The sequence below is a fragment of the Diabrotica virgifera genome, chromosome 9, assembly GCF_917563875.1.
Source record: "Diabrotica virgifera virgifera chromosome 9, PGI_DIABVI_V3a".
Lineage (NCBI taxonomy): Eukaryota > Metazoa > Arthropoda > Insecta > Coleoptera > Chrysomelidae > Diabrotica > Diabrotica virgifera.
Window position 1 is genome coordinate 26,785,795 of NC_065451.1, and position 144,179 is coordinate 26,929,973.

The window sequence follows — 144,179 nt, forward strand, 5'->3', positions numbered from 1 at the left end:
ACGCTGCCCAGGCTAATCCTATGCGACGTGGGAGTTCGCACGTCTGGTTATCTCGTCCCAACCGAATTTCATGTCCCAAGTACTTATAAGATGCAGTCTGCTCAATATTCATTCCATCAACAACAATATTACGATTTAGCACCAGATTAGTCATTATTTGCGTCTTGTTGATATTAATCTTTAGTCCGACCTCTAAGGAAGCGTAATATAATTTGTTCAACATTATTATTGCATCATCCATACGATCGGCTATAAGGACGATGTCATCTGCGAATTTCAAATGACTGAGCCTCTCTCCATTTATATTGATACCACATTCGTTTAGATCTGCCTTCTTAAATGTGTGTTCTAAAAGGGTTGTGAACAGCTTTGGTGAGATGGTGTCTCCCTGCCGTACTCCTCGCTGTATACAGAATGTATTTGTTTGTTGTTCAGACAGTCTTACGCTAGCCGTTGCCGTTTGGTAGATATATTTGATCATGTTAATGTAGCGATGGTCTATTCGGCATTCTGTCAATACTTTTAACATTTTCTGCTGGCTTATGGTATCGAATGCTTTCTCGTAGTCCACCAATATCAGTGCCAATGGTTTGTTGTATTCCGCAGACTTCTCTATTAGGTTTTTTATTACCAGCAAGTGGTCGCTAGTGCTATATCCAGATCTAAATCCAGCTTGTTCTCTAGGTTGATAGAAGTCTAACTTAGCCTCCAGTCTTTTTTTGATAATTTTTGTGAAAAGTTTATATATATATGTGATAGCAAACTGATACTACGGTAGTTTTTCAGATCTGTTATGTCACCCTTTTTGTGTAATAAAACAATGACTGCATTGTTCCATTGAGAAGGAGTTTTTCCTTGGTAAATGCATTGGGTGAAAAGTTTGGCCAAAGCTTGGATAATTTTATTTCCACCTTGTTTGATTGCTTCGATTACTATTCCGTCATCGCCAGGGGATTTATTATTTTTCATTTCTGAAAGTGCCTTTTTAACTTCATGTGGTGTTACTTCTGGCATTAATTCTGATCCCTGGTTTGTGATTTTGGGCAGGGGCTGATCTTGCCTTTCGTTGGTGCTCTCATACATTTCGCGATAAAACGATTCGACAACCTTGAAGATTTCGTCTTTATCCGTGGCCATGTTGCCATCTTTGTTTCTAATTTTGTACATATTTTTGTTACCGATGTTATTCGTATTACGCCTCAAAACTTTTAAACCTTTGTTTTCTTGAATTATGTGAGTTATTTCTCTTGTGTTGTTTTCTCTTATGTCTTTTCGGATTGATCGGTGGATATCTTTATTTAATTTCTTCAGTGTTGTGTAGTTGGAGTGGTATTTTTCCGTCAACTGTCTTCTTTTACTTATTAACTCTTTGGTATTTTGGCTTAATTTTTCTTTATGGGTCACGACAGACGGGCAGCACTCCCTTTCTGTTTCTTTTAGTGCTTTCGTTATGACATTATTTGCTTGTTCAATGTCTTCTATGTCGTTTTCAAGGTCTTGTATACGTCTGGTTAGTACATCTTCATAGAGGTTGTTGTTTCCTGGGGGAATCCATTTCGTCTTTCGTGTTTTGAAGATCATCTTGGTTTTTTCGAAATTGACATTTAATCGTATCTTTGCTCGGATTAATCTGTGGTCGCTTCCTACCGAAAATTTGTTAAGTATTTCAATGTCTTTAATTATTTCTTTTCTGTTTGTTATGATAAAATCTATCTCATTTTTGACACTGCCATCTGGGTTTATCCATGTCCATTTACGCTGAGGCTTTTTATCGAAAAAAGAGTTCATCATGGATAAATTTTCCTGGTGTAAGAAATTAAACAGTCTTTGTCCTCGTTCATTTCTGTCGCCATACCCATACTTGCCCATTGCTACTTCTGCATCATCTTGTTTGAAGCCAATTTTCGCATTAAAGTCGCCCATAATTATTGTATAATATGCTGGTGTAGTATGTAATGCTGTTTCTAGGTCATCATAAAATTTTTCAATTTTTTCATCGGAGTGGCTAGTCGTTGGAGCATATGCCTGGATTATCTTAAGGTTATATCTTGCATTTAGTTTGAAGATGAGGTATACAATCCTGGGATTTATGCTGTTAATTTTAGTTATATTTTGGGTGTGTTTTCTATGTATAATGAATCCTACTCCACCGTGTGAAGTGTCTTCTTCTCCTCTAAAATGAAATAAATGTCCCGATTTAGGAGTAATTTGGGCTTCTCCTCTTCGTCTGATTTCGCTGAGGCCGATGATGTCCCATTTTATTGTTTTCAGCTCTTCCTCCAGTTCCATCATCTTCTGGTCCGATATAAGAGTTCTAACATTGTATGAGGTGATATGCATTTGTCGTTCTTTGTGGTAGCCTGATCTTTTCCGGGGATTCTTAGCACCCTCTGCTCCAACCCTTTTCCATCCGCTACCTTGGTTGGGGGTATTGGAGCCGCCGGAGACTGAGGGCCGTTCAGTACTATCGTCTTTCATGAAAATTTACCTTTGGGGTTTTAAGCCATTAAAACGCCACGCTTGGCTAGTGCGTGTTGGCCTTAGTACCGCATTACACAATTGAGTTAGCATTTTAATTGCTTTGGTAGGTAGGTTTTTAATTACCTCACCTGTGATTAGAATAGAATAGAATAGAAATATGCTTTATTGTCACTGAAAATTATACAATTTTATGGACAAAGCTTAACATAGATTCACGAAAAAGATATACATAACAATAACAAACACAATTTTATAAAATTAGATAAATCGCCAATAAAAAAATATAAACAAGTTAAAAAAGTGAAGTAAAAAAACAAAAATCAATATATTGCAAAATTACTATAAATTGCAAAACTGAACATACAACATAATATAATAAAACACAAACAAAGAAACTAATAAGTTTAAGCTGCTGTATGTGACACCCAAATATATATAAATACACTTTAGTTACTTGTACATTACTGTGATTTCTTAGTTAGTCATTAAGAAACTCTTCTACTGAATAATATGGTCTTTTAGATAAATGAGCTTTTGTCATTTTACGGAACTTGAGAAAGGATGTTGCAGATTTGAGTTGTAAAGGGAGATGGTTGTATAGTTTTTTTGCCGAATATAGTATAGATTTCTTTACTAACTCAGAAGACGGGATCGGTAAATAGACATCAAAAGTTGAATTTCTGGTGGAGTAGTCATGATGAGGCCTTGCTGGAAAGACATGCATGTGTTTACGAATTAAGCAAACAGTTTCTAAAATATACAAAGATGGAAGAGTTAAAATTTCGTGATCTTTAAAGTAACTTCTGCAGTGGGTTGTTCTTCTGAGGCCAAACAAATATCTTATTGCTCTTTTTTGTAATTTGAAAATAACATCAAATTGGGCAGCTGTACTAGACCCCCAAAAAGGAAGACCATATCGAAGATGAGACTCGAATAAAGAAAAATATGTTATTTTAGAAGATGCTAAATTGAGTTCCTTCGAAACAGATCTTATGGCATAGCAGGCCGAGGCGAGTTTCTTACTTAAAAAATCGATATGAAGGGACCATTTGAGGTTGCTGTCTAAAAGAATACCAAGAAATTTTACAGAATCAACGGTAGAGATCTGGCTGCTATTCACAAGCAGGGGTTGAAGAGCACCTTTATATGATAATGCTACCGTTTTATCCACGTTAAAGGAGAGTAAATTAGAGTCAGACCAGGTTTTTATCGTAAGAAGATCCGAAGTTATAGTTGCATGAAGAGTTGCAATAGTTGAGTTGCTCCAAGTGATACTGGTATCATCAGCAAAAAGAAAAATTTTTCCATCGATTTTTAAATTAGTGATGTCATTTATAAAGATCAGGAAAAGTAGAGGACCCAATACTGAACCTTGTGGTACTCCACATATAATGTTTTTGAGACTAGAGTCAGTATAATTTGCTCTAACCAATTGTTTCCTATTATCTAAGTAAGATTTGAACCAATTCAAAGAAATACCTCGAATTCCATAGTAATTAAGTTTTTTAATCAAAATGTTGTGATTTACACAATCAAAAGCTTTGGAATAGTCACAGAAAACAGTGTTAGTATAAAGATTATTGTTTAGTGCTTGGTAAACCTCGTGAAGTACAGAAAACATGGCATCAGTTGTACATTTATTAGTTAAAAAGCCGAACTGATTTTGTGATAAAATATTGTTATCAAAGAGAAAGGACATAAGTCGGGTTTTTATGAGCCTCTCAATAATTTTGGAGAGTACCGGTAGTAGGGCAATAGGTCTATAGTTGCAGGCATTAGATTTTTCGCCACCTTTATGAAGAGGAATAATAATGGCTGTCTTTAGGCACTCGGGAAATTTACCGTTTTCAAAGGAATCATTAATTAGTGACACGAGGAGTTCTAACACATTATCTGTGAGATTTGAGAAGATTTTTATGGATAGTCCATCAGTACTACAAGATGATTACAAGATGATTTGCTTTTGAAAAGTCATTGTCATAATCAAGTGATTAAGTCATAGCCAGGTGCTTTTTTTTTATTAGATTATTGTTGATTATGTTTTGAACTTCTTTGGGTGAAGCGTGTAGTGTGTTTTCTCCTGTCGGGGTTTGGTTCTGTAGGAAATTGTAGATTTCTTGATCGTTATTTGTTGCAGCAGCTGATATAGGTTTGAAAACTTCTTCTAGGTATTCGCCGAAAGTTTCTGCCTTTTCATTGTTTGTTCTGGCCCATGTTCCGTTGGATTTTCTAATTGGTGGGATATGCCGATGTTGCTGTTTTAATTTTTTTGTAGCCTTCCATAGCGCATAATCGCTGGCATCTGACGGCGTTAAATTTTCTAGGTATTCTTGAACGCTGTTATTTTTTAGTTGTTTTAGTAGTTCCTTCAATTGTCGTGCTGCTCTATTGAGCCTTAACTTGTCATCTGGATGTCTAGTTTGCTTCCAAGTTCTACTCAGATACCTTTTTTCAATTATTTTTTCTCTGACATTTATTGGACAATTAATTTTTTGTTTTGCTTTTGTTGGTGGAGGTGTTGATTTCCATGCAGCTTCCTGAATCGTTGTTGTGTAATTTTGGATTTCTTTTTCTAGTTCTTCTGGTGACTTTAGTGATACGTTTAGTTCAATATTTGCTTCAACCCTTTCTCTGAAAGCTTGCCAGTTGGTTTTGTAATTGTGCAACTTGGGCAGAGGCTCTTTTTCTTTAATTCCTGAATGTACAGTTGCTACTACAGGAGTATGATCAGACTCTATATCGAAATTTGATTCGATACTTAGATATCCCCTTGAGAACCCTTTTGTAACAAAGAAATCTAAACAGTCGGGAACTTTCTGCGGGTCGGATGGCCAGTATGTAGGCTGATACGTAGACAAATGGTCCAAGTCTTGTTCTGATATGATTTGATGTAGTACCCTGCCTCTTCCAGGAGCGCACAGTCTTGAACCCCAACTAGTATGTTTGGCGTTATAGTCTCCACCTGCCAGGAAACGGTTACAAAGTTGGTTAAAGAGATTACTTAAAGAATTTTTGTTAGCTCTATAATTTGGTGGGCAGTATACAGCAGCTATCGAGATTGGTCCGATCCAATCTTCTATTTCAATGGAGACTGCTTGTAGATCTGGTTGTTCAATCTTTTGTAAAATATGGTGTTTTATACCCTTTCTAATGATTATAGCTGCTCCAGCACTGGCTCTTCTTGCTGCGTCTGGATGGGCAGCATTGTACATTAAATAGTTGGATATTCTAAAACTATTTTCTGATGTTAAGTGAGATTCAGATATTAGAATTATATCTAGGTTGTGAAATTTTAAAAATGCCTCAATTTCATTCTTCCGATTTATGACCCCATTGGCGTTCCATAAAGTATCTTTAACCGTTAGCGATATTTCAGAGATAATTTATCTAACTTTTTGGGGTATTAATGTCTCTGCCTCTTCAAATCAGAATTCGACATTTGCTATCAAACTTTTTTTAGAGGTAGTAGATATAAAAAGGCTCTGAAATGTCGTTAAAGGTTGCAGCTACGAGAGGTTTAGTTGGATCAGAACAAGGTTTTGTTAAATGGAGCTGCAACAAAAACTGTTCCACAAACAGATGCAGGAGCAAGAAGGCAATGATAATCCGCAATTAAAAGTGTCACCAAAACACTCCATGGAAAAATAAATAATTTTTATAATTGACTTATAATTATTGCTTTTATAAAAAAAACTGATTATCTTTTATGACATGATGGTTTTTATTACCAATTGTCCATAAATTTTAACGAGGAATTATAACCTTTTAATAAAAATGATTATTCTCCAATTACGGAGTGTTTTATTCAGTTTATCTGTTTATTTTGGTTTTGTAGGTATATTATAAAGGCCTTACTAGTTTATCCTTCAGTGTCCGTATTTATATCAGGATAAACTAGTTTTGCCTAGACCAAGTCAGTTTATCCTATCATGTTTAGGACAAACTAGTTTGACCTAGGACAAACTAGTTTCCTGGCGGGAACGAATTTCAGAGCGACGAAAACCGTGTTTGACGTCTGTGGAAAACAAATTAAGAGAGCGATTTTTCGGTTTCATTGTCCAAAAATGTTTGCACTTGGGTAGCGCTAAAAGTAGATCGTAGGAATTATTACTTAGAGTTGGCTTAGATAGAATAAAGGCTACTATGTGGACTAAGATGGTCAGGAAAGTGATTCGCCGTAACGACAATCGCCTTCTAAACAATATATTTTGGTAAACACCAGATAGAAGAAAGTCTGTATGACCTAGAAAAATGCATATTATATAATATATTGAACATATACATATTTTGATACCAGTTATTTCTGGGAAGAGAAACAGCTTTATGCGACGAAAATATAGGATGTAACGACAGTAGTCTTACTATATTTTCCTAGGAATATGATAAGATAATATTCATAAAAGAAAATAAATATTTAAAAATATTCCATTTTTATATGACATATGTATCTATACACAAAAAAATTTGTATATCTATAAAAGTATATTCACAAGATAAATCATTTTAACCAGTTAGATGTACAAAAAAACCTTGTTCAGTAATAATCTCAATTGCTTTGCCTGATAAAATAACAATCACTGGGTACATTAACAAACACATAATATGAAGTAAGTACCTAAAAGCATCTTTAATTATTTTTGAACAAAGATTTTTAACATGGGTTCAACTGTGGTGACCATATGTTTATTTGCTTTATTTTCTTCAACTGTTTATTGTAAAGTTACTACAGAACAGGCTGAAAACAAAGTGGGGTGTGCCGTGTGTAGCGATGTGAAATTACGTGTAATTTCAGAAATTGTAAGTTACACGTGTAAAATTACCCAAAAATTACAAACCAGATGTAATTTATGTAACTTATGTAATTTATGTTCATTGTATTAAAAAATCAATTGTTTGCATTCATATTGAATATAATAAACACAAAGTAACTACATACTTATGAAATAAAGAAAAGTGGATAAGAAATACATACAAATAATAAAGAAATGAAAACATAGGTTCTTTAGTTTTGTTTTAAGCGGCTTTTATAAATCACAACTTCCTTTTTCGCAGACAACTGGAGACCTTCTTGTTATAAAACGTCGAAGTTTCAATTGTTTGCTCTTCCAATGAGCCTTGTGTAATTTTTTTTATCTCCGGCAAATCCAGAACTGCATCCTGAAATTAAATAGGAAAGTGTAAACATAGAGAGTAAAAATAATGGGTTTATAATATAATATATACAGATCTAACTACCTTGTTTTCGGCATCTGAAGTATCCTTCTCGACTTCCGTTTTTTTTTGGGGTTGTTCTGTGCCTTTACCCTGAAATTGATAATTTTGGAATATAAACAATAAATATGTATGTGTTTACACTAATTTACCGATTTCATTAAGACGTTTTCTAAAATGTTCACTTTGCTTTGTCTCAAAATGCGTGCTGGTCTCTGTTCCCTAGTTTCCATTCTTTGATCAATTTCATCATCGGTCATTGCAAAGTCAGCAAAATTAAAATCATCGTCGGAATTTCCATTTCCTGTTGTATTTGAATGCCATGATGATATTGTCTGAAAACATAAGATTTATAATTTTTTATTCGAAAACGGTGGAATGCATTGGAAAATCGGAAAAGAAGCAAACTGCATATATCACATGCACATATCACATATCTAAAAAATGCCTAAATTTAAAATTACCTCGTCTAATTCTTCCTCTTCGGAAATATGGTTTTCAATTACTTCTATCTCCTTCTGTAAGTTTCTACCTTCTATCGAAACGTTGTTCTGTACAGTCTCTTCTATAGGATATTGACTTTGTATGTGATGTTGTCGTGAACGTTTCAGCAATTTTGAATTATATTGTATATAATTTAAATTTGCTGCCCTTTGAGTTGTTAGGCGATTTCTTCTCTTCGTATGAATGCTGCTCTGGGAGCTAAAGCTTCTCTCTGTTGCCGCAGAAGTGCACGGCATTGTCAATATCCTGACTGCAACTTTGGAGAGGCATGAATGTCCACAAAATCCTTTCCACCATGTAACCAAAGAGACATTATCGAGTATGTTCCATAAAAATGTTTCGCCAAAAAAGTCTGTTTTAGCTAAATAGTTTCCTAAATCCTCAGTAATCTTTGACACTCCTTCATCACCAATCTCTATCGTGGTCGTGGTTGACATAGTAGTAATGTATTTCATCGCTTCAATCCTTTCGGCTGATGATAAATTTGCACCAACAGACCGAGGGTTTAGTAAGTCTGCGGCAAAATGGATCGGTTGAAGGGCGTATTCCTTCCTTGATATAAATTTATCCATCGCTTCTGTTTTTTCGCAATCCGTTAGTTTCACGCATTCTAAATGAGTAGATATGTTACTACCGATTTTCGCGAAAGTTTCACAAACCAAATGAATTGACGAAGAATCTCCTTCAAGACGTGTTATTGCTTCAGTAATTGGCTTAAGCAATTCAACAAGAGCGCTAGAATTTATCCAGAATCCTTCATCAAGTAAATTTGCTTTTGCGCTGCGTATTCTATCTTGAATTGTTTTATCTGGAGATATTGCTAGACGTTGTAGGACGGACTTGCATTTAGTCAGATCTTGAAGACATTTTACATGTGAACCCCATCTTGTTTTTACAGGTAGGCTAAGAGACACTCCACACTTCATCTCATTTCTTATTTCTGTGAATTGAGCTCTCAGTACTTGACACTGGTTAATAGTTTTAACGATATGTATAATATGTGACAAATGTGTCTCTATTGAAGATAATTTCAAAATATCGCTGCACAATAAATGTAATGTGTGCGCTAAACAGCCGTATGATACAAGATGGGGATACATCTCTTCACATTGTCTCACAGCCTTCCTCATATTCTTTGCGTTATCAGTCACAATAGCGAAAAATTTTTTAGGTCCATACTCCTCCAGAACTTCAACCATTAATTTTGTTATATATTCTGCGGTATGCTTCTCTGCTTTTGTTAGTACTGATTTGACAAATAACGGTTCGGGTGTTGTAACAATGAAATTAATTACACTTTCATTTCGCAAGTTGGACCAACCATCGCATTGCAATGATAAATTGTCAGCTTGCTTAATTTTATCATTAACTTGAACTTCAACTCGCTCGTACTCTTCGGTCAGGAGACGATTTGATAACATATATCTCGATGGTAAGGTGTATGAAGGTCTAATTTTTTTAAAAAACAATTTCCAATCTTCATTCTCGGTAATTGAATGTGGTGCTGAACTGGTGTAAATAGCTCTAGCAAGCAAAATATTCAATTCGTTATTTTGTTCGTGTGTCATTCGATCACAAAATGATTGTATTCTGTTGATTTTTGTGCAAACAGGTGTTTCCACATGAATGTTATCAGAAGCAGATGTTGATGCTGTGGAAACCGTTGATGATGTACAAGCAGCATCAGTGTTATCGTTATCCAATTTTGCCGATGTGATCTTTTTCATGGATGTTTCAAATGGAAATTTAGAGTGATTCCCCTTTGACTTTGGAGTTAAAATATTGAATTTAAGTTTTATCATATGCGGCACATAAGTGCATTGTTGAAGATGAGATTTCATTCTTGTAGCATTTTTTGCATGTACACTCTTGCAAAATTTACACCTCACATTTATGGTCTTTTGATTAGAAGAACCCGCAGGTAACACTTCAAAATAAAGCCAGATATCTGTCTTACGTTTCACCATGTTTTATGACCTAAAAAAAATATTCAGGTAGACTTAAACATTAAGAAGGGAAAAAACATTATTTTTCAAAGTATTTGATGGGCACGAGGGCATAAAAAATTGTTAGGCATCCTTAAATAGAAGAAAGATTAAAATTGAATCTGTGTAACAATTTAATGAAATTCGAATAAGCAGAATACTGGATCGGACAACTACATTATTTTGCCCTCAACGTTATCAAAATTTTTTATTTAGTAAGTTATGTCAGTGTAATTCAATTACACATGCTACATGCACAAGTACCCCCGTTGCTCCTATCATTCTTATAGTTATTGTACAGTAAACTAATCTAAAAAATCGAATAAAACTTGGTAAACCGAATTCAGAATTAAGTACTGTAGCCACATATAAAATGACGCGCGTTAGATTTAACGTACAGTCGATATGCGATAGGCCCGCCCCTGTGTTTCCCAATCTAAGGTTGCTATGGACATCACCGGCACGTGTTTTGCTGTTTGTAGAAATAATATATTTCTTACCTTATAGTTTCTGTGCTTCCTTATAAATAAATGTAAAGTAACCAACGCTGCGTGAATGAATAGAGAAAGAACAGTCGAAAACTAACTTATACATACACATTACACATACAATAACAGAAATGTAAACATAACCTGCCTGACTCAGACTAAGGAACGACTAACGAGCGACGAGCGTAATAGCACCCACTGGTTCGCGCGCGCCGGCACCGGCGCACCGCACTTACGACAATTGCGCGCGCATAAGTTGCCATAATATATGTAATTTTACCAGTAATTACATAAATTACGGTAATTTATGTAAATTTATCATAAGTTACGTTAAATTTCATAAATTACGTAAATTCCAAAAATTACATAAATTACATTAAGTTACGGGTATCATGTAATATTACCGTAAGTTACGTGTAATTTATGTAACGTAAGTTATGTAATTTTACAACTCACATCACTAGCCGTGTGTCATCCATTAGATCAGGATCGAATCAATATCCATTTGGTTCCACATTCTCATGATGATGTGGGCTGGTTGAAATCTTTTGATGAGTACTACTATGGTTGTAAGTATTATTTTGCAATCTTAAAATAATATATTGATTTAATTTTTAATTTTTGTACCAATATTTTTAATTTGTTATTAACGTTGAACACTTATTTTATTTATTTTTTATTTTAAACATATTGTAATTAAAAAAAAACAGTAAATTCGTGTATAAAAGGTATATTTAAAAACCCTCAAAAGGGCCACATCAAAATCGCAGCATAACTAGTTTTCGACTGGTTTACCAGTCATCATCAGTGCTTACCTAAAATGAATATAACCTGCTAAAATAATACAAAGATATTGAAATTTTGACTACGGTTAAAAAAAATTATCAGTTATACTCACGTGCAATGTACATGCTAACCACCAAGATAGTATTTAACAAAAATATTGGGGGTTAAAGCCCAGTAAAAGAAGTCCGTCAAGGAAACATTGGTTTAAAAAGCTACATTAAATATGGATGTTTAAAATATTTAGCTAATCTGTCCTACATTTAGTAGGACAAGTCCTTTTTAGTCCTTTACAAGTTAAAAATTAACCTGTCATATTTAAGACTAAGGTATACAGCATGTTAAAATTAAAAATGATGTAACAACACACTCCATTGTGAAAATTATCATTTAAAATTCATTAAGCTAGTTGCTATAAATAAAAATGTATTCACGTATACTGTAAGCGCAGTTAGGCAAACCACATTACACAAAAGTTCCGTATTCGATAACTAAATTTAGCAACCAAATCCTCCTACCCTCCTACTTCAAACTGATATTCGGCCTTCTGTAATTCTTTTTTATATATGTAAAAATACACCGAAGAAGTTTGACCCATTTAAAATTTAGAAAAATTGGAGTCAAAAAAGGTAAAATTGGGGATTGGAGAGATAAAATTTTCTTGAAATTTCGTCAAATATCTCTTATTCAAAATATCTCTTATCTTTTATTCAAAATATCTCCGAAAATATTAGAGATACAAAAATTATAAAGTATGTATTAAATTGTATCTTTTTTATTAACTAAAATTAACCTTTGCAAAGATTTCCTTTAAAGTGAACATTTAGCGAGGTATAGTTGCTTAAAACCTCTATTTACAAGCAAACAACTTCTTATTCGAGCCCTTTAAACTCACCCTACTTAAAAACTAAGGGATCTTACGGAATTTAATTTACAAATAACTTTATATATAATTTAACTCTTATAGCTATAAGATAGCTCACCAGTTATAGAAAAATACGAAGATCACATCGATCTCGATGTCGATGACTAAAAGATGTCGATGAAGATGACTAAAAAACTATTTGTATTTGTATTTGTAAATTCGTATTATTGTGTAAATTAATGTTTTTGTACGTAATTCTCCTTTTTTTGTATAGATCTATTAAATTACTCATTAAAAATTGCAATGTTATTAAGGATGATTTTTAAGGGTCGAAGTATTATGATATTATATCCTAAAGCATAATACAGTCATTATTTAACCAATCAAAACCAAATTTTACCCATATTAAGGTTTACAATGTTTTATATAATTTTTGAAAATTAGGGGTAGTTTACACCCCTAAATATAATCAACGCCCTTGGGTATGATATAGAATATGAAGTACAGGGTGAGATGATCCTAATCCCAAATTTTTATTCAAATCGATGCAAGCCGAAATCATTCTTTAAGGATAAATATTTTTTTATATATATATAGCTCCAACAAGGGTGGTTTTAAGAGTTGAAATATTATAATAATATATCCTAAAGCATAAAACAATGATTATTTGACTAATAAAAATTAATGTTGACCATATTAAAGTTTAAAATGTTATTTTATAATTTTTTACAATAATTAGGGGTAATTATCACCCTTAAAAAACCAAAAGCGTACAACGGCTCAGTATAGAAAATGTACTACAGGGTAAAATGAGCCTAATTCCAAATTTTTTGCACAAATCGATGCTGGACGAAAAAATTGCGAGGTTTTTCCATTTTTTCAGCTTCATTTCCTGGCCTATATGTTCAAATCATGATAAGTAGTTGAAACGGTCAAAACAAAGAGACGCACAGTCATCAAAAAAGCACGTGAGGTTATACTCGTATAATCATCATTTACTGAATCGATTCAGACATAGTCAACTCAAACTAGTAAAAGTTAAATTAAATTTTTCAAATCAACTTTTACTGCTCGTTTTAGTTGGAGTTGACTCGAACTAGGAATAGTCAACTCTAACTGAGCTTGAACTGTAACATATACAATGAGCATTATACAATTGAGAGTATTTTTCTACTTCCCCAACGAATTTTATATTAAAGACCTAGAAACAAAAGTTCAATGTTTTCAGAATTTTATATTACAAACAAAGCTTCTACTAATACTACAATCAACGAACATAACATTCATCGATCTTTAATAAAAACTAAAATTTAATTTAGCGCAAAAAACAACAAAAAATAACGAAGGCAACAAATAAAATAAACTTACCTCGAGGACTGGAAACGTGCGTCTCACTCGAACTTTCTCGTGCGCTACCGATCGCAAGGGACGAGAGTCGTACAAGACGAGGAGATTTGCAATCCTAGACGACCACTAAACGCCCCGTGTACGGAGGCGTTGACATTGTGCAACGCCACAACGAAGGAACTTGAGCGTTGGGGAGAGACCTACGCGACTGGACTCGAGTCGACCCTTGTGCAGACAGTTTTAATCATTCCAATATTAATACTGTCAAAATAGTTTTTCCATCCCTGTTTGGCATCCTTTTCGTGAATTAGCATTTTATAATTTTTCATATCTATTTTCAGTAACAATATAGGAAGGGTACTGATAAAAAGTAGTGAATAATTATTTATTATTCACTGCTAATACAGTCGAACCCGCTTATTAGAGTACCGGTTATAGGAATATCCCGGTTTGTGGAATAAAATTCGAGGTCCCGAAATGTTTCCATTTACTCTTTAATAAATTTATCCGTTTATTGGAATACGTATTCATAAAACAATACCGTTTATCAGAATAATATTTTTCAGATCGACGAATAAATTTTTACCTACAATTTCGAATTTCCTAAAAATTCAAATTATGTCTTGTACACTAGGCATCAAAATTACCGCACCACCTTAAAAATGAGACATGTTTGATGTCTCGTATTTCCTAAACCTGTTGTTCGATTTTAGTGATTTTTTAGTATGTTATAGCTTAATTCTTCAAGAATACCGTTGTAATAATATTGTTGCTAATCAGGTAAATGTCATTGTATACCGGGTGTAACAATGATAGAGTGTTTTTTCCTCAAAGTTCGAAACTCCCTGTGGAATATTCTAGCATATATAATATTGAAATTAAAACTCAACTGTAGCCTTTCTTAACATTTTGCTTTTTGATTCATTCGCTTCTGTTGGATAAAAGAAAAGTTAGGTGCTTTAACAACTAGCAACGTTCTTTATCAATACAGGGTGTTTCTTAATAAGTGCGACAAATTTTAAGGGGTAATTCTACATGAAAAATGATGATCGTTTGGTTTATAAACATATGTCTGCAAATTCTTCGTGTCCGAGATACGGGATGTTGAATTTTTTTTTACAAACTGACGATTTATTTACTGCTCTAAAACCGGTTGAGATATGCACATGAAATTTGGTACGTTTTAAGAGGTAGTTATTGTGCATTTTTTGTCATACAATTAAGATATTTATATTCGCCATTGACGTGCATACGGGTTATATTACCCAGTCATATTACCCGTATGCACACCAATGGTGAATATAAAATTCTTAATTGGATGCCAAAAAATGCGCAATAACTACCTCTTAGAACCTACCAAATTTCATTTGCATATCTCAACCGGTTTTAGAGCAGTAAATAAATCGTCAGTTTGTAAAAAAAATTCAACATCCCGTATCTCGGAAACGAAGCATTTAGGGACATATGTTTATAAATCAAACGGTCATTATTTTTCATGCAGAATTACCCCTTACAGTTTTTCGCACTTATTTAGAATCACCCTGTATTGATGAAGAACGTTGCTAATTGTTAACGTACCTAACTTTTTTATTATCCAACATAAGCAAATGAATCAAAAAGCAAAATTTTAAGAAAGCCTAAGGCTACAGTTGAGTTTTAATTTCAATATTTTATATACGCTAGAATTCCACAGGGTGTTCCGAATTTTGAGGAAAAAACACACTATCATTTTTACACCCGGTATACAATGACACTTACCTATTTAGCAACAATATTATTACAACATATTCTTGAATAATAAAGTTATAGCATACTAAAAAAGTCACTAAAATCGGACAACAGGTTTAGGAAATACTATACATCAAAAATGTCCCATTTTTATGGTGGTTCGTTAATTTTGATGCTTAGTGTCCTATTGTTTCTCGCCAAGGGCTTCAAAGGCCTGTAGTGCTGTTTATTTATATTATTTGGGTTTGTCAGATAGGTAACAAATATTTTATTGCGTTGTTATGACTACCAATTCAATCGTTTACCGACAAATCCAGTCGTAAAATAATTTCCTCTGTCTAGAAACTATACATATTGCCACCCATTGCATGTTTTAAAATTTTTAAGAAACAATTCGGCCATCTTAATCGCTTGTAAAGTTATAAAACGTTTTCGGGATGGCCAAACCATTGTAAATTTTTCTAATTTATATAATTCAGAGGAACAAAAGTGACTAGTATTTTATGTAACAAAAACACAAGCTACAATTACCGATTATTTTTCAAGACTAAATAAGTAATTTTCTTATTAGATAAGTATATTATGTATTTAATACGAAAATATTTACATAATCTATTGTTATGATCTACTTTTTATTACTTTAATATCACTTAATCTTTATTTGATTACTCCAATTAATTATTTAATCACTTATCCAATTGTCGCAAATCATGCAAAAAAATTAATAAAAAATCTCAGGGTGCCTTTTTATAATACAAAAAAATATCTAAATTATCTTATGTTATACTTATCTTCTCTCGTGGTTTCAGTATCTCTTAGTTGGCTCTAATGGGGAAAAATATTAGGAAAAGGAATTAAATAGAAATATAAAATAAGCATACAGAATTTTATTATCAAAATAAATACTCTAAAAATCGATCAAATTTAAAACCTGTGGACACAGCTGTCCGAATGAAATTTTTACCACTTAAATTTATTCTAGTTAAAAAAACAATATATTGGTTTGTTCCGGATGACTTTGATAAAACAAGCTAAACAAACAAATTTAGGTATTCGCAAATTACCTATACTTCCTATTTACTTTTTGAAATATTGGAATCTTAATTCATATGCTTTTACTCAAAATTTTAGTTTCCGAACATAAAAATATCTTTCACATAAATTGACTGACCTTTTGCTTCACTCACTCTGATGTCTTCTCTTGACCCAAAACAGCTCTCCCTCGTTGACTATGTTAGGCTACCCATCAAAGCCCTCTCCGTTGTCAAGCTTCAAATCTATCAGCATACCAGCACCAATTCTCCAACAAAACACAAACTCCAAAAATTCTCTCTTCTCCTTCTCACAATAATACAGAATCAAAGAGGTATTTCGTCTCAATTTGATCTGTCTCTTGTTCCACTTTTCAGCTCTATTCTCCACTATCAAAACACCCACTGGTACTTGCTATCTAACTATCCACGAAAACGTTGACTGCTCTTCAGCGATGCCAATAACATAATGCGTTCCTCTTTCCAAAACTATCTCAACATTTAAAACAAAACTTTCCCCATTCCAAAGTGCCTAGCCAATCAGAAACATTTATCTCCCCACCTTCTTTTTTTATTTGAAAACAAACAGGCATTCTCTCAAAAATATTCCTACCCAAACTTACGACATTTCGGAAATTAAAATTATCTAAATATTCCTATCATTAAACAAACATATTTAAAATTCCAAACTTTCTTTATCTCAATTTTCTAAGAACTAATTACTGTGGCATGCATAATATAACAAAACACCGTTATAATCTCCAAATACCCTGAACAATTATGGTCTATTCATATCACTTTTTTTCCTAATGTTTTATTTTTCAGGGAAAAACTTACTAACGATAAATCACTTCTTAAAAACTACTTATAATAAATAGTTACAAATCAATGTACAGGGTGGATCAAATTTATGTGCCCGCGTTATATTAGAAAAATTAAAATTTTTATTCTATCTTTGATTGATAGATTGATCCACAATACTATATATTGCATACATTTCATATTAATTACTGTATGCATCCACATAATATATTGTAATTTAGTTTTTTAATAAATACGTTACGCTATTGCAATATTGACATAAAAAGACCTAAAACTATATACATAATATTAACATAGTATGTACTATTATTACGTATATTCGGTAGGTATACTTATTACGGCTAGCCACCAATGATCGGTTATTAGAATATCTCGGTTATAAGAATATTTTTGCTTGGCGCGAAGGCTATTCCAATAAGCGTGTTCGACTGGAGTGCATAACGTACATAATTTTAAGCGTGGACAAGAATAGGTGTTTATTTTTTATATAATTTTAGTGAAGGTATATGCTACTACAACACCCATAGCAGTAAAAAATATAATAACGTCCGTAGTAGAGGAGTTGCAGAGAAATAAGGACAGAAGGTAAGGCTTTTTAGTATTGCTTGTTTTATTAAATTTAAACAAACATCTTTTAAACGTGTCTTTTCATTAGATAAATATTTAACATAATACAGATAAATCTCGAAGACTAGTCAAATAAGAACTGTAGAAAATATGAAAATTAAATTGGTAAATGTATAATTGAAGTTAAAGAAAATGGTTCCACAAGTTATACACAAATCGATTACCTGAAATTGGTGTTCTGTAGAATTCGGATAACACGCAGAACAAAATGTGACTACTCAATTTATCACTTGGATCCTGGATCATCATCATCAGTAGCTCGACAGCCCTTTTTGGGTCCTGGCTTGTTCTAGGATTTCCCGCCATTCTGTTCTGTTCCTTGCTTTGTTCTTCCAGTGGGTAATCTCAAGTGTTTTCAGATTTTGTTCCACTTGTTTCATGTATCTAAGTTTGGGTCTGCCCTTTGACTTTCTCCCTACTGGTGTTTGCTTCATTATGTGTTTTGGTGTTTCGGTCTCCAACATTCTTTCAACATGGCCCATCCAGCGCAGACGTCCGATCTTTATGGATGTTATGACGTCGGGTTCGTTGTATGCTGCGTATAGTTTAAAATTATATCTTTTGCGCCATACGTCATTTTCTTTCACCCCCTTATATATGTGTCTAAGGATTTTTCGTTCAAACGTACCTAATAAGTTCTCATCGCTTTTCGTCAGTGTCCATGTCTCTGATCCATATATAAGGACCGGTTTTATCAGGGTTTTGTATATTTTGCATTTGACTTTTCTCGTGATGTTGTTAGATCTTAGATGTTTAATGAGTCCATTATATGTATTATTAGCAATATGTATTTTTCTCTTAACTTCTTCGCAGACATTGTTATCCGCGGTAACTAGTGAACCTAGATATGTAAAATTTTTGACGCTTTCGATGTTATAGTCTCCTATTGTCAGATTCTGTAGGTTTTTTTGGTCTGTCGATTTGCTGGCCTTCATGTATTTGGTTTTTATTTCATTAATATTTAGGCCACTGTTTTGTGACGCTCTTTCTATAGCATTAAATGCTTCTATCATTTCTCATTTGCTTCTAGCTATGATATCAACATCATCGGCAAATGCCAATATTTGTACACTTTTTGTTATTATTGTTCCTCTGGTGTTGACTTTTGACTCTCTAATTATTTTCTCTAATGTGATGTTGAATAGAATACCTACAGTCTACAGGATAGGGCATCTCCCTGTATAGGCCCGTTCTAACATGAATTGTATCTGTTAGTGCGTTTTGAATTCGAACCCTGCTTTGCACTTTAAGTGTTTCTTTTACTATATCAATGAGATGAGTTGGAATATTAAACTCTTTCAGGGCGTTGATCAGAAATTCTCGATGGATACTATCATAGACACTCCCAAAGTCAATAAAGAGATGATGTGTTTCTATATTAAATTCACTAGTCTTTTCCAAGATTTGTCTCAAAACGAAGATCTGATCTATTGTGGACTTCTGCCTGCAGAAACCACATTGATACCCTCAACTATTTGTTCCGCATATGGTCTCAATCGCTCATCCTGGATGAGCCATGGATCGCTTGGATCCTGGATCCTTCCATGAAATTCAAGCACTCGCGTGATGGACCGTCAGTTCATGAAAGGCGAAAGTTTTTATAGTTCTACCGTTGAAGGCTGGAAACGAACTCGTTTCTTGTGTGCTAAAGGTATGGTGGTACTGAGGGTTGTTATTCCCGATGATGGGGTTGATTTGTTAAAACACTATTTACCAGAATATATTTATTTGGAACACTAAATACGACAGTAATTAGTTGGTGGACAACGTCTCTGATCTAACCACGTCGAAGTCTAAATAATGAATAATCTCTTCTTTACTTTCTCCGTATCTATAAATAAATCGTAATTGTTTTGTTATTATTGACTACACCTGAATGTGACCGTGAAAATACCAATAGTAACATAATTGCTGACTCCGTTGTCTTCAAAACGAGTGGCCTACATTGCAGAAGCAATGTCACCCATTTACGTAATGTAAACAGTACATGTAAATAATATTTGTTTGAGACTTTAAAAATTAAATCGATATGGATTACTCTTATTTTTTGGATGCTAATATAAATCCTGTAAAAAGGTACTCATTGGAGCATGCCAATTTAGATACCTATAGTATTTTTACTACAAAAGCAAGATGATTACGTAGGTCAAAATTTTTTACGTATGAGCACTGTCAAACATTAGAATGTAACTTTTCATCATGGCCACGTTTATGTCATTACTTGTCAGAGATATTTTTCTTTGTTTTTGTTTACTATAAAAATAATATCTATAATTATTTATTCTAATTAATGATGTCAATTGGTTTTCATTACTTGCTGAAATATATTAATTAGCAACAATATTATCATTGTGTAGGTATAATCATTAAAATAGATTATTTCACAGCATAATTGACCGCAACCAGCAACACTGAACTGTCATTTGCGTTTGAATGTATGAGTAGTGTACGAATGTCTAAAATATTTAACTAAAATTATTATTTTTTGAAATATTTAACTTAAATTATTTTAGAAAATTTATATTATTGATGATAATAAATTTTTTGGTTATTTAATTAATATAATTCTAAAATTCTCAATGTAATCGGGATTACTTTTTCTTTATTAAAATATTATGTGGACGCTTATACAAGATCGGGCAGTTCCGTGTTGGTGTTGTATTTTAGCTGTGCTGCACAAATTTCAATTTTAGAGTTGATGTTATGGAATATCATTATTTTCGTTAACATTAACAAATATTTTGGAATATGATTAATATATTTCGGCAATTGATGAAATCCGATTGACATCATTAATTAGAATAAAGAATTATAGATATTATTTTTATAGTAAACAAAAACAAAAAAAAATATCTGACAAGTAATGACATTAACGTGGCCATGACGAAAAGTCACATTCTGTTTTGACAGTGCTTTTACGTCAGAAATTTTGACCTACGTACTCTTGCTTTTGTAGTAAAAATACTATATATGAGTAAAGCGATTTGTACGTGTGGAGGAATAAAAATTGATATCGAGCGTTTATTTAAATTAGAAGACACACAAGGTTATTTTGCATCATTTTTTAAAGAGGGCAGAGAAAAGCAACTAAATATAATTATTAAATTATCTAAAAACTTATTCTATCCGAAATGAATTAAATATTAGAATGACATTCAATATAAAATAAAGAAATTAGGATTCCCGAACAATAGTATTTTTATGATATTCATAAATTAACCTTCGCTTGTCCACTACTAAACATAGACCTTTCTCCTCATAATATTCCATATGTTTCCATTTTGTGCCTCTTGAGTCCAATTCCTATGGCAATCGTCGATCCAACGTGTTGGTAGATGACCTTTGATTCGGTAGGCATCATCTCTTGGTATCCATTACAGTATCCGCTTTGTCCACCTGTTACCTATCATTCGAGCCACTTGACCTGCCCAGTTCTACTTCAGTGTTGCTATTCTATCTACAGCATCAGCCACTTCTGATCCTCGTCGTAACTGACGCTTTGATATCTTGTCTCCCAGCCCAACATAGTAGTACGTTATTTAAAGGTAAAATATTGCAAAACCTCTAAATTTTAAAGAACTGCTTGGATTGACATGAAATTTGGCATACACATAGCTAACAAGTCAAAGAAAAAAAGTGATATTGTGCCGATGTGTGCTTTTGAACTAGGGGTGAGTTTCACCCCCTTTTAGGGGTGAAAAATATATGTTCGAAATAAGTCCGGAAATGGATAAAATGACTAAATCTAAGCAACTTTTGTTCTATAAAGTTTTTTCACCAAGTTAATACTTTTCGAGTGATTTGCGAGTGAATATGTTAATTTTTCTACAAAATAACCACGTTTTTAGACGGTTTTTCGCAAATAACTCAAAAAGTAAGTATTTTGCCAAAAAACCCATTCTTAACAAAAATATAGCACGTAAAAAAGTAAAAAACTTGGTGTAAATATTATGTCACGGTACCTATTAGAAGCAGAGTTATACCTAATGAAAAATAGGTTCATACTCGTCAAATTCCAAATCGTATATTTTAACGTGCCATAACCAAAAAACGAAGCACTTTTTTGGGGAAAACTATTTAACTTTTTTAAAGTGTTTAAAAAATGCATTTTTTTTTTATTTTTTAGCATCAAAAGTAAACAAGTTACCCTTGTTGGTCCTTACGCAAAATAAAGTTGGTCCTTTTTTTTAAGAAATCGTGGAAATAACCCTTTAATTAGCATTTCCAATGAACTTAATTGTTATCACTTCACAAGTATTTTACTCGCGTATGTATTGATCATAAGATCTGCAACTTTCATCCGTTCAAAGTCCTTATTTTTGAAAGAGCTGTAGTTAAAAGGGCTTGAAAGAGTTACTTATCACGAGTGTATGCAAATTTAGAAACACCGAATCTTGACCAATTTTTGTATTACAGAAAAACAAAATAATACAAAATATTCAGAAAAGTAAAGCCGACTTTTTTTATTGTTTAAGAATTTTGGTACCTCTAACAATTTTTAAGTTATTTTGAAAAAAAATATTTTTTTTGTTTTAAAATTAAAATTAAAATGTTAATTAAAATTTTTAAAAATTTTACTTTAAAACCAAATTTTTCTCAAAAATAAGCACTTTGACTCGATGAAACTTACAGATCATATAAACACAATATAAGTAAAGTAGCTTGTGAAGCGGTAACGATTAATTTCATTTAAGTTGCTAATTGGGGGGTGATCTTTCTGATTTTTTTGACAAAACAAAAGGTACCAACTTGCTTACATTTGATGCTAGAAATTTTTTTTTATAAAAACAGAAATAAAGCTTTTTTAAACACTTTAAAAAAGTTGTACTGTGTTTTTCCCAAGAATGCTTCATTATTTTGATATTTCACATTGAATTATTCTATTTGGAATTTTTCTAATATGAACCTATTTTTCATTAGCTATAACTCTGCTTTCGCTAGATATAGAGACTTAATATATTCACCATTTTTTAAAATTTTTTATGGCAATAGTTTTGCTAAGAATATTTTTTTTTGACAAAATGCTTACGTTTTGAATTATTTGCGAAAAACCGTCTAAAAACGTGGTTATTTTGTTGAAAAATGAACATTTTCACTTGCAAATAACTCAAAAAATAAAAACAACACTTTTTTTCTTTGACATGTTAGCTATGCACATGTCAAATTTCATGTCAATTCAAGCGGTTCTTTAAAATTCACAGCAAAAACCGTGAAAGAATGTACTATAGCACGATCCATCTCCTTCTGAGCTACACGGATCTTTTGCACTGTTCTCTGTCATGATCCTCATCCTCCTCCTCCATCATCTGCCCCTGTTCATTTCTTAATTTGTGGATTTTTTTTTTCAATGGACATGTTCTGTCTGGGTTCTTTTAAGCTGTTGTTTTCTTCTATTACTCTAGTTATTTTATCGTATTGTATCGTCTCAGATCCTTTCGAACATCATTTTTAATATATTACTCAGAGCCGGAGTTAAGGTAGTGGGGGCCCCTGGGCAAAATTGGTGTGGGGTACCTCCTAATTAAAAAAATGTTGATATAATTTTATAAATATAATTTTAAATAATAAAAAGTACAAGAGATGTAACTTGTTAAAGTACAATATTAAAAATGATAGTAAGATTGATAGTAAGATTGAAAATTTCTTGATTATGTGGGACATATCTAGTTGCATTAAGACATCGTGGCCAATGCTCATTGTAGTGAGATCATTCAAACACTCTTGGCCCATCATAGACGGAAGTCGATTTTTAATTAACTTAAATTTTGAGAATGATCGCTAACCACTGCAGTTAGTATCACAACCAAATATGAACAAAGCGTCACCTCAACATTATTTGGAAAAGCATCATTCAAATTCTTTTCTTTTAGCAGTTGGTACATTTTAAGTTATTTGCTTATATTTGATGAGCTTTAAACGGATTGAAGGATCTTACAAACTGTACCAGATGGACACATAAGTTTTCATCTAAATCATTGCTATAAATGTTGGTAAGTTGATGATAATGTTGGTGAGTGAGCTTCAATTTCATTGAGAGTTAAATTTTCCAATTTTCCCCAAATTGATGTAAAAATCCAAAATTGGAATGAATGGATTCATATGCAGAAAGCCTATGACAAAGAGGTAATGCAGTGACTGAAATTTTGAGTTCTAAACTTATCTGATGTTCTCATATCTTTCGAAATTGTCACGTCTTGACTGTATAATTTATTTAAGTGTTCTAAGTGCTGCCATTCCTGAATTAAGGTCAATATTTGGATCTTGAAGAATAATCTTGTTTGTCTTCCCTAATATCTTCTCTGTTTCGAGTAAACACATTCGATTATAGGTACAGTGGAACCCCGCTAAGTCGGCCTCCGATAACCCGGAAGTCCGGCTAACCCGGACCGATTTTCATCAGACAAACATTTCAACAATAAAAACCTAATATTGACAATCGAAACTGACTGAAATTTTTACCAAGGAATGAACAATACTGTATATTTATAACTGTACATAATTCACATGTACTGTGCATAATGTATTTCATGTTTTTGCAATAATAATGGAGTTTATCTCTAAGGATACTGTATTTTATTAATTTTTAGTATATTCTACGGCTAACCCGGATTTTCGATAACCCGGATCGGCCGCGGTCTCGAAAAATCCGACTTATCGAGGTTCCACTTTACAAAATATTTGCAATGCTACGAGTTTTAAATTGTTGCTCATAGTCTTCCGAAATTTTGGATAATGCTCCTTTAATCTTATTATAACCTTTAACTAGTCCTTTTGCGATATTACCTCCATGACCATCTACTTAGTAGTATTTGCTCTTTTAGTCGCTAAAAGACGCAGCTTTTAAAGATTCTGTTAAGTTGTATCTATATGTAGAGGAAGTGAAAAATACAAGAAATTCTAAGAAATTATTATTATCTAGTGATATGAACTGAATAATATTTTGACTTCTTAATCCTTGAAACTATTTCATTTAATACGTTTTGACCCATCGGATGTACAATTTCCTCACATATAGTTGATAAAAGATAGTTGACATGTCCGCTTCCAGGATTTGAATATTTATTAATATGGTGCTTCAATAATTAATCATATTCAGCTAATAACAGGAGTATTCCCAAATAATTTTCATTTTGTGATGAATTCGACAACTCATTTTCGCTGCGAAATGCTAAATCTTGTTCACAATAGTATATTGTGCAACAAGTGCAGAAAGGTACTAATTTCTCACGAGTTTGAAAAGTTGCGTTACGAGCGCAAGCGAGTGCCGCAATTCAAACGAGTGAGAAATTACCTTTCTGCACGTGTTTCACACTATACTTTTTCTACAAGCACAGTTTTTCCTAAAAATAAAAATCACAATTTCCAAACGACGATTAATTATAATAGGTACCTATGTGATAAATTTTAAACTGTATTTAATTAATACCTACTAATCAATTTAAATTCCTTATATCTAAATAAATTGCACAGAAATCAGTTAAAAAATTAATGCACTGCCTTAATTTGTTTAAATTTAAACAATTATTACACATTATTGACATTATATTTATGCAGTCACGGATTTACACAAAACCTACTTCATTCGACGTCTCTTGCACAGGTTGCTAAATCCTTATTGGTTATTTGATAATTATAAAATGTTTAATAAGAATAAAATTGTAAAATAAAACAGTTGTAACATCCATAATTTAGTTTCTATGCTATAGTTAAATATAATAATTGTCTTATAGGTTATATATTTGTCTAAAGTTTAACCACGGATGTAAACAGAATATAACGTTACTCAGAATGCGGTAGTCCACGGATGTAAACAGAATATAACGTTACTCAAAATGAGGTAGTCAACTGTGCAGAAAAGAACTTTGCGGCACAGAAACGTCACTTTGCGGCACAGAAACGTCACTTTTCTGCACACTAATGTCAAATATCTTATACTGTGAGAAAATATCAAGTTTGCTAACATAAAACCGTGCAGAAAAGTGCACTTTGAATAGTGGTTGTAGAAAAATAAACTTTATAACACTAAAATTAGTCTTTGAGTTACCATTTTCCAATAATGCTTTATTTCTTCGGCCTGTTTTGCTATTTCAGTATCAATAAGCCCAATTCTTTCGTGTGCTTTAGACATTTCGTGATCTATAAGCCTACTATCTGCATGTTTCCAGTCACAAAATCCTCTGCGGCTAAAATGTGTACGAACACTAGATAAGAACTTACAAACTAAGAAATACACTCACCCGGTGGAAGGTGAAAAACATAACCATGAACAATGTATTATATTATCACTCCTACCCTCCTTCATTTTACACTTGTCATACATTGTCGAGTTTCTGTCTCTCCTGCCAATATCTGTTTAAATGAACCTCTTATGTTTGGGGCTTTGTGGGGGCCCCCAAAATGTGGAGGCCCCAGGCCGCTGCTCGGCCTGCCACCCTTAAATCTGGCCCTGATATTATTGATGCTGTAATTTTTAATATTACTAATGTTATAATACTACGGTGTTTGATATCTTTTCTGTTGGGATCGAACCTAACACATTTTGGCAAACATAAGCCACGTTTAATATTATGCATATACACCTAGTGTAGGAAACAGAGGTTGAACCTTGCAAAATGGACACAAGTCCGGTTTTATTTTTTTTTCTGGTAGATCAAGGGGTGCTTATTATAAGACTAACTTTTTCTGAAAAAATTTCGCACCGTAACCCCCCTTTTCACCCCTTTAAAGGGGGTAATTTGTGGTTTTTGCGGAACGTAGCCATTCCTGTACCTTTTACAAAAAATTATTTTTATAGAAATATGAAGATGACTATATTTTCTACGATTTATTACCCGACAGCATATGTCTATCATACACCGTTTAGCGGGGGTGGCGCCCCAAAGTTGACAAGTTTTTAAAAAAGATGTTTTTAAAAAAAATATATTTTTCCCTAACTGTAACGGAAATTAAGAAAAAGTCCTGCGACAATTTTTCACAAATAAGTGACTGATTTTTTGGTATAGGTTTCACTTAAGGGGAAATTGCCCTATTTTTAATTACAGGGTGTTACATTTTAAAAAACCACTTTTTATACCATCTGAACCGTTTATGCTAGAGTAAAAAGACTTTCAGAGATTACCCACGTACTGGTGCTATTTACAAATTTGTATGATCTACCCCCATTTTTTTCTCGGAACCACCCAAAAAAAAAGAATAATTAATAAATAAAGTGATTTTCTTAAAATCCTTTACACACAATGCCCTTTATTAATATGCTTCATATATCATTTTGTGCACGTTATTATTACCCATGCATGGACACCAAAAGCGATTTCCTAGTGCAACCCCTGTAGCCAAAAAAAAAAAAAATAAATAAAATGGGGGTTGAATTTTTTTTGTTGTTTTTTGCTTTTTGATCCATATGGGCATATGCTTCATCAATTCTGCTTTTCAAAAATATATATGGTTATTGCAACATTCCTGCGGAAACCACCCCTATCCTTGAAAATATACTGCAGAAACTACCCCTATCGCTTGGCGAGCATATTTTTACGATTTTCTCATTACCTATGCATTATTTTTAAACAAAACTTATACAAGGTTAAAGACCACTATTATCTCTAAAAATTAGGTCCTATTCATTTTTTCGTGTAAGCAACCGTTACGGCACAGTGGCGCCGTAAACTTCGTGATATGCTTTGGCGGGCTCCAGTTTTTGTTTTTTATTTCGTCACTTGTTCGTTACAAATTATGACCTATACACATTTTACATTCTTTGCCCCCCAAAGCCACAGTGCTGGCCCAAAATCAATTTTTGCATATTTTCGCCACCTACACGCATTTTATTTCATTAATGCTACCTTAATAGCACAATATTCACCCTTAAGTGGTCGCTAAGCAGTGGCGGATCCAGGGAGGGGTGATGGGGGCGATCACCCCCCCCTCTCATACCCAAAGTGATATTATATTTAAAGATTATAAAAATATTCATTTATTTTTATAGAAATTTAGCCAATTGGCACCCCCCTTAACGATGCTGGATCCGCCACTGTCGCTAAAACATAAAAAGTACGCCATCATTATAAAAATAATAATATAACTATTTCTATAAAAATAAATGAATATTTTTATAATCTTTAAATATAATATCACTTTTGGTTTGAGAGGGGGTGATCGCCCCCATTACCCCTCCCTGGATACGCCACTGCTTAGCGACCACTTAAGGGTAAGTATTGTGCTATTAAGGTAGCATTAATGAAATAAAATGCGTATAGGTGGCGAAAATATGCAAAAATTGATTTTGGGCCACCACTGTGGCTTTGGGGGGCAAAGAATGTAAAATGTGTAGAGGTCATAATTTGTAGCTTACACTGTGTTGTTTTCTTTTACATAAGTACTTTATCAATAAAACAAACAAGTGACGAAATAAAAAACAAAAACTGGAGCCCGCCAAAGCATATCACGAAGTTTACGGCGCCACTGTGCCGTAACGGTTGCTTACACGAAAAAAATGAATAGGACCTAATTTTTAGAGTTAATAGTGGTCTTTAACCTTGTATAAGTTTTGTTTAAAAATAATGCATAAGTAATGAGAAAATCGTAAAGATATGCTCGCCAAGGGATAGGGGTAGTTTCTGCAGTATATTTTCAAGGATAGGGGTGGTTTCCGCAGGAATGTTGCAATAACCATATATATTTTTAAAAAGCACTATTGATGAAGCATATGCCCGTATGGATCAAAAAGCAAAAAACAAAAAAAAGTTTCAACCCCCATTTTATTTATTTATTTTTGGCTACAGGGGTTGCACTAGGAAATCGCTTTTGGTGTCCATGCATGAATAATAATAACGTGCACAAAATGACATATGAAGCATATTAATAAAGGACATTATGTGTGAAGGATTTCAAGAAAATCACTTTATTTATTAATTCTTCTTTTTTTGGGGTGGTTCCGGGGAAAAAATGGGGGTAAATTATACAAATTTGTAAATAGAACCAGTACGTGGGTAATCGCTGAAAGTCTTTTTACTCTAGCGTAAACGGTTCAGATGGTATAAAAAGGGGTTTTTTAAAATGTAACACCCTGTGATTAAAAATAGGCTAATTACCCTTAAGTGAAACCTATACCAAAAAATCAGTCACTTATTTGTGAATACTTGTCGCAGGATTTCTTCCTAATTTCCGTTACAGTTAGGGAAAAATATATATTTTTTAAAAACATCTTTTTTAAAAACTTGTCAAATTTGGGGCGCCAGCCCCGCTAAACGGTGGATGATAGACATATGCTGTCGGGAAATAAATCATAGAAAATATAGTCCTCTTCATATTTCTATAAAAGAAATTTTTTGTAAAAGGTACAGCAAGGGCTACGTTCCGCAAAAACCACAAATTACCCCCTTTAAAGGGGTGAAAAAGGGGGTTCCGGGGCGAAATTTTTTCAGAAAAAGTTAGTCTTATAATAAGCACCCCTTGATCTACCAGAAAAAAAATAAAACCGGACTTGTGTCCATTTTGCAAGGTTCAACCTCTGTTTCCTACACTAACACTAGTTTAGATTGTTCTTTTAACTGTAGATATATTCAAGTGGAGACAGCTTTCTTTTACAAATGGTGGAAAGAACAAGACGAAACTATGCGACGTGCATTCAAAAATCTTGTGGATAATGGACATCTCGAAATAGTTAATGGAGGATGGAGCATGAATGATGAAGCTTGTACCAATTATCAATCAACTATCGACCAATTTACTTTGGGATTCAGGTAAAAAATGTTGAGACTAGGTAGAAAATTTTTTATTTTTGAAGTTATACTTCTTTACGGGCGTAATGACGGTGAAATTTTATATGGGAAAACCTAGCGACCGGGCGCATGCGCATTATAACTTTGTTCTGATTGGATGTTCAAATGACATGTCAAAAATTATTCAATATGGTGGCTGTGGCACAGCTGTAGTTAGATTATTTATGGTTGTTGCGTTTTAAAATTTGTGTGAAAAGAAACAACAAACAAAAGTTAGTTAATAGTTATACTGCCTTTTTAAATAGTTTTCATATACCTATATTTTTGGACTTTTGGACTATTTTGGACAAGGAAAACTCATTCTAATTTGGTAAGTACCTAGTTTTTATTATAATCATATTGTAATTATACATTTGGATTAGGTTGAAATACATACATTTATTTTCTCAAGAATGCGGATTTTAGAGAGAAATCCCAAATTAGGTTCGATTTTTATTTTTAAATTATGATTTTTTGGCGTAGATTGATTTATCTAGTAGGTATGTAATGCTTTGATTTACATACTTAATTTGATTACCAACAAAAGTTCTACCAATCTTCATCTAATATATTGGTTTCTTACTGTTTTGTTATATTTTTATATTTTCTTCCACAAAATTTAAACTACATAATTTTCAAAACAATTGTCAAACAGTAAAACGTTCAGTTACCGTATTTTTCCACATGATAAATAATGTGCGATTGGACGAGTGAGTCTACGCTTCGATTAAGAGTCAAAGCGGCACGAAATTCAAGGGTTCAATTCCCGATGCAAGTTTTATTTTTTTATTTTTTTATGCATATTATGATTGTAAGTATATTTGTTATATAATTTTTTTTTTTCAGCAAATGCGTATTTAAAATTTTTGCCAACAATTATTATCGTCCAGAAATCATTTTTTCTTTGTGGCATTTTTCAATGTGTTTGTGTGCGTTTTATTCTTTTATTTTTTTAAATTTTTGGTATAGTCTTAAAAATCACATAATATGTAGTAGAAGTATAACTTCTTACGTGCGTACAAAGTACACACACATTCTTGTTTTTTTCAGATAATACCTGTAAACTTTTTACGAGGCTTCTTTAATTGTATAACGATTCAAAAATCCTGCAAGTTTTAATTCATGCATTTCAATTCCCATTCTATGTAAGGTTATGATGTGCCTTACATACAGGGTGAGTTTTTAGTGCGGGATCGGTCGATAATTCCATTATGGTATAGAATATCGAAAAAAATTATTTAGAAAAAATGTAGGTAATGATATTCTCTAGGCTTATTAAATATGTCCATTTCTACAGGGTGATCAATAACTGCGTGGTATATCAAAGATATTATTTTTTAAATGGGACACCCTATATATTTTTTCATATTTATATTACTCCCATAATTGTTGTTCATATAATATAGGGTTTTGCATTACTATACAGAGTATTAAACAAGTTATGCCATTTTTATTTCGAAATCCCTATGAGATTAACACCATGTATATAAAAAAGTAATTCGTAAAAAATAATTTGTTTTACATAATAAGATAAACAATATACCGTAGTTTTTAAGTTAAGTTAAATTGAAATCATTGACAACTATTTGTATACAGGGTGAACCAAATTACGATTTTTATAATTTTTTTTAAATGGATCACCCTATATTTTATCTTTTCAAAATTTTGCATTTGTGATACTCTTTCATTTATAGCATTCCCTATACCTAAACTTATTACTTTCCGAGATATTTTAAGTTGTCTTCAAATTTTGGGAATACATTTATTTTTTCTTGTAGAAATAAGTTAGTATTGAGTGATAATTAAACAAAATTATTTTTATTCAATAAATAACTAACACAAAATATAAACCATAACAATATGCAGTGAATGTACCAATAAGTGTGATATTAATAAATTATCATATTTCCCTAATATACAAGAATCGTATAGTTCCAAAAAAATTTTTTCTTGTATATAATAATATAACAAGATTATTTTTAATCAATAAATAACTCACATAAAACATAAATCAAAACAATACACAACTGATGTAACATTTTTTAGATTGTTATATCAGCAGTATTCTAAGCCAAGCAGATTTTAGTAAAACATTCAATTTTATAAGCACTTTTAAACTGCAAAACAAAATTACGGTTTTCTCAATTTTTTTAAATAGATCACCCTATATTTTATTTTTTAGAAATGTATTTATGATACTATTTCATTTTTCTATAGCATCTCCTATACCTAAACTTCTTAGTTTCTGAGATATTTTTATTTTTCTTCATTTGCCGGAAATACATTCAATTTTTAATAAGTAGAAATAACTTTACAAATAAGTATTGTGTAATAATATAACAAATATTTGCATTTAATCAATTTCTAACAAAATATATAAACCATAACAATATTTAATGAATGTACCAATTAACGTGATGTTAAGGATATAAGTCTAAAGTAAATGTTGAAAATGTCCACGCTCAACGTCTACGCAATTTTGTAACCGATATTCAAATGACCGAGCCACATTTCTCAACATTTTTGTAAGTTAATATTATTAAAAGCTCCTCTTATTCTATTTTTTATATCACCAGGCGTTGTTGGATGCTTCTGGTATACAAGGTTTTTTTTATATAGCACCACATGAAAAAATCAATTTTGGAAGAACTGGAGGACCGTCGTCGTGTAAAACCTCAACCTTCAAAAAAATGTGGGCCAATCAAATAATCGCAAACAATAGCACCTATAACATTTATAGATCACCTAGTTTGACTACAAGTGTTAAAAAAGTGTTGCATATTGTTTTGATTTATGTTCTGTGTGAGTTGTTTATTACATAAAAATAATCTTGTTATATAACTACTCACAAGACATTTTTTTTTGTAGGAATTTTACGATTCTTGTATATTAGGGAAATATGATAATTCCTTAATATCATATTTATTGATACATTTATTGCATATTGTTATGGTTTATATTCTGTGTTAGTTATTTATTTAATTAAAATAGTTTTGTTATTTTATCACTCAATACTAACTTATGTAATTTTAGTAGAAACATTGAATATATTCCCGAAATTTGAATAAACTGAAAATATCTCGGAAACTGACGAGTTTAGATATAGGGAATCCTATATAAAAATGAAAGAATATCATAAGTACAATATTTCTAAAAATAAAATATAGGGTGATCCATTTAAAAAAATTGAGAAAATCGTAATTTGGTTTTGTAGTTCACCCTGTATACAAATATTCGTCAATGATCTCAGTTAAACTTAATTTAAAAACTACAGAACATTGTTTATCTTATTATACAAAATAAATTATTGTTTATGAATTACTTCTTTACATAGATGATGTTAATCTCATAGGGATTTCGAAATAAAAATGGTCATAACTTGTTAAATACTCTGTATAGTAATGCAAAACCCTATATTATATGAATAGAAATTATGAGAGGAATATAAATATGAAAAAATATATAGGGTGTCCCATTTAAAAAAATTATATGTTTGATATACCACGCAGTTATTGATCACCCTGTAGAAATGGACATATTTTCCAAGCCTAGAGAATATCATTGCCTACATTTTTTCTAAATAACTTTTTTCGATATTGTATACCATAATGGAATTATCGACCGATCCCGCACTACAAATTCACCCTGTATACAGGGTGTCCAGAAACTCTACCGACAAACAAAGACAGGAGATTCTTCAGATAATTTTAAGACAGTTTAGCTCAATTCGCCTAGTCCGAAAATGCTTCCTAAAGGAGCTAGAGCTCTTTGAAGATGGCTTCTTGTAATTAGTTTTTCTTAAATACCTCCAGAACGCTTCAATTTAGAAAAACCAAAATTGGTACGTATATTTATCGTCCAGAGATAAATCAATTTCATCCATTGCCAATTTCTAGTACCGATCATAGGCGTCCGTTTTGGGTAGAGCAACGGTTATTCTATCATATAACTTTTTTGTCTCTAACTTTTAAGCATTTTTGACACTGAATTATTAAATTGTGAGGTATTCTAGTACTAAAAGGTACTCTTAGTTTAAGTCCGTAGGACACACGGTTTCCTAGAAAAATCGAATTGAAAATTTTTCGTTTTTTTAATTTGAATAAAAATTGAAAAAAAAAAAATTAAAAAAAAAACGGTGTATTTTATCAACTTAAAGCAAGAGTAACTTTTAGTACTAGAATACCTCATAACTTAATAAGCTATAGTCAAAAATACTTAAAAATGAAAGACAAAAATGTTATGCGATAAAATAACCATTGACCTACCCAAAACGGACGCATATGACCCGTAATAGAAATTTGCAGTTAATGAAATCGATTCATCTCTGAAATATAAATGAACGTACCAGTTTTCAGATTTCTAAACAGTTTTTTTTTTGAAATTTTTTTTGGAAATTCAAAAAAAGAAAAATTTTCAAATCGATTTTTCTAGAAAACGGTGTATCCTATCGACATAAAACAAGAGTACGTTTTAGTTGTAGAATATCTCACAATTTAATAATACAGAGTCAAAAATGCTTAAAAATTAAAGATAAAAAAGTTATGCGATAAAATAATTGTTGCCCCACCCAAAACGGACGCCTATGACCGGTACTAGAAATTCGCAATGCATGGAGTCGATTTATCTCTGGAAGATAGTTATGTGTACCAATTTTTGTTCTTCTCAATAGAAGCGTTCTGGAATTATTTAACAAAAACTACTTACAAGACGCCATCTTCAAAGAGCTCTAGCTCTTTTAGGAAGCATTTTCGGACTAGGTGAATTGGGTTAAAATATCTTAAAATTATCTCAGGAATCTCCTGTCTTAGTTTGTCGGTAGAGTTTCTGGACACCCTGTATACGAACGAACTTTTTTTTATAAACATTTTTAAATTCGGCGCAAAACGCTTAGTAGTATGATATAATTGATTCAAAAATGACATAACCCAGACATCCAAAGTGAAAGTTATCCTCTAACAAACAGCAAATTGTTCTATATGGTCCATATTATAATGTTCAGAAAAAAGTCACACCTTTTTGAGCGTCGGGTTTGGGGGGAGAGGGGGGAGAAGTCGGTAAATTCGTAGTTTTTTAAGTTTTTCGTCAATATTTCTAAATCTACGAGGTTTAGCATGAACAACCTTCTATACAAAAATGTTCTACATTAAATTTGAAATAAAAAAGCTCCTATACATAATCCTTCTAAAATGAACGGTTCCAAAGTTACGGAGGTAGTATTGTATAATTGGTCCAAAAAAAGGCCTAACCCAGACATCCAAAGTAAAAGTTTTCCCCCAACACCAAATTGTTCTATATGGTCCACATATGGTTCAGTAAAAAGTTACACCATTTGGAGCGTCCGGTTTTGGGGAGATGGGGGAGAAGTAAGTAAATTAGTAGTTTCTTTACGTTTTTCGTCAATATTTCTAAAACTATGTTTCAGCGTAAACAATGTTCTATACATAAACGTTCTACATAAAATCTAAAACAAAATTGGTCCTATTAGCCCGATCAGAGAACAAAAAATTTTACGAAAACCTCCAAAAAAATAAAGGAAGGATGAAAATTTGGGAATGGGTAGTTGAAATTGTGTATTATTATATAAATAAAAATTACAATTCTACATCCCCTCCATTTTATAAAAATTGGAAAATACGGGGTGAAAAATATTTTCTCGGGAGTGAAAAAATATACGTTCAAAATAGGTCCGGAATTGGATAAAATGACCAATTCTAAGCAACTTTTGTTCTACAGAGTTTTTTCACTAAGTCAATACTTTTCGAGTTATTTACGAGTGAATATATTCATTTTTAACGAAAAAAACACATGTTTTTGGAAGGTTTTTCGCAGATAACTCAAAAAGTAAGTATTCTAGCGAAAAAATATTATGAATAAAGATATAGCTTATAAAAAATTGAACAAAATTGTGTACGCTTGAAGTCTGCAGACCCAGCAGAAGCAGAGTTGTAGCTAATGAAAAGTAGGTTCTTCTTCGTCAAATTAAAAATCGAATATTTCAATGTGAAATAACCAAAAAACAGAGCACTTTCCGGGGAAAATTAATTACAACTTTTTTAAAGTGTTTAAGAAAAGGTTTAGTTTTGTTTTAAAAAAAAAACTTCTAGTATTAAAAATAAGCGAGTTATGCTAAACATATTGTTGGCCCGTTTCATTTTTTGGTACAAAAATCGCGAAAATCAGCCCCTAATTAGCTTCCCAAAATAAAATTAATCATTACCGCTTCACAAGTTACTTTACTTGTGTATTTTTTATATAATCTATAAGTTTCATTGGTTCAAAGTGCTCATTTTTGAAAAGAATTGGGTTTAAAATAAAACATTTTTTTTATTTTGAAAAAAAAATTGAATTGTTCATGAAATTAACTTAAAAATTATAAGTAATCTCAAAGATCTTAAGGAGTAATAAAATGTACGTTTTGCTTTTCTGAATATTTGTGTTTTTCTGTTTTCTTGTTAGACCAAAATTGGTTATACTATGGCGGTTCAAAATTTGCCTAAACTCGTGATTAGTTACTCGTTCAAGCAATTTTAACTACAGCTTTTTCAAAAATAAGCACTTTGAACCGATGAAACTTACAGATCATATAAAAAATACATAAGAAAAGTAACTTGTGAAGTGGTAATATTAAAATTTATTTGTGATGCTAATTAATTCGGGGGTGATTTTCGCAATTTTTTTACCAAAAAATAGAAGGGACCAACAATATTTTGAGCGTAGCTCACTTACTTTTAGTGTTAAATTTTTTTTTAAAAACAAAAATAAACCTTTTTTTGAACACTTTAAAAAAGTTAAAATGAATTTCCCCGAGAAGTGCTCCGTTTTTGGGTTATTTCACATTGAAATATTCGATTTGGAATTTGATGAAGAAGAACCTACTTTTCATTAGCTACAACTCTGCTTCTACTGGGTCTACAGACCTCAAGCATACAACATTTTTTTCAGTTTTTATAAGCTATATTTTTGCTAAGAATATTTTTTAGGTAAATATTTACTTTTTGAGTTATTTCTGAAAAACATTCCAAAAACATGTTTTTTTTCTGTTAAAAATGAACATATCCACTTGCAAATAACTCGAAACAAAAGTTGCTTAGAATTAGTCATTTTATCCAATTCTGGACTTATTTTGAATGTATATTTTTCACCTTCGAGAGGGGGGTATTCCCCTCCATTTTTGAAAAATGGAGAGGATGTAGAATTGTAAACTTTTTCTTATATAATAATAGACAATTTCAACTACCTACCTATTCCCAAATTTTCATCCTTCGTTTATTTTTTTTTGGGGTCAGATTGTTCTTTGATCGGGCTATATACATAATTGTTATAAAATAAACGGTTCCAGAGTTACGGAGGGTGAAATATAGAGGTTTTCGACACTTTTTATATTTTTTGGGCAACTGATGATGATTTTGAGTGGTGAGGTTGACGTTTCTTCAAGGGCTTATCACTAACATACCATCGGCCACTGAAATAGCAAATCCTGTTAAAGAAAATTTCTTTTAATCAGTAAAAATATAATTTGCCAAAAAAATATAAAAAGTATCGAAAACCTCCACTTTGCACCCTCCGTAACTCTGGAATCGTTGATTTTATAACAATTATGAATAGGACCTTCTTTGTTTTAAATTTGATGTAGAAAATTTTTTTATGGAACATTGTTTACGCTAAAGCATATTTTTAGAAATATTGACGAAAAACATAAAAAAACTACTAATTTACCGATTTCTCCTCCATCTCCCCCCCCCAAACCGGACGCTCAAAATGGTGTAACTTTTTATTACTGAACAATATCTGGACCATATAGAACAATTTAATGTTGGAGGAAATCTTTTACTTTTAATGTCTGGGTTAGGCCTTTTTTGGACCAATTCTACTATACTACCTCCGTAACTTTGTAACCGTTCATTTTAGAAGCATTAAGTATAGGGCCTTTTTTGTTTCTAATTTAATTTAGAATATTTTTGTATACAAGGTTGTTCATGCTAAACCGCATAGTTTTAGAAATATTGACGAAAAACTTACTACACGAATTTACCGATTTCTTCGCCCTCTCCCCCCAAACCCGACGCTCAAAATGGTGTGACTTTTTTCTAAACATTGTGTGGACCATATAAAACAATTTGGTGTTGGAGGATAACTTTCACTTTGGATGTCTGGGTTTGGATCTATTTATACCATACTATAGTGTCGCTTGGATTAAAATAAAAAAAGTTTAAGAATATTTATTGTATTCTTCTCAATTGTCCTGGACAAATCACTTGGAGCTGCTTTTAATTGCGTCTTAAAAAACCACCGATCGAGCTATCAGCGTTAGGTGTGGAAACTTTTAGCGAAAAGTCGTTCATGGTAAGAATTTATTTCACTCTCCTTTACATCATGAGCGAGTCAAGTCAAATTCTTTGACATTTTTCGCCAGCTTCTTGAGTCATGACATCTGCTTACTACTAATTCTTCTGCGGCCCTCGAACCTTTTTTGATAAACTGAAGGATTCTGTACCAGACTTCTCTAAGGATATGCTCTAGGTACGAAAGTTTTCCTTGTTTAATAGTTTATACAATAGTTTTAATGGTTGATATAATATAATAGTTTTACCGCAGCTAATATAATAATTTCCACAGCTATTGTTATGCTCTGTATTTTCTCTCACTGTTATGAGATTGATCAGCATTTTCTTATTTTGATTAATTAATCAATTATTTTAATTATTACTTATGAAAAACAAAACCAAAATTAAATAAAACTTTCCAATAAAATTTATTATCAAGGCTAATTTTTTTTAATGTATTACCTTTGGTTTGTGGCTTCTAGTATCTCTAGTTGCTTACTTCATCCAGTATAATGTCATATAAATTCTATAAATATTATTTATTTATCCAAAATATACCATAAATATAAGATTTAAATATATGCTAAAAATGAATTTTGTTGCAACTATTTCTTATCTAATAAATTAAACTTTAATTCTGCTATCTCCTTTTTTTCAACAAAATTTTCATTTAAATAATTTGTTAGACTGTTCTTACTATTATCCAGTACGTAAATCGTTCAGCTGGACATAGGGAACATACATTGTACATAATTAGCTACATAAATACATACATTGTATTATATTGAGAAAATTGTGGCAACTAAGCTCTCTCGATGACAATATGGTTGTTAGCATTAAAGGGCATTAACCTCAAAATTGACAACTCTGACACAAATAAACGTCAAAATATTACAATGTAGTAGCTAAATATTTTTGGCCTAAGGGAATGGGAAAACTGTTTAGTTTCGAAATTAGTTTTTAAAAATAAGTGTTTTAAAAATTAAAGTAAAATTATTAATTCGTTAATCGTAAACTTTGTTTTTAATTTATTTATGGACAGCCTTGTTTCAAAATTCACTGATTCTATTCGTTGTAACAGCTCTATTGCACCAAAATCTCGTACTCGAACAGAAGCTTCAACTAACACAGGTTACCGCAGTTGCCACAATTCTCTCAATGTATTGTTGCCATAATTTTCGCTCCCTATGTCCAGCCGAACGATTTACGTACTGTATAAAAAAATTTACTTTTCACCTTTTGAATTGGTTACTTATTTTTTCTTTGAATTTATGAATGACTAAATGATGCTGTAGAACTGTTCAATAAAAAATAAACAAATATGATATGTGATATAAAACAACTCTCTCCGTTTCACAAATAATCTGACTAACCTTTTTTTCCCTTCTTTACTTCTTCTCATGGATTGTGTAGTCCTTGATTCTTTCACACGTGCTCCTAGGGTCATTCTCGTCCAAACTGCTTCACAAACAACAACACTCGCTCGAAATCTCTCCTCAGTTTTCTCTCTGCTTGATATCTTGTGCAAATTGATACCAACCAGCTACTCGTTACAGACAGAAACAGGAATCTCTTCGGACACAAGGAGATTTAACTTCTCAACTCGATCAACGATTTCGTTTCAAACACGATTCTGCTTACACGGCCGCCAACTTCACCACTTTACACCGACTTCTTACTTTTCAAAAACTGGACTGCTCTCTCCAGATGTTCATTCTAGAGTGAAACTTTTTTCCTCCTCCAAGTCAGACTCAAAACACTGTATTCTCCTTCCATCCGTCTCTCTCGCCAATCACAAAACATCCGCTCTACACATTACCTCCCGACTTTCATTTCTTAAGAACAAATTAATTTTGTATACAACTTTTCCATTTTGCCAAATTCCAGGAGACACCAAATTACTTTTGTGTTTCTACATGCTATCAAAAACCCGATATTACCTAAAACTCAACAATAATGGTATTTACCGTCTTTCCTTCCAAGAAGCATTTATTAATGTCCTATTGTTCACTGCAAAGCGAATACATGTACTTTCTAATCCGACCGTTGGTATAAGTCCGTTCATAGAAACACTAACACTGAACGATTTTAACTTGCAACGAAACACTGCTTATGACTAATACTATTTACAATTTTTTTGGCCATATACAGGGCTACGAAAATCTATGATCTCGTGGTCTTTGACATAAATTCATTTTCTAAACTTTCCCCATAAAAATTATATAACACTATATACCAAATGTATTTACAGTTCTCAACATATGTTTATACAAATATACATATTTTATTGTGAATGAACGAGGTCGAAATATATACCGTTTTTAGGCGTCAACGCCCTCCTGGTAGGGATCTATGGAGGAGTTTCACCGAGCAGCAAGACCTTATCCTTTGCCGTACCGCTCCCCCATATGCCCATCAGACACGAGATTATTCTAGACCAAGCCGTAGACTCTTTAGAATTTTAGACTACGACATTAGCCTTTTTATTTTTCTATTCAGCGGCCGGGGCTCGCTGAACCTCGATCGCATATCCTCTAGATATGTCGATCGAGCGCGTCAGACCGCTAGGCTATCTGACCGACACTTGTACAAATTCTTCTTGTTCTTAACGTGCCCTATCAAGTCTCCTTGACGTTGGCGATTAACATGGCGAAACTGTCTCTGTCTCGAGCTTTTCTAAATACGTGTTCAGCTTTCTTTATTCCTGTCCACTCCCGGATATTCTTCAACCAAGAGGCCTGCTTTCTACCAATTCCTCTGCGTCCTTCGATTTTACCCATCATAATAAGTTGAAGAATATTATACCGGTCTCCCCTTACTACGTGTCCAAAATTGTCCATCTTTCTATATTTGATGTTATCAAGCAGCTCGCGGGTAGCATTTGCTCTCTTAAGGAGTGCCACATTTGTCAGCAGAGCCGTCCATGGTATTTTCAGTATACGTCTGTGCAGCCACATTTTAAATGCCTCCAAACGGTTAATGGTGGATATTTTTAATGTCCATGCTTCGACACCATACAAGAGGACTGACCAAATGTAGCATTTTTAAACCATAAGAATGACCTCATTTTTAAAAATGTCGTGCGGGCTATCTCGATTCTACATTTATCTCTTTATCTGGATCTAGTTGTTCAGTCATATGTTAACCAAGGTATTTAAAACTGGGTACTCTTTGAATTATATGACCATCAACATATAACCGTGAATCTGGATGGGCCAAACGGCTAAATACCATGTATTTTGTTTTTGAACAGTTTATATTTAGGCCAAACTCTCTTCCCACTGTGTCAATGGCTTTAAAAGGTGTTGTAATCCATTCATATCATCACTTAAAATACCTGTATTGTCTGCATATCTGATTGTATTTATTAGAATTCCATTCACTTTCACACCCCATTTCAAATTATGCAGCGCTTCCTTAAATATTTTATCTGAATATAAATTGAATAACAGTGGGGACAGTATACAACCCTGTCTGACACCCAGGGCTGCTTTATCCATTAGGCAATATAGGTAGTTGCCTAGGGCGGCAAATTATGAGAGGGCGGCAAAAATACTGTAGAAAAAATATTTGTATACAAAGATTAAAATCGAATAGCATTTAAGTACATAGTACATCCATCAATGGAATATAAGTGGGCATTCATTTCTAGAAAACAAATTGCATTTTCTTTAACACTATTAATTCAAAAAGGACAACGTCGTAAATTTAGGGATTATTGGGCCGTCGGCAGCACCGCAAAGGCGGCGGGCGCACTGTTCTATAATTTTTTTTAAACTGAATCCTTTTGGGTTATTCGTGGTTGAAAATTTGCCATTTTCATTGAAAAATGTCGCCTTTTCGGACGGTTTTTTGCGAATACCTTAAATATTATGCATCTAACGAAAAAATATATATAAAACATTTTTGTAGCTTATGAAAAATCAGAGATTGGTTCCTTCATAAGTCTTCTAGTGATAACATAAAAAGAGATATGGTAGGTGAAAAGAAATTTTTTTGGGCATGCTTAAATGGGTGTGGTCAACTTAATAATAGAGAAATGGTCGATTTAAAGGGTATAATGCTATCAGTATCTTTTGTAAGTACTACCTGAAAAGACCTTTAAAACGACCGTACTGTTAAATTTCGATTACATTCAAACTAAACGAGATATGATGCAACAAAAAAGGATGACTAATTTATTTTAAGATAAAATGCGAAGTACCTATCTATGTATATTTTTAACCCCTCATTCACCAGATTTAAATGCATCGTTTTGCTTCTACAATACCTTTTACTAAAGTATTATTTCTATGTTCAACAAGTTGAACGGGTTTAAAATATATGGTTTTTGAAAAAATAAGATCAAATTATAGAGAGCATTTTTAAATTTTTTTTTAAATCTTCCTTTTTCTCCATGTAACTCGAAAATGATAATGAGATACAGTAATGAAAGAAAAATAAAATTGTTATCTAAAAGAAAACCTACATTTTTGTAAGGTATTTTTTTACGTATCTCTTATCACTTTCGAATTACATGGAGAAAAAGGAAGATTTAAAAAAAATTAAAAATGCGCTCTAAAATTTGATTTTATTCTTTTCAAAAACCATTCATTTTAAACCCGTCCAGCTTTTTGAATATAGAAATAACACTATAGTAGAAGGTATTCTAGAAGAAAAACGATGCATTTAAATTCTGGTGGATGAGGGGTTAAAATGTACTTCTCATTTTTCCTTACTTAAAATACATTAGTCATAAGTTTTTTTTGCACCATATATCGCTTAGTTTGAATGTAACCGACATTTAACAGTTCTCGTTTTAAAGGTCTTTTCAAGCACTACAAAAGGAATTTGTAGCATTATACCCCTAAAATCGAGAATTTGAGCCGATTTGAGCATGCACCAAAAAAATCGTTTTTCACCTACCATCTCTTTTTTTTTTATTAAAACTAGAAGATTTATGAAAAAATGAAGCTCTCGTATTTTTCATAAACTACAAAAATGTTTTATATAGTTTTCTTTGTTAGATGCACAATTTTTATGGTATTCCCAAAAAAACAGTCTCCGAAAAGTGTCATTTTTCAATGAAAATGGCAAATTTTTAATCACGAATAATTCAAAAAGTATTGAGTTTTCAAAAAAATTTATAAAACAGTTATTGCTTAGAATTAGGTTCTCTGGCCACTTCCGGTGTTAGTTTGATAAAAAAAATGTCCACCCCCGAGAACGGGTGGGTATCACCCCTAAGTTAAAAGCGTCATAGGATATACCGTAGACTTTGTTTCTTGAGCTATTCCCTACTTACAGTGAAAATATCAAGTAAATTGTTGCAGTAGGATGGAATTCGGAGCCAAATACCCTCACTGACTGCACTAATAGATACCTACATCATTCATACATGAATGCATTCACTTAAAGGTTCATTTGGATACCACAATAAAATCACCAATCACAAATAATTGACATATCTAAATATTTAAAGAAGAGTGGATTAAAAGATATTTTCCCTAACTTTGATATTGTTTTGCGCATTTATTTGTGCCTCTAAGTTGCCAACCAACCTGTCAACGGTTCGAAAATGTCAAGAATTTAAAATAGTCATGAAAATAATTTCCGATCAATTATGACGCAAGGACGTATTAACAATTTGTCGATTTTGTCCATAGATAGTGACGTAACAAAGGCGATAAATTATGACCACATTATAGATGATTTTTCCAAAGAAAAATCAAGAAAGAAATATGATGTGATTGAGCTGAAATGACAATTTTTATGTATTGTTATTTAAATAAAGAAATCTGCTTGCAATTTTTTTTAGCAAAAATGGTACACGCTTTAAGGGCGGCTACTAGAGAATTGCCTAGGGCGTCAATTGACCTAAACGCGGCCCTGCTGACACCTCTTTGTATTTTGCATATTTCTGTTGATTTTCCATTTATGCAAGCTGTCGCTGTTTAACGCCAGTATAATTTTTCTATGATTCGTACATCTTTACTATCAACTCCTTTATCCTTTAATATTTTAATTAATTTGTGATGTAGAACTCGATCAAAGGCCTTCTTATAGTCAATAAATACAGCAAAGATTCTTTCCTTTGATCTCGGCATTTCTGCAATAACACATTTAGTGCAAAGAGTGCGTCCCGGGTTCCCAGTCCATTTCTGAAGCCAAATTGTGTTTCATCCTGGTCTTCTTCACATTTATCTCTAATTCTACTGTGGGTGATACGTAGAAAGATTTTCAAAGTGTGGCTCATAAGGCTTATCATTCTATAATCGCTACAGTTTTTCGGACGTTGTTTTTTTGGTAGGGTTATGAATTCGGACTTTAACCAATCTTCAGGGATATCACCAGTCGAATAAACATCATTGAAAAATTTGACTGGTATTCCAATGTTTTCCTCATTTATGAGCTTTAACATTTCTGTAGGTATGTTGTCGTGACCAACGGCTTTCTTTTGTATTGCCAATTTTATCGCATGTAGTATTTCTGATTTTAGTATTTCTGGTCCTTCACCTTCATCTAAAGTCTCCAGTTCTTCGGGTCTATCATCATTATACAGTTCATTTATATAATTATACCAGGTAGTTCGAATTTCGTGTTCGTCTATTATCATTTTTCCCGACGAATCGGTTATAGTATGTGGAGTTTTCTTCTGATAAAGACTAGCTACTTCTCTAAATTTTTTAAACATATTAAACGTATCATGTTTTTCATTCAACTTTTCTTATTCCTTGCATTTATCCTACATGCATTTTTCTTTAGCTACCTTTATTTTTTGTTGAATTAGTTTCTGGTTTTCTTTGTATTCTGTTTTGTTATCTTTCAGTTTTCTTCTCTACTCCATCAATTCCAGGATTTCATCAGTCATCCATTGTTGTTTTTTGTGCCTCTGCATTTTTGTTGTATATTTTTCCAATACTTTCTAGGTAAGAGTTTTAAACGTGTTCCATATTTCTGTATTGTTTTCATTTGTTGAATTCTTTAGCTGATTATTGAGGTCACTTTCTATTAGCGTTTTGTTGGATGCTGATATATGTAATTTTGGTGTTTTGGGGCTTTCTTCGACTTTTTGAGCTTCACTTGGATGTCAGCTATTAGAGGGTTATGGTCTGAACCAATATCTGCACCAGGATATGTCGTTGATCTATTGACACCATTCTTAAATCTCTTGTTTACTAGAATATAATCTATCTGATTTCTAATTATATGAAGTGAGCTATCTCCTGGTCCCTTTCATGTATATAAACTTCTTTTGTGTAATTTGAACCATGTATTTGCGATTATCATGTCATGTTCTTGACAGAACTGGCATAATATATCGCCTCTTTTATTGCTCTCCCCTAGTCCATATTCACCTATCAGGTCAGATCTTCGTCCTTAATCAATTTTCGCGTTAAAATCTCCAATATAATATATGTGATTTCGTTCCTTTTTAGATTGTTAAGTGTCTGTTTTAATTGACTATAGAATGATTCAACATCATTGTCATATTTCTTTTTTGAAGTAGGGGCATATATCTGGATAACATTGACATTAAATGGTTTACTATTTTAATTAATGGATTCGACCGTTACTTGATGGAAGTTCATTTTATCTCACAATAAAACACTGCAAACTTTTGTTTTCTATACTTCCACAAAATTTATTATTTACAACTATGTGATTACAGCTGTTTCGGCAGAGTGCCTTTCTCAAGTGATATAATTTACAATGTGTTTGCCTTTTTAAGTCTCTAACTGAGGAGGTTGAGGAGTGGGGAGCTGTTTGTCTCGAGTTGGTCATTCAGAATTATATCTGTATTTTTCAGTTTATTCATTTCCATACATTCTAAAAAGATAGCTTAAGGCCTTTATTTTGGAAATGCAGAATTTGAAACTCTTCATTGAAAGAATGATTATGATCTAGAAGGTGAAGTGCGTATGTAGAAATGTGTTTTTCTATTGCTGAAAGCCCTTTTGTGTTCTGCTATCCGTTTGTCAAAAGTTCTGCCAGTTTGACCGATGTACGTTTTCGGACAGTCACCACAAGTTAGTTTGTACACACCACTCTGTAGTTGCTTTCTCTTTCGGCTTTTATTGTTCTTAATATATATGCTTAAGTTGTTGTTAGTTCTGAAAGCTAGTATTATTCCTTTTTTTGTATGTATCTGGCTATTTTTGTTGTTATCTTGCCAGTATATGTGAGAGAGCAGAAGGTACTGGGTTCTTTCTGTGGTGGTGGATACACTAATTTCAGGGCTTTCTTATGGAGTTTTTGATTTAAAATTTTGTTAACTGTGTGTTCTTTATAGCCGTTGTTTGTAAACATCATTAAACAAATAGCAGTAAACAACGGCTATAACGAACAAACAGTTAACAAAATTTTAAATCAAAAACTCCATAAGAAAGCCCTGAAATTAGTGTATCCACCACCACAGAAAGAACCCAGTACCTTCTGTTCTCTCACATATACTGGCAAGATAACAACAAAAATAGCCAGATACATACAAAAAAAAAAGGATTAATACCAGCTTTCAGAACTAACAACAGCTTAAGCAAATATATTAAGAACAATAAAAGCCTAAAGAGAAAGCAACTACAGAGTGGTGTGTACAAACTAACTTGTGGTGACTGTCCGAAAACGTACATCGGTCAAACTGGCAGAACTTTTGATAAACGGATATCAGAACACAAAAGGGCTTTCAACAATAGAAAAACAGACACTTCTACATACGCACTTCACCTTCTAGATCATAATCATTCTTTCAATGAAGAGTTTCAAATTCTGCATATCCAAAATAAAGGCCTTAAGCTATCTTTTTTAGAATCTATGGAAATTAATAAGCTGAAAAATACAGATATAATTCTGAATGACCAACTCGAGACAAACAGCTCCCCACTCCTCAACCTCTTCAGTTAGAGACTTAAAAAGACAAACACATTGTAAATTATATCACTTGAGAAAGGCACTCTGCCGAAACAGCTGTAGTCACATAGTTGTAAATAATAAATTTTGTGGAAGTATAGAAAACAAAAGTTTTCAGTGTTTTATTGTGAGGTTTACTATTTAGTTGGAGTATCGCTAGTCTGTCGTTCACAGGTACAAAATTTTTAACATATTTCTTGAATTTAAATGTTGTAAATATGTCAACTCCATTCCTATGATGTACGTCATCTTCTACACTTCCAGAATAGTATAGTGTGCCTTCATCTTGTTCACATGTTCCCGCTCTAGGCCAGCGGAGCTCACAGATGCCCATTATATCCATTTTTAAGCGTTTAACCTCTTGAACTAAGTTACTGAGCTTGCCTGCTGCATAGAGGCTTTTAACATTCCATGTGCCTAATCTGATTGTACTGCTAGACATTTTTAAAGTTGTCGTACTTTTTAAATTGTAGGGGTTTCGTGTGGTGACGACCGGGAAAGCCCTACAGTCTGGTGCGCACCCTTCCCTGCCGGATCTTGGTTTCCGAGATCCATGATTAGTAATACTCCGATTATGTTTGGATTGCGCCATGTTAACTTTACTCGGGAGAAATAATTGGAGTGGTTTCCCGTTGCCTTCCCCAATGATTTTTCTGACGCATTAGGTTTACTCTTGTGGGTTGGATAATCGGAAAGTATTTTTGGATATTTGGTAGGAGGATCGGGACATGACCTCCCCTATTTGGGTTTGGGGGATAGTCATGGCTTGCGTGAGCAGGGTCGCGTCCCTGAAATAGATCTGACTTACACCGGGATCGTATAAGTGTATCTATCCGCTACTACAGATTAAAGATCCTAAAAAACAGTTTTTATTTTTAGGATAATTGACGAAGCCCTTGGTAAATGTGGAAGATCTAGAGTAGGTTGGCAAATAGATCCATTTGGGCATAGTAGAGAGCAAGCTTCCATTCTAGCTCAAATGGGTTATAATGGAATGTTCTTTAGTAGATTGGACCATTCAGATCGCTCAATAAGGAAAGAAGAACACCGGATGGATTTTGCTTGGCAAGGAAGCGCCAATTTAGGTAATGTTCTGAAGCTATTTTAGTACACAAAAAAAGTGGGTATCGGAAATTACTACAGAGTAGAGTTAGCGGCAAAGGATGAAAGGAAAGGAAGCGAATAGGTTATATATTATAATAATATTGTCACAGAGGTTCCAAATAGGATTGTCAAAAAAATTCAAATTGAACTGCCAAGTTTTCATTATCGGAAGAAAGTTTTTATACTTTTTCACTAATATTAACACTTCTGGAGTTATTTGGAGGTCAGTTTTGGAGTTGTTCAACGTCCATCTACCAGAGAAAGGAAAAAAAAGGTTGGTGGAGGGTTAAGTGATTACAGAGTGTGTAAACGGTAAATATTGAGTATTAATACATCCTAAATTTAACTTATTCTTTCTCTTAAATAAATTATAAATTACTTAATTGAATTTGAAGTACGTAAAAGTAAAAGTTTCTACTACTAAGGGGTTTAAGGGGGTTTCCATTATGGCAGAAACTAGCGGGGGACCTCCCCCGTTAGACAAACTTGAAAATCAAATTAAAAAAATATCTTATAATCTAGGCGAAAAGATGGAATCTGAAAATTTAACCTCACGTGGTGAGATAAATACTGAAAAACCACTTAAAAAACCTTTACAAAAGGTTTCTGAATATAGTTATAAAGATAAAGGTCCGTATGAAGTATACATTTCCAGCAATACTGACAAAAATATAGGAAACTATAACTATTTGGCTATTGCACATGAAATTTTTGATCTTCAATTAAATTCTATTAAAAAAATTAATAAAAAAGGTAAAAATCGAATTAGTGTGGAATTTATAACTAGTTCAGAAGCCAATAAATTTTTAAAGAATGAAGCGGTTATAAAGAAGGGTTATGATTTATTTATTCCATATAAAAATGTTACCTGTAAGGGGGTAGTAAGATTTATCGATAAGAGTTTTACAGATGAAATGATTGTCAAATATTCTGAAACAAAAATTGATAATTGTAAAATTATTGAAGCTAGAAGATTAAGTACGAAAAAAAAGAATTCCAATAGAATCACCACATTTAACCAGGAAAGTTCATTAGAAAATAATGCGATCACTACTAAAAATATGGAGGCTGAATATATACCTACAGGTACCATAAGTATCACCTTCTCGGGAACTACTTTACCAAAAAGTATATATATTTGTGGCATAGAACATAGGGTTCTTCCTTATATATTACCGGTTGTTCAATGTTATAATTGTTTAAATTATGGTCACGTAAAAAAAATCTGTAAAAGTAACAAAAGTAAATGCTTAAATTGCGGTTCTTCAGAACATGAGAGGGGGTCCATAATTTGTTTCACTAAATGTATACATTGTGATAGTAATGAGCATAATAGCACAAACAGGAGCTGTCCAGAGTATAAAAGACAAAAAAATATTAGGGAATATATGTCACTAGATAATTTATCATTTTATGAAGCATCAGAATTCTTTCCTAAAATAAATAAAAACCAAGAATTTGTAAAATACAAACAGGATTTTCCTGCATTAAAAAATATTAGATCTGAAGATAATGAGGTAACTATTAATCAGAGAAGGGGCATACATAACATTGACGTGAGTCATAAGAAAAGTACATACAGGGAGACAGTAAGTAATAACAAAAAAAGAAAAAATACAGATATAAAACAAACATATGATCCTATCAAAAAATCCTATCAAGAATGTTTAATAAGTCCAAACGGCAGATTATATAATACATCTCCAATAATAGGAACAAGTACAAATAATACATATAACGTTTCTGATTCTATAGAAGGATCTAGTAGGGGAATGACTTCTCAGCGACTGGACTCATATCGGATTGATAGGGACCACTCTAATATGTTAGACGATATAATAAATCTAGCAAGAAAGCTAGAAGATTCTGATAGATCTCATGTTTTAAGTTTTATGACCCGGCTAAATAATGTTACAAATTTAAATACCTTAAATAAAATAAATGATGACGATGACTCAGAATATTAGTAACTGTAAATTATCAATTTTACAATGGAATTTGCACAGTGTTAATAGTAATAGAGATAGCTTGTTAATTTTTATCAAAGAAATTGACCCGGACATAATTATATTAAATGAAACCTGGCTGAAACCAGATTTTTATTTTACCATTAATAACTATATAATACATAGAGATGATCGTAATGATAATTATGGGGGAATTGCAACTTTAATAAAATCAAAAATTATACATAGCAGAACTAACATAGATAATTCAAGGTCTCATAAAAATTTTCAAGCCATTGGTATTCTCTTAGAAGAATATGATATACAGATTCTGAATGTATATAACCCATCTGGCATTAAGATACAGGAAAATGGTTTTAAAGAGGTACTACATTCTCTTCACCATCCATTCATAATCATGGGAGATCTGAATGGCCATCATCCACTGTGGGGAAGTAATCATTCTGATATAAATGGTAAAATTTTAATAAAAATTATTGAAGAGGAAAATTTAGTAGTGCTTAATGATGGTACACCTACAAGATTGGGTCAACCAGGTCAAAATCCATCCGCAGTGGATCTGACCATTTCATCTGCTGTATTGGCTATGAATAGTGTATGGGAAGTATATGAGGATACTGGAGGTAGCGATCATTTTCCAACGATTTGCAAAATTAATATAAATCAACAAAATTTAAATAATGTTAGCCAACTAAAAATCTCTAATGAAAGAAATTACAAAAGGGCTAACTGGGGTCAATATTATCAGTATATAGAAAACTCATTAGTAAATAATTGTAGGGATGAGGTAGATTATAAAGAGTTAATTAATATTATTAATGATGCGGCTTCTAAAACTATTCCTTTTTATAAAACTAGAACATCTACTACAAAAAGTAATCCCTGGTGGGATGCAGAGTGTGATGAATTAATATGCTTAAGAAGGAATGCTATCAAGAATTATCAAAGTAATTCAACTATAGAGAATTATATAGAGTATAAAAAAATAAAAGCATATGTCAAAAGGAATTTAAAACGCAAGAAAAAGGATAGTTTTAGAGAATTCTGCTCTTCTATTAACAGGGATACTCCTACTAGTAAAGTTTGGAAAACCGTTAAAAAATTTAAAAATAATCAAAATTCGAGTAATACAAATAAATTACCAAATCCAACTGTAGCATTACAAATATTAGATAATATGTCAATGTCTAATATAGATCCTAGCTTTAATATTCTCCCTTCAACAGTAATTACTGAACCATTCTCTATGGCAGAGATACAAAACATTTTAAACATAAAAAAGGATAAAGCCTCTGGTTTAGATAAAATTTCCTACTCAATGATCAAAAATCTTCCTAATATTGCTTTGTCATTACTTTTAAAGTTTTATAATAAACTTTTATTAACAGCGACTATTCCATATCAGTGGAAACAAATATTAATAATACCTATATTAAAACCACTGAAAAATATAGGATTGTGGGAGAATTATAGACCTATTGCATTGTCATCATGTGTGGGAAAAATAATAGAAAATCTTATAAAAAATAGGTTAGAGTGGTTTATAGAGGGCAATAGATTACTGCCTAAATTACAGATAGGTTTTAGAAGAGGAAAAGGAAGTATGGAGGCAGTAAATCTACTAACACATAAAGTATTGGAAGCCTTTAGTAAGAATAAAAAGTTAATTGCAGTATTTTTGGATATCAAAGCAGCTTATGATAATGTTAATATATATTTGATGTATGAAAAACTAATAGAGATGAATATTCCGATCGATTTAGTAAATCTTATTTTTGCATTTTTAAATAATAGGGAAATTTTTATTAAAGATTGTAAGAATAATATAATTGGCCCAAAGGTATCCAATTTAGGTTTAGCGCAGGGATCCCCACTAAGCCCCACATTATTTAACATCTATACCAAAAATATTCACCAAATTCCATTAGGTAGGGCTCAATTAATTCAATATGCAGATGATATAGTTATGACAATAGTAGGTGAAGATCCAAATAAACTAATAACAGAGATAAATGATAATTTAAAAACGATTCATGCTTGGGTAACTGAGCATAATTTACAAATTTCTATTAATAAATCATCAGCTGTATTGTTCAGAAAAAGGAAAAGTTACAAATATATTCCTTATATTATGTATAATAATAATATAATTCACTGGTCGGAATCAGTTAAATACTTAGGGGCTAATTTAACTGGGTCTTTAAACTGGTCAGAGTTCATTCAGAATACCTGCAATAAATCGGAGAAGGGGCTTAATATAATGAGAGCATTATGTGGAACCTGGTGGGGATCGGATCCTAAGACCCTAATAACCATTTATAAAGGTTTAGTGAGATCACATCTAGACTATGCTGGTAGTATCTTAACACCTGGAAACAAAACGGTTTTAAAAAAATTGGATTCCATACAATTTCAAGCTTTAAGAATTGTTACTGGTTGTATGCGTTCAACTCCTACAAATGCATTATTATCTGAATGTGGTGAAATGTCTCTAGAATATAGAAGAAAAATTCTTTCTATGAAAATGTTACTTAAAATTAAGGAACTAAAGGGTAATCCATTGGAGGAAATAATTAATAATATTACAAATTATTGTAAATCAAATATTGGCTATTGGAAATATAGACAATATCCATATTTAATAGAAGCAAACATTAATTCCCAAAATGAAATTATAAATATTAAACAATCAGAAATAAATCCTATTTATGAAATAGAATTAAAATATCTTGTAGAACCAGTCAATATTATATCATCTAAAGTTACCAAAACAGAAATTTATAGTCAACAAAAGTTTTATAATGAATTTTGTGAAAAATATCATACATATACATGGATTTACACTGATGGTTCAGTGGATCCCATATTAAATACTTCAGGTATGGGTGTACATATCCCATCCTTAGAGTATAATTTTTCTGCCAAGTTATTTAGCCATATTCAAATTTGTAATACTGAAATAATCGCAATAAATAAAGCAGTATCAATTTGCATAGAAAAAAATATTAACAAAGCTATCATTTTTACAGATTCTCAAAGTGCTATCCAGAAAATAAATAACAAAACTTTAAAGGTAGTAAATGGTTGTTCAGGAATGACAAAAAGACTTATATTAGAAGCAAAAAATATTAATTTAGATATTATCATTGCATGGATCCCAGGGCATTCCGGAGTATTAGGAAATATTAAAGCTGATTCACTTGCTAATGTAGGTCGTTGTCTCAATTGTCCAGTAAACATAAAGGTGGAGAAAGATGACTATTTTCCCTTTTTTAAAAAAATGTACTGGGATGAATTTAAAAAAGAGTGGAAGGAATCTTTTAAATATAAAGGTATTTGGTATCAACAGCTACAACCAGTTTTCAAAAATAGTCCTTGGTATCTTAATGTTCCTTACATAGATAGAAGACATATAACAACTATTATCAGAATGCGTACAGGTCACTGTTTGGTTCCAAATCACCTATTTAAAATGGGGATAGTAGAACATCCTTATTGTGAATGTGGTCAATTAGCAGATTTACAACATGTGATTCTTGAATGCCCTATTAATACTGTGCAAAATTTTGATTTATATAATGAATTAGCTAAAAATGGGTGCCCAACACCTATATCCCTTACAACCCTTCTTTATAAACCGCAGTTGGTTCTTATTAAACTTTTAATACATTTTTTGAATATACACAAAATTAAGTTATGAGGAAAGTAAAATATTGAAAATAAATTAATAACATAAATGAATATATTATAAATAATTTGAAAAATATGTCAAAAGTACACGTGAAAATATAATTCGTATATCCGAATAATATAATCTTTTGTTTCTATATAAACATTCTGTAATCACCTGGGTCTTTCACTATACCTATCTGAGGCAACAACATGGGATTGTGTAATGGTCAGGTGTTGCCCTGTATAAGAGAAGTTTGTGCCTTTGTTGTATTTATTCCATGCCAACTCAAAATTGCCTGTAAATAAGATATAGAAGAATAAGATTGTGTAATGATCGGCAGTTACCCCTGAGAGAAAAAAGTTTGTGTCTTGTTATATTTGTCCCATGCCAACTCAAAATTGCCAGTAAACTCAAAAAAAAAGTAGAAGAATAAGATTGTGTAATGGTCGGCAGTTGCTCCTGAGAGCAAAGTTTGTGTCTTTTGAATTTGTCCCATGCCAACTCAAAATTGCCAGTAAACTAAAAAAGAAGTAGAAGAATAAGATTGTGTAATGGTCGGCAGTTGCTCCTGAGAGCAAAGTTTGTGTCTTTGTTGAATTTGTCCCATGCCAACTCAAAATTGCCAGTAAACTAAAAAAGAAGTAGAAGAATAAGATTGTGTAGTAGTCGACAGTTGCCCTTGAGAGAGTAAAGTTTAATGTCGTTGGAAAAAAAAAGTTAAGTTTTTGTATTTGTCCCATGCCAACTCAAAATTTCTCCTAAATCAAAGAAGAAAAAGAACATTGTTTATTGATAGACAGTTGCCCCCTTAGACAAGGAAAGAGAGGTTGCAGCGTGAAATTTTTTTATCTTGTCATGTTTGTCCCACACCAACCAAAATTTCTAGTTAACTAAAGAAGAAGAAGAAAAAGATGAAGAAGAAGAAGAAACAAATTGTACAATGTACTAACTCCAAATTGTAAGTGAATAAGGGATTTTTCCCTTGTTCCAAGACGATGAGCTGGCCAAATACCCAAGTAGGTGGAGGCCAATAAACTGAAGAAGAAGAAGAAGAAGAAGAGGTTCCAAATAGTGCGGCAGATTCGTGCAAATGTTATAAGAATTGTGCATTTAATGATAGAATCATATAATTTGGACCACATATACTACACATACAAAGATTCAAATTTATATATAAGGCCATCTCAGATTTAGTCTTTTACAAAAATGGCGCGGATTCAAAATTACGACTATACATATGTGACTAATAGCACGATAACTTTTGAACGAGACTTCAGATTTCAACCAAATTTGGTATATAGGTTCTTTTTTTGATGTAAAAGGTCGGGGTTTTGAACCGGAAGAATCGGTTTACCATAAGTTGTTTTTCCTGGTTTTTATGTAAAAATATGTTATTTTTTTTGTCGATTATTTCACCCTGTATGTATTAATTTTTCAAATAGTTAATACGGCCATTAAAAAGAGCGTAGAAATATTTTTTAGAAAATATTTTTAATTTTTTAGTTATGTTAATTACCATTTATTAAGTGCAAAACATATCTTCATATGTACCTATATGCGGCAGATTCGTGCAAATATTATACGAATTATTGTGCATTTAATGGTAGAAGCTTATAATTTGGACCACATATACTAGACATATAGTGGTTCAAATTTAGATACGAGGCCATTTCAGGTTTTGTTCCTTTTACAAAAATGGCGTTCATTCAAATGGCGACTATACATATGTGACTAATAGCACGATAACTTTTGAACGAGAAGTCAGATTTCAACCAAATTTGGTATATAGGTTCTTTTTTTGATGAATAATATCGAGGTCTTGAACCGGAACAATCGGTTTACCAGAATTTGTGTTTTTACTGTTTATTTTTATGTAAAAATATGTTGTTTCTTTTTCAATTCTTTCACCCTGTGTATTTAATTTTTCAAAAAGGTAATACCGGCGTTGAAAAGAGCGTAAAAATATATTTTAGGAAATATTTTGAACTCTTTAGTTATATTAATTACCATTTAATACATGCATAACGTATCTTCACATGTAGGTACCTATGTGCGGCAGATTCGTGCAAATAATAATATAAGAATTATTGTGTATTTAATGGAAGAAGCATATAATTTGGACCACACATACTACACATACAAAGATTCAAATTTATATATAAGGCCATCTCAGGTTTAGTCTTTTACAAAAATGGCGGGCATTCAAAATGAATTTGCTACCCATAGGTACAAGTGAACATTATGCATTTATTAAATGGTAATTAACACAACTGAAAAGTTCAAAATATTTCCTAAAAAATATATTTGCACTCTTTTGAATGGCGTTATTATCTTTTCGAAAAATTTAGATATACAGGGTGAAAGAATTGAAAAAAATCAATATATTATTACATAAAAAAACAGTAAAAACACAAATTTTGGTAAACCGATTTTTCCGGTTCAAGGCGTCGATATTATTCATCGAAAAAAGAACCTATATATTCTTGTTCTCATGATCATTTTTCAGTGCGTCACAGTTTTCCGATTTCTCTCTAATGCATTAAGTTTGATGAGACGGAAAAAGCGGTAGCTCCGTGATTAAACACAAAAATAATGCAGCATTACAATGGTTATATATACATAAGATGTCTATTCCTAACCTACGTTTGATTCGTTGATATTTAGAATGCGCGTTATTTCTAGCCAATCAAATACACGTATTACGAACATTTGACGAAAACTTCGTCCATTTTGGCCATTTTTTAGAAGTGTCAAAGAGTCAGTGACGGTTATTATTCAGGTCAGTATTTTGTGTACCTGTCATTTTGAAATTTCGAATTCGACTTCCCTTATATTTTACAACGTTTTTGTGCATTATTTTGTGTGTTGCTTTAGAATTTAGTTCGTTAAAAGTTAGTTTTGTATTTTGGTTTAGAATTTAATTCGTTAGAAGTTAGTTTATACTCCAGGTCATTATGCAAGGAAAATATTCATAGTAAGGAGACGTAACTCATGGCTGAAGAACCTTAGGAACTGGTTTGGATGTAATAACAATGAATTATTTAGAGCCGCAGTTTCAGAAATAAAAATCGCTCTGATGATTACCAACTTTTGAAGCGGATACAGCACCTAGAGAAGAAGACAAAAACACAATTTATGGATAGTTTTGTGTCATTTTTTAATGTTTCCATATTTATAAATTTAATTAACGATATTGTTTACTTTTTAATTTTATTCCCCTTTATAAAAAATACCTACATGTTAACATATTGTGTAAAAATCAAATCTACTAAATTACTAATTAGTTTAATTCCACAAGCTTTTCACCTATGGCTAAGTACGATTGTGGCATCTGTCAGATTCGTCAATAATTACATGAAATAAGTCTCGACACACCCAATACAGTATATGACGTCATAATTAATGACGCACTGAAAAATGATCATGATAACAAGAATACCAAATTTGGTTGAAATCTGACGTTTCGTCAAAAGTTATCGTGCTATTAGTCACATATGTACAGTCGTCATTTTGAATGCCCGCCATTTTTGTAAATTGAACAAAAACTAAGATGGCCTCGTATCTAAATTTGAACCTCTATATTTGTAGTATATGTGGTCCAAATTATATGCTTCTAACATTAAATGTATAATAATTCTTATAATATTTGCACGAATATGCCGCATTTAGGTTCATGTGAAGATACGTTTTGCATTTATTAAATGGTAATTAACATAACTAAAAAGTTAAAAATATTTCCTAAAAAATATTTTTACGCTCTTTTCAATAGCCGTATTAACTTTTTGAAAAATTAATACATACAGGGTGAAAGAATTGAAAAAAAAAACAGCATATTTTTACATAAAAACCAGGAAAAACACAACTTCTTGGAAACCGATTCTTCCGGTTTAAGAACTCGATCTTACACATCAAAAACAGAACCCATATACCAAATTTGGTTGAAATCTGAAGTCTTGTTCAAAATTTATAGTGCTATTAGTCACAATGTATAGTCGCCCTTTTTAATCCCCGCCATTTTTGTAAGAGGCAAAATCTGAGATGGTCTCCCATCTAAATTTGAACCTTTATATGTGTAGTATATTTGGTTCAAATTATATACTTCTATCATTAAATGCACAATTGTTTCACATATCAGCTGCATTAAAATACACTTAACTTCTTTTTTATAAAAGTGCCATAAGACCAGCAGTGATGTATGGAACTGAATGTTGGACAAATAAAAAAAAGAAGATAAAAAGGAAGTCTAGGACATCAATTAGTATCAAAATGAGAGAGCAGATATTAAGATTATAAAGGAATCTTCAACATCAAATGCCCATCACACAATAAAAGAAATTTTGCCTGTTTATAGAAGTAATTGGAGAGGAAGGACAAAGGACAGTGGGAAAGGCTCAGACATAATATGTCTGTGAAGGAGATTGTTCATGGCTCGTATAAAAATAAAAACTTGGCTAGAACAGTAATATTAAAGGAAACAACTATCCGCAAGAGTAAAGAAAAAGATATACTCAATATAATGGGAATTTACCAGAACTATATCATTACAACTACTTAGTTTTTTAATATTTTGGTCTAAATATATATTTTAGCTATAGGTTCCATATACAGGGTGATTGATTAGTAGGGTAAAGCTCAATAGCTCCGTAATAGATAGCAATAAAAGTTAATAACAAAAATTTTAGCCACCTTTGAGCTTCACATTACAAAATTAGTTAGAATGTTACAGGGTGTTCTATAACACAGTGGAAGACCTAACTTTTGTTTTTTTTTAATGGAACACCCTATATTTTATTTTATATTCGAAATCCTGTTAACTTGTCCATCACAAAAATATAAAAGTTTGCAATGTTATACAGGGTATTTACAAAGTTATAACCAATTTTGTATGAAAATCGTAACAAATTCAACTCCCTGTATAAATAAAAATAAGCACAACAGCAATGGTCTATTAATGCCATACGGCCATACTTTTTTATTTATTGTCAAAATTTTTAAGAATTATTGATATTGCTAAATTTTCCTTATATCCAATACAGGGTGAGTCAAAACGCAAGTACATTTTTTTCTCAGTAATGTTAAATAGAAAACAATGTATTTTATATCATTATTGAAAAGTAACGTTAACGTACTTTAATTTTTATATAACATTCCGTATGCCCAAATTTATTAGTTTTCGAGATATTTTCATTTTTCGGAGCAAATTATTTTGGGTGTTTAAATTTATCTAAATTTTAAGTAAGCCATGACTGAATTGACATTAATAATCAATGTAACACTGTAACAAATAAAGAAATAAAAATAATTTATTAGTAATACATTTTACAAACAAAAACACAACCACTATATGCAACATTTTTGAAACAATTAAAAACTATCTTTTAATGTAAATGCAACAAATAAACAAAGAAAATTAGTAAAAAATTAAAAAAACACACATATATAAAATACAATATTTTATGAAGACAATTAAACACTTTTTTTGTATGTAAATGTAACAATGTAACAAATAAAGAACAAAACATAATTTATCATTAATACATTTTGCAAAAAAACATGTTTGAAAAAATTAGAAGCTACTTTTAATAAAATATTTTTAATATTTAATTACATAAGGTGTTCAAAATTATCTCCTAACACATTTATGTACGCCTAAAAACGATCATTGAATGAGCTACTTCCTCTACGGAGCATTTGTAAATTAACACATCGAAATACACTTTGTATTCTATTTTTCATCCCATCCCTTGTTGTTGGAGGTATTCTATAAACTTCATTATTAACGTAACCCCAAAAAAATCAGTCCAGTTTATTATCTAAATGGAATGTTATCTAAAAATTAAAGTACGGTAATGTTACTTTTCAATAGTGATATAAAATACAGGGTGTTCCATTTAAAATTACTAAGAAAATAATGTACTTGCGTTTTGACTCACCCTGTATTTGATATAAAGAAAATTAGCAATATCGACCATTCTTGAAAATTTTGACAATACGTTAAAAAATATGGCATTAATAAACCCTGTATAACATAACAAACCTTTATATTTGTGTGATGGGGAAGTTAAGAAGACTTCGAATATAAAATAAAATATAGGGTGTTCCATTTAAAAAAACATAAGTTTGCTCTGCCACTGTGTTATCGAACACCCTGTAACATTCTAACTAATTTTGTAATGTGAAACTCAAAGGTGACTAAAATTTTTGTTATTAACTTTTATTGCTATCTATTACTATAGCGGAGCTATTGAGCTTTACCCTACTAATCAATGACCCTGTAAATTGTTACTTAATAGTATATATTGCCGTTTATTGTAATTTTCTATTCTTTCTAGATGACAGCATTATATTTGGCAGTATTTTTCCTAATGCAGGCTACGATGCACCACAGGGCTTCTGCTGGGATATAAGCTGTCAAAATGATCAAATTGTAGATGACAACAGTAGCATCCATTTTAACCTAGAGGATCAGGTAAATGGTTAAGAATAGTTCAATAAAAAGCTTAAAGAAATTGAAGCATAAAAATGTTTAACAAAGATAACAATGCTAACTATTTTTAAATGCTTTTCTTTAATTCATTAGTTTGCGTCAAATCTTTAGACGTTAATTTGACTGACTTTTCTTCAATGCAAATGAATGAAAATTTGCAGACATAGGCATTCGCGGGAACAATACACGAATAGTCAATAAAAAAATTTGTGTTTATTAATTATTGTTTAAATAACAAAAAAAACGAGTTTAATGGAAAATGCTTAAATTCTCCTGTTTTTTACAATGTAGAAACTTGAAACTTTTACGGATTGTAGCTAATGATATGAATTATACATAATTTCACTTTTTACGTTAATTGTTTACGTTATGCTTCATAAATAGACAATAAAGTTTCAAATTTTGAACGCTCATATATTTGTTTATATAAAAATCGGTCTTTATTTGTGACTTTCAATACGATACGAAGCAAAACTTCAACCAAAACTCGAATTCAAAAAATTCGTGTTTTTATCGTAGCCTTAGAAAAACCACCGGTAGACACGTTTTGTGCTACAATTAACATTAGAATTCGTTTTGTCGTATTAATTAATTATTAAACGCTTTTCTTTAGTTCAATCGTTTGGGTCAAATCTTAGGACGTTAATTTGATAGACTTTTCTTCAATGCAAATGACTAAAAATTTGCAGACATATGCATTCGCCGGAACAATACACAAATAGTCAATAAAAATTTTTTTTGGTTTATTAATTGTTTAAATAAAAAAACGATTTTAACAGAAAATGCTTAAATTCTCTTGTTTTTTACAATGAAGAAACTTGAAACTTTTACAGATTGTAGCTAATTATGTGAACTATGCATAATTTCACTTTTTGCGTTAATTGTTTACGTTATGCTTCATAAATAAACAATAAAGTTTTAAATTTTTTGCCGATTCCGACTACTTTTCATGTTTGTACATCATATGTTTATACATATTTTAACATACATCATATGTTTATACAGGACGATATATTTTATTGTTATAAAAGTGTAAGATTAAAAAGTAAAAATAAAAAAATATGAAAAAAATATTTTTAAGAAACGCTTTTCTTTAGTTACGAGTGACTAACATTAAACTTATTATAAAAAAATCAACTAAAAAGCAACAAATAAAAAAAATTGAAAAAATCTAGCACATTCGTTAAAGAAAAGCGTGGTGCGAAAACCGTTCATTCGATGAAGACGCGCCACGCTTTTCTTTGACGAATGTGTTAGATTTTCTCATTTTTTTTTTATTTTTTGCTTTTTTACTGATTTTTTATAATAAATTTAATGTTAGTCACTTGTAACTAAAAAAAAGCGTTTCTTAAAATATTTTTTTCATATTTTTTTATTATTAAAACAAGTTACGGAAAATCGCGGGAATTTTTTGGAATTGGTTTGAAAAGATCATATTTATTTGCTTGTTGATATTTTTATTGATATACCGGGTGGTGAATCGGAAAACGGGCCATAGGAAACTCAATGTAAAATTCTAAACTGTTGAATTCCTGCTTCCCTATCTATTTTACATCAAAAGTCATGAGAAGTTATTTGTAGAGGATTGAAATCTGTATTAAAAACAGAAGTTACAATTGTTCTACGATTTAAACACATTCCAAAATTTTGAAAAATATAATGTATTTACCGCAGTAGGTATGTGTGGGTATGTTAGGCCACACGTTACTATTTAACTGACAGTGAGCACATTATTGACTGAAGAAAATATCTTTATTATTAATACTTTCTCCTTAACTAAGGGTATCTTATCAACTTTATTGTGTTTTAAACAAAAAATGATAAAATAATTTAAAAAATTGACAGTTCTAATTGTTAATATAATAAATTCATTGTCAACAAATGCAATCTTATACACATTATTGTATTGTGTGTGGCCTAGCTTTGGCGTATTAATCTGAAAATTGTATTATATTTTTACAAAATTTTGAATAATTATTGTTCATAGAACAATATTAACAGTTGTTTTCAATAGAGATTTCAATTCTCTACAAATAGTTTCTGATGACTTTTGATGTAAAATAATTAGGGAAGCAGGAATTTAACAGCTTAGAATTTTACATTGAGTTTCCTATGGCCCGCTTTCCAATTCACCACCCGGTATAGATCCTAGATAGAGATAATAGATAATCATTCCTTCTATACCGATCATTTGTTTAATAATGTCATTACTGCCTTTTTTAAATATTTTCTGATAACACATTTTACTACGACTAATATTTTTTTAGGTTAGCCGTTTCACGGATATTTTGGATGGATATGCTAAATTTTATTCCAAAGATAATAAGAATATGTTGGTTGTAATGGGTGGAGATTTTCAGTACCAACAATCTGCAATGTATTTTGATAACATGGATAAGCTAATTAAGTAAGATTTTTTTAGAAGCCACGGAGGTTGTTGATGTAGAATAATATTTTGGTATTATTTTACGTGTTATTATATTGAATACTTAGTCTTTTTATTAGCAGATGTCGCTACGGCATCCCAGCCATTTCGTTCATTGCAATAGACTGCACTCGTTGGAGTATCTTGGTTCAGTCAGAGAGAAGATCATGTGTGTCTACTGACGAGGGGCAAAAAAGTTCCTAAACCGGTATAGACTCTTGCTGCACTCTCTGATTGAACTAGAATATAATGCTGCTGCGTTTTCGGGTTGCAATGAAATTAAAAATGTTTATACATTTTTAATATTTAAGTTTGTTTAATTTTATTTCAATATATTATACACTGTGTCCGTAAAGTATGGAACAAATTCTTTTTTAGCTAAACAGAGCATTTTAAGAAATAATCCTGAAACACGTTGATTTTTTTGTTTTCATTTACCGTATTCTAAAATAATATTCTAATATACAGGGTGAATTACTTTCGAGTAATGACGTCACCGTCATTTTTTTAAATGGAACACCCCCATTTTGTCTTAATTTTCGGATTACTCTAGCTGGGCTGATTCCAAAAATGTATCACATGTTGATTCAAATTGGTACAGGGTGGACAAAAATACAATAGTTTTGTGTGTGCTCATAAAGTAACGCGTTAGTTAAATTAACAATATCAAAAATACTTATTGTTTAGTGGACAGAATATGAAAGAACTTATTTCTTATCAATTTAAAAGAAACATAGTAGGCTATGTTTTTGTAAAATGTCATTATTTGTTTAGTAATTTATTGATGTTCAGTGACAGTTTAGTACGACAATAACACAAAACTATTGTATTTTTGTCCACCCTGTATCAATTTGAATCAACATGTGATACATTTTTTGAAATCAGCTCAGCTAGAGTAATCCGAAAATTGAGACAAAATGGGGGTGTTCCATTTAAAAAAAATGGCGGTGACGTCTTTACTCGAAAGTAATTCACCCTGTATATTAGGATATTATTTTAAAATACGGTAAATTAAAACAAAAAAATCGACGTGTTTCAGGATTATTTCTTAAAATGCTCTGTTTAGCTAAAAAGAATTTGTTCCATACTTTACGGACACAGTGTATATTGTATATATAATAGGGGAGTGCATATAGATTTTGACTTCGGAAAAAATCAAACAAAATAGAACTTTTGTAATTTCATTAAGAAATGTTTAATAAACAACATATCAAAAAGTTCTACTCAAGAATTGGGTGCTTCATTTTTTATTAAACAAACGAACTACGAAATTAGATGTTTTTTAAATAACTCCGAAAATATAAATTTTAGAAAAAAACTGACTTGACCATTGAAAAATTCAGAAAATTTTACAAAAAAAACCTTATCTAAAGAATTTTCTAAAATTAAATCTGTATCTTCTATAATTTTTCATTTATAACGCTAAAGTCACCCTTCTCACAAACATTGGCGCACTGTAAACTAGCGTACGGGGAAGTGCATGGTTGGGTTATTTTAATTTAGTTCTTTAACCAATGGATCAAATTAAATTTCACAAATTGAACATGAAAGAAGAATAATTAAGCTATCTTATGGTTGTAATAGAAAGAAATAAAATGTATGGTCGTAAGTACGATGAGGGCGGAAAATGAGCCTCACATGAATTTTGTTTAAAAATGATTTAATAATGTGTAACTAATACAATTTTTCTTACAGAACTATCAATTTTGCACAACTTACCTTTCAAGCATATTACTAAATGATGTCTCATTCAAAAAAAAATCTCAAAAATTTAATTAAAATGATATGACGTCTCAAAAAACGTAATTTTTGAAATCTTCGTAGTTTTATAGAATTACCACCACTTTAAGACGGTATTACTCAAGTTTGAACAGATTTATTACAGTTTTATAAGTACTCTTTTACAGCTTAGGATGCAATCTTTAAAATGCACTGAATTATTTTACTACAGAAATGAAATAAACTATTTCTTTTTAAAAAAATTAAGAAAGATAACAAAAATGTAATACAAAAACCGAAAATTACCAGCTAAAAATATGTTTATACAAAGTGATCAAAACTTTTTTCTGTAAAACTTACCTAAAATACATTTAATCCTAAGCTTCAACAATAATAAATATTCAATAAAAATTTTTTTTTAGCTCTTATACAGTATGTCTTTGTAACTTCTTGGAACCTATTGATAACTTTTTTATTATCAGTTTTACGAAAAATAGTTATTCTTTATAAAATACTCTTCATCGTATATAATCTAAGATGCAATCATCAAATATCAAATTTAATTAATTTTATACGAGGTATGTCAAAAAATATCAATTTCACTCAAGAGTAAAGTACCTTTACATTTCACAATATGGAAAAGTGTTATTAAGAAAAGTTATTTGGAATTAAAAAATTTGTTTTAGTGTTCAATTACCTCCTTCTAATTAAAATATTGTGAATAATAAAGGCACTTAACTCTTAAGAAAAATTCACATTTTTTACATACCTCGTATAAAATAAAAAAGTTTGATATCTGATGGTTGTATCTTAGATTTTAGACCAGGGAGAGCAATTTTTATGAATAACTTTTTTCGTAAAAGTGATAATAAAATACTTATAATAATTGTAATAAAATGATGAGTATCCGTAATTTGAGAAAAAAATAATTTTTTTTTTCAATTAGAATGATGTAATTGTATAATTAAACATAATTTTTAATTTCAAACAACTTTTCATAATATCATTTTTTGATATTCTGGAATATAAAGGTACTTTACTCTTTAACGTAATTCATATTTTTGACATAACTCGTATAAAATTGATAAAATTTGATATCTGATGGTTTATCTATTATCTATGATAGATTTTTGACTATCCAGAGCATTTTATAAAAAATAACTTTTTTTCGTAAAATTGATATTAAAAAGGTTTTCTATGTGGTTCCTAGCTACGAGTACATACTGTATAAGAGCTTCTGTATAAGAAGTTTTAAATTGCAATGCCATATTCGGATTCAGCATAATCAAAAACAAAATAGAAACATATTTGATTAAAATTTGTAAAATGTAAAATGATGAATTTAACGATATTTTTAAAATTATTTATACAAAACAATTGTTATTGTTTAAACAATAACTTTAACAAGTATATAAACTAACAAAAGAAGTTTTAGAAAAATAAAGCTTGTTTGAATTTTTCCGAAACAATGCATATTTTCGTTCTAATTGCACTCCCCTTAATTTAATTGATTTAAATAGAAATAATTATTTGCTATTATAAAACACTTTCCACAGCGGGGGCTGTTGTTGTGGACAAAAAAATCACTAATATCTTTGGATTAATATATATATCAATCGGTTTTAAAACGTCTTGCGACGTTGTCCGATGCCTAATTTCCATGACACTCTGTCATCCCATTGGCCCTCTCTAAGATCTCTTGCGCTCATCGCCTTCGTTACTCCCTCTCTCCAAGATTTCTTGGGTCTTCCTCTCTTTCTGCGGTTTGGTGGTACCCATTGCATAATTATTTTAGGGAGTCTTGAGTTATTCATCCTCTGGACGTGTCCGTACCATATCAGCTGTTTTCTTTCTATGTCTGTTGTTAGAGAGCCGTCAACCCCCATTCGCTGTCTTATCTCATCATTACGTATTCTCTCTCTGCGTGACACTCCTACTGATCTTCTAAAAGCGTCCATTTCTACTGCCTCCAGTTTTCTTCTGTTGTTTTCGGTTATCCGCCAAGTTTCTGCTCCGTACAATAGACTGCTTTTAATAAGAGATTCGTAGATATTGTGTTTTCTTCTTTTTCCTATTTCATGATTCCACAGTACGCTGTTTAGACAACCTATTGTTTTTCTGGATTGTGTTATTCTTCTCTTTATTTCTTCATCATCTTTCCCCGTTGTGTCAAAAACGCTTCCTAGATATGTGTAATGGTCGCAGGGCATGATGATTTCATTATTTTCTAATGTGATGTTCGATAGTTCGGTACCTATTGGCAGGCATTTTGTTTTTTCTATATTAATTTCTAGTCCCCACTTTCTATATTCTTCTTGTAATTTCCTTGCCATGTACTCTAAATCATCTTTATCGTTTGCTATAACAACCTGGTCATCAGCAAACTGCAATGTATATAAGCAAATCTCTCCAAGGTCTACGCCCATGCCTCTGCATTTTCGTTTCCACTCTTTCAATGCTTTTGCAACATATATTTGGATTATATCTTTGGATTAATAAGAAAAAAATAATACTCGATTCTTTGTAAAAAAAGAGGGACAAAAAACTTATTCTACGACACATTCTTTTGGTAATTTTTTAAATGCACATCGATTCCTTCGGAGGTTTTTTGGCGATTGCAATTTTATTATTTTGTACCAATGTACCCTCGGTTCCCTGTAGAGGAGCCCAAACGGGGATTTTTGCAGTTACTCGAGCGCGTCAGATTATCATATGGGGAGAAACCTGTTACCTTGCAGATGTACCTCTACCATAATATTGGCTCTTAACACAGGGAAGCTCGTTAAGGGGACCCGAAAAAAAAATAAAAAAAATAAATTTTATGCATGCTAATGAGAAAGGATTTTATAGTGCTTAAAATAAACTTTAAAATGAGCACTGTTAAAAGTATTTTGTACGTAAAATGAGTGAGCTGTAATGAAAAAAAGAGGAATATCTAATGGTTATTTAAATCAATGGATTTCATAAGTGCCATTTCCACCAAATTTAAAATTAATATTCCGTCTAGAATCAACTTTAATATAAAGAGTTTAATGGATTCTAGCTGTTTCGCTGCTTTGGAACACATATTTTTTGAAAAAATCACGATTTTAGGAAAAAAAAATTTCGAATTTAAAAAAAACCATATTCTTTTCATAATATCTCAAAAATAGTGAAAGATACTTAAAAAAGTGTAATAATAAAAATAGGTTGTTTTTTGAAAAAATTTTGGTTAGTTTGTTTTTCATATCACACAAAATTTGACGAAGATATGATTGATTAAAGGGCGCGCGGTAGCGCAACCACAGTCGCTCTCGAGCCCTTTGACCCTTCACCGTTTCCAAATAAAACGTTTTTCAATACATATTATAATGAAAAAAGTCGTAGCTCTTTTAATTACCTTTAAAATGGATTTTTATAAGTTGTGCTAGTTTCAAAATTGAAGTAGTTATGGCCAAGAACTAAATCATACATATTCAATGTTTTATTTAGGGGTAGTTTTAAGGGTTAAAGAACTTGAGCATATGATTTTCCAGCATAGCTTTTTAGTTTATCAAAAGAAATTTTTTATACAATTTTTAATCGAGGGGTTGATTTTAAGGGTTGAAAGGGGCTAACAATTAAATAATTAAAATAGAGAACCTAAAATATTATTTACTCTATATTTAAGTTTTCTTGTCAAACCAAATTAATTTTTTGTAAATTTTTTCTATTTAGGGGTTGTTTTTAAGGGTTGAAAGTGGGTTCACAATATAATTAAGATAGAGAACGTAAAATATCATTAACTTTATATTTAAATCTTTTTATGTCATACTAAATTAATTTTTGTAAATATTTTCGATTTAGGGGTTGTTTGCAAGGGTTGTACGGTTTTCAAGGGAATGAAAATGAGTTTAACATGAGGTTATTGTGTTAGAAAACACTTCACAATGTCACTCTTTAATATTAAACACGTTTTCTGGCGATAAAATGGCTCAATGTCAATTTTTCCATTAAGGGGTTGTTTTCACCCCTTAAAAATAAAAAAACAGAGTTCGGGTCAATATCACTTTTGAATTTAAGGGTAAGATAAGCCTAATTCCAAAATCTCATGTAAATCGGTTTATAGTAAAAAATTTCGGAGGTAAGAACCTAATTTAAGCTTCAATGACTACACTACTGGTGCAAGATTCTTAAAAATCGGAGCACAAATTAATAATAAAGTCATAAATTGTCAAATTTGATAAACAATTTTGGGTAACGAAATTGTTTGCCGGTGAATGTATTTAGACGTTAGGAAGAACATATATTATGAGATTTAAAAATTTAATACGAACACATTTTAATGCTCTTTATTTTTGATGTGGCACTCTCTACATATAGTGCAGTCACTGAAGGTGGATATGAGCCATTACCTCCGATTTCGTTGAACCTCCATCGATTTGCATGAAAATTGGTGAGTGGTTAGAGGATATCTCAAGGAACAAAGGTGACATGGTGCCAACTTGCGCTTTTACCCTGGGGGGTGGATGTCACCCCTCTTCGGGGGTGAAACTTATTTTATTAAAAATAACCCCATAATTCGATAGAGGGACAAATTATAAGCAAAAAATAAATCAACATATTTTGAGTTATTAAAGATCAATGATTTTAATTTTTCGTGAGAAAAATGTATGTTTTTAACCGATTTTTCATAAATAATTCAAAAAGTATAAGTTTTTGCAAAAAAAGTTATGATCATCAAAATTGAGGTTAATAAAAAATCAAATAACCTCCTTACTAGAAAAACCTTTCAATGTTAACTAAAAGTGAGTTATAGGTAACTGAATGTATATTTCTTTCGTCGAGTACCCAAATCTAAGTATTCAAGCTTAAATACCGGAAAAATGGTGCATTTTATAACATAAACTTATTAAACATTTGTCAAATTTCATAGAAATACCTATCAAATAAGCCCTCGAACAAGTTGATAGCGTTAAAATTTATGCACCAAAAATGTTTCAAAATATATCTTTTAAAAATTTTTCCAAAAAATGTTATTGTTTTTTTGTAAATTACTCCGTTAATTTTTAAGATATAAGGTTCACCTAAAAACTAATTAACCGCTGATTCAAAGAGTTATTAAAAAACGTCAACATTAGTCTTTCAAACCTTTTATTTTTTTTAAAATAAAAGGTAAAATTGCCCCGGTTACATGGTTCTCGCAGCAAAATTGAAATATGAAACGTTTCTATCTCGGTTATTTTTTACTCTACGGAAATAGTAGAATAATTTCTTATGTTACATAATAAAATATTCGTTGTCGAAGTAATCCAAAACAGGCGTATGTTCGTGGAATGACCCATAGATAAAGTATTTGGAATAGAAAAAACTTTAGTTATATATGATTTTTTACGTATATTCAGTATTTTTGGAGTTATTATCAAAAGAATATTAAAAGTACGATAATTTTAAAAATTCTGATTTTCTTAAATTATATCTTTTTTTCAAAAATATGCATTCTAAACCGGTCAAAATTGTTGAAATCATTACCTATGTTAACCTAAAGAAATTTTTGTGAGGATTACTACAAATTTTAATTTTTGTGGAAATGGCGTATGTTTTATTTTTCACTTTTTCCTAAAAAAATCGAAAGGGTTCTCTTATTTTCATCATAACTTGCTTAATTTTGATGCTATTAACTTCTACTGGAGCTCATAGGTATTATGAAGTACTTTGACAAGTGCTTACCAAGTATATTATATAAAATGCATCGTTTTCCCGTTATTTAAGCTTGAATACTTAGATTTGAGTACTTGTCGAAAAAAATATACATTCAATTATCCATAACTCACTTTGAAATAACATTAGTTTAGTTCTTTAATTGGGGAGTGTATTAAGTTTTTTATTATCTTTAATTTTGGTAATAATAGCTTTTTATATAATAATAACAAAAGGTTATAGTTTTTGAGGAAATTGTGAAAAATAGCTTTAAATCATGCATTTTTTAAGAAAAAATAAAATCTTTGATATTTAATAACTCAAAAATATTGATTTATGTTAATAACTTTATATAACAAATTTTGCTTAGAAGTTGCCCCTCTACCGAGTTCTGGTATTATTTTTAATAAAAAAAATTTCACACTTGAGAAGGGGTGGCATCCACCTCCAGGGTAAAAGCGCAAGTTGGCATTATGTCACCTTTGTTCCATGAAGTCTCTTCTAACTACTTACCAATTTTCATGAAAATCTATGAAGGTTCAACGAAATCGGAGGTGAAAACCTTCAGTGACTCCACTAATAATTATTAACAAAAGTAAGAATACTACATTTAAAATATTGAAATAAAATTGAAATAATTCTTATATTATGATTTTTATTGTTTTCTGTTAATTACTTTTATGATTTTTTCCAATTTTTTCTTTTAAAATATTTTAGGGGTTTTAAGAACCACGAGAAATATAATTTGATTTATTCTACCCCATCTTGTTATATGAAGAGTGTGCACGATGATAACGTAAATTTAACACTAAAAACTGATGACTTCTTCCCGTATAGTAGTAGTAACCATGATTTCTGGGCTGGTTATTTCACTTCAAGGACCAACTTGAAAAGGTTTGAACGGGTTGGAAATAATATACTTCAGGTATAAATGTTTTTTAAATATGTTTTTTTGTTGTTTTTTAACAGAGACCCAAAGGATTTTATTATGGATTTCCTAGATGTGTGTTTAGTATCCTCTATATGTTCTCCTTCGTAAGGATGTAGTGGCGGCATGTAAGGCCGATGCCACATTATGCGTTTTGATCGAATGCGTTTCCGCCGCATCCGGTGAAAACGCATAGTGTGACAAATCGATCCGGTTGCGTTGAAAACGGATGCGTTTTGAGTCATCGGTACGCGCTTACAAACTGCACCAGACTAAACGCATAGTGTGACAGGTCAGTCCGGTTGCGTTGGAAACGGATGCGTTTTCACCGCATCCGGTCAAAACGCATAATGTGGCATCAGCCTAAGTCGTTTGACTATTTCTATCCAATTCTCTCTCTCCTGTGCGTGTGGTTTTGCTTCGGAGAACGAGTAACCAGTCATGTCCCTTGTTTGGTCCGACCATCGTAATGGAGATCTTCCTCTGGATCTTCTGCCCTCTACGTAGCTTTCAACTATCATTCGTTCCATGCCTTATCTTCTTCTAGTTATATGTCCAAAATATCTCAGTATATTTTGGTTGATAGTTGTGCTGAGTCTAGTTTTTATGTTAAGTTCGGCTAATATTGAATTATTTGTGCGATGTGCGGTCCATGGTATGCGCAACATTCTCCGGTAGACCCACATTTCAAATGCCATTATACGTTTTGAATCTGCTTTTTTGATGGTCCAAGTCTCTGAAGCGTAGGTGGCGATAGGAAATATAACCGCTCGAACAAGGCGTAATTTTGTGTTTTTTGTCATGTCAGTATTCTTCCATATTTTTGTGAGTTTTACTGTTGCCGATCTGGCCATTATAATGCGGTTGCCATTAGTATACACACACCCAACCTTATATGGAATCACCATGTATTTCAAAGTAATATTTATTTCTTTTGAAAAAACTTGTTATTGTTACGAAGCATAAAGACTTTTATTGAAAATAAACAAATCTATAAGACAATCAGCTAGTACAGTATAGGTTATTTGCTTGAGTTGCAAATTGAGCGAAAATAAATAAACTAACTTTTGCGTCAAAAGACGAAAATATGCCACATGTGGGGTTATAGAACTTACAACGAGGAAAGATTATTGGTCTTTTGGAGCAAGTAATGTTCTCAGACAGACATAGCTGTAGAGCTGGGCGTAACACAGGGGGTTCTGTCCAAAACTTATGCTGGGTAACAGGAACAAGGAAAGCTCAAAAATAATGCAAGGCAAAGTCGCCAAAAAGTAACAAGTGGCTCGCCACGATCGTCTAATGATCCAATCAGCTGGAAGACACCCAACCATTTGTCATCTGCAGCTCTAAAGGCAGCTTTTGGAAGCTACAGGTGTAACTATTTCAGTTGAAACGATAAGAAGAAGAGCTCTTGCCAAGAAGTATACAGCAGGAGGCAGTTATAGGTTCCCGAGTTATCCAGGCAGCACAAGATTGATCACCTAAATTGATGTCTTCACCATCAAAACTGGAACATTGGGAATTGAAAAAATGTGCTATAATGTGCTATTTTCAGACAAAGTCCGGTTTTATGTAAAATCAGATGACCCACGAAATCGTGTACTTAGAGGTCGAGGAAGACAAGCAAGAACGAAAACTGTCAGATCTGTTCGCAAATATATAAGGGGAAGTGTAATGTTCTGGAGAGGAATTGTGATCCGTAAAAAAACTCCTATAATTTCCATCCAATCAACTTTAACTGCTCACAGGTATGTTGATAACCTGTAGTCAGGCTCTGGAGAGGTGCAACAGGAGAAAATTTAATTTTTTTGAATGATAATGGACCTCTACATACCATTAGAGTGACTACAGACATCATTGAAGTAGAAGGTATCCCTTGTTTGGAGTGGCCTGCTTGCTCACCTGAACTTAACCCTATATTATTGGACTCAAGGAAACATAATAGTATAAACTATGTTTATGCTATTGATGGTAGCGAACTGGAACATGTGAATAAAATTAAAGATCTTGGCATAATTTTCGACTGTAAACTTTCATTTACTGAACATGTATCTTTAAAAGTTTCTGAAGCACTTAAATCATATGGATTTGTAGTCAGAAATAGCCGAAATATTACTAACATAAAAACTGTCAAATTACTATATTTCTCTTATGTACGTTGTAAATTAGAATATGCATCTATAATTTGGTCTCCATTTTATAATTCACATGTTCAGTTGATTGAGAAGGTGCAGCGTAAATTTTTGAAATATTTATCATTTAAGATTAACGACATATATCCAGAGAGAGGTTACATAAATAGTGAGCTGTGTAATAGTTTAGATATGGTTTCATTAGAAATGAGGCGAAATTGTGCTTCACTAATATTTTTATTTAAATTGCTGCATAATTTAATTGACTGCCCCGATATTCTTAAACAAATAAATTTTAATGTACCTTCTTATCCTGTTAGAAATGTTTCCACGTTCAGAACTACACAAGCCAGAACAAACCTGATATTAAACTCCCCCATATTTGTTATGTGTGAAAATTATAATTGTTTGGTAAATTATTGTGATATATTCAACTGTAGTATAAGTCAACTTGTCAGAATGGCTAAGTCTCATTTGAATTCTTAATTCACTTGGTAATTATCTTTTCTTTTTTTTCTTTTCTTTAAAATTTAAAATTTAGTTTATAATTAGTGTAAAATTGTCCTATAAATGGATACCTGTTGGACAATAAAGCTATTATTTATTTATTTATTTATTTATTTATAGAGTATCTGTGGGATATGCTTAAAAGAAAAATTAGAGCTCGACGGGATAATCCACAAAACACCGCAAGGCTAGTACAAGCTGCTTTTAAAGGATGGAGCAACCTACCAAAACAAAATGTTGATAATTTGATTAGGAGCGTGCCCACGCAAACTGAAGCTTGCATAAGGACTAGAGGTGATAACACTGACTACCACAAAATACAAAAAAAAATAAATAAAAACAAGTTAAATATTATTTGTTTTACATTGAAATTTTGTATGCTATTGACTTTCAAACAACTACTTTCAAATTTGTGGACATAATTTGTGGTCCGTAAAAAAACTCCTTTAATTTTCATCCAATCAACTTTTACTGCTCACAGACTCTGCAGAGGTGTAACAGCAGAAAATTTAATTTTCTTGCATGATAATGGACCTCTACATACCATTAGAGTGACTACAGACATCATTGAAGCAGAAGGTATTCCTTGTTTGGAGTGGCCTGCTTGCTCACCCGAGCTTAACCCTATAGAGTATTTGTGGGATATGCTTAAAAGAAAAATTAGAGCTCGCCGGGATAATCCACAAAACACCGCACGGCTAGTACAAGCTGCTCTTGAAGGATGGAGTAACCTACCACAACAAAATATTGATAATGTGATTAGGATCGTGCCCACGCAAACGCAAGCTGAAGCTTGTATAAGAACTAGGGGTGATAACACTGACTACCAAAAAAACACAAAAAAAATAAAAACAATTTAAACATTATTTGTTTTACATTGAAATTTTTTTTTGGTATTGACTTTAAAACAACTAGTTCCAATTTTTTGTTAACTACTTTATTGTTTAATTTGATTGTTATCCATTTGTTATTAAATTGCTTTAAAATAAGTATTGTTTGACTCCGTGTGTTCGTTTTTTTAATTTGCACGAAATAATAAGAAATATCAGGTGATTCCATATAAGTGTGGGTGTGTGTATTTTCAATACTTCAATTTCTCCGGCGATAATTTTACATTATTGACAAGTTCGCTGCCACACATATTTTTTAACACATGTGTCCACTACAGAAAAAGATAAAATTGAATCCAAACCCAAGCACTGTACACTTAAACATTGATCCTGAAACAAACTTAGCTAAGTGGTAGAAGCGGACATAGACCCAGGGGATATGTTAGATCCAGAACAGAACTCAGATCGGGAATCTGGTAACTGGAAAAAATTTATCAGTGATAGATTTTAAAAATCAGATAGTGAAGCATTTAGTGACAAACAATAAAACTGACATAAACAAATACATACACCAATTGTTCAAAACGTTATTGAAGTGAAAACAGATGAAAGGAGACATCAACGAAAAAAAATGTCTAAAAACTGTTATAAGAAAAATAGTGAAGAGCATGGGCGCCAATATGCAATGATCAAAACTAGAAAGGTAGATACCTTCTGTAAAACTTGTGCGAACGAGCTATTTTTGTTCTTAGGTACCTTGTTTTTAATGAACTTCATAAAATTTAAATAAGATGAGTATTTATTTCCATTTTTGTACAGCGAATAAGGTTTATTTATTATTTTATTCATGTAGACATATATGTTTGTTAAATACAGATTTCAGAACCTTCCTTGTATTATGTTTTTATAGAAAACAAGTTTCAATACGGACCACGATTCTCATTCTGAAAAAACCTACGAAAATGTATGTGAGATTTCTAGACTTTGTTGGTTCACTGTGTTGGTATAATCGTACATAGTTAAATATACTACAACGGCCCAGCAACTATTAAAAAAAAAATAAAATTCCCGTTTGTAAAAGGTATTTAAAACTTCTAGAAAGGACTACATCATAAGTGTTATCACAGGTTACATCACATGTTTTGAACCACCAAGATGTATGGGTAAAAACCCGTAGGTTGTTTTAAATTTAGAAATAGACCAGGGCGCATCTGTAAAAATATTAGTACATTTGGACGTTGAGAGGTGACTCAAATTTTTTTGCAGAAATTGCTTAAAAATAACTCAAATAATAATATTTGAGATATCCTCACTCTCAAAAAGGTCCGGAACATTGTTTAAATAATCAAAATGTCAAAAAATGAAGGAAAAATTCGATTTTTTTCTTCGTTTTTCGATTATAACTTTAAAAGTATTCATTTCCGAGAAAAGTTGTACTTACATAAAAGTTGCATAATTAAATTTCCTACAATATAAAATTGGTTAAAAATTTAAAAAATAGTCACCCTTGTTGCAAAATATCAATAATTGAGAAAAAACCATAGAAAAACAAGTATTCGCATTTTACGTTTTTCAACCATTTATGCTACACTTAGGACCTTCATATTTCACCCAGACAAACTTTACGATACATTAAAACAGTATTGTAAATTTCATTAAGATCGGTTTAAAAGATTTTGCAAAATAAATTTTGCAATCCAGATTTCGCAAAAAAAATTCATTTTTTCAAAATGTTACAGGACTGAAAATAAAGCAGATAGCAAGTTGGAATTTTTTTGCGTATAGAAGGGTACTGTACCTTTCATTTGTAATTTGCAAAATTAAAATCGATTAACTACCACGGCGTCAGGAATTTTTTTAAATAAGCATTAATTATTGGTGCTACGCGCAGGACAGGGGATAGTATGCTCTGATTGGGAATTCCAATGACCTTTGATAATGATTGATACATTTTAATTTTTATTACATTTCGATATGAATAAATAAATTTGTTTATTGCAAAATAAAAACTTATACTCTATCTTTTGAAATAACACTTTTTTAGCAAAAACTTTCTTTGTTCATATATTTTAACTTAGAGAATAAAAGTTTATTATTTTTAAACATATGCAATTGTTTTAACCAGATTTCACAAACAATAATAAAATTAGTTTGATTTTTGTGGAATTAAAATATTAAAATACAACAAAATATAGAGTAAGAAAATAATATATTAGATAGAGATTGGAAGAAATTTTGGTGGAAATCAACTTGTGTACATCGAACACCGCTGTCTTGCGCGTAGAACCAAAAACTAATGTTTATTTAAAAAATTTGCTGACGCCGTGGTAATTAATCGATTTTAATTTTGCAAATTGCAAATTAAAGATACGGTACACTTCTATACGCAAAAAAATTTCAACTTGCTATCTGCTTTATTTTCAGTCCTGCAACATTAAAAAAAATGAATTTTTTTTGCGAAAGCTGGATTGCAAACTTTATTTTGCAAAATCTATTAAGCTAATCTTAATGAAATTTACAGTGTTGTTTAACTATACCATAAAGTTTTTATGGATAAAATATGAAGGTCCTTAGTGTAACGTAAATGGTTGAAAAACGTAAAATGCAAATACTTGTTTTTGTATGTTTTTTTTTCGCAATTATTGCTATTTTGCAACAAGGGTGACTATTTTTTAAATATTTAACTAATTCTATATTGTAGGAAATTTAATTACGCAACTTTTATGTAAGTACAACTTTTCTCAAAAATGAACAGTTTTAAAGTTATAATCAAAAAACCAATAAAAAAATCGAATTTTTCCTTTCCTTCATATTTTGACATTTTGATTATTTAAACAATGGTCCGGACCATTTTGAGTGGGAGGATAACTCAAATATTATTATTTGAATTATTTTCAAGCAATTTCTGCAAAAAAAATTGAGTCACCTCTCAACGTCCATCTCAAAACAGATGCGCCCTGAACTAATATGGATTACAACATATTATAAAAAATGATGCGATGTTAAAAATATTCCTGGATTAACTCCCGGTATCACACGACGCTCCCCATGCTGGTTGTTATGTCTAGAGGTTATACCTCAACAGATTTTAGGAGACAACTGAACTTAATGGCATTCCGAACGATGTCACAACTGGACTGTCCTGTTCTGTCTGTCGTATTCTTTCTGTCTGTCCTGTCTGAAATCGTTCGGAATGCCATTAAGTTCAGTTATCACCTAAAGTCCGGTAAGTGTGGTTTAACCTCTGGACATTACAACCAGCATGGGGAGAGTCGTGTGATGCAGCGAATATTTTTAACATCGCATCAATTTTTATAATATAATGTAACCCATTTCTAAATTTAAACCAACTTAAGGGTTTTTAACCATACATCTTGGTGGATCAAAACATGTGATGTAACCTTGATAACACTGATGATGGAATAATCAACAATAATAAAAAATGCCACACGGAAATGGTTTCGGAACAACATGATGATGGAATCTTCATTCTGAAAACGTTCTGTTGTAATGTAGCCCTTTCTAGGGATTTTAAATATATCCTTTAGCAAGGGGAATTTTATTACTTTTATTTGATTTATGGTATACAGCCAGATACAGGAATTTATTTTCCTTGTGGATATTAGAAAATATGTTGACCAACATGTGACTTGCTGGGCAGCGTAAGTGCTGGTCCTATATCACCAACATGGCAGTGAATCTGCTAAAAATATAGCAAATCCTAACATATTTTCACCCATTCGGAATAAGGCTACAGTTAAAACTTATTTTGTATACTATTGCTGGTAGCCCAATAAATGACCGTTTTGGAGTGTAATTTCCAGGGGCAACTCCGAATTGCATGAAAATTTGGATTTAGGTTCTGTTTACCCTCCACTTCAGAGTTGAATTTGTGCCGTTGGTTGCTTTTACTTGAGGGGTGACATTTACCCCTTCTCGGGGGGTGAAAACGCGTGTTTAAAATAAGGCCGGAAATGGATAAATTGACTTATTTTAAGCACCTTTTGTTCTATAAAGTTTTTTAAGTAAGTCAATACTTTTCGAGTTATTCGCGATTTAAAATGTTGATTTTTCGACAAAAAAACTACGTTTTCAGACAGTTCTTCCCAAATAACTCAAAAAGTAAATATTTTATCGAAAAAAACATTTTCGGAAAAAGGGTAGCCTATAAAAAAATGAAAAAAATGGTGTACCAGTAAAGTCTACAAATTGAGTAGAAGCAAAATTGTAGCTCATGAAAAATACGTTCTTATTCGTCTAATTCCAAATCGAATAATTCAACGCGAAATCACCGAAGAAAGAAGCGATTTTCGGGAAAACCTTATTAACATTTTTAAAGTATCGAAAAAAAGCTTATTATTTGTTTTTTACAAAAGTTTACAGCATCAAAAATAAACGAGTTACACTGAAAAAAATAGTTGGCCTCTTTTTTTTGGTAAAAAAATCGTGAAAACCTCCCTCTATTTAGCACCCTAAATGAAATTAATCGTTTGGCTTTACCATCTATTTTAACTGTATGTGTATTGTTTATATGATCTGTAAGTTTGATTGGTTCGAAGTGCTTATTTTTGAAAACATTTGGTTTTAAAGTAAAAAAAATTTCTAAAAATATTTGAAAAAATTTATTTTTTCAAAATAATATAAAAAGTATTAGTGTTAAGAAAAATCTTAAAGAGTAAAAAAATGTAGGTTCTGCTATTATAAATATGATAGTTTCATTTTGTTTCTCCGTAAGGCAAAAATAGGTTAAGATATGGCTGTTCAAATTTTGGATACACTTGTGATTAGTGACCCATTCAAGCTTTCTCAATTATAACCCTAAAAATAAACACTTTAAACCGGTGAGACTGACAGATCATATAAAAAAATAGATAGGTAAGTAAATTGTTTGTAAAGCGGTAGCGATTAATTGCACTTGGGAAGCTAAACACGGCGAGATTTTCATGATTTTTTACAAAAAAAAAGAGGACCAACTTTATTTTGAGCGTAACTCGCTTATTTTTAATGCTAAAACTTTTGTTAACAATTAAAACAAAGCTTTTTATAAACACTTTAAAAAAGTTTAAATGTGTTTTTCCCGAAAAGTGCTTAATTTTTCGGTGATTTCACCTTGAAATATTCGATTTGGAATTAGACGAATAAGAACGTATTTTTCATGAGCTACAACTTTGTTTTTATTTGATTGATAGACTTTACTGATACATCATTTTTTTAGGTCTTTTATAAGCTACACTTTTAATAGGGACATTTTTTCGATAAAATATTGACTTTTTGAGTTATTTGCGAAAAACCGTCTGAAAACGTAGTTTTTTTGTCGAAAAACCAACATTTTCAATGGCAAATAAAGTTGCTTAAAATCAGTCAATTTATTAATTTCCGGTCTTATCTTGAACATATGATTTTTCACCCCCGAGAAGGGGTGACTGTCACCCCCCAAGTAAAAGCAACCAACCTCACAATTTCAACTTTGAAGTGGAGGGTAAGTAGAACCTAAATACAAAATTTCATGCAATTCGGAGTTGCCCCTGAAAATTACACGGTATCGTCGAATTTCCCGTACATTTACTGGGCTATGGGTGAGGTAGTATTGTATAAATTCCATGATGTTGCAAGGCTGGAATACTCTTCACCGGATGATAAATTTGTTTAACTTGAGCTGTTGATAGCCCATTCAATTCAGTTTTTTTATGAAGATTTTACCATTTAGATTCTTTGATAGTCTTTTTGATCTCTATGTATATAAGGGCAACCTGTCCTGTGTCTTTAATAAACTTTGCACCAGGAAAGCCAACATTTCAAAGGCATGTTACGATTTGCTATTTGGTTTTTGTCAACTCTTGGTCAGTCATTCGGAATGTTGGTAAATTTTGAAGGACTATCGCATTCGGTAAAACGATTATTACTCTAATAATATGTATTAATTTTAAAATTCCAGGCAACTAAACAATTATATGCACTTAGTTCCAAAAGAGGTTATGATGACAATCTAACGGATCTTAAACAAGCTATGGGCACGTTACAACATCATGATGCAATATCTGGTACTGCAACTCAAGAAGTAACCAATGATTATGTACGAACCTTAACTGCTGCTATTAAAAAAACGGAGGAACCACTGACTGAAATAATAGGGTTTGTAATGATTTCTGCCTTTTAATTAATGTTTCTGTTATAAGGTTTACGGTATGGGGCTTTTATTACTCTTAACCCGCTAGTAGTCGCGCCGTTAGATAGAATCTCACATTTATCCTTTTTTGCGATAACTTGATAAACAATTTTGCAATTTTGAAAAAAAATCGTAAGTGCCTCGAGGAAAGGTGTACGTAATCGTAAGTGTGTTTAACAATAGAGATAGAACAACGAGGACCATGTCATCAGGGCTGCAACCGCATCACCAAGACTGCAACGACCAACATCCGTAGGCCTGGTGGCCTAGAACATCCACGTCTCCAGAGCCAGTTGCAGAACCACCAGCAGTACCATTCGACATCAAGAAGATACCATCAGCTACCAAAAGCCATAAGTATAATCCAGAATTGTTAGTTTTTGGCAAGAATTTGAATACATTTGTTAATGCAATTTACTAAGTCATTTTATTTATTATATCTTTATGAACAATAAACATGATTAGTTAAAAACTATGTTTTGTTTGCTTCCATTCCAATTTTCATAGTTCATATCTAAGGTTAGGACAAGACGAACACACACCTGAGTGACTGAGCTAAGCTAAGGGTGTAACGATGGCTATCTTAGTTGATTGGGATAATATTTTCGAGTATTGTTTCAATTAGCTGGGGTAGTCCATCGCTTACTCGTTACACTGTCCAACACCACCAACGCACTTGTCTTATCTGAAGAATCGAGCTGTGAGTGTGTGGTTTGGTAGCAGACAACAAGCATCAATAAATACTATTTTCTTATTTTTCATTTTTATATTCAATTTTTGCAGTAAATCTATTTTGGTACTTTTTTGACTAATTTTTATATATTTTCACATGTTATGGGTCAAAAAGTATTACCAGTTACAATAATTTAATTATATATTTCAGCATAATTGATTTAAAATACATTTACAGTTGCAAATATTGGTATTTTAACATTTTGATACTTTTTACCTACTTTTTTTGGCTAATTTTTATGTTAGGACCTTGATAGTAATGTCCACATGGCATTTTTCCTGTTTTTTTCAATTTAACCAGTTTTTTTTTGGTAGTTCTTCTTTAATTACTTTCTTATTTTGTTGTAACTTTCCAAAACCCAAGAGAATTTTTCCATTTATTGTCATATTTTCTGTACTTTTTATACGTAGTATTTCTTCTACGTTCTTTTCATAGGTACTTCTGTGTACTCTAAAGTGCATTTAAATCTTGTTTTATTACTTATTTTCAATTACTTTTTACTTATTCTTATATTTCCTAGTTGTTTTCATATATTTATTACCAATTTTGTACAACTACCAAAAATTTTGTTGTTTCCGTCGAACTTTCTGTTCGGATGGTATATACTACTTTACTTGTATAGTAAAGACTAGGACAATTTTCAAGTTCTTTTCTTTCATTGAGGTATTTTATTCTTATTCTTCTTCTTTACGTATTCAGAATATTAATTTAAATCATTCTTCTTCTTCTTGTGTTGAATCTCAAAAAATTTTTTGTTCGTAAAGCATGATATTTTACATTTTTCAATTTTTTGCATTAGTGCACTTATATTAATTATGATAAACATCATATTTAACATCTTTTTTATTTAACAATGCCCTATTTATCTATATATTATTGTTTTATTATTTTATTTTGGGTGTTGTACTGATTTTTGATACAGATTAGCATGAAAGCCTCATCCGGCACTTATAAGTTGTGTATGGCTTATATATAGCTGCATAGACACCTAGTGTTTTTTTTTTCTAGGGTACATATAAGTTATCCATAGGGTTGGGCCAGATCTATTGAGTCTGAGTTCCGTTTTTTGGTCTTAATGACTGTTGATATACAGTTTAATGCTGTATATTATTTTTAGGATGATGTCTTTTATAAATTTTTTCTTTTGGAGTTCAAACAATTCTATGCATATCTACTTTTAGAAATCTGGTGTAGAATTGTGGCGCTTTGAAGTATGATTGTAGTTTAGCTACTAGCATTTGTTATTTTCCATCTTTGCAAATCATATTTATGCATTTTTATATATATATTTTGTTCTTTAGTGTAGATCCCTGGTATGCATTTGATGGAAGTAGCATTTGCATTATGTATCATTATCTCTCTCTTTATTAACTTTTTGGTTAAGTCTTTTAGGACTAGTTTTATGCAGTTTTTTTTAAACCCTTTGGTGTAGAACTTTGTCTTATTTGGCTTTCCACATAGTTGGTACTTTTATTTAATGGTTTATCTATAGTTGCATTTCATTTCATTTATTATATTATTATACTTATATTATCTTTATCTACTTATATGCTTTTACTTACCTTGTCATATTGAGTATCATTTTTATTGCCTTACTTTCGGTACTCAAGTTATCCGAGTACTTATTATTTTGTCGAGATTCAGTTCTTAGTAGCTCTATTAGCTATTTATTTTATTAAGGATGTATTATCCATTATACAATTACTTAAATTTGGTTATATGCCTTTTATTTTATATAAATACCAGAATATTTGCAATGCAATTCATTTTTAATATGTCTACATTATTTGACTATGGTTACTTACTTACTTTTGGATTCTTAGTAAAATTTAATTATTACTTACACTTTATACTACATTAGACCTGGATCCCGCGTAAGAAAAAAAAGTTGATTAATAGCAAGCTGAAAATTTGTTAATAGCTTAACGGTGTCTAGTCGGACAAACTTTGATGCACGGGAACACTGGAACAGGGGAAGTTTTAACGGTGGAGCATGATAAACGTGTCGTCCTGACAAGTTTATGATGGTGAAAAATAGCAAGTTGTTTTTAAGTTTATTCAATAGCCAACCTTATATAATATATGAAAAAATGTTTGTCCGACAAAAAGGTTGGGCATTTTAACGAGTCCGACACGTAGAACATGTCACATCACAGGAACTATGTTGGTGATGAATAGCAGTCTGATTTTTGCATGAGAGTTTAATGAAAGGTTAAAAAAGCAATTGGAAGTTCTGTCGGACAAAATGAATGGGAAATTTTCCTAGTCGGACATTCTAAACATGTAAGATATAGACAAAAATGTTGGTGATAAATAACAAGCTAATTTTGATTTGTTTATGTACAAATTATATTTTGTAACGCAAAAAGTTATATGTCGGACAAAAAGTTTGGGCAAATCGAAGGAAATAAATAAAAAACATTTTTTCAGAATGACTTAGTCACATATTGATAAAGCTATTTTAGTTGTATATTAAGTGCGTTCGCGGGAGCCTGTCGGCGACTAGTCGGCGACAACTTAGCAGCAAAACGCATGCGCACTTTAAAATGATATAAATAATATCGTTAATATATAAATATACAAGGTATATTTACCTAGTATAATTTAATAATTAATTATTAATATTAACTAAAAGTAAATATACCTTGTACATTTATCTATTAACGGTATTATTTATATTAAGTGAGGTTAGAAATTGTCGGCGACAAATTGTCAACTGTACCCGCGAACGCACCTATTATTATTTATATTCACATATTTGCATGTGCATATATATACATGCACACTCCAAAAACAGTGAGGTAAGTATCAATGCATGTATATATTGCAAAACAATTATTTTTTGGGTGGAGTTTGTTCTAGATATTCTCAAAACGACAATAAAACATGTCAAAGAACATGTGAAAGAAATCTCTTAGGGTTTTCTAATTAGGTGCATCAGAAAGTACGGAAAATTTCCTATAAAAAACGTTGTATACATTTTTTTCCATACACAAATCTTAACCCTATAAACGACATTGAAAAATGTGAAGAGTCTAAAACTTCGGTGCTTATAAGAATATACGTAAATATGACACATTATGCTTAGAAGTATGTATTAGAAGGCTGCATTTGTCAGTGTGACACTTTGTGCTATACAAAGTAGTATTTGAAAGTACATGGTCTCTGAGTTTCTGTTTGCTACGTGTGTTGGAAATTAAAATTTATATTAACTATGGAGTGTTTTTGTGTCTATTTTTGAGTGTCAACAGTTTAAATTTTAAGTCGCCAAATCAAAAGTGAAACCATTCAACGGAACATTTTTGAGTAATTTTCGAACATTTTACAAAGTTAGTACAATACTTGGTCATCAATTAAATGAGGTTCAGTTGCCAGATAATTATTGTGAAAGTTCTATTGAATATCATTCTTCGTGCTATAATGCTTTGCTTGATTGAAAAAGGGTACCTAAATAAATTATTACTAAAATTGTATAACGTAATTTTTCTCAACTTTCTACAAATGAAATAATGTAATTAATATGTCACAGGGCAAGAAATAATTTGCTGCCAAAATAAATCGATTAGTTTAAATTTGAAGTTACGATTGCAATTTATTATGAATTATTGTCAGAAGTGACAGTTTTTCTTAAATGGAAATGTATTCATAGCATAGAGTTAAATATTAGCATAGAGAGAGTGTCATTCAGAGCGAAGTGACGACACCATCTTTTTTATTTGGATTAGTGCTGTTTCACTCTTACGCATAGTAAAGCTGCTACAGTTGTCCTCCTCTTCCGTGCCTATCTTCACACTGAATGTCATTATAGATTCTCGATACAATGTGTTAGAAGGAGATGCAGCAAACCAGTCCCTGAGATCTTGTCGTCAGGAAGCGCGGAAGGTAGGCTCCCTCTATGTTAATATATACCTCTATGATTCATAGACATAAGGGTAGACAGGGAATACAGTGCAAAAAGTCGATAGGTTGTCTATCTATCTCTTTTAACCAAGCGATCCCGCGCATGTGGCAGACAAAGATAGCTAGACCACCCAATCCATAATATAATTTGTCTGATCTACTATAAATGTATTACAGTGAGGTATCTAAATGATGTTGAGATAAATCGAAAGATATCGATTGTAATTGATTGCAGGTGCTTTTGACATAGAGTAATCACCCCTTATTAAAATTTCAAAAATTATTTTTTGAAATTGTCCGACTACAAAATCTACCCCTTATTTTTTTCCGACAACAGTCATTCTTGCTAAGGAATAATTTACTTTATTAAATTTCGTCTTTGTCGGAAAGCTATTTATCACCAGCATTTTTGTCTATATCTTACCTGTTTAGAATGTCCGACTACGAAAACTTCCCATTAATTTTGTCGGACAGAACTTCCAATTGCTTTTTTAACCTTTCATTAAACTCTCATGCAAAAATCAGACTGCTATTCATCACCAACATAATTCCTGTGATGTGACATGTTCTACGTGTCGGACTCGTTAAAATGCCCAACATTTTTGTCGGACAAACATTTTCGCATATATTACATAACGTTGGCTATCGAATAAACTTAAAAACAACTTGCTATTTTTCACCATCATAAACTTGTCAGGACGACACGTTTATCATGCTCCACAATTAAAACTTCCCCTGTTCCAGTGTTCCCGTGCATCAAAGTTTGTCCGACTAGACACCGTTAAACTATTAACAAATTTTCAGCTTGCTATTAATCAACTTTTCTTTCTTACGCGGGATCCAGGTCTACATGTCTTTATAATTTTGAATTAATTTCATACTTTTTTAAAGTACATTTATTTTTTATCCAGAGATAGATATTCTCTGATGTCATTTATTTATAATAAATATTTTATAGTGTGATGAATGCTACAATTCATTGGGTAATATTTTTATTTTCCCCAGAGTAACATCTGAAAATTATTTTGGTACTTTAAAATTTTTTATGATTAATAATTTAAATTAACTATATACATTGACTTAATGATTACTTTATTATCAGTATTTATTTTTGATTTGTTTTGAACGATTACTACTGCATATATTTATTTCTGGTTAGAACTTTGATTTCTTGTTTTCCATGAGAAAAATTTCTCACCTGTGTTCGAAATTTTTCTGATGAGTGGAGGGAGTGTGTAACATTCCTGTTTTCTTTGAGAAAAATTTCTCACGTGTGTTCAAAATTTTTCTGATGGGTGAGAGGAGTGTGTAACGTTACAAACGTCACATCTTTGATATTTTATTTTTAAAATAATTATTTTACCTTGTTTTCTTTAATATTTCATTAATAATTATCTTCTTCTAATTGGTTTACCCATTTTCCCCTTTAAAAATCGGTTGGCGCTCTCTTTTATTACCTTCTTTTATTATCTTCTATTTAATATATCTCTTTCATTTAAATCATCATACTGAACATACCTCGTATATTCATACTCTCCAAATATCTGTATTTTCAATACGGAACATGCCGCTACTTCATAGTACTTGGTTGTCATTTTAAACGTCGATTTCAATGACAGTGTCACTTCATCGACTTGACCCCCTACTCCCTGACATACACTGGAAGGGAAAAATGAATCCTTAAAAAGGCATGTAATTCCAAAATTAGATCATTTTATTTCAACAAATCATCTTCCTCTTGGGGTAAGAATATTATATTGTAATTATATTTCTCCGTCTAACAGTTTTTCTAATTTTTTTATCTAACCTTCAAATGTTCAACCATGTGTTTGATTTCTATATTTCTTTTCATCTATTAATATGCACGTTTAGTAATCAAAATTTTAACTATTCTCATCTAACTTCTATGTAATTTAACCTTGCCACTTACTATTTCTGAATACTAATTGGCAAAGGTGCGATTTGGTTTTCTTCTTGATGATTGATATGTGTCTTTATCTTATAGTTTTTGGGAATAAAATCACTTTCCTCCCTCCGGGAGCTGCAAGCATCCTCAAATCGCCGGCGATAGAACAACGAGGACCATGTCATCAGGGCTGCAACCGCATCACCAAGACTGCAACGACCAACATCCGTAGGCCTGGTGGCCTAGAACATCCACGTCTCCAGAGCCAGTTGCAGAACCAGCAGCAGTACCATTCGACATCAAGAAGATACCATCAGCTACCAAAAGCCATAAGTATAATCCAGAATTGTTAGTTTTTGGCAAGAATTTGAATACATTTGTTAATGCAATTTACTAAGTCATTTTATTTATTATATCTTTATGAACAATAAACATGATTAGTTAAAAACTATGTTTTGTTTGCTTCCATTCCAATTTTCATAGTTCATATCTAAGGTTAGGACAAGACGAACACACACCTGAGTGACTGAGCTAAGCTAAGGGTGTAACGATGGCTATCTTGGTTAGTTGAGGTAATATTTTCGAATATTGTTTCAATTAGCTGGGGTAGTCCATCGCTTACTCGTTACAGATTTTTTTTTTATTTTTTTTAATAATTTTTTTTTCTTCTTCTTTTTGTGGAATTTATGGCTACGGGGAGAGCCAATTAGCTTTAATAATTGTTAGAAATAATATTTCTAACATAACAAGTAAATAAAAATACTATAAAATAAAAATTTTTTGTAAATCCATATTTAAATTCGTATTTTGAGATAGAATCTAACACGCGACTATTCACGTTACAGAAGTGAGCGCGACTACTCCCGGGTTAAGGGGAACATTTCCTCATCACCTATATCTTCTCCTCCTATGCGCCACTTCTGTTGAATTCTTTTCTATCCAGGGCTGCGTATATTAGGTCATTTCTTTTGGTGTTAAACCTATACTTCTCCTTCCATACATCTTTTCCTTCAGGGTTAGTTGTAGCTACTCGTAGGTACTCAGTGTGGTGCGTGATGTGACCGATATGTTGTTTTCCTTATTTAAACAGTTCGGACTACATATACCTCGTCCAATTTACTTATCGTTGCACGTCATCCGCGCCATAGCCTGCGACACGATACCAACACGAAATATTTAGTCGGTGGGTGTGTTCTTTTTTAGAATCACAATGATTCTAAAGGGGAACACACCTACCGCCTAGATATTTCGTGTTGGTCTCGTGTCACAGGCTATGGCGCGGATGACGTGCAACGGTAAGTAAATTGGACGAGGTATATATAGTTGTGGATAAGTGGTCGTTTTCCTTAAGACTTTTGCATTGATAGTTTTACTAGTCCAGCTGATTCATAGCATACCTAGAGCCAGAGCCACATTTAAAACGCTTACAGTACTTTAAATCTTCCTGCTTCAACGTCCATATTTCACATCCAAACAGTTGTAAGGGCACTTTGCACTTTGATGTCCGAGATCTTACGTACATGGCCAACTTCGGGTGGTATATATTTTTTTTGTTAACAAAACCCGTTCTGGGGATTTCAATACATCTATTTTTTGAACCATAGAGCTGAGTGTTTATTTCTTGCCCTTTGTTTTGCATGTAGGATTCATGGCCGAAAATAAGTATTTTGAAGTGTATATATCTAGTTTCATCCTAGCACCAATTTTGACAAGCTATTCATTATTGTTTGTAGACGTTCTTCTGATTCAGCTAGTTTCACAGTGTCTTTTCTCCCGTGACACATTCCCCTCCAGGCCGAAATCAAATTTTTTGAGTAGTATGGACATCTATAATAATAACCTATAGGTATGTTTTCTGCAGCCGATTTTGATGATATACTTAGTTATAAACAAATCAAGATCAAAAATCGGTAAATTTTCGTTTTTTCGTCTATTACCAAAAAGTGAAGCATTCCAAATAAATTTGAGAATAAGAAAAAGAATTCCAAATAAATTTGAGAATAAGAAACTTATGAATCATATAAAAAAATTCAATATGGCGTTCGTAGAATATGTCTATCCTTATTTGTTGCTTAGAAAATTTCAAAATAAGTCATAAATTTTGAGATTTTTTAAATGTTCATACTTATGTAAAAATTAAGTTATAACACTGAATGCTGAGACTTCATGTACTTAAATTCTATTTTAAATTTCAAAGCAATTGGTCAAATAGTTTAAAAGTTATTTAATTTGTTTTTCCCAAATTCATTTTTTTGCAACACTATAAGTCAGAAAATTATGAGGTTACAGTAATCCTTCGTGATTACACAGATTACTACAGTTTATGAATGAAGAACATTTATACTAATTTAAAAAAATGACAAAAAGTAATTTTAAACAGTGTAAAATAATTTTGCAAAAACATGTCGATTTTTTGCTTACTTATAAACAATTAGAATAACATTTTAACCGTTACCCGTAGAAAAGCTATTTTTTCATATTTAGAAAGACTGAATTTTTATACACATTTAGAAAGAAAAATAATTGTCCTAGGACAATTAGGGACGATGTTAGCCCCCCTTCTTTTAATTCACATGTTCTTGCAAAATAATTTTGCAATATTTAGATTTATTGATTGTCATTATTTTTTTAATTAAATTAATAGTGTAAATCTTCTTCTTTCATAAACTACTAAGTATTACTGTAACTTCATAATTTTCTGACTTATGGTGTTACAAAAAAAAATTAATTTGGAAAAAACAAGTTAAATATATTTTAAAGTATTTGACCAATTGCTTTAAAATTTAGGGTGTGATTTAAGCACCAGAAGTCTCAGCATTCCGTGTAATACGAAGGTTCTAAGTTAATTCTTACATAAGTTATGACTATTTATAACAACTCAAAATTTATTTTTTATTTTCCAATTTTCTAAGCAACCAATAAGGATAGACATATTCGTCAAACGCCATATTGAATTTTTTTATACGATTTATGAATTTTTCACTCTCAAATTTGTTTAAAATTCTTATCATTTTGGTAATAGATTAAAAGGCGAAAATTTACAATTTTTTGATCTTCATTTGTTTATAACTATGTATATCATCAAAATCGGCTGCCGGAAACATATAGGTTATTATTATAGATGTCCATACTACTCAAAAAATTGTTGTACTAAAGCTATTTCCTTGTGGAATTTTTATAATCAACTATTTTCAATGGGAAATAAGCCACAATTTTACCAAAAAAAATGATTTTATTAACGTTGCGAAGCCCAAATCGGGTTTCGTTATCAAAATACAAAATAATACTAAAATAAACAAAAATGTTGTTGCTAACTAAAAAAATTCTTCTAATAATTTATTTAAGCTGACTCATTTATATTGGCAATTTAGATGTATATTATACATTTTAAAGTAGAAGACTTTAACATGATATCGCCAATATTTATGAGTTGCGTTCCTGTGACAACTTTACTAAAAGATAGTTCATTCGATTACATGAAATCAATCCCAACTCAAGAATATACGTCACGAAACAGTCATAGCATGTGATCTGTCTTTAAATAGACAACCAAATGCAGCGATGACAGTAAAATTCTCGCATTAGATATTCCATAGTAAATCACGAGGGAAAACCAGGAAAAAACCTCGTGATACTATCACGACATCGTAAGTATTTGGTATTACATTTAATTTACTTTCAAAAATCTAATACCAAATTCTGACTTTATTATGTTTAAATTAATAATACATAGATATACAATAAGTAATACTAAAATATAAAATTTGTACTAACTCGATATGTTATTGACTTACTAATCGTGGTATTTTCTTTCTATTGACTTCCTCTTCCAGTATGGGTAACCACATCCTACTGCATTCTACCGAGGAATTTGCGACACAATTGGTTTCATTTAGCAAAATTAGATTTTTTTGTGACGGATATTCTTGAGTTGGGATTGATTTCATGTAATCAAATGAACTATCTTTTAGTAAAATCATCCCATGAACGCAACTCATAAATATTGGCGATATCATTTTAAAGTCTTCTACCTTAAAATGTATAATATACGTCGAAATTGCCAATATCAATGAGTCAGATTAAATAAATTATTAGGGTAAAATTGTGGCTTATTTCCCATTGAAAATAGTTGATTTAAAAAAAAAAAATGGTTTCGGTCTGGAGGGGGTTGTGTCACCAACAGGATATTTTTTTCCCTTATTTCTCTGAACTATTAATAATATGTTCTGTATAATAGACAGGAGACATCCCTAAAGTACTCCTCATTTTAAGCTTAGTTAATGTTACTATTTTCAGTATGCATTATAATTCACGTATATTTGTATTTTGTTTCAGTGAGTTGCTTGAGGCAAAGACAGAATTAGACTGGAACCTGAGTTCGTGCCTTCTTACCAATTTTAGTATATGTGCCACTTCTCAAAATAGTGATAAGTTTGTGGTCGCCATCTATAACCCACTAGCATGGAATGCAACGCATTACATTAGACTGCCCGTGGAAGAGGGAAAATATATCATTAATGGACCAGATGGTAAATATTATTTTGATATTCTTAGATATTAAGACAGGTAAGAAAACAGCTAGGTACATTAATAAATAAGACGAAACAATAAACAAGTAGAAGAACTTGAAACTACTCCATGGCGTTACAACCCGTGGGGTTTAGCCGACTCGGCAGTCTGCCTCTATTCCTGTCTGTCTTGAACAATCTCCAACTAAAGATAGATCTATCTCTCAAAATATCAAGATGAGACTGGTGAATAGAGTGGTACGAAAAAAGTCAAGTTGATAATCCAGTATCGCTATAGTGCGGAAAAGTTGCGATTGGTAATTACAAGAAAAACAAAACAAAAATTATTCAAATCGGAATTTATCTTCCGATCCCGCAACGGGCCTAAAGATTATGAAAAAATGAAATTTTACCTTTTTTTCGGAAATTGTTATTTATTCTCCATGTACATTTTATTTATCGCTATGTAAAATTTATTTACAGTTTGCATGGTTGAGTAATAAAAACAATAGTTTTACGCACTTAACGAATATCTTTAGATCCCGCAAGGTCAATCAAAATCTATAAAAATTTGAAATTGTTGATGATTTTGATAAATTAAAAAACATTTATTTATCTCATTTTTCTCTTACATTGTGAAGCTCTTCGCTTGTTTATATATTGTATAATAATATTTAAACGACCCGGAACTCACAACAAGAAGGTGGTTGCACTTTTTACTCCACCCACACCCTTCTCTCCATAAAACCAATGAGTGTGTGGTTTTTACATTATTTACATAGTACATTTTTTTTTTCATTATGTTTGTATCAATCTTTTAAACGCCAACTTTGAATTTTGATTTGGTGGTAAAATCTGGCAGCATGGACCTTGATTTAAGTGTTGCCTTGATGAAGCCATCTCTTGATTGGGTCCCACATACATTAAGCCGGCCTCAAACGACTCGTGTACTTCGCAAGTACAGAATTATTCGCCTACTTGGAAAGTATACGAGTTTGCGATTGTAATGACAAACAGGGCACTCACACGACGTGTACAATTTATAAGTACGCGAGCGTAAACATTTGGCTTAACGACCTTGACAAATGAATCAGTGGTGTGATTACTCATAAATAGACCAGGACATTTAGGAAAAATTTAGAAAGATACAACTTTTTTCATTGTGTTCAGTAAAAAAATAACCATAGAAAAATGGCTCGAAATGCATAGTTGCATTTTAAAGTGCATGATATCCATCCAAAAGTGCATAAACATGTCAAAATAAGTGTATTAGGGCCAGATTTTGTTTCTCGGGGGTTTTTGGGTCGCTGACGACGAATAATACGCCATCAGAACGGACCATCGGGGCACCTGGTGTCCAGGTTCCCTGCTAAGGCACGTCATTTAGAGTTTAGAGGGTTTTCGGCACTAAATTTATGCAGATTACTCGGGAGTTTTTGGGGTAGCTGAGCAAAAATACGCCATCAAAACCGACCCCCGTTGCACCTGATGCCCAAGAACCCTCCAAACTCCTGAAAATAAGATGCCTTAGCATTGTGTACCAGGTGGTCGGGAGTCGGTTCTGATACCGTATTCGTATTAGGCGACCCCAAAAACTGCCTACTTAATCTATTTGCATGCATTCAGTGCCGAAATCCTTAAAACCCTCAGAAGATGACGTGCCTTAGAAGTGACCACGGGCACAAGGTGCTCCGGGGGTTGGTTCTGATGGAGTATTCGTGTTCAGCAGCACCCCAACCCCCGTATAATCCGTTTGTATTAATTTAGTACCAAAATCCTTCGAAACTTCAGAATATGCGACGTGCTACAGCAGTGACACTGGGGCACCAGAGGCTACAGGGGTCGGTTCTGATGGCATATTCGTATTCAGCGACTCCACAAACCTCCAAGTAAACTGATTGCATTAATTTAGGGCTGTTAGCCTTCGAACCTCCAGATGACGTGCCCTAGCAGCGACCTTGGGCACCAGGTGCTCGGGGGGTAGGTTCTGATAGCGTAGTCATGTTCATCGACCTCAAAAACGTCGCGAGTAACAAAACTTGGCTCTTAATATGCTTATTTTGACATGTTTATGCACTTTTTAATGCATATTAAGAACTTTAAAAAGCAATTATTAATTAGGAATTTCCACCCATTTTCTATTTTAGACTTTTTTCCTGACATCATCCTGAACACAATGCAAAACTATAGGTGGTGTATTTAAAAATCGATTTATTCCGGTGTTTTTAGTGCTAAATGCACTAGTCTAAATGAATAGTCGCAGTAAATACCAATTACTTATACATTTCGTTTGACCACTTCTGCAAGTATAGACAAGTATGCACTTCGCAAGTGTGCGAATAATCGTGATTCCTTTGACTCGGGTCATTTTTACCGACAACAGTTGGAAGACGAACGAGTGGCAACGAGTGACAAATAATTGTACGAGTAACCCACTCAGACGACATGGCAAGTATATGCAAGTGACGATTATTCGCCAAGTACACGAGTCGTTTGAGTCCGGCTTTAGACGATACTTCGGTGACCAACTCTACGTACCGCTAGACAGCTTGCGTAGGACAGGGATGGTTTTGTACATTCCAGTCTGGCGTGTTGCCTGATATAATGTAGGAACTTATATCTTCATTTGAAACGCTTTGAAGAACTGGTGGAGAAGATAGTTTTGCAACATTCCAATCTAATATTTCAGTGTAGGTAGTCCTGTGCTTCAAAATTTAAAGTAGGAGGGATGAAATTTCTAATACGTTTGCCCTGGGTTTTAGTCTATCCGGCTTTTAACACTCTCCTTAGCCGTATCTCTCTAATGTGTTTTCTTTCTCCCTACTACTTGAAATTTTGAAGCAGAAAATGTTGGAATATAATGTTGCAAAACTATTGCAGACTGTTGCAAAACTATCTTCTCCACCACTTCTTCGAAGTGTCAAATTAAGTTTTTGCATTACATCGGGCGACATACCAGACTAGAATGTACAAAACTATCCCTGACATACGCAAGCTGATGAGTGGTGCCTAAAGTTGGTCACGGAAGCACCGTCTAATGCAGGTCAGGCCAACCCGTCGATCGCGACCCCTAGGTCAGTCGATCGATGGCAAGAAAAATTATCTACCTACCTATCTATTACCGTCCTAAATATTACAAAAATTCCTAGTCAGTAGATCCCAGAGAATTAGAAAGGCAGACAGTAGATCTCGAGTCCGATTAAGTTGATCACCCCTGGTCTAATGTATGTGGGCCTCAATCAAGAGATGGATTCATAAGGGCAACACTTAAATCAAGGTCCATGCTGCCAGATTCTACCACCAAATCACAATACAAAGTTGACGTTTAAAGGCTGGATACAAGCATGAAAAAGAAATTTACTATGTAAATAATGTAAAAATCACACTCATTGGTTGGTTGGAGAGAAGGGTGTGTGTGGAGCTAGAAGTGCAACCACCTCCTCGTTGTGAGTTCTGTGTTGTTTAAGTGTTGTCATACAATATATAAACAAGCGAAAACTTCACAATGTAGTAGAAAAATGAGATAACTAAATGTTTTTTAATTTATCAAAATCATCGAAAATTTCAAATATTTATAGATTTTGATTGACCTTGCGGGATCGGAAGATATTTGTTGGTTGCGTAAAACTGTTGTTTTTATTACTAAACCATGCAAACTGTAAATACATTTTACGATAGCGATAAATAAAACGTACATGGAGGATAAATAAAAATTGCCGAAGAAAAGGTAAAATTTCATTTTTTTCATAATCTTTAGGCCCGTTGCGGGATCGGAAGATAAAGTCCGATTTTAATATTTTTTGTTTTGTTTTTCTTGTAATTCCAATCGCAACTTTTCCGCACTATAGCGATACGAGATTATCAGCTTGACTTTTTTCGCACCACCCTACTGGTGAATGCCCTTCTATTCTCAATATTTCTATACGGGGCAGAGACTTGGACTCTTCGCGCTCTCGAGCGCTAAAAAATTTATGACTTTGAGATGTGGTGCTGGAGAAGAATCCTGCGCATACCTTGGACAGCTCATAGGACCAACGTTTCCATTCTAAACCAACTCGAGATTAAAAAAAGGCTATCCACAACATGTCTGCAACGACTACTGCAATTCTTCGAATACGTGATTCGCAGAGGTGACGATAGTTTGGAGAGAAAAATTGTTTCTGGAAACGTTCCAGGGAGAAGATCAAGAGGACGATCACCAACTAGATGGCCCAACCAAATTAAGAATTCAGCTGGAAACTCATTCTGCGAAGATCTTGGAGCAGCTGAAGATAGAGACCAATTGAAAAAATTGTGGCGGCTGGTCAGGGTCGGCAGTGCCGACCCACACATTTATGGACACATTATAGATCTTTTTAAATATTTAAGTTGATCAGAGTTGATGATATTCGTTTCTGTGAAATAAAGAAAATATCTGTGAGATAATACAGACTTAATTTTATTCATTGTTTTTAAATGAATTCGATCGATCCGATACGTTAAGTGATCCCTGTGCGCTGTACGTAAGAGACTTTTCAAATTAATGATCCTAGCCATGCACCCGATTGCGATGGAGTGAATTCTTATAAGGCCCGCTTCGGCAAGCCGTCCCCAGATTGACCATTTGCTTGTAATATAAAGCTATGGAATATTAGCCGATAGGCAACCAATTATACGTTCCCCGTATTTATTTGAACGGCAAGTACGGCAGATAAACAATCTGCCGAGCGGTGATCTGCAAACGGCAACAAGACACGTACTATAGACCAGAACGCATCTGTAAAAATATTAGTACCTACATTAATTTGGACGTTGAGAGGTGACTCATATTTGTTTGCATAAGTTGCTTGAAAACAACTCATATAATAATATTTGAGTTTTCCTTCCACTCAAAAATGTTCGGAAAATTGTTTAAATAATCAAAATGTCAAAAAATGAAGGAAAACTTCGATTTTTTCTTCATTTTTCGATTATAACTTTAAAAGTATTCATTCGAGAAAAGTTGCACTGACTTGAAAGTTGCATAATTAAATTTCCAACAATATAGGATAAGTTAACAATTTTAAAAATTGTCACCCTTGTTGCAAAATAGCAATAATTGCCAAAAAATCATAAAAAAACAAGTATTCGCATTTTACGTTTTTCAACCATTTATGCTACACTTAGGACCTTCATAATTTTACCCAGAAAACTATATCATATAATAAAACAATACTGTGAATTTCATTAAGATTGGTTTTAACAGATTTTGCAAAATAAATTTTGCAATCCAGCTTACGCAAAAAAAATCATATTTTAAAAATGTTGCAGAACTGACAATAAAGCAGACAGCAAGTTGAATTTATTTTTACGTATAGAAGAATACTGTACCTTTCTTCTATATGTAAAAAAATTCAACGTGCTATCTGCTTTATTATCAGTACTGAAACATTTTAAAAAAATTTTTTTTGCAAAAGCTGGATTGCAAAATTTATTTTGCAAAATCTATTAAATAGATCTTAGTGAAATTTACAGCATTGTTTTATTATATCATAAAGGTTTTCTGGTAAAATATGAAGGTCGTAAGTGTAGCATAAATGGTTGAAAAACGTAAAATACGAATACTTGTTTTTTATGTTTTTGTTTCGCAATTATTGCTGTTTTGCAACAAGGATGACACTTTTTAAAATTTTTAACCAATCCTATATTGTACGAAATTTAATTACGCAACTTTTATGTCAGTGTAACTTTTCTCAGAAGTAAATACTTTGAAAGTTAAATTCAAAAAACGAAGAAAAAATCGAATTTTTTCTTAATTTTTTGACATTTTGATTATTTAAACAATGTTCCGGACCATTTTGAGTGGAAGGACAACTCAATTATTATTTCCAAAGAATTTTCAAAATATCTATTAGACAAGTTCATTAAAAATTATACATCATTCTTTAATCAAAGAAAATGGATTAACAGTTTTTTATGCTGATCTAAATATTTTCGGAAGGTGGGATAAGTTACAAAATATGTTTAATTTTATATACTGAAATTCATTAGGTATAACAAACTGTTTCCGAAATTAATAAATGTTTGTGCTCAAATGTGGGCAAATTCTGCCTCAAATGAACGGGATTTCTCTTGTCTCAAAAGAGTCAAAACGTATTGTCAAAACACCATAAAACAAGAGAGAATGTCAAACTTGTCTCAAATGTCAATAGAAAAAAACTTTTAAAATCTCTCAAAAACAATAATAAATTTTACAATGATGTTATAACCCATTTTGCTACTTCGAAACAACATAGACTAGAGTTAATTTATAAACAGGTTTAGGTTCTTAATTTATAGGAAAAAACAAAAAAAAAACAACAAAAAAAACAGGAAAAAAAAAACAAAAAAGAATAAAAAAAATTGAAGCTTTTTAATTAGATGACGTACCTATCTGAGGAGACAAAATCTTGCCGACCCTGTCCCTAAAGTTACGAGCCGCCACCGATTAGACTGCCTGTGGAAGACGGAAAATATATCATTAATGAACCAGATGGTAAATATTATTTTGATATTTTTTAAATATTAAGACAGGTAAGAAAACAACCAGCTACATTAATAAACACGACGAAAAACTAAACAAGTAGAAGAACTTGAAACTACTCGGTGGCGTTACAACCCTTCGTGGGTTTTAGCCGACTCGGCAGTGTACCTCTATTCCTGTCTGTCTTGATCAATCTCCAACTAAAGATAGATACATCTCTCAAAATATCAAGATGAGACTAATGCCCTTCTATTCTCAATATTAGCAGAGACTTGGACTCTTCGCGCTCGCGAGCGCTATATAATTTATGACTTTGAGATGTGGTGCTGGAAAAGAATCCTGCGCATATCTTGAACAGCTCATAGGACCAACGTTTTCATTCTAAACCAACTCGAGATTAAAAAAATGCTGTCCACAATATGTCTGCAACGACTTCTGCAATTCTTCGAATACGTGATTCGCAGAGGTGACGATAGTGTGGACAGAAAAATTGTTTCTGGAAACGTTCCAGGGAGAAGATCAAGAGGACGATCACCAACTAGATGGTCTGACCAAATAAAGCATTCAGCTGGAAACTCATTCTGCGAAGCTCTTAGAGCAGTTGAAGATAGAGACCAATGGAAAAAAATTGTTAGGAATACTGGAAGAAATCACGATCATTAGTAATTGGGAAACGACAAAAGAAAGATGTCTTTTTAATTGTTTCGATTTTATAAAATTTTGAAGGGCATAAAGACATCTGTTGCCGGCTTGTATCCTATTGTTTAGTTGTTGTGATCCGTTATTGTCTTCAGTTATTTTTGTTCCAAGATATTTAAATTCTGTGACGCTTTCAAACTTAAACGCATCGATAGTGATCTTCAGTCCGATTCTACTTTTGTTTAGGTTATTACGGCTCATACACATTCACATACAAAATTTAGTTTTACTTTCATTGATTAGGAGCCCCAGCTTTTCTGCTTCCGGCTCAAACTTGACGAAAGGCAAATGGATCTCTCCATTACTCGTCTAGATAAAGCACGTGGAGGAATGATTATCTCTCAAAAAATAAAGTAATGTTTAATAAACAAGTATTGTTTAATAATTCATTAAGGCCATCGGTACATAATTCGCAAATATTTTACGGGTATTCCTACTTTTTCTGTCTTTACACGGCAAATTACGTGTAGTAAAATTCACACTGGTATGAATATGTAAATATTACTAGAATTTCATTCTACTTGAATTAATTTGAAAAGACGACTTTTGAATGTTCTTGGATAACTACAACTGTTATTTTTATAATTGCAAATAATTTAATTCAGTTAATAATTAATTCAGTTAATAAATGTGAAAAATTTTTCACTAACTATGTATTCAGTGACTGTAATGATTTATATGTACAACAAAAACTAATACTCAATCGAGAAAAGAGGAAAAGTGTTAAAGTGACTTTATAATAATGTATTGTTACTATGGAACGCTTACAATTTTGAACATCTTTACCAACAAAATACTTGGATCACAAAATATGTTATCCTGATGTATTCTCTGCTTGGATCTTCCACAAACAATACACAATAAATAACTTTTTAGTAAGTTCACCTGAGCTTCGCTGGTGTCGCTCCTAGCGGATTACTAATGCAACTTTCACCGGTAATTTTTAAATTTATTATTTAATTGTTATCGCTTAATATTTACAACGCAAAAAAGTAATTAAATTGTAATCGATTTTTTAAAGATTTTGCTAATCATTTTAACGTTCTATTAATTAAATATTAATTTCTTACTTCAGATACTTCCACAATTATCGTGTAGATGGCGCTTAGATTAATTTATAATTACATATTACGAAGTATTAAAAAAACTTAAATTCAGTATTTAAAACGTAAGTATATTTAAGGTAAAAATATACACCACAGCTTTGACTAACTAATATTATTTCCTATTAATTAATGTTTTTAATTTCAATGTTTTGAATTAATCACTTTGACATTTATGTCAAATTTCCAGTAAAAGCTTACAGACTTGTCACAACTGGCGCTCGCGAATGTTTAATTATCCCCTCTACCTACGAGCTCATAGCGTACACAATCAATATTATTTAATCAACAACTCAAAATATTCCCGATGCCATGTCAAATATTTAAAATTGTCACTGATTGTCACTGTCTGACTGACAGTATGCTGACAATATTCTATGCGACTGAGTGCGTTGTATGACAAAGATAGATTTGGAAATATTACCACGGACATTGTGTTAATTTTTTTGGAATCCTGAAAAAACCAATAAATATTTTTGAAAAATTTAAACGCAGAATGAAAGACTGTATTATTACCGAGGGCCGAAAGTCTCTTAGAATAAATTAAAAGTTGATTTTGAATGAGGTATTTTAAATTAAATATCTTACTAAATTCTCTCTTATTTTTCACCCCTGTAACCTATTAAAATAAACATTATAGAAGTTATCAGGGACTTTCGGCCCTTGCCAATAACGTAATCTTTCATTCTGCGTTTAAATTTTTCAAAAATACTTATTAGTTTTCTCCGGGCTCGAAAAAAATGAATCCCCATTTAAATAGCATTGCAGCCGAAAATAGGTACCCATCCTCTTAATTCAAACTATTACGATATCTGCTACAGTAATGACCCAGAACAATTAAAGAATTCTCTTTATTTTCTTATTCTTATCTATTATCTATCTAATGTATTGATATGTTTTCAGGACTGGAAGAGTATGATTTGATTCCATCTCTTAGTAAATTCGATTTCGTAAAAATTGTAAATGAAACTCCTAGTGCCTACGAACTTGTCTTTGCCGCCAGAGATATAAAACCACTCGGTTTGAAAATGTTCCACATAGAGAAACAAAAACAAGAACTCACAGAACCAAAGAAGGTAAACCTGGGACATCTAACTAGTTTTCAATTAGATGACAAAACTAACCTTTTAAGCAACGTAACTCTAAACGGGATATCTTTAGCATTAAAGCAAAACTTTTATTACTATATATCTAGTACAGGGATGGTCGAAAAGGATTATTCAACGTCTGGAGCCTACGTTTTCACACCTACCAAGGATATACCTGAAGAACTTCAAAATGTAGAAGTGATTGGCTCGTATAATGGAAACTTGGTTGAAGAAGTGCATCAAAAGTGGATTACTAATGTTTCTGATATTTACCAAAGTATTAGGTGGTACAAAACTGACAACCATATAGAGTTGGACTGGTTGGTGGGAAATATAAACACGTAAGTATTTTGATTAGGGGTCGACAAGACAAGAATTCTTGTCTTGACAACAACTTCTTGTCTTGTCTTGAGAAAAAATCAGGAAATTTAAAAAAATATTTTCTTGGCGTTTTATTGACATCATATATCTTTTCTTGACTCAAGAAATTTCAAGATCTTGAAATTTCTTGATTACCCGGTCCGGTCATTCCCTTTATTGCGTTGCGTGCTAACATGGCCTCCACTGCCAGTAGGGGAATCCCCAATCTGCATTTGTTTCCTTTGACGAACGCCAAATTTGATGTGTAGTTGCATGCTTAAAATAAGCATTTTGTATGTTTAGCACATATTCTTAACTTAGCTGTCCAGGTTTTCATAAAAATGATTGAACCAAATCATAACAGTGTCGACATCGAAAAGGATTTTATTATTTGGAGGATAAGATCGAAGTAGAAAATGATATAAATGATACTGCTTTGGATTTCAACTCTCCTGTAAGTCAAATTAAACGTCTTTTAAAAAATATCAAAAACTTAGGGCAAATTCAACTTAACCTTAAATGCTAGCGAGGCCATACATTGTAAGATGACAAAATGACTATGCCAAAATTAGATGTGCCTACAAAGTGGCATTCAACTTTACAGATGTCAACATGGTGTCTAAGTGTAAAAAATGTTTGAACTATATTTTGCGACAACATCAAAAATCTAAACAATTGCAAAATAGTAGGTGAAGAATGGGTTCTGATCAGTAAATTTTGTCAGTATCTGAGAAGCTTTAAAACACTTTCTTCAATACGCGAAGGGAAAAAATATTGCACAGTCCCATTGGTGGTAATTGGAGTAAACTTACTTTTAGATAAATTGGAAATACTGGGCTCATGAACTTGATAACAATTGATAGAGACCTTACTACATTCAAGCTGCGAGAGATAAAATACTGAAAAACTATAATAAAACTAATTGTATATTATACGGTATAGTTCTTATTTTGGATCCTCGGCACAAAGTAGAGGCATTTTCCTCTTCATCTCGGGATAAGCTTCTACAATCAGAGGCAGTACAAAAATTTGAAGAAATAGTTAGAGCTAACTACTGTCATACAGAAGTACACGTGTTACAGAAGAATGTTGAAAATTCAGTGGGTGCAAAGGATTACCAATGTTGAAGTGCTACGACGTTTAAATAAGGAGTTAGAAATTTTGAACAGTATAAAAACAAGGGAACTAGAATATTTGGGTCACATTACCAGAGGAGAGAAATATGAGCTGCTGAGAGTTATTATGCAAGGAAGGATCCAAGGAAGAAGACGCATCTCCTGGCTGAGGAACCTTAGAGAATGGTTTAACTGTAGTTCATTACAACTGTTTAGAGCAGCAGCCAACAAAGTGACCATAGACATTATTATATCCAACCTCCGCTAGGAGATGGAACTTTAAGAAGAAGAACTACTGCCATAAATCCCAGAATGATTTACAGAATCCAATGACAGAGTTAGCACTTAGTCTGACAAAAGGAGATAATGAACTTGATTTTTATATTATTTAGAAAGCTGATAATGACAACTTACAATCTTTGAAGTATGAAATTGAAAAATGCATAAATGGGCCCATTAGGTCAGAAGATTTTGAGAATATACTTGATTGGTGGAGAAGACACGAAAATATCTATCCGTCATTATCGAAAATGACCAATGATTTTCTGGAAACGCCAGCAACATCTGTAGGTACCTGCGGATAGACTCAAGCGCAGCTTTAACAAGAACAAAGCCAAGAAATCGGCTGGGCGTTGACTCCATGAGAAGTGTTATCTGCCTTAATTCATGGCTTAGCAATTCCGATTTCAAAAAGGTGCTAAATTTGTTATTTAAAATAAAATCTAGTTTTCAATTTCATTTTCAACACAATTAGATAAGTATCATTAATTTTTAATTTACATTTTTGTAAATCGATTTAGCAAAAAAAGTGTTCAATAAATTAAAATATGTTATGTTATGTCAAAATAATGTTATTTTTTTCACAAATAAATACGTTTTAGAGTTTCATTATTAGTCAAGATATTTCAAGATTTCTTATTTTCTTGACAAAGAATCTTGGTATTGACATACAATTTATTGTCTTGTCTTGAAATCTAAAATTACTCCTTGTCTTCATCTTGTCTTGAAATCAAGACAAGGTCAAGACAAGATCATGAAATTTTCAAGATGTTGGCGACCCCTAATTTTGATTAGGAACACCATCATCATCATTATCATCATCATATTCATTAACATCTAAGCAGATGTGTTGTGGTTTATCATGGAGCTTCAGCAGTTCAGGAAGACTTTATTGGTCGCTGTCATCTGTTACATGTCTTGCCTCAGTATACTGTTTGATGAGAAGCTTTTTCGTAATGTCTGCTCATCGTTGTGGAGATTTCCCGCATTGGCGTTGACTCTGAGGCCCAACCGCTCTACTCTGTAATCGCTTCGGTTTAATTTTTGAGTTTTTGATATTGAGTTTATCATTAAAGGAACTAATAGAACCAAAACACATAGAAAAGGATACGTGGATCGACTATCTAAAAAAGCTCTATGCAGAGGAAGAACAAATGATGCTAGAATTGGAAACACCAGAAATTACCACAAACGAAGATGTTAATATAAGTGAACAGGAAGTACAAAAAACACTCGAAAAGCTGAAGAACAGAAAACCTGCAGATAAAAATGGAATACCAAACGAATTACTGAAATATTTTGGAGCAGCAATGACAGAACAGTTAACAACATTAATTAACAAAATCATAAAACACAATAAAATACCGGAAGAATGGAGAACGAGCAAACTAATTCTACTATTCAAAAAAAGAGATAAAAAGCAGCCAGAAAACTACAGAGGTATCAACTTGTTAAATACTACCCTAAAATTTACAACTAAAATCTTACAAGACGTAATGAATCAGAGGATAAATTTAGCAGATGAACAACAGGTTTTTCGTACTGGAAGATCGTGTACAGATGCAATATTCGTCATAAAGCAAATTACTGAGAAATCACTAGAGTATAATAGACCAGCATCTCTATGCCTGATTTACGTAAAGAAAGCATTTGACAGAGTAAGACTCAAAGATGTAATCCATCTTTTGTATAATATAGAAGTCCCTCTAGATATCATAAAAACTATTGAGAACATCTACCAAAACAACGAAATGGAAGTCAGAATAGATGGACAACTTACAAAACCTATAGATATAGGTAGTGGAATAAGACAGGGAGACTCATTGAGTCCTATGCTCTTCAATTTAATCATGGATGAAATCATCAAAAACGTCAACAAAGGAAGAGGATATAGAATGGGAAAAAAAGAAGTAAAAATACTCTGCTATGCAGACGACGCAATAATGACAGACCAAGATCAAGATAGTCTGCAAAAATTAGTCCACAGATTTAACATAAGAGCAAAAGAATTTAATATGACAATTTCATCTCAGAAAACCAAAACAATAGTAATCGGTAAAAAACCAATCAGATGCAAAATAGAAATTGATGGTATCAGTATTGAACAAGTAATGGAAGTAAAATACCTTGGAATTACATTGTCAAGTTACGAAGATCTAGACAAAGAAGTGAGAAATCAAGTACAAAAATCAAATAGATTGGCAGGATGCCTCAATACCACTATATTATGGCGAAACCGACATATAACACTGAGATGAAGTCAAGAATTTATAAAGCCAGTGTAAGACCAATAATGACATATGCATCAGAAACAAGACCCGATACAGCCACAACACAAAGACTACTGGAAACGGCAGAATTGAGTGTACTAAGAAGAATTACAGGAAATACACTGAGAGATCGAAATAGGAGCGGAGATATTAGAAGACAATGTAACGTACAGTGTATAAACAAATGGAGTTTATCATTCTCTTCACAAACATTCAAATTTCGTAATTACTTCTTAATCTTTTAGGAAAATCAATTACACTGGTATAGAAGTCATAAGCCGTTTCGACGTATCCGATTTTGATAACCAAAACGTCTTCTACACCGACTCCAACGGTCGTGAAACTATTAAAAGGATTAAAAACCAACGGGCTGACTATTTTTATAATATTAGTTGGGAACCAGTCTCTAGTAACTACTATCCGGTTACTTCAAAAATAGTTATAAAAGATCAAGAAAAACATATGCAGATGGCTATTCTCACTGATAGGTCTCAGGGAGGTTCAAGTTTGGAGAATAATCAAATCGAGTTGATGGTAAGTAGGTATTTGTACCTTATACCTAATTATTTGTTTATTTTGATATCTATATTTTGACAAAAGCTTCTAATTTAAAAGATAAAAGGTTTATTTAAACAATATTAACAGTTATTGAAAGAAATACTGTGTTAACTGATACTGTAAAAGGTGGAAAAGAAGTAGCACAAACAAAAACTGTTTCTGCTTCCATCTATCAGGACTTCAAGACTTTCGTGTTTTAATTATTTTTGACGCATCTTCTAAGTCTTTCGTATTTGTCTATTTGGGTTCTTAGTCTTATTTGTTTATTCCTGCTTCAGTTATTTTGTTTACTATTTTTCCGATTTTCATTACATATGTTCCTCTTAAGATTTATTGGTAGGTTTGTCTTACTAAGTACTATTTTCTTCTCTAATTTATGCAATTCTTTTCTAAATTCTCGTTGTTCTTCTTATATCTGGTTTATCTCTGATTCATTAAAACTATTTTAATATTATTAGGTTATTTATTACAAATATACAAAAAATCCACAAAGACACAACTCACAACTTATAGGTAAAATAAATTAACATAATTATTTACAAACAAATTTTCCTGGACTTCCTACTTACAAACAGGTCGATGAGTTTATTAAAATCTAATGTTGTAAGCAGATGATTATTAATATTTAAAACAGCGAACGAATTTAATGTTTCTTCCGTCATCGTATTTCTCAAATAATTTTTGACCCATTTTAAAGTGGAAAATGATCTTTCACCAGTTGCGTTAGTAACCATCAACGATAAGAAGATTCTTAGTGCTATTTCTACGTTTGGGGAGGTTGCAATTATATGATTTTTGTGCAAAAGCTCGATCACAAAAGCAGCACTGTGAGTTGTTGGATTTTTATACTCAACTTGGCCTAATAGTGACATTATAAAATGTTTTAATTGAATACACTCACTTGCTAGAGATGTATCCAAGTCATTCGAATAAATATTCACTAATACCGACGCTTTGTCTGAAATCACGTTAGCCTCTGAAAGAGGTAGAGAAAATAAAAATGAGAAAGTGATGGCAAGATCTTCATAAGCTTTTCCTCTAGATTTCACATTATTTGCCAAATAATCAATTGTTTTATACAGCACTTGGATTCTAATCTTATTTTGCGGTGTAAGGATCTCTTCTGTATCTGCTTCGTCAAACTGTAATTTTCTTTATATATATATTAGCGACTATATTAGCGACTTCTAATTTCTTTGCTGTATTCCGTTTGTTGTGATAAGAGCTGCCCCTTAATTTTGTTCAAATAATTTAAATTTATCACGAAGGAGACTCGTAAAAATGTTGTAATGAGCTATGTTGAATGAGCAAAGACGAACATGTAGTAGTTATGTAAGTCCATATTTGCGCTTTGTAAAGATTTACTCGCTAGGTCAGTTCTTTCCAGTACTTCGAACCAAAAGGCAATATAAATACCAAATTCTAACGTAGCCATATTTTCGTGTAAATTGTTTGCTTGAGGATAGACTAATCGTTAGAGGATAACTCTAAAAGTGCTTGCTTTATATTTTGATAGTATAAATTAAGAGCTTTTAATACATTAAATCGTCCTCACCATCAAGTCACATTAACTGTTTTTGGAACAAATGTTGTATGGCCACAATTTTTCCATAGATCAGTGAGTCGTTCCCATCTGTAAGTTGAAGCTGAGAAAAAACATAATTTTCTTCAGCCACTAAAAAAAAAAAGAAGTACTTTCCATAGTACATTCTGCTGCAACCCCATAAATTTGAAATATCCACATATAGAATTAAAACGTGATGGGAGCGACGCGACGTACCGCCTCTCAAAATTTACCGCCGGGGGCTAATAGTCTCATAGCCCCCTCTTAATCCGGCACTGGTAGAGCGTCGATTATCCGAACTAATTGGGGGACAGGGGTGTTCGGAATATCGATTTTTTCGGATAATGGAACTGTATTGATATAGCAATACTATTTATCCGTAGGCGAATGAAAGCCTTATTTACATACATCTTTACATACTTACATACATCCGTGTATATCTTTAGTGACAAATAGGATAGAAATTAAACAAATAAACAAAAAGTGCTGTATGTGCAACAAAATGAAGATTTTTTAAGCATTAAAAAATCTTCAATTTTCTTCTGCCGAAGCAATCCTACCCGTTTACGAGCGGCTGGGTTACGTGTTTTTTAAGCATGTGTCTGGCAAAGTATTTCAGAATGGATTAAAAAATATGAAAGTTGATTTCCGGTGTCAGTTTGACATCACAAATTATATGTAACAAAGCTAAAACTCCTTGGGATATTGGGAGGAGAAATAGGTTCTCCCCGGGATCTTTTTTGAGTAAACCGCTTATATAGCACATCATCTAAATCCCTGTTTAATGCAAGTTTTATCGTATTACGGTTTGTGAATCCGTCAGAAGAATTAATTACAGATTCACCTCTCTCTAACCGTTTGTTAATATCTTGTTTATTTTTTATAGAAAAAACAATACGCTTACGTTTAGGCATTTTTAATTGAGTTTTTACACGAAAAGTCGGGAGTTCGGATAAGCGGTCGTTCGGTTGATCGACGTTCGGATAATCGACGCTCTACTGTATGTACATATTTATTAATATAAGTAATATTTTTCTTCAGGTACACAGGAGAACAATATTTGATGATGGTAAGGGTGTTGGCGAACCTCTTTCTGAGACAGAATTCAACTCAGATTTAGGAATGTATGCCAGAGGTACACATTATTTGCTCATAGGCGACACAGAAAAAATTAACAAAGACGGTGAGTGATTCTGTTTTATCTATACATCTATACATCTATCCAGATATCTATGTAGTAGAGGACCTTAGAAAAAAAAACGTAATTTTTTTATGTTTTTTTGGTGGGTTGAAATCAATTTAAGATTTTTAAAAAATTCACACACATAGTTGAGACTTTTGCTAAACATGTCTATTTTTTTAGGGAACCTAGGTTGAGTATTCATAACCTAAAAACACACTTTTTTAAAGGCGTATAACTTGTTTTAGGGGATGCTCCTGGCCTAATATTTTTTATTTTGTACATTTTATAAAAAACTATATGCTCCACCTTCAAAAATGCAAAAAACTGGGTTTTGATGGGTTGAAAATAGATCAAATCAAGGTTTATATTATATTAAATGAAGTAACTTAGCCCTTTAGGATATTCAAAAAAGGAATGGGTTTTTTTGGGGAGGTTTTTTTTGGGTTTTACCGTGTTTCGCCTAATTTTTGAATATCCTAAAGCACTCAGTTACTTCAAATTATAAATAAGCTAAAAAAACCTTCATGTAATCTATTTTGAAATCTATAAAAAGGGGGAAAGTTACCCAAAATCCCTAAAAAACAGTTTTTCTCGTTTTGAACATGGCGCGCCTTATGGGAAAATCAGAAAAAGATTGAATTGAGAATTGCCTGTTAGAATAATTGCGTTGTCTCTTATTTCTAATTATAGACAAGGGCAGATCTGTTTTGAGGTGGACGTGAGAGGTGGCATTCGGATTTTTGCAGATAAAGTTAGGTGACAACTTCAGTAATTATAATTGATTTATGCTCCTTCTCAAATATGCCCGGAACATTATTAAAAAAATTAAAATATTTAAGAATTTCAAAAATCATCGTTCTTTTTTCTATTTTCTTTGCTTACGATTCATTTTGGAACAAAGTTGTACGGAAATAAAATAAAGCTAATTGAATTTTGTATAATATATGACTGGTTAAAAATATCTTGAATTATTCACCTTTTTGCAAAATAGCAATAAATACAAAATAAGGGGGCAAAATAAACCTGTTCTTATTCAATGGTTTTCGACCACTTTCGTTGCACTTACAACCTTCTTAATTCGCTTAGAAAATTCTTATAACATACTTGAACCGACCACCAAATTTTATTAAAATCGACCTAATAGATTTTGCATAATAAATTTTCAATCTAATTTTTTTTTAAAGTTCAAATTTTTTAAAAACTTTTTGGACAAAAAGTAGACTATTTAGAAGTTAATTTTTTTACATAAACAGGCACTATACCTATCTAATAAACTTTACAGAACTAAAATCGGATTATCTAAGCAGCCTCAGCAATGGTTTAAACTTTAACAATTTTTTGGCTTATAAACAAATATAATATCTCCGTTACTATTATATTAAATTAAATTTACAACACGGAACTAGAAAATACTCGGTACCACTCTTATTTTAACCGGCTGTATCTCAAGAACTAGTCGGCACAATTCAACTTTTTTTACTTTTAAAATATGCGTTGTAGCGAGTATTTTCTAGTTTCGTTTTGTAAATTTAATTTAGTATAATAGTAACGTAGATATTCTATTTGTTTATAAGCCAAAAAATTGTTTACAATTTTAAAACATTGCTGAGGCTGCTTAGATCATCCGATTTTAATTCTGCAAAGTTAGCAAACTTCTAAATGGTCTACTTTTTGTTCAGAAGGTTTTTATTTGAACTTTAAAAAAAATTAGATTGAAAATTTATTATGCTAAATCTATTAGGTCGATTTTACTGAAATATGGTGGAAGGTTTAAGTATGTTATAAGCATTCTCTAAGCGAATTACGAAGGTTCTAGGTGCAACCAAAGTGGTTGAAAAGCATTGAATAAGAACAGGCTTAATTTGTCCCCTTATTTTGTATTTATTGATATTTTGCAGAAAGGGTAATAATTTTTAGCCAGTGTTATGTTATACAAAATTTAATTATTTTTATTTTGTTTTCCTACAACTTTGTTATAAAATGAATCGTTTTAAAGTTACAAGCAAAGAAAGTAGAAAAAAATCGATGTTTTTCGAAATTTTTAAATATTTTAATTTTGTTATTAATGTTCCGGGCATATTTGAGAAGGAGCATAAATCAATTATAATTATTGAAGATGTCACCTAACTTTATCAGCGAAAATCCGAATGCCACCTCTTACATCCAAAGTTAGAGGTTTTTTCACAGATTCACCCTGGTCTATTATATAGAAAGTAAAAAACAAAAAAAAAATTGAATGCTGAGAGAATTTTGCTTATTTTAATAGGTGGTAGTCTTTGTGTCCCATTTTAAGAAAAGGAAATATAAATTTACCAAAGCACAACTCATCTACTTTTTTCGCATGTTGATTGTATTTTTTCACATTTTATTCTCCGAAAGCGTTAATTGTTACTATAATCGTGGCATTCTTAATGTTTAGAACGTATTCTATCTTTCTCACGTGATGTGGTTATGTAGTCGTATTTTTTAATCTCCCTATTTAATTTTTCCCTTCCGTTTCATTTACGTTGTTGAATTTTGTAAAAAAAGTTCATTATAACTCATAAGAATTTATTTACCTGTCAATAATTATACAAGTCCATTCCTTCTGCTCCTTTTTTTTGAGTAAACCTGATTCTGTCTGGTTTTTGAATGTGTCTCCAATAATAAGTTTTCGTTCCATTGTTTTGTGGTTTTCCAACTGATCCTCTTCCTATTAAGGAACCGCCTCTCGTCGTCTTTACTAATCTATTTGTGGTTATTCGTCTTATGTGGCCGTTCCACTCTACTCTTCTGTTTATTTATATTAAGTTCTTAATGAATGTTCGCCACCTTGAATCTCTCTCATATGTTTGTACTTCTAGCTCTGTGCCATAGTGTCTTACTACCGATTTTTCCAAGCACTTTAACCTGAGCTGTTTCTAGCCAGAGCCACATTGAAGGCAGTGGGGGCCCCTGGGCAGAATTGGTGTGGGGCCCTACATCCTGCCATTAAAAAAATTGTTGTTATAACTATGGTACCTTCATAGTCAACTACAGGGTTTTCCCTTTTAGAAATTAAAAATAATACTATTCTAACTGGGAAATAAGCCACAATTTAACTTGAAAAATTTTTTTTTTCTTTTCTTATTGGCTTTGGATTGCTTTATCCATTCAGCCACGATAACATGATTTCATTGACCACCATGGTTAGCACCATTTCAATATTTGATTTCATTGACATTCCGACTTCCACTTCGGACGTCGTTATCAAAATACAAAATATTAATGTAGCTATTCATATAAAATTATTCTGTAATAATAAAAAATACAAAAGCTTTATCTTGTTACAGTAAAATATTAAAAATAAACAGTTAAGATGCATGGTTAAAGTCACGGTACTTTTCGAGATTTTTTAATTGAAAACTCTTTGATTATGTCGGACATATCTAGATATCTTAAAACATCGTGTTCAATGCTCATTATTATAGAGAGATGATTCAAACTTCAAACGCTCTTGGCTCATTATAGACCGAAGTCTATTTTTAAATAACTTAAGTTTTGAGAATGATCTCTCTCCACTGCAGTTAGTTAGCATCAGAACTAAATATAAACGAAGTGTCACCTCAACGTTTGGAAATGCATCATTCATATTATTTTCTTTTATCAGTCGGTACATTTAGAGCTCTTTACTTACAAAAAAAAAAGACTAAGTTTTTCATCCTAATAAAAATATTTGTAAATTAAATATTTTTAAAAGATTTTTAATTGAAAAACTTTATTGGCCCATTTCCTGGTGACAACCTCCAAGGCTTCTACAATATGCAAGCCAAATGGATGCTGCAGTGAAGACTAAAGGGAAGGAATTCTACACTATGCAATTCACAACCCCCGTCTGCAGCGTGGTAAAGTTCCAACGGAAAATGGACCTAGTTACTCTATAGGAGTAATACTAATATAAAAATAAAAATGTATACCATTTTTATTCATTCAGTTGCGGTGCGAAACCAAAACTGTCTTAATTTTTACTCAGATCAGAGAGTGCAGCCAGCACCCTTATCGACGATTTCACCTCTTGTTAGAGGTTCTTGTTAGAATTTTTGGTTTCGCACCGCAACTGAATGAATAAAAATGGTATACATTTTTATTTTTATATTAGTATTACTCCTATAGAGTAACTAGGTCCATTTTCCGTTGGAACTTTACCACGCTGCAGACGGAGGTTGTGAATTGCATAGTGTAGAATTCCTTCCCTTTAGTCTTCACTGCAGCATCCATTTGGCTTGCATATTGTAGAAGCCTTGGAGGTTGTCACCAGGAAATGGGCCAATAAAGTTTTTCAATTAAAAATCTTTTAAAAATATTTAATTTACAAATATTTTTATTAGGATGAAAAACTTAGTCTTTTATTTAGCAGATGCCGCTAGGCACCTACTACCATCTCGTCAGTTGCGGTGGGAGATGGATATGTCGAAGATTTTTACGTGGGCCAGAGAAAAGCAGCCTATGCAGTCTCTGATGAACCTCTAACGAGAGGTGAAATCGTCGATAAGGGTGCTGGCTGCACTCTCTGATCTGAGTAAAAATTAAGACAGTTTTGGTTTCGCACCGCAACTAAATGAATAAAAATGGTATACATTTTTATTTTTATATTAGTATTACTCCTATAGAGTAACTAAGTCCATTTTCCGTTGGAACTTTACCACGCTGCAGACGGGGGTTGTGAATTGCATAGTGTAGAATTCCTTCCCTTTAGTCTTCACTGCAGCATCCATTTGGCTTGCATATTGTAGAAGCCTTGGAGGTTGTCACCAGGAAATGGGCCAATAAAGTTTTTCAATTAAAAATCTTTTAAAAATATTTAATTTACAAATATTTTTATTAGGATGAAAAACTTAGTCTTTTATTTAGCAGATGCCGCTAGGCACCTACTACCATCTCGTCAGTTGCGGTGGGAGATGGATATGTCGAAGATTTTTACCTGGGCCAGAGAAAAGCAGCCTATGCAGTCTCTGATGAACCTCTAACAAGAGGTGAAATCGTCGATAAGGGTGCTGGCTGCACTCTCTGATCTGAGTAAAAATTAAGACAGTTTTGGTTTCGCACCGCAACTGAATGAATAAAAATGGTATACATTTTTACTCTTTACTGACCTATTATTGATGCGCCAACCTCCTCTTTAAATGAATTGGAAAATTCTACAAATTATACCAGTTTGACACCTAGGTGTTCAACTAAATCATTGTTGTACGAGTCGGTAAGCTTCAGTGAGTGAGCTTCAATTTCATTTGGAGTTAAATTTTACAAATGATGCAAATATCCAAAATTGGAATGAATGGATTCATATGCAGAAAGCCTCTGACTTAAAGACGAAATGAAGTGATCTATAATAGCGATAAAATTTTGAGTTCTGATTTCTCATTTGTCCCTGATTTTGTCATTTCCGTCTCTAGAGATGTTCAATATTCCAGTGGAGTCAGTCGAATATTTCTTAAATGAACATAAATTCGTTAAGTTATCTAAGCGCCGCCACTCCTGAGTTAAGGTCAATATTTGGATATTGGAGAATACGTATTGTGCTGTTTGTACTCTTTAAGATTTCATTTAAAAATATTGCAAATATTCCTGTTTCCTGTAAACACATTCGATTATACAAACCATTCGCATTGTTACGAGTTTTTAAATTGTTCCTCATCGTCTTCTCAAATTTTGGATTATGCTCCATTAAACTGCTTATAACGTACATCTCGTACTCCTACGGCATCACTTCTAGATGACCATCTAGTAGTATTTACTCCTTTAGAAACAATAATATTTCTGCCATGGTCGGCGTTGCTCTCGCTTAAAGACGCAGCTTTTAAATATTCGATTAAAAAGTTGTATCTACATGTAGAGGAAGTGAACAATACATATAGTTTATAGTGCTTCATAAGAAATCAAAGAATGCTACATATGGCAGCAGGACAACACTGTTGCAGCTTTTGCAACTAAATTTAGAAAGTGGGCGGCACACGGAATCCACAACGCCAAGATATTATGTTATCTAATTTCAGCCTTAACACCATAATATTTTCCACTCATAACTGACGCGTTGTCGTAGGACTGTCCTATGCAGTTTTTCAAATCGATATCATCTTCTTGGAAGAGAAGAATTAGAGAATTAAATATATCTTCTGCTTTATTATTGTGATTTCGCAAAAATACATTTTCAACAGGAGAGAAACCTTCCATGTAACCAAATATTAGAGTTAATTGATTGCAAAAAATTATTCTTTGTGAATAATGTGCAGCTTTTTTTAAGTTTCGGGCTTTGTGGGGGCCCCCGGATTGTGGAGGCCCCGGGCAGCTGCCCAGCCTGCCACCCCTTAAATCCGACCCTGTTTCTAGCATTCCTTTTGTAGTCTCTGTGACAGGTCGTGTTTCTGCTGCGTATTTTGCATACTTTCCCGATATTTTTATTTCTCCATATTGTGTCATTCAGACAACCTACGGCTCTGTTTGCTCTATTCACTTGATCTTTCACTTCAGTTTCGAGTTTTCCCTAGCTAGATGGTGTGATAACTAGATATTTAAACTCCTTTATATGCAAAACTTAAACAGTCACTTCAAAATTTTAGGAAAGACAACAACTGGGCAAGAACGGGTCTTAGCTCAAAAGAAACTTCGCCAACCGTGGATTGGACTGTCACCTACCAAACAAACATTCGATGAATTGAAAAAATCCATGAACCTGCAGGTAAAATTAATGAAGTACTTAAAAATTATTTTAAAATAAACTCCCATTTATAAATCGATTTCTGTAAATACAACCTAAAATAACTTTTCAACAAATTGGCTTGCATTCCAAAACAATACAATGGAAAACTTCTTTTGAAGTTACATTTTTATGTGGGCGGTGTAAATGTCTAATTTCTGGTCATTTTAGAATAGACTAATATCAGAGCAATTTTATAGAGGGTTTTATAACGAAGAAGTTACATTACAAATTTGTTTTCATTAACTATGTATGTTTCAGAGTTTAACAGCGCTCTGAAGTTAACGGGGTTCTTGAATACTCAATACAATATCACCCAAAATTATTAATAACTTTTGAGAAAACTTAAATACTGCCACTTCTACTGATGAATTTATTAAAAAAACTTTAACAACGTATGTATTAAACCAATTTTTTTAATTTCAGTACTCTGCTCTAAATGAAGACCTTCCCGAAAACGTTAATATATTGACTCTAGAACCATGGACAAGCGGGAGCTACCTGTTGAGATTTGAGCATATTTTAGAGAAAAATGAAGATCCTAACTTATCAAACAAATCGACAATTAGTATAGAGGTTGGTACAGTACCACTGCTTGTCTTTATAAGTTTCTATCTTGGGTCATATTGACATCAATCTCCTTTATTTAAGTGTCCTGCCCAAGCGTCTCCCCCAGGTCTTCTTTGGTCTTCCTTCACTACTTCTTTCAGGAATCCTTTCAATCATTTCTTTCGAAAACGGTTCCGGTTCGAAAACTTCTTCTTCTTCTTATTCTTCTTCTTCTTCTTCTTCCTTCTTGTATGTAGGCTGTAAAGCCTGTTTATTCTTCAATATTAGCCTCCTAAGTTATTTAAGTTATCGAACCATTTTTTTCTTGGTCTGCCAATACTTCTTCGTCCATTTGGTGACTTATCTCGTGCTATTCGTACTATCCTATCCTCTGCCATTCTACTAATGTGTTCGTTCCACTCCTGTTTTTCCGTTTTGTTACCCATCCATTTATGTCTTCTACATTGCATGATCTTCTTATATTTTCGCTTCTCTCCCTATCCAACAGAGTTTTCCCTGATATTCGTCGGAGTATTTTCATCTCTGTTGTTTCTAGTAGTCGTCTCGTTTAAGATATGTCAGGTCTTGTTTCCGCCGTGTATGTCAATATAGGTCTAATTGCTGCTTTAAAGGTGCTTGTATAGGTGTTTGTTCTTCCAGATTGTGTCATTAAGGGATCCGGCCGCTTTGCTTGCTTTTAAGCTTTGTTGTTGTACTTCCTCTTCAACATCTCCGTAACTGGTTATATCTATTTCCAGATATCTAAACCTTGCTTCCTGCTTTATTATTTTCCCATCAATTTCGATTTTACATCGTAGTGGGAATTTAGATATTGTCATACATTTGGTTTCTTCTGCTGATATTATCATATTGTATTTCTTGGCTGTTGTATTAAAGATGTGTGCATCTTTGGAGATCGTCTTCTGTCTCGGCGATTATTGCGGCGTCGTCTGCATAACATAATATTTGGATTTCTTTGTTCCCCAATCTGTAACCATGACCTTTACGTACTGCTTCTATTATTTGGTCCATTATTATATTAAAGAGCAGTGGGCTTAATGAGTCACCTTGTCTGACTCCACTTTGTACTGGTATAAACTGCGTTAGAAAACTGGTTCGAAAACTGTTATGACTATATAGTTTTCGCAGAGTCTTTTGTTTCCCCTTTGTAAATAGGAAGTACGATTCCTACTTTCAAATCTTCAGGGGTAACTTCTATGGTCCATATGCGGTAGATTAGTTTATGGATACCCTTTCATAGCACATGTCCACCATTCTTTATCAGTTCGGCAGTTTTTTCATCTGCGCCAGGTGCTTTTATTATTTTTTAGATGTTTTATGATGTTTATAGTTTTTTCCAATGTTGGTTGCTCAAATATTTGTTCTGATGTGTGGTAAGTTAGTTCTTTTTCTTGGTTTTGTTCTTTTTCTGGGTTTAAGAGCTTTTGGAAATGCTGCTTCTTCCTTTAGTTCCTCTTTCTCGCTGGTAATTGCCCCATTTCTGTCCTTGCAACTATTGATTTTGTTTTAAATATAAGAGTGATATATCATTCTTTATCAGTTCTGCAGTTATTCCATCTATGCCAGGTGATTTGTTATTTTTTGGATGTTTTATGAGCTTTATAGTCTCTTCCAATGTTGGTTGCTCAACTAGTTGTTCTGCTGTGTGGTGAATTCTTTCTTCATCTTGGTTTTGTTCTTTTTCTGAGTTTAAGAGCTCTTAAAAATGCTTCTTCCACATATCCTCGCTGATAATTGCCCCATTTTTGTCATTGTACACTGTTGTTCTTGTCTTTATATGTAATAATGATCTAACCTCATTATTTTAGAACCTGCTAAAAGGAATAAATGTTCACACAATAACTGAGATGACACTTGGAGCAAATGTACCACTAAGTGAACTCAATCAGACACCCAGATATGTATGGAATATCAAAGATGAAAGTACTCAATCAGAGATTTCAGATGTTAGTAAAAGTGTAGGTGCTAATGAAGAAATATCTTTGGGTCCAATGCAGATCAGAACCTTCATCATCTCGACCAAATCGAGCACTTCGAACGGAAATGTGGCATTGGTTAACTTATTTTTGGCTCTAATTGTATTACTAAAACTTTGTATATTGTAAAACACATTTTAAAAAGCAATTAACTTTAGATTGAGATCTGTAGTTTTATTTATCCTATTTTTATCATTTGTTAAGAGCGTGGGCGCTAATATTTTACGGCTATCCCTACATTTTCTTTCGAAAATTTTTTGAAAAATTACGTGTAGTAAAATTTTCGCTGTGTAAATTACTGTATAATCCACAAAGTCGCTCAGTATAGATTTTACTAAAATATTATTTAAATGATTTGATTCTGTATATTTAGGAATTATGATTCTTGGTTTTTTTATCAAAGTTTTATACGGAAATTTATAAATTGGTAATAATTTACTGTTGTGTAAATCTGTATAATTCCTGGTTTCAATGAATGCATCTGTTAGTGGTGGTGAATTTTTTATTCTCCAATATTTGCTAGTTAAGTTTTCCATGTTTAATAAAGCCAGATTTGTTAAAAGGTCTGACTCAGTGTTTCTTAGCTTTATGCAGTATTTTTGAGCTAAAAATTGTCTACGTAAATTTAATGGGATTTCATTACACTCTGCTAGCATAACGTTTGTTAAACAGATGGTTCTAAAAATCAAACAGGAGTAGGATGTGCTATGTATGTGCAAAATACCCATCAACATAATAAATATAAATTATCTAGTATTAGTAGTATTTTTACAGCTGAGATTATAGCCATCGAAAAATCTCTAGAATTGATCAAAGAGAATAATATTGAAAAAGCTGTGATAATAACAGACTCCAGATCTGCAATATATGCAATTGAAAATACTGATTTTAGTTCATACAAATCAAAAATTTTATGTAATATAAAAAATAATTTGTCTAAAGTGGAAGTAGTATTTATATGGGCAAAAGGGCATGCCGGTATACTGGGTAATGAGAAAGTGGATGAGTTGGCCAAAGATGCAATAAAAAATGGTGAGATCCTAACTCAGATCTTATCGACAGATGCAATAAATGACGTCAAAGATAGAATAAATAAAATATGGAAAAAACAATGGAAAAATATTTCAAGCATATCAAAAAATTTATATTTTTCTTTACATCAAGAACTTCCTCCGCCACCTGAATACATATTTAAGTATAACCTGCCAAAGCAAGATATTTCTACTATCGTCAGATTAAAAACTCGACACGGAAAATATGAGGCACATCTGCACAAATTAGGAATAGTTAATTCATCATTCTGTTTTTGTGATAATGTTTCGATTAGAGATTTAAACCATATTTTCTTTGAATGCAAAATTAACGAGAGATATATAAATCAATTGTATTACAATTTACGACAAACACAAGTTCATTTTCCAATTAGTGTAGAATATCTACTAAGTTGCCATAAAATGGAAATATTTAAATTACTCATAAACTACTTGAAAGAAACAAATATAGTCATTTGAGTCAGATAGGTGGGAATACAACAAAACTAATAAATTGAGGTAAAAATAAAATAACAATCTGTGGCTAACGGACCCGCATCCAAGCCATTTTTTCACACATACACACACACACACACACACACACACACACACAAAATTTTCGCTGGTGTAGAGATGTAGACATTAGTTGACACTGACATTATCATCATTAGGTGCGTTCGCGGGTACAGTTGACAAATTGTCGCCGACAATTTCTAACCTCACTTAATATAAATAATACCGTTAACAGATAAATATACAAAGTACGTTTACATTTAATTAATATTAATAACTAATTATTAAATTATACTAGGTACATATACCTTGTATATTTATCTATAAACGATATTAGTTATATCATTTTAAAGTCCGCATGCGTTTTGCTGCTAATTTGTCGCCGACTAGTCGCCGACAGGCACCCGCGAACGCACTTAATAACACAGAGATTGCTATTTTGTTCAGTTTTTGAATATTTTTGGAATAGTAGGAAAGGAAAATAATACGCTAAATGTGCAGTCACTCGAGTGCTTTGGGGACCTATTGGTTTGTGAAGAGTAGGTTCCAAAACCAAAAAAGTTAAGTAAAGTTTTCTATTTTAGAGAGAACTTTCCATTTTTAATTCAATTTTCCATTTCCAACAATCGTTTTTTCCGAGTATAGCGCCATCTATCAATAATTCGAAAAAATGTTTCAAATAAAAGTTATTTATTTTTACGTAAGGAATCCGAATCTGCAATAAAAAATGGGGGCTCCTATTTAAAATTTTAAAGTAAATCCCCACCCCACATCCGTGGGGGGTCGTGTTTCAAACATATTGAATAATTGTATTTTTCAGTTTTTCGATCTGATGTTCATTTCGCGAAATATCGCGGGATTCGTATTTAAAATTTTAAATTTACCCTCCACCCCTCTCCGTGGGCAGTTGTGTTTGGTATCATTCGACAGATTTTTGACAAATATTGAGCACGTATTTTTTAGTTTTTAGATATATCGCTCACTTCGCGAAATATTTGCTTTTTTCTTGTGAAACTTTGTGACCCACCCATTTACTTACGCCCCGATCAAAACGTCAGATTTTTAAAATATACAGTGGGAAAAATGAAAGAATACCCATAAACTAACATATAAAACACGCTGTATTTTCCTGTCACCGTGTCACACAAAAAATTGACCAGCGCAAGTACATGTAATAATTATTGTTACATGTACTTGCACTGGATAATTTCCTTTGTGACACGGTGACAGGAAAATACAGCGTGTTTTATATGTTCGTTCATGGGTATTCTTTCATTTTTCCGACTGTACACTGTTTTGCATGTACTTAACTTACCGTATCTTAATCTGACAATTTCGAGTTTTTCTAAGGTTAGATTTTTTTTCGGCCCCCCTTAACGAACTCCCCTGTATTTAGAGCCAATATATGGTAGAGGTACATCTACAGGGTACCAGGGTTCTCAGCATATGATAATCTGACGCTAATCTGATAAATTATTAATTCAGTTAACTAATAAGGTTATTTTTTCACTAACTATGTATTCAGTGTTGTTCTGAAGCTATTTTCTTGTGGCATTTTTATAATCAAGTATATTCAAATGGGAAATAAGCCACAATTTTACCTAAAAATGATTTTATTAACGTTTCGACGCCCAAGTCGGGTGTCGTTGTCAAGATACAAAATAATACTAAATAAATAAAAATGTTGTTGCTTAGTAAAAAATTCTTCTAATAATTTATTTAATCTGACTCATTTATATCGGCAATTCAGACACGTATTATACATTTTAAAGTAGACGACTTTAAAATGATATTGCCAATATTGATGAGTTGCGTTCCTGGGACGACTTTACTAAAAGATAGTTCATTCGATTACATGAAATCAATCCCAACTCAAGAATATCCGCCACAAAAAATCATAGCATGTAATCTGTCTTTAAAAAGACAACCAAATGCAACGGTGGCACTGAAATTCTCGCGTTAGAGATTCCATAGTAAATCACGAGGGAAAACCAGGAAAAACCTCGTGATACTATCCCGACATCTTAAGTATTTGGGTTTACATTTAGTTTACTCTCAAAACTAATACCAAATTCTGACTTGATATTTTAAATTTTAAATAATACTAAAATACTAAATATGTACTATCTCGATATGTTACTGATTTACTAATTGTGGTATTTTCTTTCTATTGACTTCCTCCTTTAATATGGGTAACCACATCCTACTGCATTCTACTGAGGAATTTGCGACACAATTGGTTTCATTTAGCATAATTAGAGCCGCTTCTTTGATTTTTCTCTTTTTACTATCTGTTTCTTTTAGGACTATACTTGAATCTCTCCACTGAACTCTATGTTCATTATCCCATGCGTGTTGACATATTTGAGATCTATCAAATTCTCTATTTTTTATATAAGACTGATGTTCATTTACTCTAACGTCTATTGGTCTTGACGTTTCACCTATATAAAATTGTTCGCATTCACAAGGTATTTTATAAATACAATTCTTTGTTCTTTCTTGTTCACTGTTAGGTTTAGTTTTAGATAGAATAGATCTCAGTGTTTGTTGTTTTGAATGTTGTTGATATGTTGAATTTATTTCCTATTGTTTTAAGTTTCTCGGATAGTCCTTTTACATATGGTATTGATATTTTTCTCGTATTATTTCTTGTGAATGTTGTAGGATCCCGTTCTAAGTTGTTCTGTTCCATTCGATCCAATCTTGACAATTCCTTATTTATAAACGACATGGGATAATCATTTTTTAATAAAACAGATGTTAACAATTGTTTTTTAGGTAAAATTGTGGCTTATTTCCCATTTGAATATACTTGATTATGTATTCAGTGCTTACAATATTTAATATTCTACACAATAACAACTAATAATCGAGAAAAGAAAAAGTCATAAAGTGATTTTAAGAGTGTAGGAGCAAAAGATAGTACCAATGGTTTTTAAATGGTACTTTTCATTACCTACAACTTTTAGTATGATAGAATTGATCCAAAAGATGGCATAACCCAGACATCCAAAGTGAAAGTTATCCACTTTTAACTATTTAGAATGGGAAATAAGCCACAATATTATTAAAAAATGATTTTTATTAACGTTTCGACGCCCAAATCGGGTGCCGTTGTCAAAATACAAAATACTATTAACATAAACAAAAATGTTGTTGCTTAGTAAAAAAATTCTTCTAATAATTTATTTGATTTGACTCATTTATATCGGCAATTCAGATACATATGATACATTTTAAAGTAGAAGACTTTAAAATGATATTGCCAATATTTATGAGTTGCGTTCCTGGGACGACTTTACTGAAAGATAGTTCATTCGATTACATGAAATCAACCCCAACTCAAGAATCTCCGTCACAAAAAAAATCATAGCATGTGATCTGTCTTTAAAAACACAACCACATGCAACGGTGACATTAAAATTCTCGCGTTGGAGATCTCATAGTAAATCACGAGGGAAAACCAGGAAAAACCTCGTGATACTATCCCGACATCGTAAGTATTTAGTCTTACATTTAATTTACTCTCAAAATTAATACCAATTTCTGACTTTACTATAATTTTGTTTAAATTATAAATAATATCAATAATACATGGATATATAAGTAATACTAAAATATAAAATATGTACTAACTCGACTATTGACTTACTAATTGTGGTATTTTCTTTCTACTGACTTCCTCTTTCAGTATGGGTATCCACATCCTACTGCATTCCACTGAGGAATTTGCGACACAATTGGTTTCGTTTAGCATAATTAGAGCCGCTTCTTTGATTTTTCTCTTTTTACTATCTGTTTTTTTCAGGACTATACTTGAATCTCTCCACTGAACTCTATGTTCATTATCCCATGCGTGTTGATTCAAGTATAGTTCAGTAAACCAAGAGTTCAGTGGAGAGATTCAAGTATAGTCCTGAAAGAAACAGATAGTAAAAAGAGAAAAATCAAAGAAGCGGCTCTAATTATGCTAAATGAAACCAATTGTGTCACAAATTCCTCGTTGGAATGCAGTAGGATGTGGATACCCATACTGAAAGAGAAAGTCAATAAAAAGAAAATACCACAATTAGTAAGTCAATAGTCGAGTTAGTACATATTTTATATTTTAGTATTACTTATATATCCATGTATTACTGATATTATTTATAATTTAAACAAAATTATAGTAAAGTCAGAAATTGGTATTAATTTTGAGAGTAAATTAAATGTAAGACCAAATACTTACGATGTCGGGATAGTATCACGAGGTTTTTCCTGGTTTTCCCTCGTGATTTACTATGAGATCTCCAACGCGAGAATTTTAATGTCACCGTTGCATGTGGTTGTCTTTTTAAAGACAGATCACATGCTATGATTTTTTTTGTGACGGATATTCTTGAGCTGGGGTTGATTTCATGTAATCGAATGAACTATCTTTCAGTAAAGTCGTCCCAGGAATGCAACTCATAAATATTGGCAATATCATTTTAAAGTCTTCTACTTTAAAATGTATCATATGTATCTGAATTGCCGATATAAATGAGTCAAATCAAATAAATTATTAGAAGAATTTTTTTACTAAGCAACAACATTTTTGTTTATGTTAATAGTATTTTGTATTTTGACGACGGCACCCGATTTGGGCGTCGAAACGTTAATAAAAATCATTTTTTAATAATATTGTGGCTTATTTCCCATTCTAAATAGTTAAAATTGTAAAAATGCGACAAGAAAATAGCTTCAGAACAACATAAAGTTATCCACCAACAACAAATTGTTCTATATGGTCCACATAATGTCAAGAAAAAAGTCACACAATTTTGAGCGTCGGGTTTGGGGGGAAGAGGGGGGAGAAATCGGTAAATTCTTAGTTTTTTAAGTTTTTCGTCAATATTTCTAAAACTGTGCGGCTTAGCATGAACAAACTTTTATACAAAAATGTTCTACATTAAATTTGAAATAATAAAGGTCTTATGCATAATCCTTCTAAAATGAACGGTTCCAAAGTTACGGAGGTAGCATAGTAGAATTGGTCCAAAAAAAGGTCTAACCCAGACATCCAAAATAAAAGCTTTCCTCCCAAACCAAATTGTTCTATATGGTCCACATATGGTTCAGTAAAAACTTACACCATTTTGAGCGTCCGGATTGTAGGGGAGATGGGGGAAGTCTGTAAATTAGTAGTTTTTTTAAAGTTTTTCGTCAATATTTCTAAAACTGTACTTTAGCGTACACAATGCTCTATACAAAAATGTTGTACATAAAATTTAAAACAAAAAAGGTTCTATACATAATTGTTATAAAATCAACGGTTCCAGAGTTACGGAGGGTGAAAAGTGGAGGTTTTCGATCCTTATTTTTTGGGCAATTGATGATGATTTTGGGTGGTGAGGTTGACGTTTCTTCAAGGGCTTATCACTAACATACCATCGGCGACTGAAATAGCAAATTTGATTTATAAAACACAATCCTGTTAAAGAAAATTAGTGGGAAATTGCCATAAAATATAAAAAGTATCGAAAACCTCCACTTTTCACCCTCCGGAACTCTGGAACTGTCGATTTTATAACAATTATGTACACGACCTTTTTTGTTTTAAATTTTATGTATAACATTTTTGTATAGAACATTGTTTACGCTAAAGCATAGTTTTAGAAATATTGACGAAAAACTTAAAAAATCTACTAATTTACCGACTTCTCCCCCATATCCCCCCAAACCGGACGCTCAAAATGGTGTAACTTTTTACTGAACAGTATATGGACCATATAGAACAATTTGGTATTGGAGGAAAACTTCTACTTTGGATGTTTAGGTTAGGCCTTTTTTTGGACCAATTATACTATACTACCTCAGTAATTTTGAAACCGTTCATTTTAGAAGGATTATGCAAAGAGCCTTATTTATTTCAAATTTAATCTAGAACATTTTTGTATAGAAGGTTGTTTATGCTAAATCGTATAATTTTAGAAATATTGACGTAAAACTTATTCTTCCCCCTCTCCCCCCCCCCCCAAACCCGACGTTCAAAATGGTTTGACATTTTTCTGAACATTATGTGGACCATATATAGCACAATTTGGTGTTGGAGGATAACTTTCACTTTGGATGTCTGTGTTTGGGTCTAGTTATACCATACTATTTCCCTCTGCACTGGATATTGTGAGCCTGGTGCAACAACTCACCAAGTCAAAATTTACATGTTTTGAGATTTTTACATATTTTACTAAGGCCCGGTTTTTCACTTCTGGATAACTAGTTATCGAAAAGTTTATCTGACAGCTTTACATATAATTTACATATAAATTTAAATGTCAATCCATTTGCATCAACTAAATGGCGAAAACCCTAGAAACTCCATAAGATGACGTCCCTTGCAGTGACCCTGGGCACCAGGTAATCCTGGGGTCTGTTTTGATTGCATGTTCGTGTTTAGCGACCTCGAAAACCCCGAGTTATTCATTTGCATCAATTTAATGCCGAAAACCCTTAAAGCTCCAGTAGATGACGTGCCTTATTAGTGATCCTGGGCACCAGGTACTCCGGAGATCAATTCTGATGGAATATTCGTGTTTATCGACCGCAATAACCCATGAGTAATTCGTTTACATCAATTTAATGCAAAAAACCCTCGAAATTTCAGAAGATGACGTCCCTTGCAGTGACCCTGGGCACCAGGTGCTCCTGGGGTATGTTTTGATGGAATATTTGTGTTTAGCGATCTCAAAAACTCCCCAATTTATCCATTTGCATCAATTTAATGCCGAAAACCGTCGAAACTCCAGATGACGTGCCTTATTGCCGGAGTGCCTGGTGCACCCTGGGCACCAGGCACTCCGGAGATCAACTCTGATGACATATTCGTGTTTAGCGACCGCAAAAACCCATGAGTAATCCATTTACATCAATTTAATGCCAAAAACCCTCGAAACTCCAGAAGATGACGTCCCTTGCAGTGACCCTGGGCACCAGGTGCTCCTAGGGTCTGTTTTGATGGCATATTCGTGATTAGCGACCTCAAGTTCCCTCGAGCAACCTCGAGTTATCCATCCTCGAAAACCCTCGAAAACCCTCGAAAACCCTCGAAAACCCTCGAAACTCCAGAAGATGACGTGCCTTATTATTGACTCTGTGTACCAGGTACTCCAGAGGTCAATTCTGATGGCATATTCGTGTTTACCGACCGCAAAAACCAATGAGTAATCCGTTTACATCAATTTAATGCCTACGAAACTCCAGAAGAGGGATAGCGTAAAGTTCGAAACATTGATGTTTTTTTTTTCTCTGATTCTGGCTTTGGTTTAGAACTAGAACCTTTAGCCACGTAATTGTATAACTTATCACTAAGTCAGGGGAGTAATGTGTAGTGTGTGTGTTGAGTAAGTGTCTTGTTACTTTGCAAAGTCGACGTCATTGTCTTTGCAAAGGGACGCTAATTGTTTCCGAACGTCTGCGGTCCCTCCGGTGAGTACCGATCCCACAAGGACAGAAACTATTTTTCACTTATTAATTTATAATAAATGAAAAATTTCTGCCTCTGGTAAACATTGATGTTATAATATACTTTGATTTCCCCTAGACTTAAATGTGCTATTAAGTGTGGATAACATTAAAATTTTTAAACTAATTATAGTGGTAGTCCTGTCGCCAGGGGGGGTACAACGGCCTCGTTAATTCAGATGGACTTACTTAAGTTTTTTTTATGTATTTTGACCCGTAGAACACGAATTTTTTGGGTAACAGTTGATCCGGATGTCGATAAGATTGTTATAGACCAAGAACTTGAGGAATCAAATAACAGCGATTTTTGGCAAAACAAAACAATATTTTGTATTTTTTGGGCCATTTTAAGTAAAAAATATTTCTACAAGTTTTTTCGTAGGATGCACAGTTTTCGAGATAAACGCGGTTGAACTTTAAAAAAATCGAAAAATTGCAATTTTTGAACCCGAATAACTTTTGATTAAAAAATAAAATAGCAAGTCTGCTTACCGCATTTGAAAGTTTAAGTCAAATTATATCGGTTTTGATTATTTGCATTGGTAAAAATTTATTTTTTTATTGTTTAACAAAGCTATAAACACGTAGGGTTTCCCGTGCTTTTACATGCGTTTTAACGCATGTAACGTAGAAATAGTCTTGATTGCACTAGTACCTATTCTACCTACTCGTTCGATTTTAAATGAGAAATCATAGAAACATCACTCACGCACTAGTTGTTTGTAGCTTTGTTTAGCAATAACACAATAAATTTTTAGCAATGCAAATAATCAAAACCGACATAATTTGACTTGAACTTTCAAAGGCGCTAAGCAGAATTGCTATTTTATTTTTTAATCAAAAGTTATTCGGGTTTAAAAATTGCAGTTTTTCGATTTTTTGAAAGTTCAACCGCGTTTATCTCGAAAACTGTGCATCCTACTAAAAAACTTGTAGAAATATTTTTTGCTTAAAATGACCCAAAAAATACAAAATATTGTTTTGTTTTGCCAAAAATCGCTGTTATTTGATTCCTCAAGTTCTTGGTCTATAACAATCTTATCGACATCCGGATCAACTGTTACCCAAAAAATTCGTGTTCTACGGGTCAAAATACATAAAAAAAATTTGGGTAAGTCCATCTGAATTAACGAGGCCGTTGTACCCCCCCTGGCGACAGGACTATGGAGTCAATGAAGGTTTTCACCTCCGATTTCGTTGAACCTCCATCGATTTTCATGAAAATTGGTACGTATGTAGAGGATACCTCAAGAAACAAAGGTGACATGGTGCCAACTTGCGCTTTTACCCTGGGGGTGGATGCCACCCCTTCTCGGGGGTGGAAATTATTTTATTAAAAATAACACCACTAATCGATAGAGGGATAAATTATAAGTAAAATGTGTTATATAAAGTTATTCCAATAAATCAATAGTTATTGAGTTATTAAAGATCAAAGGTTTTGATTTTTCCTGAAAAAAATCCATGTTTTAAAGCAGTTTTTCATAAATAACTCAAAAACCATAAGTTTCTTCAAAAAAGTTGTTGTTACCAAAATCGAAGATAATATAAAAATAAATAAGCTCCTTATTCGAAAAATCCTTTATTACATATGCAAAAGTGAGTTATATGCAATTGAATGTATATTTTTTTTCCGCGAGTACTCAAATCTTAGTATTCAAGCTTAAATAACAGGAAAACGATGCACTTTGTTAAATAGAGATACTAAACGTTTTAATAAAGTACTTAAAGGTAACTATCAAAAAGCTATATAAGAAGTCGATAGCATAAAAATTAAGCAAGTTATGATGGAAATAAGAGGACCCTTTCAGATTTTTTAGGGAAGAATGGAAAATGAAACCTACGTCATTTCCACAAAAATTAAAATTTATAGTAACCCATCTAAAACTTTATTTATTTTAACATGAGTAATAACTTCAACAATTTTTACCGGTTTAGAATGCATATTTTTGAAAAAAAATACGATTAAAAAAAAATTAGAATTTTTCAAATTTTCGTAAATTTCATTTTCTTTTGATAATAACTCCAAAAATACTCGATACACTTAAAAAATGGTAGAGAACAAAATTTTAGCCTTAACTTTATTTAAGCTTTTTGTTTTTTTAATATCTCTTTACGACAAAAAATAACCGAGATAGAAACATTTTAAACGTAAATTTTACTGCGAGAACCATGTAACCGGGGCCTTTTCACCGTGTATTTAAAAAAAAATAAAGGATTTACAAAATTATGTTTAATACAGTGTTATAGAACTTTTACTTAGCTTTGTAATGGTTTTTGGATAAATCTCATATTTCAAAACTTAACGGAGTTATTTTAAAAAAACCAATAACATTTTCTTTGAAAAAATTTTATAGCGGAGATTTTGTATGTATACAGGTTGTGGGAAGTCCAATTAGTCGTTTGTTGTAGGAGATACGAAAAAAGTTTATTTAGGTGAGATTGGGGCATAGATAATATCAGAATTTAAATACATTTCCAAATATACAGGGCCACCCATATTGACAGGGTGAAACAAAATTATCTTTTGTTTAGTGGAACAGCCTGTATATTTTTATATTTTTGGATTCTCCTCTATGTTTTATTTCTTAAAATATCAGGTTTTGTGATGTTATACGAAGTAGTTTAAAAGATAATTACTTTTTTTTCAAATTTCATAGCAATATTCACCCCCTGTATACTTGTAGTGATTTGACATCAGAAAATCAATTTATGTTCAAGTGATTTTTAATATAGTCTATTATTGTTAAAAATTATTAATCTAGCAAGACGTTTAATTTTAGGTAATACAGGGTTGGTCGAAACTGGATGAGTGTTTTCTCAAAGTTTGAGAGTATGAGTTTTCTCAAACAGAGCAGCTTGTAATGCCTGTAATGAGCATTGTAATGAAATGCTATTTTATGGCACTTTATTATTTCCCACCCTGCCAGTGAAAACTGAATTTATTTTCGAAATTCCTAACTTTATATCTTTAATTATTTTAATTGTAAACGATTAAAAAACAATCAAATTAAATTGAAATGAATAACCAGTGTATATCTTCCACATTTACGTCATATTTAACGTAGCCTGTACCATAAAATTGCACAGATTATTTTCCCTGTATAGCAACGATATACCATGAATGTGAATTCATACTTGAGAAATGTCCTATATCCAGCCTCACAAAAAAAGGGATTCCTCAAACATAATATATATGCAGACAAAATCAGCCAAAGTGATTTGCGATATCTATTGAAAGGTATGTTCCGTTTGTTTGTAGAATTATATTTAATTAGATTTGCTTTGATTACTAAAATAAATAAATTTTCAATTATATTTTATGTATTTGTGGAAAAGAAAACCTAGCATTAGTGGCCACATTTCTATAATGGCCAATTGTTTTCTATTTTTAGTGGCCGTTATTGACAGGTTTTACTGTACCAATAATATTTTATTAAATTATGAAACATTATTTAAATAAAAAATTTATAAACTTGATAAAAGAAAGTTTGCTTAGAATTTACTCCTCTATCTAATTATGGGGTTATTTTTAATAAAATAGTGTTCACCCATGAGAAGGGGTTACATCCACCCCCAGGATAAAAGCGCAAGTTGGTACCACATCACTTTTGTTTCTTGAGGTGTGCTATAACTACTTACCAATTTTCATGAAAATTGATGGAGGTTCAACGAAATCAGGGGTGAAAACCTTCAGTGACTGCCTTTTTGGAAATATAAAAGATTAATTTTTTTCGTGATAGTCGATTTGTTAATTTTCTAATTTTTTGTTGCTATAAGGTTTGAAAAATTAATAAAAATTATAAATCATGCACATAAATGTAAAAAAATATTTATTTTACTTAATTAAACGAGATTACTTGAGCCAGAATGCTGAAATCTGCATTTTTATCATTAAAAAAAAAGGTGGATTCACCCCTAAAATGCAGAAAGCGCAACTTGGTGCCATATCTCTTTTGTTTTTTGAGGTATCCTCTAACTACTCAACAATATTCATGAAAATCGATGAAGGTTCAAAGAAATCGTGGGTGAAAACATTCAGTCACTACACTTTCAGAAATATAGAAGAATAAGGTTTTCGTGATTTTCGACTTGTTAATTTTCGGATTTTTTGTTGCTATAAAGTTTGAAAAATAAGAAAAAATATAATTCATGCACATAAATATAAAAAAAAATATTTATTTTTCTTAATTAAACGAGATTACTTGCGCCATAATGCGGAAATCTGCATTTTTTACAATTTAAAAAGTAGGGGTGTATTGCACCTCTAAAAGCCAAAAGCGCAAGTTGATGCTATATAACTTTTATTTGTTGGGGTATCCTCTAACTACTTACTGATTTTCATGAAAATCGATGAAGGTTCAACGAAATAGCAAGTGAAAACTTACAGTGACTGCACTTTCAGAAATCTAAAAAATAATTTTTAAAACAGGGGTGTATTTCACCCCTAAAATGCAAAAAGCGCAAGTTGGCACTATGTCACCTTTGTTCCTTGAGGCATCCTTTAACCAGTCACCAATTGTTATGAAAATCGATGGAGGTTCAACGAAATCTGAGGTAATAACTCATATCCACCTTCATTGACTCCACTATTATGACATTTCTTCAAAAAATTAAGTTAAAAGTGTGAATGTAACACTAATCGTTTGAATGAATAGGTATTTCTTTTGTATTATGTAATGTATGAATGAGATATTTACTGTAATGAATTATATTATTTTGTAACCTATGTATGTTTTTAGTTCTTACCGTAGTGAAAAAAAAATTAATATAGTTGTATTTATTAACATAGTACGTAGGCATTGTTATTTGTAAGCTTTATTTTTTTTTATTTTTTATTTTTAAGTGTATACTGGACAATTTTATACTTACGAACGAAGAATAATAATTTTATATGTAGTTACGTGGCTAAAGGTTCTGAACCAAGGCCGGAATAAAATTTAAAAAAAATATATATACTTTGATTATTTTAAAAGTCGACCTGGGGGGGGACTTATTCCAGCGCACTGTATAAAAAGATTGTTTGTACGCACAATATTTTTAAAGTTATTCTAAATAGGGAACCATTCTCGGTGGAACTTTACCGCGCTAAGCAGATGGGACGTGAATTATAAATTGTAAAATTCCCTCATCTTCCTTAGTCTCAGCATCCGTTATGGCTTGCAAATTGTAGAAGCCTCGGAGGTGTAACCAGAGAAGGTTCCCATTGTATTCAGTCTGGTGGGAAGTATAGTAACATTATGTTGTTTTATATGCCATTAGAGTGAAAACTTAGACTTTTGCTAGCAGTTGCCGCTAGGGCATCTATGCCATTTCGTCCGTTGCAATCCGTGACTGCACGCCGGGGTTTGTTTTGGTTGGATCAGATAAAGCAGCATATGTGCCTCCTGATGACTAATAAGTTTCGAAACCGGTAGAGGTGCTTGCTGCACTCTCTGATTGGACTAGAATATGATGATTCATTTTTGATTTACATGTTTACTCTGATTGGAGTACGAAGGGAACCTTTCTCGTTGGAACTTTACCGCGCTAAGCAGATGGGACGTGAATTATAAATTGTAAAATTCCCTCATCTTCCTTAGTCTCAGTATCCGTTATGGCTGCAAATTGTAGAAGCCTCGGAGGTGTAACCAGAGAAGGTTCCCATTGTATTCAGTCTGGTGGGATGTAGAGTAACATTATGTTGTTTTATATGCCATTAGATTCAAAACTTAGTCTTTTGCTAGCAGTTGCCGCTAGGGCATCTATGCCAGTTCGTTCGTTGCAATCCGTGACTGCACGCCGGGGTTTGTTTTGGTTGGATCAGAGAGAGCAGCATATGTGCCTCCTGATGAGAGTCTAATAAGTTTCGGAACCGGTAGAGGTGCTTGCTGCACTCTCTGATCGGACTAGATTGCGGCTGTATTTTCGTTTTGTGGCATAAATATTCTAAATATTTATTTAAACAAATTAAGGCAGTGCATTAATTTTTTAACTGATTTCTGTTCAATTTGTTTAGGTATAAGGAATTTAAATTGATTAGTATTAATAACATACAGTTTAAAATTTATCACATATTATTATAATTAATCTTCGTTTGGAAATCGTGATTTTTATTTTTAGGAAAAACTGTGGTTGTTGAAAAAGTTTAGTGTGTAACACGTGCAGAAAGGTAATTTCTCACTAGTTTGAATTGTGGCACCCGCTTGCGCTCGAAAAACCCGAAAAACTGTGGTTGTTGAAAAAGTTTAGTGTGTAACACGTGCAGAAAGGTAATTTCTCACTCGTTTGAATTGCGACACTCGCTTGCGGTCGTACCGCAACTTTTCACACTCGTGAGAGATTAGTACCTTTCTGCATTTGTTGCACAATATTCTATTTTCTACGGCCGTGCTAAAAGAGCCACTTTCCCTCACGCATTTCTTTTCCGAAAGTTGCACTTTCCCGCACGGCGTGCGTGAAATTAAATTTTCCCGCACGGCGGGTAAAATACCTTGTAATGTGGTATTATAATATATTATATACATACAATAAACTAATATTTAGATATTATTTACTAATTTATTTCAAATTTATCTTATTGTGTTTATGTTTTAATGAAATTAGCGCGATTATTTCATTCATAGGAGATTCTGACCAATAGAAAGCTACAGAAATCTGAATTAAATCGATAATTTTTGATAATCTCCCGTCGTTAAGTATATTACGTCAGATGCCCTTCGTTGCTACGAAAAAATACATTCGGTGACATTAATGACAATTAATGTTTTAAAAATTATAAAAGTGATGACTTTCAATCGTCAAATATTTATAAAAACTGTGTTTAATGGTACTTACATAAATAAATTACAATAAAATTTTGGTTTTGAACAGTTTTATTCATGAAATAATCGCAACAAATTGCACTCGACCTCTGAAATTAATATAGAATTTTTGCTCTCGTGACACTTTGACATAATTTCACTCGCCTTCGGCACGTGAAATTAAAACTGTCAAAGTGTCACTCGGGAAAAATTCAATAATTTCAGAGCTCTTGTGCAATTACTACTGATAATTTGATGAAATAAAATTATTTTGACATATTATTTAAAAGTCAGATCAGTAGACAATTACAATGGTTTCGAATAGTCGTCATGGAAACCAATATCGTCGTCGTGGTAACCGATTATATTGAAAGTTTGGTTTTGACAACCTTGTCAAAGAATTAATTTGTGTATTTTCACTCCTAAATAAAAATCGATATAACTCAATTTTTTGTGGTTTTTTTCCAAACGTAGAAAAAATATTGTTCCTAACTCATGCGGAAAGTGCCTTCCCCGCAGTCGACTGCTTGACCGAACTCCGCTATCGCGTCATTCGGGTCAACGGCAGTCTCGTGCCTGAAAGTATCACTTTCCGCACTAGTTAAGCGGGCTCCACACTCTCGGCAAAGTTACTCCGCCAAAGTTGACCGAAGTCCGAAGTACCCTCTTTACACACTCGTTCTACCTCGCGAGGAACTGCGATACCGACAAAGATCCCTTTGACTCGGACGCGCCAGACCGACAGAGAATGGAAATAGAACGAAGTGAGGCAAAGTTACACAAGGTGGACGTCTACACTCTCGTCCTTTTTGAACCTCGATAGACTTCGGCGAGAGTGAAGTGCGGGCATTAGGAAAATAACTATTCATTCAAACCTTTTGTACTATCGTCATCTGAATGTATTTACTGACAAATTTGTAAAAGACCTTGACTGAATACACTGCAATAAAATTTAATTTTACGGACATCGCAAATACCAGTCCTTTTTATTTCTTTTCGGGACTTTTTCGAAATATACTTTCGGTATAAATTGAATATTCTATGCAGAAATTTACAGCGAAAATGCGATTTTTATATTGGCCAATAAAACTCTGTTAAAGCGGTAATAAGCGTGAAAATGAAGAATTTAGCCATAAAGATCTCGGATAAGAATCAAATTTAGTATTCTGCAAGCGTCCACTTGCTCGATACAAATCAAATATACCGGATGTACAATTTTGACGGTAGTGGGTGTTTTATAAAATGCCGAAATTCTAATAAAATAATCTATGAAGCTGGATAAATGTGAGGAAGAGGAAGACAAAACTGTATGATGGCATATGTGTATACTATGACACTGTGACGGTTTCTATTTCTATCTAGGTATTTATAAAGGTACACTGCGCGACAGAGAAAACAGGCGTCCCATAATATGGGTCATTTTTGACGTCTCGATTTTCCCAAACCTGTTGTCCGATTTAAGTGATTTTTTACTTTATCGTACTATATACGTAGTATAATAGATAAAGTTATAGGATCGTGCAAAAAAATTTTTTTCAGATTTCACTTTTTTCGACGTTTTGAGTCCCGCTGAGTCTAAAAAGCAAATAAAAAAAAACATGTCGGAAGTATGTACGTACTTACGTACGTATGTCGCCACCGCCCAGCAAAAACTACCGGACCGATTTTGATGAAATTCGGTATGAGTAAGTTTAAGAGAATTTTGTCGAGAAACTAAGCTTTTAAAAAAAACCTCTCAAAGGGGGGCCGAAATAGGGGGGTTATTTAGGGCCCATTTTTGCAAATTTTTACCGAAATGACTGAAATTCAACTCAAAGTAAGCTCATCTATAGGTAAATAAAAATACGGAATTTGACATTTCCAAATTCAAAATGGCGGCCAACATGGCCGACCGCCCACCCGACACATTTCGCTACCTATCTAAAAACTTGTTTAAGATAAGTTTAATTTGAAAACGTCGTTATATAGCTTAAAGATGGGGCTATAAGAAGAATGTTATCTTTTTCAGAGAAAGTTACGGGTTGCCTATATTTAAGGGGTCAAAATTTGACATAAATTTGAACTAGATTTTCTCAAAAACGGCTCCAAGGAATTTTTTTATTTTTTGATATGTTTTTGATATCCTATCGCTAAATTGAATGACATTAGTCAGATTTCTTAACTCCCTATAGGAGGCGAGTTATGTATTTTTTATAAAAAAATGTTTGAGTGCCCGTAACTTCCTTCATAATAGAAACTTAAATTTTAAATTTTGCAGACACATATGGTACTTTATTATCTATTATCACAATAAATTTTACCAAAAATATGGCTTCCGGTTGAACCGGAAATGAATAAAAAATCTTAATATTTTTAGATGTGCCCTGTATATTTTTACATATTTTGAAAGAATGCAAAATTACCTTTCCAATGACATAAAATTCGTTGCTGTACCTCAAAAACTCGAAAAGTTACGGTAAATAGAAATTTTGCTATAATCTTAAGTGTGTCCTCTCTCACGCGATCATAGCAGAGCATTATTGTAGGGCACTCAATGAGGGTATTTGGCTCCGAATTATATCCTACTACATTGATGTACTTGATATTTTCACAGTAAGTAGGGAATAGCTCAAGAAACAAAATCTACCCTATATACTATGGCGCTTTTATCTTGGGGCGGTTCCCACTTCAGGGGGTGGAAAATTTGTTGGTCAAAATAAGCACGGAAGTGGCTAAAGAACCTATGTCTAAGCAAAAACTGGTCTATACTTTTTTTTGAGAACTCAATACTTTTTGAGTTATGCGTAATTGAAAATCGGCCATTTTCATTGAAAAATGACACCTTTTCGGACTGATTTTTTGTGAATACCTTAAAAACTATGCATCGAACTAAAAACACTATATAAAACATTATTTAGATTATAAATAATAAAGAGATTCGTTTGTAACAACTAGCTGATGATTTTCTGTTGGAGTGAATGAAAAGGGAGTGGTAAACTCCAACAGAAGTAGTAAAAAGAAGAAGATCTACTTAATGTAGCCAAAGGACAAAAATGTGTGGCTTCTCCGTTGAAGAAGCTGGAGTAACTAAAATACAACTTTGTAGTAGTATTTGTATGGAAGGATGCCAAGACAAAGAATATCGAATTGATACAGGACTAGAGATGAGAAATCATTAATAGATAGATATAACTTGAATGGCTAGCTAAATATGTATGAGAAGGGCCACTTGACACTCAAGGAAGGATTCGGCCAATTTGCACGGCTATTTTTGGCCAGACAATAGATTAAAGGAAGTGACAATGATGGCTCGAAAAGAAGATATGAAGATAATGTTCAGAAAATAGATAGAGTAAATATAATAATATACTGAAAATAGAATGAATTTTTGGGCGCCAGAAGAAGGATAACTAGGTTAACGCTCTTCCAGGTATTCTACGCTGCTATAGAGTATGTTAAATTTGTAGTACAAGTATGTGAAAAGTTATTAAAGATTATTAAATTATAAAATATACTACTAAAAATAAAGGATTAATAAGAAAAAAAAAAATCACAATAAATGTATATTTATTGAATGTAACTACTAGATCTTTTTAACAATCTCTGAGTTAGGACAAGTAACTAGTGTGTAACTCTAACATGACAGGAAAAAGTGATACTAGTGAAAGTCAATTACAAAATCATCATACAACTATGATCTAATAATACTCTTTATAAGGTTAGAAAAACTGACTACGGGTACCTCTAATACAGGAAGTACAACTTACAACTAGGTTAGTAGAACCCTCACCAAATAATAATTGTACGTTTATAATACGTACACCTTAATTAAATACTACCTGATACTATATATAACATATAAATACCTCACTGTGAGTGGGACAGGCACAAGCCTTATTGAATAAATAAACCTACGAGTGGATACACAGATCCTTTTCCTAACTCGTGGTTTATAATAGTAATAATAACAAGTGAAACCAAAAACTAATCTGAGGGATTAGAATCCAGAAGTTCATATGAATTTAATAAATTAAAGTTAAAGTTAAATAAAGTTAATAAGTTAAAGTTAAGTAAAGTTAATAAGTTCAAGTTAAATAAAGTTAATAATTACAATTTTGACTAATATGTGAAGTTAATTTTTAAAAATTTAATTAAACATATACTAAAATAATGGAATGAGTTTAAATAATTATACAAAAGTGGAACACAGCCTAAAAATAATCAAGATAAGAGTACCGACTACTATTATCAGGGAAAATATCTGAGCTCAGAAATTTATACCTTTATAGATTGCAGAGTGTTGGGGAATGCTATCAATTAAATATTATGTTGTAAAGAAAAAAAAAACCTATAAAAAATATAAAGCAGGAAAATGTGTGTGCAATTGAACTATAAAAAAAAATGTACTAAATATCACAAAACCAGTCTGTCTTTAATAAGAGCACAGTAAATGTTCCCAAACAAACCACTCTTTCCTAATCTTGAAGTTGATGTAATGAGCACCCAAGGGTGCTAACTCTCGCTAGCAGCTGTCCTGCTGGAGGTACAGGAGAGGAAGACTGGTAGAAAGCAGCTGAAGGTACTCAAAACTGTTGGAAAGCAGCTGGAGGTACTCAAAAAAAGAAAATGTGGAAATAATCCAGGCTGGTCGCCTATTGATTGTTTCTCTCTGTGTGGTCTGGCCTTGGTGTTGTTGTAGGGTGGCTTTAAGATTTCATGGTAGGTGCGGGGTAGAACTCATTGGATATAGTATGCTCTAAAATTCTTCAAATCCACTGCTGCTGGATAACTTCACTATACTTTTATTGTAATATTTAATCAATTTGGAACTGAGAATTAGAGGTGAATAATTGAGTCTAATGACCCCGCACACTACGATTCAGACCGAACACTCGAGAAACAATGGCAATCCAAGGCTCACGTTCACAGCTGAATCCTTCGTACCTCTCTACTAAGCATTGGCTGTCAAAGTGGGGAAACCAATGTTGCCACGTTTTAAATGTGACGTCATCAAGCATTTAAAAATTCTGAGATGGGTTTAAGTTCTATTTGAATAAACATTGAAAGAAAATAATTCTGAAAATAATTAAATAATATTTTGGATAGTTAAATAATATCTTCCCATCAATAATCGATTCTATAAGGGGCGGAACGTCACATTCCCTTTCAACCACCAGAAAAAAAATTTTATTTAAAAAAATTTTTTTTTTTTTTTTTTTTCAAAATATTAAACTAGAGTAGTAGTGCTTAGTGTATCATTCCCCGTTGATTCGCAAGATTACAAATAATCACCACTAATAATCAAGGGAAAGTAGGATGGTCACTGCAGCAAATAACGGAAATTGCAAAATATGACCCGAAGTCCTAGTAAAAGTGCTAAAGATGAGACATAATTTATAATGACAAATAAGTGTCGAATTGGCAGTAAATCCAAAGTTGAACTATCCATGGACATCAGATTTATAAGGAGTATATCCAAGGACGAACAACCAGGCAAAGGTGAGAGCCAATTCATACCATAACGCAAGTACATATACTAAAGTCACCAATGAAATCAATAACTATAATAAGTGAAGAATCAAACACTCAATCCTAAATTGGACTAGCAATGGACACCAGATTCGTAATAGCATATCCAGAGAAGAACAACTAGGAATATTTATAGAATAATTTTCACCAATACCAACTAATATAAATAGTGAACATACCAAAGGAATGCAAACACATTAACCAAAATAAATGTGGAATCAGACACTCAATCCAAAGTCAGACTATCAATGGACAACAGATTCACAAAAGCATATCCAATGAAGAACGACCAGGAAGATTTATGGACCAATTCACATCCATACTAAATCATATAAATAAATTAGGTCTACGTACACCCACATCCGGTAATACGAACCTATACAACCAAATAAACAAAATAAGTGAAGAATCGGACACTTAATCCAAAATCGGACTAGCAATGGACACCAGATTTATAGGAGCATATCCAAAGAAGAACGATCAGGAAGATTTATGGACCAATTCTCACTAATACTAAATAACTAACTAAATTAGCTCTAGATCTACCCTCATCCGGTAATATGAGCCTATCGAAACTAAATAGTAAAAATAAAGGATGAACTTATAAGTTCTATGACTCCATGGTAAATACAAAATATGACGGGAACGAGCTCCCAATCTTTCATAAGACTGTATATTCATGTGAACATACATAGGATTATCCAGGAGATATTCCTGAATCTAAGCAACAATTAATGCCTAAGGAAAGAAGAGGGAATCTACTAAAAAGAAAATCAATAATTTGTCCCAGTGGGTTAATCACTAACATTACGACTCTACGTCTATGGAAAGTCAAGCATCAATATACTATGAACTAAGAGACATAAAATAAGCAAACTAGACTTCCCTATTATCGTGTGAAAATGTGCCTGGAATATTTGGAACAATTGCACAAGAATGGTTAGGAAGTGTTGTACACCATTTCCCAACCAGAAATATTATCATGGATAAACATCTGCCTACTCTGACAAGAAAGACATGGATTACGAAATCGGATAGCAGTGATCAGTTGCTGAACTTCGAACCCACGTATTCACCAACTTTGAGCATTAACAGACTAGTTCATAAGAAGAAATATGAAGGACTCAAGAATTCATTTATAAATCAAAATTCCAAATTCATTCCAGAATCATCCTGTGGAGGAAGTAAGAATCCGAATTAATATAAAGTATTTAAGGTACCTGTGACAAATATCAATAAAGTAACCCAATAACAAATTAACAACCACAACTTCTTTCCAATATGGCAAATCCAATGACATGATATAAAAACAATAAAAAAAAATAATAGGTATGTAATCAAATATCCAAGATATAACACATAATCTAAGATATGGTAGTGTAACATAGCTCCATCTATATTAAGCAAGAATACTTGTATGAGCCCACACATCCAAATATCTTAATATATAATAATCAACAGCCCTTTTATTCTGAGAGGTTGAGTACAAAACTAAGAGTACAAGTGGAGGTTATTAACTTGGTAATACTACTGGCTGGATTAGTATTTGAGAATATTTGTCGATAATGACTCAAATGCAATCTATAATACAAAAAAATAATAATAAACTCATACAAGCGGTATTACACAAGAATTCGGTACCTAATAACTAATACGTGAGAAATCATCAAGCCATGCCGAAGGATAAAAATTGCTATGGTCAGGCATTATCTGGTGATTAACAATTTAAACTAAAATACTATACCATAATAAAACTAATTAAAGGCAAACACAGGAAGATATTAGCTTAAACAACCCTGTTAAGCTAATCTTCTTCCGATGAAGTTGAAGAATCCACATCGTCCATGGTGTTGTCAGGCAGTAAATCCTTTACATGAAATTGACCAATTCGCTTATTAGTCGAATTGTCCTTTAATTCATAAATCAAAGGAGATATTACCCTTGAGACAGTACATGGGACATATTTCTGGCAAAACTTTGCAGAAATGGCATCACCCTTATTGGATTTGACAAAATTGCGCTTTAAGACTCGATCACCAACAAAGAATCGCAGATCTCGTTTCCTCAAATTATAGTGCTGCTGGTTCCTTAGGTAAGAAGTTTTTAACTTCTTCCTAATGTCTGCGAAAATATGAGGTAACGTCTGGAGATCATCTAAGCGATGAAGTTTCTCAGATATTTGAGGAAGATTTTCGGAATTGTCTGAAATTACACCAAAATAATCACCTGATAAAGCCACATTCCTACCAAAATTCAAATATGCTGGAGAGCACTGGGTAACTTCATGGACAGAAGTCCTTATGGCTTGAGCTATGGAATGAATATATTGATCCCAAGCTCTGTGATCAGGGTAAGTATAGGACCTTAGAGCTGTGACAATACTGCGATTTACTCTCTCAGTATGATTTGCTTGTGGATGGTAGGCAGCATTATAAAAGGTCTTTTGAACCTTATATTTAGCTAGAAGATCTTTAAAGGCCTTCGATACAAACTGAGGACCGTTGTCACATGACACAATTTGAGGAACACCATACACCAAAAAGACTTGTTCCTCCAAATATTTTAAAATTGCTGGAGTTGTGGCCTGGCGAAGGGGACAAACTAAAGGAAATTTAGTGAAATAATCCACAACTACCAGGCAATAGGTATTACCCTTGTAACTCCGAGGATAAGGTCCAATGAGATCCATTGAGATCATCTGCCAAGGAAAATTTATGTTCCTGAAGGAACCCATAAGTCCAGCCTGTGGTAGGTTACTTGGTTTACAAGTAGCACAAACCATGCATTTAGAAATGTACCTTTTTATAGACTTCCGCATACCAGGCCAATAATATAATTCGGCAATACGGTGATAAGTCTTATAAAAACCAAAATGACCCGCCGTAACTTCATCATGAAACATATGCAGAATATTTTCCCTATTTGGCGTAGGTACAACTATTTTCCACTCCGACATATTGGATAAGGACTCTATCGGACTTAAGATGTGTTTGTACAGAATATTATTCTCTACCTTAAAATCAGGATATTTTTGTGGGTCTTGAGTGACCCTATCAATCATATTCTGATACCACATATCAGGACTTAAAGAGGACAGATCTAGGACATTAATATCATGGACACGTGAAAGAGCATCTGCGACCACTACCCCGTTTGCCTTTCTATGGACAATCTTATATGAATAGGCAGCCAGTTTGCATATCCATCGAGAAAGCCTCTGTGAAGGGTTTTTCATACTATGAAGCCATACTAAGGAACTATGATCAGTAATTATAGTGAAATTACGACCTTCCAGATAATAACGAAAAGCTTCTAACCCATGGATGATAGCTAAGAGTTCTTTCTCCGTAGTTGAATAGTTTTTCTGGGCCTTGTTCAACTTCTTACTAGTGTACGCTATGGGGTGTTCGGAGCCATCTTTCAACTGAAATAATACGCCTCCAGAAGCTGTATTAGAGCAATCTGTCATTAGATAAAAATGCTCATCAAAATTAGGTGACATCATAACCGGAGCGCTCGTTAAAGCATCTTTAACGCGCCTAAAAGCCTCAGGAGTCCAAGTAATGGTCTGTCCCTTTTTCCTGTTCTTCAAAAGATCAGTAAGAGGTGACAACAAAGTGGAGTAGGACGGTACAAATCGCCGATAATAGCCACACATTCCCAATATCCTACGGACTTGGGTGGTGGTCTTTGGTATAGGAAAATTTTTGATAGCAACTATTTTCTCAGGATCAGTCCTCAGCCCCTGGTTATCCACAACATAACCCAAGAACTTAAGACTAGGGCGACAAAACTGACATTTATCCAGATTGACCGTTAGATTAGCTTCCTTAAGACGTAAAAATAACTTATCTAAAATTTCCATATGAAGGGAAAAATCAGGAGTGACAACCAAAATATCGTCTAAATAATAGAAAACATAGGGCTCTAACGGTGGACCAATGACTAAATCCATCAGACGACACATTGTCTGAGGAGCAGAAACAAGACCGAAAGGCATGGTGACAAACTGGAATAATCCTTTACCACTGACAGCAAAAGCAGTATACTTCTTGCTCTCTTCACTCAGTGGGATCTGTAGGAAGGCCTTAGACAAATCAATAGAAGAGATGTATTTGGCATTCTGAAGTTTGCTCAAAATCACATCTATTCTGGGGATAGGATAAGCATCCCTGTTAGTTGTGATACTGTTTAGTTTTCGACCGTCAAAGCAGATCCTGAAGGATCCATCCTTCTTCTTCGTTAACCAGAGCGGAGAACAGTAGGACGATGTTGAAGGTTCTATGATATTTAAAGCAAGCATCGAATCTACTTCCTTTTCTAAATCTGCCTGCCAGGCTTGAGGTATGGGGTACTGATATAATCTGAAAGGAGTGGGATTTCCCACTTCGATAGTGTGAGAGATTAACGACGTACGACCTAGTTTGTCTTTTGAAGAAAGAGTAGTAAATTTAGAGATCATACTCTCTAATTGCCTTTGTTCAGAGCTTGATAAACTAGCAAAATCGTGAATAGCACTAAGGGTAGATAAATTAAATTCAGATATGGAAAAAGAAAAATCAGAACAACTTAAGGTACTATTGAAAGCATTGAAAAAGTCCATACCTAAAATTATAGAATTCTGCACGGAAGGAATAACATAAAATGTAATTTCCCTACATAAATCTGCCACTGTGATTTTAATTTGGAGTTTGCCCGTAATGGACTGAACTGTACCATCTGCAGTAGATACTTGCAAAGATGAAATGGGCATAATGGGAATACTAGAATTTTTCAATAAATTTAACGAATGTGCCCCTATCAATGAAATATTAGAGCCACTATCTAACAAAGCTAAACACGATTGTCCTAAAATTTGAATAGGAAGATATGGCCTATTATCATTTTGTTTCCTAACTAATAACGAATTAATATCTAGATCTAAAGTATTTGGTTGTCTACAACCGTTATATGGAACTAACCCAGACGTATCATCATCATTAACAAAACTAGAATCTAATATAGATAATGGAACCACATTACTATCACAATTATTATTGTTACGTTGAACACTACCAATCAAAGAAGCGTTTGTAAATGACCATCTGTGATCATTTGAATCAAGCGAATCTAACGTATTATTTATAGAAATAAATTTCTGGTTTAATTTTGTTTTGTGGTGTGTGCTGCTTTCTTGAACGACACCCCTTTCCCTTTTCGTGAAGAGGGGTTTGGGTTGCTGGATGTGCTTGGTCCAGCAGTTTCGTTTGACGATGGGGTTTGATTCCCTGATTGGATGTTGGACGGAGAAACGTTCAGGGGACGGACCTCCGACGTGTCGTTTCCCGAACACTTAGAACAGTTTCTTTTAAGGGTGTTCTCTCGGCCACAACCATGGCAGAAAATACGATTTTGAGGAATCCCACAATTGTAAAATGGGTG

The 144,179-nt window shown here is 32.4% G+C and overlaps 1 protein-coding gene across 2 annotated transcripts; it reads left to right on the forward strand.

Annotated features, from left to right (window-relative positions):
* The first annotated feature begins 6,718 nt into the window (after nucleotides 1-6,718).
* Nucleotides 6,719-117,602, forward strand: LOC114332063 (lysosomal alpha-mannosidase). 2 transcript variants are annotated; one of them, XM_050662536.1, is made up of 16 exons: nucleotides 7,097-7,236; nucleotides 11,133-11,238; nucleotides 17,743-17,830; nucleotides 29,425-29,610; nucleotides 47,718-47,923; nucleotides 59,915-60,051; nucleotides 62,337-62,476; nucleotides 70,589-70,796; nucleotides 80,204-80,400; nucleotides 91,309-91,502; nucleotides 100,668-101,193; nucleotides 105,122-105,410; nucleotides 108,040-108,181; nucleotides 114,757-114,875; nucleotides 115,320-115,469; nucleotides 117,272-117,602. In XM_050662536.1, exons 1-16 carry the CDS (start codon nucleotides 7,138-7,140, stop codon nucleotides 117,566-117,568), a joined length of 3,084 nt encoding a protein of 1,027 aa, XP_050518493.1. In that variant the 5' UTR covers nucleotides 7,097-7,137; the 3' UTR covers nucleotides 117,569-117,602. The 2 variants fall into 2 exon arrangements, with proteins under 2 accessions (XP_050518494.1, XP_050518493.1); XM_050662537.1 differs by lacking the exons at nucleotides 7,097-7,236; nucleotides 11,133-11,238 and adding an exon at nucleotides 6,719-7,088.
* The last annotated feature ends 26,577 nt before the right edge of the window (nucleotides 117,603-144,179 follow it).

Coding starts and splice junctions, on each gene's coding strand:
- LOC114332063 (XM_050662536.1), top strand. CDS start 7,138: ATGGGTTCAACTGTGGTGACCATATGTTTATTTGCTTTATTTTCTTCA. Junction 80,401..91,308: donor CCACTGACTGAAATAATAGG/GTTTGTAATGAT, acceptor ATTTTGTTTCAG/TGAGTTGCTTGAGGCAAAGA. Junction 108,182..114,756: donor AGAAAAAATTAACAAAGACG/GTGAGTGATTCT, acceptor TCAAAATTTTAG/GAAAGACAACAACTGGGCAA.